Source organism: Macaca fascicularis, chromosome 15 (assembly GCF_037993035.2).
Source record: "Macaca fascicularis isolate 582-1 chromosome 15, T2T-MFA8v1.1".
NCBI classification, from domain to species: Eukaryota; Metazoa; Chordata; class Mammalia; order Primates; family Cercopithecidae; genus Macaca; species Macaca fascicularis.
Window position 1 is genome coordinate 18,679,760 of NC_088389.1, and position 138,760 is coordinate 18,818,519.

The window sequence follows — 138,760 nt, forward strand, 5'->3', positions numbered from 1 at the left end:
GGGCTCTGAGTAACTGCCCTGTGCATAGGTGGTCCTTGTGCTCCTGGTGAGTCCAGTGCAGGCCCTCCCTGGCAAGTGCCCTGCTGGCCAGTGTTGGAGGAGGCGCCTTTCCAGGATTTCCTGGCCTGTCTCCTCACCCACAAATATACCAGGTTAAAAAGAAGCTTGGGCCAGGCACAGTGGTTCACGCCTGTAATCCCAGCACTTTGGGAGACCGAGGTGGGTGGATCACCCGAGGTTGGGAGTTCAAGACAGCCTGGCCAACATGGTGAAACCCCGTCTCTACTAAAAATACAAAAATTAGCCAGGCATGGTGGCACGTGCCTGTAACCCCAGCTACTTGGGAGTCTGAGGCAGGAGAATCACTTGAACCTGGGAGGTGGAGGTTGCAGTGAGACAAAATCGCGCCATGGCACCCCAGCGTGGGCAACAGAGCGAAACTCCGTCTCAAAAAACAAAAAGAAGTTTAGGGCTTGAACTTGTGTTCAGTGACAAGACTATCAGGTCCCCTCTTGAGTCAGTTCAGTGGGCAGCCTTCCTGATCAAGGGTTCCGGACACCCCTCTGCTCCTGGCAGCCTCCACTGTGTCCCTGCACTTTCCCCACACCCCTCCATTAAATGCCAGTACAGGAAAAATAGTTCAAGATTTTACATAGATGGTAAAACTGCAGGGGATCCGTGAGGTAATAAAGCCCGAATCAGAAAACGCTCTTCAAAGGAGTTGCCACTTGCCTTAGGTCTGGTTAGAGGCAGAGCTCAGATTAGATCCTTTTTCCAGTTCCTGAGCCTAGCAACATAACCAAACACCGCTGGGAACCTGTGGCTTTTCAGTAATGGCGGGAGTGGCCCAGGGAGGGAAAGGACCAGTTTAGGCTCATTGGTATGACCCACTTGGCTGTGAAGGGGCTTGTGGCGGGGGCATCCCTGAGGACGCTGTGACAGTCAACAGTCGGATGGCTCTGAGCACTTTCTGTCATCTGTCCCCTTCCATTGCACTCTCCTCACAGCGTGCTGCCCCAAAGCAGCAGCAGTAGATGCAGCCTCTGCTGTCACCACCACAGCCACAAGAAAAGGAAAATAGGGTTCTCAGTGATCAAAATGTAAAGGGACCCAGGGGAGGGAATCCAGGCATGGAAGTCCACACATCAACTATGGGAGGAGAAGTAGAAGAGGAGAAATTCTTTTACTTTCAGCAGAGGCAGCACTGGGGAAGCAAAAGTCAAGTCAGAGGTCAAGGGCTGTGGGAACCAATGCAGTTATTTTACATGGGACACCAGTTATGAATGGACACAAAACAATCAAAATGAAACAACTAGCCAGGTGCGGTGGCTCACGCCTGTAATCCCAGCACTTTGGGAGGCCAAGGCAGGCGATCACTTGAGGTCAGGAGTTTGAGACCAGCCTGGCCAACATAGTGAAACCCCAGTCTCTACTAAAAATACAAAAATCAGTCAGACATGGTAGCACGTGCCTGTAATCCCAGCTACTCAGGAGGCTGAAGCGGGAGAAGCACTTGAACCTGGGAGGCAGAGGTTGCAGTGAGCTGAAATCGCACCACTGTACTCCAGCCTGTGTGACAGAGTAAGACTCCATATCAAAAAACAAACAAACAAACAACCATTTTAAAAGCTTAAACACAGGAAGATTAGACTCTAAGTATTTTTCGTACGTATATTTGGGTATGTCATTGAACACCATGATTCTCTGGAAATGTTTAGCAATTTGAGGCTAAGGAAAGAGTGTTACGTAACAGGCAGTTATGAGTAAAGAAAATGCTTCATTCTAAGCATATAAAAAGAACTACCCTTAAAGGAGTCTTTTAGGCTAACAGTTGTGGCTGTAGGCTAACAGTTCTCATCCTTTTAAAGGGCCTTCCCCATTCATGCCTATTACCCTGGTGAGCTATGGAGCCAATGTTTAAGAGTTAACCACTTTCATAGTGGATCACCCATTTTCATGAGCTTGAGTCAGACGGGGAGCTTGCTAGAAATGCAGATTCCCGGCATCTTCCCCAGGCATTAATTCAATGGGTACGGGGTGGGATCATGAGTCTGCAGTTTGATGAACCTCCCCAGGTGGGCAATGCAGGTAGGCGGGCCACTGGTTCATTCTTCAAGTGCAAGCTCTCCTGGTGCTTCTCAAACTCTCTTGGAGAGGCTGGGCATGGCAGTTCACACCTGTAATCCCAGTACTTTGGGAAGCTGAGGCAGGAGGATCGCTTGAGCCCAGGAGTTCAAGATCAGAGCAGGCAACGTAGCAAGACCCCATCTCTGAAAATTTTTTTTTGAAATTAACCAGGTGTTGTGGCATGCACCTGTGGTCCCAGCTACTCAGGAGGCTGAGGCAGGAGGATCACCTGAGCCCAGGAGTTTGAGACCGCAGTGAGCTAGGATCATGCCACTGCACTCCAGCCTGGGCGATAGGGTGACACCCTGTCTCGAAAACAAAAACAAAAACTCTGGAAAATAAGTCACTGGGAGGACTTGTTTAAAGATTCCTTGTTCCCTCCCTTATGGACTCTGATAGAGTCCAACAAGAATACCAGGTGATTCTCAACAGGGAAGTTTGGGAAACGATTTATAGTACAACTCCCTAGAGCACCAAATCCTGGGCCCTATCCCCAAAGATGATCTAATTGGTCAGGGTGGGTCACAGCATATATTTGGACCAGCAATATGCTGAATTCCTAAACAGTTAACAGAAATACGATTACCATAGTTTTCACATTCATTGTTTACAACAGGTCCAAGGACTTGGAACTGAGAGCTGTTTCCGCTTTAGCATAAAATGCGGAAGGTGTGCTGGATCCCCACAATAGCCTATATGGCTCTTTCTTCATATATTTTTTTCTGTTTTTTGAGACAAGATCTCACCCTGTTGCCCAGGCTGGAATGCAGTAGCCCGATCTGCAGCCTGGAACTCCTTGCCTCAAGCCATCCTCCCACCTCAGCCTCCCAAGTAGCTGGGACGATAGGCACACGCCACCATGCCTGGCTTATTTTAAAATAATTTTTTGTACAGACCAGGTCTCCTTGTTTCCCAGACTGGCCTCAAACTCCTGAGCTCAAGTGATCCTCCCGCCTTGGTTTCCCAAAGTGCTGGGATTACAGGCATGAGCTAAAACACTTTCTCTGGCCATGGGTCATTTGTTTGTTTGTTTGTTTAATCTATGGGCTATATTTTACTACCCTAAGTGGATGGAAAGGATTCTTCTGGAATGAAATAAGTGAAGCAAAAGCTCTTCACTGAATACTTCGATCCTTAGGAGGAGGACACATTTACGGCCAAGAGGAGCTTCAGCCTTGGTTTCTCTCTACAGGATCAGCACCCATTTTGCAGCAGCACAGCAGGCAGGCTAGTGAAGCTAGTGTCAGTAGCTCAGCATCCTGTGGGGAAAAGCCACAGAGCCCTGTACTTGTGGAAAGGGTTGAGTGGGTACAAGCATAACAGCAGGCCAAGCGACACAGGTAAATTCCAAGTTGGCAAGAAAAGCTGAATGCTATATTTGGTTCTAGGCGTCATACCACTCGTTTTAATATTGAAGAGTGGGCCGGGCACGGTGGCTCACACCTGTAATCCCAGCACTTTGGGAGGCAGAGGCGGGCAGATCACCTGAGGTCAGGGGTTCGAGACCAGCCTGACCAACATGGTGAAACCCTGTCTCTACTAAAAATATAAAATTAGCCGGGTGTAATGGCGCATGCCTATATTCCAGCTACTCAGGAGGCTGAGGCAGGAGAATCGCTTGAACCTGGGAAGCGAAGGTTGCAGTGAGCCAAAATCATGTCATTGCACTCCAGCCTGGGTAACAAGAGCAAAACTCTCTCGAAAGAAAGAAAAAATACTGAACAGAGCAAATGGAAATGGGTCCTCAGCAAGTTTTTAACTATTTCCTTCTAAATGAAGTGCAATCAATATAAGAAAAGCACCTTCCCACCAGCAAGGGAAGCCTGAAGAGTGAGTTAGTACTCCTTGTCAAAAATAACCTCCCTTGCCTGAAAAGATTAATAAAGGCCTAAGTGAATATTGTGATTAGATGGCAACACTTTTGCTTTCAGAATGAAAAATGATGAATAGCTACCAAATATAGGCGTCAGAAACTGTTAAATCCATAGATGAAGGACCAGGTGCAGTGGCTCACGCCTGTAATCCTAACACTTTGGGAGGTTGAGGCGAGCAGATCGCTTGAGCTCAGGAGTTTGAGACCAGCCTGAGCAACATGGCAAAATCCCATCTCTACAAAAAATACAAAAATTAGTCAGGTGTGGTAGCGTGTGCCTGTAGTCCCAGCTACTTGGGAGGCTGAGGCCGGAGGATCACTTGAGCCCAGGAGGCAGAGGTTGCAGTGACCCGAAATCCCGCCTCTGCACTCCAGCCTGGGTGACAGAGCCAGACCCTGTCTCAAAAAAAAAAAAAACAAAAAACCCGTAGATGTTCACCATTGTGTTAGTTACTGCCAAGTCATTCTAGTTCCTTCTTGTGCCACACTTAGCAAACGCCCATATTGTTCAGATGAAAAAGATGTGTGTGAATTCATGGAAAACATCAGAACATTCGGAAGTCAAATACGTTTTCAGAAATGCTTCTGAATATAAAATAGATGACAGAAACATAAAACCCAGTGAATCAAACTGCTCTCCCTTTTTAATCAGTTTTATAGAATATTTTACAGTACTAATCACATTAGGAGACAGGATGGGTTTCCTGTACATATACAAGATTGTGCAAGCTCATTAATTGAGACTTACAGAAAGGCTTCATCAGTTTCAAAAGAGGCAGTACAGCTTTTTAATCCAGGTGAAGCACAAGAAGAATCCAGTAGACAGGAGAGTATTAATTTGACAGAGATAATTCCCCTGGTGCATGGCCCCTACCCACACTGTCTGCCATTATCCAAGTGGAGACGTCCTCTCTCTTGAATTGAACCCTTGATGAGCTCAGGCCTGTGGAATGCGGCAGCTCCAGGGTCACTCCATAGCTCAACCACAACTTAACACGGAAGCAAACTCTATTTTCATTTCTCCAAGTGTTCTCAAGAGTAATAAAGCTATTCCTTGTCCTACTACTTTCTAACTTACATTCTAAAATATATTAAGTAATTTTTTTTTTTTTTTTTTTTTTTTTTTTTTTTTTTTTGAGACGGAGTCTGGCTCTGTCGCCCGGGCTGGAGTGCAGTGGCCGGATCTCAGCTCACTGCAAGCTCCGCCCCCCGGGTTTACGCCATTCTCCTGCCTCAGCCTCCTGAGTAGCTGGGACTACAGGCGCCCGCCACCTCGCCCGGCTAGTTTTTTGTATTTTTTAGTAGAGACGGGGTTTCACCGTGTTCGCCAGGATGGTCTCGATCTCCTGACCTAGTGATCCGCCCGTCTCGGCCTCCCAAAGTGCTGGGATTACAGGCTTGAGCCACCGCGCCCGGCCATATTAAGTAATTTTTAACCTGGCAAAGTTCTCAAAGCATTTTGGCATTTAGAGTATTGCAAATACCTCATCACTGTTAATCTATTTACTAAAAATCCTTTGGGCTTCAAGATCATTTTGGATTTACTTCCCTCAAAATTAAAGCAATTGTGTACAAAAAAAACTCACTAAATATTTAAAAAGAGACAACAGATTTTTCTTTAAAGAAACAAAGCAGGAAGAGACAGGAGAGAAAAATCTAGAAGCACCCATTGAGGAAGTGAACCCCACTACACTTCTATCACTTCTGTGCAATCCAGTAATAATTCTGAGTGTATTCCTACTTTCCCTCTTCACACCCAATCACACAGGAGAAAAACAATTTTAAAACACCTAGGTGATCTTACTTGCTCTAAAGCGGAAATTCCCATAGCAAATAACAGGAAAAAGAGTGCCGGGGCTCAGCACACCAGTCGGCTGCAGATTCTTATGGCAAGAACACAGCCCCTGTATTGGGGCTGGGATTGTTCTCTCGATCATGGACCTCAGGGACACATTTGTAAAGCCCACTTTCAACAAAGGCTTCCAGGACATAGGAAAAGAAAAACCATGCAGCACACCTATTTGCAATCCCTCAGAAAACCTGAGCCTCCTACTACAGCGATGTAACTATCTGTGTAAGAAGGCTTTCATAAGCAGGTTTTTATAAACAAAAAGCAGAAGCAAGCAATTACTGTGGCTGAGATTTTACCTAAAATGAAGCAAGCAAGCAAAATGTTTGACGTTTAAATATATATATATATAATTTTGTGGTTGGGCGCAGTGGCTCACACCTGTAATCCCAGCACTTTGGGAAGCTGAGGCAGGCGGATCACTTGAGGCCGGGAGTTCAAGACCAGCCTGGCCAACGTGGCAAAACCCTGTCTCTACAAAAAAAATACAAAAAATTAGCTGGGTGTGGTGGCACACACCTGTAATCTGAGCAACCAGGGCGGCTGAGCCATGAGAATCACTTGAGACTGGGAGACAGTGGTTGCAGTGAGCCGAGATCACGCCACTGCACTACTGACTGGGTGACAGAGAAAGATTGTGTCTCAAAAAAAATTAAACTGTAATTTTGTAAGTAAAGACAATCTTGAACTTGTATTTCTATTACTTCTAAAAGCAGAATATTAATACAAAATGCAAACTTGGTTTTTCTTTTCCTCAGAGAAGTTAATCCTACAAGATTTCAGGGGCACTGAGCCAACTCTCTCTCCTTTTAACATCCACTTTGTAAATTCTATGTAGTAATCGGTGGCTACCGAATGTTTCCAGGGCTGATTTTGCACTTTTACACTAATCTTTCATGTAAAACAAGTACGGGAGGGCAATGGAGGAAGAAACATTTGGGGAACAACTATTCCTCTTTTCTAAAAAAAAAAAAATCAAATCACTCCCCATCTCATGTACCTGTCAAGAAATCAAACCAGTGATGGTTAATGCCAAAGTAGTCCTTGCTCCTGACAGGATATTCAGAGGAAACCTTAGCTGCCCCTGCAACAGCTGTGCTGTGCTCCTCCGCCAGCTACAGAGTCATGAGCACCCGAACCTGTTTTAGAGGTGTCACAGATGCCAAATCTCTGAGGTTTGGAGCCAAACCTCAGCCCTGGCTCCAACAAGGCAGAGCCCTATCTCCTGCCTTCAGTGTAGCCCTTCACCCCAATCCCACCACCTTCTCTTCCACAGAAAAGAGCCCCAATGCAATGTCCACATCTTCGTATTTATTTCCACAGTGTTAACATGGAATAGACTTAGCAACCATTGTGGAGAAAACAAAATCTCTCATTGGTTTATGAGTAAAATCCTGTAACAATGAATTTCAACCATTCGAAGTCCTCTGCTTAACATTTACTGAATCAAAGGCTGAAGTAAATGAACTCCCATCTAGGTCTCAGATCACACAGCTGGCCTCGTGATGTATTGACGATGGGATTTAACTTCTAACACAGGGCAAGTTTGGCAGTTACAGCCCATGAAGCTCACGACTCTGTACATGGATTTCTTGACCTAACATTCAAAAGGACATTTCATAGTACTAGTTTAATTCTGATCTCTCTCTAGAAGGCAGAAACCACATCCCACACTCCTATGCAATTTATTTTGGTATTGTAAAGTAAATGAATAAGAAGGGGTGGAGACATAAAGAAAATCTAGTTTCTGGCTGGGTGCGGTGGCTCATGCCTGTAATCCCAGCACTTTGGGAGGCAAAGGCGGGTGGATCATGAGGTCAGGAGATCGAGACCATACTGGCCAACATAGTGAAACCTCGTTTCTACTAAAAATACAAAAATTAGCTGGGCGTGGTGGCGCGCGCCTATAGTTCCAGCTACTTGGGAGGCTGAGGCAGGGGAACCACTTGAACCGGGAGGTGGAGGTTGCAGTGGGCCAAGATCGTACCACTGCACTCCAGCCTGGGTGACAGGATGAGACTTTGTCTCGAAAAATAAAATAAAAACAAAGAAAAAAAAATAAAATCTTTAGGCATTCCCAGACACAAAGATCTCAGAGACGGACAGCAGACAGCCTCCGTATTCATCTGCCCAAGGCTGTTTATCACAGTTTCCTTAAAAGATACCTGGAAATGCTCCCAACAACAAGGGACTCAAGTATGGGGCTGAGTTTGTTATAAAAGCAGCTAAATGTGTTTAGGAAACACACAAAGTGAAACCAGACAGTGAAGGCCCACGTACAAGACTTGTGCTTGAAGCTTTGGTGTGCCTCCTTGGCCAATTTTTCAGGCACCAAAAACCATTCCTGATTGATTATTGATATACAATGCAAACCAAACTATGAAAACACAGACTTTTTTTCAGAAGAGGGAAATAAAGGCACAGAAACCTGCCAAAATAGATTATTTTTTTCCGTAAGAATAGTATGGTTGATTAAAATAGTTTATCACTAGTAAAACTTGTATCACCAGAGCAGACAATACAAATTAGTTTTTTAAAAAATGACATTCACTGAATTCTTGGTCTGTGCATTCAATGTGAATAATCATCAAAAATATATTACAATTAAAGGTTTGTAAGGAGCTCTGTCTGGGATTTCTGCAGTATATTATTTCGGAGGAGAAGAACCACCATAAAGTATGAGCTATCCACTGTTCCTTTTTACGTTGTGTATGGTAATCAGTCTATCTCCTAATGCAGGCTCACAAACTTCCACGGTGATATGTCTAAGTGACTTAGTAACTTTCACACTCATTAAAGACAGCCCTGTCCATCAAACGCCATACTTAGAAAGTCCAATAAACTGTATTACATTTTAATAAATATTTCTGTGTACTTTTTGTTTTTTGCTTTTAAGCTCAGCTTAAATCTTGTCAAGGAAACCATTTCACAAGACAGTATGTCACAGCCTACTATCAGCAATAGTCCTTGTTTATTAGAATCTGCAGATGTCCATATTACATCAAATATAAATATATATTATATTTACATTTCCTTCTTAGCTTTTCAATTTAGGTGAGTGTATTTATAGATAATGCCACTAATGTACCACTATTATAATCCTCAGTGCAACTCGTATCTTCTTTCCATTAGATGCACATTAATATAAGACAGCATCTTAAAAGAGGGGTACTGTTCTTTTTTAAAATAAAAGGAAAGAAAGGGTATCCAAGAATGGAGGTCTAGAAATTTTCTAAGAGATTTTTGTTCTGTTTTTTAATATTTAGAAATACCTGAAAAATGTGGTCCCTTTTTGTAGTACTAGACTCTACTTGGGGACAAGAAAATAGAATATGCAACTCAGAAAGGAAAGAGCCCAAAGAGAACCTGCTTGTTAGCTCATTAACCTGTTTAGTAAAGATCTGCTTTAAAATGCCTGAAGCTGTACAATATTATACAAAAACAATCTTCAGCCTTCAAAGCAGCTGATGCGCCTTCTTAGAGATCTGTTTGTTTGATTAACAGTCTGCTGCCTTGGTGGGCCTTGGTCTTGGTCACTTTCGGTCATCGATGGTTTTAATGAATTCTACTGCTGCTGTGAACTGCATCCACCAATAGGACTCCTCTCCAGACAGACAGCTAGCATAAAAGCTACTGATATACTGCACAGTAGACAGCAAACAGGGTGGATTTGCCTAGAGAAGTAAAAAATGAAAGTCAATTACTCAGATGTCAAAGCTCTGCCAAAATCATTTAAGTGTTCTTCAAATGTTCTTCTATGAAAGACATACCAATCCTTTTGAAAACAACCCCGAAGTTATTTTTTGGAAGTAATCTTTAAACCCTAGTTTCCATGAGTAGCAATAATATGTTGGAAAGGCAACCCAGGTTCTAGTATCAGCTAATCTATCTAGAGGTTTCTATCCTTGCAAGTCCCTAACCTCACTGGTTTCTAAGAAGGCTGAACTAATCTCTGTGGTCTTACTCAACATCCCAGGATTTCAGAATGTTAGACACCAAAATAAATACTATAAGCAAATTGAATTATATCTGGTAAGTCCAGGGAGAATAAGCTGAGAAAGAAAAAACTAAAAAAGATGGCATGCCCTCTGTTGCCAGAGGTAACAGAGGACATCTTCTGAATTTTTTTTACCTTCCTCATGTGGTGAGAAAGGGCACAGGCTGTTAAACGGTTAAGAGGAAGAGCTAGGGCCTTTTCCTTAAAACTAGCTTCAACTGGCTCTCCACAGGAACTAGATTTACTACGTGTGGAAGCCAGAAGAGCGATGACCAACAGGAGGAGCTGTGACGCCAACCCCACGGGTTTCTCCCTCCAAGCTGAGTTCAGGTTGTAGAAATATCACAATGCTAAGAAATAGTAGGACATACATCACACACACTTTAGAGAGCAACGGCTGGGCTGAGCTGTCTGGAACACACAGGTGATACGATCACTGAGTGGCTGTATGCACCCAAACTACATGGTCACCCTCAAAATGTTCAAAATAAACCATTTAAATAATGAAACTGGGCCGGGCGTGGTGGCTCAAGCCTGTAATCCCAGCACTTTGGGAGGCCGAGACGGGCGGATCACGAGGTCAGGAGACCGAGACCATCCTGGCTAACATGGTGAAACCCCGTCTCTACTAAAAAAATACAAAAAAAACTAGCCAGGCAAGGTGGCGGGCACCTGTAGTCCCAGCTACTCGGGAGGCTGAGGAGGAGAATGGCGTAAACCCGGGAGGCGGAGCTTGCAGTGAGCCGAGATCTGGCCACTGCACTCCAGCCTGGGCGACAGAGCGAGACTCTGCCTCAAAAAAATAAATAAATAATGATGAAACTGTAATTTTAAAGTCAACAAGAACGACAGATGTCAGTACTTTCATACTACAATTACAAAATAAGAAGCTGAAAGAGGAGAGATCATTGGTAAATTTGGTAGCCTATATGACAAGTACTGCAAGGAATTCTGTATGAAAGAAGATGGTAAAAGCATAACAAAAAGAACCTGCCCTCATCCATTCATTCAATAATTATATACTGAGCCTCAACCAAGAACTTCAGGCACTGCTTTTTTTTTTTTTTTTTTTTTTTTTTTTTGAGACAGAGTCTCACTCTGTTGCCCAGGCTAGAGTGCAGCAGTGTGATCTCCGCTCACTGCACTCAACCTCCTGAGCTGGGATTACAGGAGCCTATAATTTTTGTATTTTTAGTAGAGATGGGGTTTCACCACCTTGGCCAGGCTGGTCTTGAATTCCTGACCTCGTGATCCACTCACCTCGGCCTCCCAAACTGCTGGGATTACAAGTGTGAGCCACCGCACCCAACCCAGGCACTGCTTTAAAAGCTGAAAATGTTCATCTAGGAATCCAGTCTTCCCATCCTTTCTTTTGAAAACCCTAAGGTAAGAACAAATCTTGGCCGGGCGCAGTGGCTCATGTCTGTAATCCCAACACTTCAGGAGGCTGAGGCAGGCGAATCACTTGAGGCCAGCTCGAGACCACGAGACCAGCTTGGCCAACATGGCGAAACCCCGTCTCTAGTAAAAATGCAAAAAAATTCGCTGGGCGTGGTGACACACGCCTGTAATCCCAGCTATCTGGGTGGCTGAGGCACTAGAATCGCTTGAACCCAAGAGATGGAGGTTGCAGCGGGCTGAGATCACACTACTGCACTCCAGCCTGGGCGACAGAGTGAGATTCTGTCTCAAAAGAACAAATCTTGACAGTAGGCACTTTCTTTCTGAGTAACCCAGAGCTTGTGACTTGGAAAAGAGCCAAGATCTCCACCGTTGTGTGAAGCCCTGCGCCACCTGCTCAGAATGCCACATAACTCCTTAACTGATAGTAGTAAGGGGCCCACCTTTATCAACACAAACACCAACACAGGAACAAAGTCATCCGCTCCAGGGACAGAGTCCTCATTGGCCAGGCTCAGGAGGTTCATAATCGTAGAGCACATTCTCAGGATGCACTGCACTTTGTCCCGGGGGGTTTTATAAGCACTTATTGTCCTGATTTCTGATTGTGCAGATGGCCATGGTGCTTCTCGAAGATAAACCTAAGTGAGACCATAGACAATATACAGATTCTGAATCCAATGGCAACCCCAGGCAGTGACCACCGCAACTTCCGTGTCAGGAGGCAGAGGATAATGTGGTTGCTTTCTCCTCTCTTTGGTAAAACCATATTGCAGGCCCCCTTCCCCTTCACCAAAGATTGAAGCATAACTTTAAAACTTTTAAATAAGTTGCTTTGCATTTTAAAATAGAGCAAACCAGATATCCATTAATAGAAAAATGGCATTCAACAGCACAGAAGCTAGAATTCACAAAATTTCAAACCATTCTCTTTCTTAAATAGCTAGAATGGAACTTCTCTACATTTAGTAGCTGATTCCAGAAGTGCAAACTACTAAAAGAGGACTTTCCGTTAAAACTAGCTTAAACTGGCTCTACACAGGAAATAGATTTATCACATGTGATAAAAGAAGTTATCACGTGTGAGAAAAGAGGTTAATTTAAGGCCGGGTGTGGTGGCTTATGCCTGTAATCCCAGCAGTTCGGGAGGCTGAGGCAGGTGGATCACGAGGTCAGGAGTTCAAGACCAGCCTGGCTAAGATAGTGAAACACCTCTCTACTAAAAATACAAAAAAATTAGCTGGGCGTGGTGGCACACGCCTGTAGTCCTAGCTACTCGGGAGGCTGAGGCAGAGAACTGCTTGAACCCGGGAGGTGAAGGTTGCAGTGAGCCAAGATTGCGCCATTGCACTCCAGCCTAGGCGACAGAGCGAGCCTCCCTCTCAAAAAAAAAAAAAAAAAAAAGAGGTTAATTTAAAAATATGTACCATTGTTGTAGTAATCCTGGAAATAACAGATTCAAAAAACCAAAAACAATTTAAAATTGTATGCTAATTAACGTCTCATTAGTGGAGGTTGTAACAAAAACAACCAGAAACCTCAAATACCTGAAATTTTCATGTTTTCTTATTTTCTAAGAGATGTAGGACAGGTAAAAATGCTAAAGGTAATCTGAGATCACATGCAGACTCAATGACCTCTCCTGAGACAGCATATCTCACTCTTTGGAGTGCTACCAGCCTCCCACTTCTTCAAAACATTTCTGCAGAAACCTGACTATAAAAGCACTGATGGAGAGATACTGCCCCTGACAGCAGGGCTGGCTTGAGAAGTGGCATCAAGGAAGGGCTCCTCCCAACTGGTTTTCTACTATTTCATACCAGGGAATTTTAATCCCTGAAAGCATCTTCAGGAACTTTGAAGTTAGACTGAATTACATAGAGTGAAAATGATGTTTTATATTTTATCATATTTCAGTTCCTTGAAAATGTGGTAACACTACCACGCAGGATTTAGTTAACATTACCCATGCTATATAAACCTGTATTACCTCTGGTATCTGAAGAGCTCTGTGATTTGCAGTCACTACTTTAGATAATCTCTGGATATGTTCATGAAGAACCCTGAAAACCCCCAAAATACACATGTAAATATTCATTTCAGAAAATACGGTACACAAATAGTCATCACTGATTTTTACAAAACATTTGAAACATGTTGACTTATTGCTAGCTATGGATTACAGTTAGAGTTGAGCCTCTTAGATAAGTATTCTTTCCAATCTGCTCAGAAACGCTGAGTGAGCCAAGGGGATGCAGGGAAGGGAGGGAGTCTTTCCTCTCTGGACCAGACAGCACTGCAAGGGAGAAAGGAGAAGAGCCCTTAGTAGGAGCTGCTTGGACACATAATTTTGTAAAGCAGAGGAAAAGAAGGTGAGGGGGGATAAAAAGGTGAGAGGAAGTAGAAGGATCAAAAGCCAGAAACCAAAGTTATTAATTACATGGAGAAGGGCCTCTACCATTCACCAAAACTTTCACTTTGTAGATGAAGAGAAGTAGGCTTAAAAAGGGAAAAGGCTTGCCTGAGCTATACAGGTGTCAGTAGCAGGGGCTGAACCCAGCTTCCTGGCTGCTAGTGTTCTTTCCAGTTCCTCTGTTGGCTTTTCATATGCTATAAACCCCGCAGAAATGTCATGGAGGGTGGGGAAAAACAATCTCCTTCAAAGTTGCTGTCTGTAGTCAATATGGTTTGAATGTCCCCATTCCTTATCCTATGCCTAAAGGCAAAAACTGGTGCTCTGGAGAGAAAACAGGTCCCATCTGGCATATTAAGCATAGAAGTCTGGGGTGGGCCAAACACTCTGAGACCATGAACAAATGAGGACGGCAGATTGGAAGGATCCTAACCCATTTCACAGGAAAGTCAATTTTCTCAAATATCTATGCAACATCTGAAAATCTCCATGAAAAATATTTCATACAAACATAACCCACACCCTGAGGATCCCATTACACGGACCCCTGGGAGTCAGGCCCAGCAAGCCACTGTCACTGTTAAGAAGCATGGTAACAACTTTAACATGCTTGAGGTCAGAAACAGAGTTGTGAAGCAGTGCTCAAGAAAACACAGAAGGCTGGGCACGGTGGCTCATGCCTGTAACCCCTGCACTTTAGGAGGCCAAGGTGGGCAGATCACTTGAGGTCAGGAGTTTGAGACCAGCCTGGACAACATGGTGAAAACCCATCTCTACTAAAAATACAAAAATAGCTGGGCATGGTGCCATGTGCCCGCAATGCCAGCTACTCAGGAGGCTGAGGCAGGAGAACTGCTTGAACACGGGAGGCAGAGGTTTCAGTGAGCTGAGATCGTGCCATTGCACTCCAGCCTGGGTGACACAGGGAGACTGTCAAAAAAAGAGAGAATATACAGACGAGGAAAAATAAAAACTGCAAAATATTTCCTAGTCTCACTACCCAAAAATAATTAGTATTACTATTCCAGGTTAATTTTTTCCAAGATTAATTTTTTTTTTTTTTTTTAAAGACAGAGCCTCGCTCTGTTGTCCAGGATGGAGTGCATGGTGTGATCTCGGCTCACCACAACCTCTGCCTCCCGGGTTCCAGCGGTCCTCCTGCCTCAGCCTCCCGAGTAGCTGGCATGACAGGTGTGAGCCACTATGCCTGGCTAATTTTTGTATTTTTAGTAGAGACACGGTTTCAGCTTGCTGGCCAGGTTGGTCTCCAACTCCTGACTCTCAGGTGATCCACCTGCCTCAGCCTCCCAGTCAGGCATGAGCCATTGTGCCCAGCCAGGATTAGGATTTTTAAACAGCTTTATTGAGATATAACTTATAAGCCATATAATTCCAGGCATTTTTTGGTATTCAAATACTTAACTGTTCATTCTCTCTCTCTTTTTTTAGACAGAGTCTCACTCTGTCGCCTAGGCTGGAGTGCAGTGGTGCGATCTCAGCTCACTGCAACCTCCGCCCCTTGGGTCAAGCAATCCTCCCTCCTCAGCCTCCTGAGCAGCTGGGACTATAGATGCATGCCACCATGCCCAGCTAATTTTTGTATTTTTAGTAGAGACGGGCTTTCACCATGTTGGCCAGGCTGGTTTCGAACTCTTGACCTCAGGTGATCCACCCGCCCCAGCCTCCCAAAGTGCTGGGATTACAGGTGTGAGCCACGATGCCCGACCAACTGTTCATTCTTAATAAATATATAACAAGCATATATTAGAGGCCAAGTACTGCGCCTGGTGCTATTAGAGTGGTTAATAAAAGCATTATTTCCTGGTCTCGCAGAGGGAACAAGCCAGTGTGGAGAGAACATTCATTAAACGATCACACAAACCAGTGATTAAGAACAGGGGAGAGGGCCAGGCATGGTGGCTCATGCCCTGTAATCCCAGCTCTTATTCCTGCACTTTGGGAGGTTGAAGCAGGAGGATCGCTTGAGTCTAGCAGTTTGAGACCAACCTGGGCAACACAGCGAGACCTTGTCGCTACAAAAAATAAACAAGGTTGGGCGCAGTGGCTCATGCCTGTAATCTCAGCACTTTGGGAGGCCAAGATGGGCAGATCATCTGAGGTCAGAAGTTCAAGACCAGCCTGGCCAACATGGTGAAACTCCATCTCTACTAAAAACACACAAAAAATTAGCGGGGCATGGTGGTGCGTGCCTGTAGTCCCAGCTACTCAGGAGGCTGAGGTAGAAGAATTGCTTGAACCCAGGAGGCAGAGGTTGCAGTGAGCTGAGATCACGCCACTGCACTCCAGCCTAGGCGAAAGAGTGACACTCCATCTAAATAAATAAATAAATATAAACAAAATCAGCCAGGTGTCATGGTGTGCACCTATCAGGTGTCATGGTGTGCACCTATAGTACCAGCGATTTGGGAGGCCAAGGTAGGAGGATCACTTGTCACAGGAGTCCGGGAGGTTGAGGCTTCAGTGAGCTGTGATCATGCCACTGCACTCCAGCCTGGGTGTCAGTGAGCTGTGATCATGCCACTGCACTCCAGCCTGGGTGACAGGGCAAGACCCTGTCTCAAAAGAAAAAAAAGAACAGGGGAGAATTTTGCCCCGTAAGGGACATTTGGGAATGTCTGGAGACATTTGGTTGTCACAATTGGTGGGGTATTACTGGCACCTAGTGTGTAGAGGCCAGGGATGCTGCTAAAGATCCTATAATGCACAGGACAGCCTCCCACATCATCAACAATCTGGCCCTAAATGTCAATAGTGCTGGGTTCAGAAACTGTGACTCAAACAGATGTCAAATGGCAACTGTGGCAAGTGCTAAAGAAAGGCACTGAGGCCTGAGACAGCCCTAATAGGATGTAACCTAGTCAGGAGAGGCTTCATCACGGAAACGATACTTAAGTCAAGACCTGAAGGCTAAGTAAGACTTAATCACAAGAAGGAAGGGAAGATTAGTTAAGGCAGAGTAAACAGCAGTGCTTTCCAAAGACGCTACACCAATTTCTACCCCTTCCCGCTTGACTGCCCACTTCCCTGAAAACTGGGTATTATCATTCTTTGTGATCATGTAACTCTGACAGGTGAAAAATGGTAACCAATGCATTTCCTTTACAATCAGATACTAAGTTACACATATAGCTTGCCTAAAATATGGGCTACCTGGTAGATCCCTATGTAGTCCCACATAGGCACTCAACATAGAAGTACTCACTGGTCGCGAAGTATGTCCCCATCCTGATTAGGGTAGAAGGCGAGCTTGAAAATCCGGTTCATCACGCTTCGCTCAATGGCCAGCTGTGCATCTTGAAGCTGTTCTTCACTTGCGTTTTGCCATATGACATCCTGGGCCATTGCACCATAAAGAAACTGCAGAAAATCTTCTACCTGAGCAGTTTTATCATCAGCTGCGGTGAGTTTCTGAAAGTCTCCAAAGCAAAATAATAATTTTTAAATAGTTTAATAAAAACTATCTAAATAATTTTAAAAAGGAAATCATAGAAATAATTTTTATCACTAGCTATGCAGACACCATGATCTTAAAGCCAAAAGTGTTTCAGTGTGGTTTATTTTAGGACAATATGTGGCCATATAATTAAATCAGGAGAAAAAGTAAGGAATATGTGAAAGTTTAAGTGCAAGGAATTTGTTATAAAAATATGTTTCTAGGCTGGGCACAGCGACTCACACCTGTAATTCCAGCACTTTGGGAAGCCGAGGTGGGCAGATCATGAGGTCAGGAGATTGAGACCATTCTGGCCAACACAGTGAAACCCCATCTCTACTAAAAATACAAAAATTAGCTGGGCGTGGTGGCGCATGCCTGTAATCCCAGCTACTCAGGAGGCTGAGGCAGGAGAATCCCTTGAACCAGGGAGTCGGAGGTTGCAGAGAGGCAAGATCACGCCACTGCACTCCAACCTGGTGACAGAGCAAGACTCTGTCTCAAAAAAAAAAAAAAAAAAAGTTCCTAAAAAAAAAAATGCATTTGTTTTTTTTTTTTAAATGAGAGAATTCGTACAGACCCAAAATTTACAAATGTCCCCAATTTAAAAAGTAAACTACAGATATTCAATACAGGAGAAAAATGCAATTTATTGGTTTGACATCAAAGTTTAATTTATTAAGACTCCATAAAATAACTGAGTAAGGCATGCAGATACTTGAACAAACTAGCAAAACAAAACAGTATTTCCCAGTCTTCCCAACCATATGACAGGTGAAGAGATGCTTAAACTAAAGGTATTGAGTTACCTTGAATGAATTCCCTGATCTTCTTTTCTTTGCTCTCAAGCAGTAATCTCACACAGACGGTGGTAAAGTATCGATTGGCCACTTCTTTGTCTCGCAAAACCCTTTGCAATAGCCTTTCCAGGTGAGCCTGTGTGGTCTGTAGTCCTTGTCGACAACGAGTGAGATAAGCAATATATGGGGCTCTTTTTCTAAAAGGAAAAATACTTTGCATGACATCAGATATATTCAGTGCATACTTTCTTTGAAGAATAAGGGTCCTAACTTTTCTTTATAAAATTACTGCACAGTCTGGTTTTACAAAGTAGCATGTCTGTGCTTTCTTCAGTAGCACATATACAAAGTAGCCTGTCAGGCTGCAGACATGGTACAGACTGATCATGGTGCCAGCTGAAGAACAGATCCATTTTGCATTTTGTCTGGGAGCATCTATGGGACTGAAGACTTAGTTAGCTAACTCACTAAATGTTACTAAGCCCCTGTGCATACTTGGTGTATTTTATACTGGAGTTATAGGACCTCATACTTAATAGGAAATTGACAGCTACAGATGACTAAAAATAACAACAAATACAGGTTATATGTCACTAGGTTACAAACATCCCTCACCAATTACTTGCTTATAGTCTAAATGTAACAATCACCAGAGTGCCCATTCCCTAAGCCTTGAAGCCTCCTCACTACCTAAGCATCTCAGTTACATTTTTCTCCATAATCATGAGCAGGGGACTGGCAGCAGAAAAAGCACAGCAATTCCTAAGGCTACTTACTTCTGCTTCTCTGGTCCAGAAAAGTAGTCTTTCCTATCACCACTAAAAAAAGAAATATGATATTCTAGTTGTCCTGGCCTCATAATATAGGCATACCTCTATACCTGCTTTTGTGCAAAGCTGAAATAAACTGCACTCTTCTATTTGGAACTGCTCATTTATAACTACATTTCCACACTAAATATCCAAATATGTTGCTTAGAAATTGATATGGTTTGGCTGTGTCCCCACCCAAATCTCATCTTGAATTCCCACGTGTTGTGGGAGGGACCCAGTGGGAGGTAACTGAAACACAGAGGCAGGTCTTTCCTGGGCTGTTCTTGTGATAGTAAGTCTCAAGAGATCTGACTGTTTTAAAAAGGGGAATTTCCCTGCACAAGCTCTCTTCTCTTGTCTGCTGCCATGTGAAATGTGCCTTTCACCTTCCGCCATAATTGTGAGGCCTCCCCAGCCACATGGAACTGTTAAGTCCAATTAAACCTCTTTTTTTGTTAAATTGCCCAGTCTCAGATATGTTTTATCAGCAGCATGAGAACAAACAAATACAGTAAATTGGGACCGTGAGTGGGGTACTGCTAAAAAGACAACCGAAAATGTGAAAGCAGCTTTGGAACTGGTTAACAGGCAGAGGTTGGAACACTTTGGAGGGCTCAGAAGAAGACAGGAAAATGTGGGAAAGTTTGGAATTTCCTAGAGATGTGTTGAATGGCTTTGACAAAAATGTTCACACTGGTATGAACAATAAGGTCCAGGCTGAGGTGGAGATGAGGAACTTGTTGGGAACTGGAGCAAAGGTGACTTGTTATGTCTTAGCAAAGAGACTTGTGGCATTTTGCCCTTGCCCTAGAGATTTGTGGAACTTTGAGCTTGAGAGGGATGATTTAGAGTATCTGGCAGAAGAAATTTCTAGGCAGCAAAGCATTCAAGAGGTGACTTGGGTGCTGTTAAAGGCATTCGGCTTTGTTTTGTTTTTTTTGTTTTTTCTTGAGACAGAGCTTCACTCTTGCTGCCCAGCCTGGAGTGCAGTGGCATGATCTCAGCTCACCATAACCTCTGCTTCCAGGTTCAAGCGATTCTCCTGTCTCAGCCTCCCAAGTAGCTAGGATTATAGGCACCCACCACCACTCCCAGCTAATTTTTTGTATGTTTAATAGAGACAGGGTTTCACCATGTTGGCCAGGCTGGTCTCGAACTCCTGACCTTGGGTGATCCACCTGCCTTGGCCTCCCAAAGTGCTGGGATTACAAGCATGAGCCACTGTGCTTTGCCAGCATACATTTTTATAAGGGAAGCAGAGCATAAGAGTTCAGAAACTTTGCAGCCTGACAATGTGATAGAAAACAAAATCCTATTTTCTGAGAAGAAATTCAAGCTGGCTATGGAAATTTGCATAGTAATAAGGAGCTGAATATTAATCCCCAAGGCAATGGGGAAAATGTTTCCATGGCATGTCAGAGGTCTTCATGGCAGCCCCTCTCATCACAGGCCCAGAGGCCTAGGAGGAAAAATGGTTTCATGGGCCAGGCCCAGGGTCCCCATGCTGTATGCAGCCTAGGGACTTGGTGCCCTGCCTTCCAGCTGCTCCAGCCATGGCTGTAAGGGGCCGACATAGAGCTTGGGCTGTGGCTTCAGAGAGTGCAAGCCCTAAGCCTTGGCAGCTTCCATGTGGTGTTGAGCCTGTGGGTGCACAGAAGTCAAGAATTGGGATTTGGGAACCTCCGCCTAGATTTCAAAAGATGTATGGAAACACCTGGATGCCCAGGCAGAAGTTTGCTGCAGGGGAAGGATCCTCATGGAGAACCTCTGCGAGGGCAGTATGGAAAGGAAATGTGGGGTTGGAACGCCCACACAGAGTCCCTACTGAGGCACTGCCTATTAGAGTTGTGAGAAGAGGGCCACTGTCTTCCAGACCTCAGAATGGCAGATCCACTGACAGCTTGCACCGTGCACCTAGAAAAGCCAGTGACTCAACACCACCCCATGAAAGCAGCTGGGAAAGTGACTATACCCTGCAAAGCCACAGGAGCGGAGCTGCCTAAAATCATGGGAACCCTGGCTGGGTGCAGTGGCTCATGCCTTTAATCCCAGCATTTTGGGAGGCTGAGGCAGGTGGATCACTTGAGGTCAGGAGTTCAAGACCAGCCTGGCTAACATGGGGAAACCCCGTCTTCACTAAAAAAATACAAAATTAGCCAGGCATGGTGGTGCATGCCTGTAATCCCAGCTACTCGGGAGGCTGAGGCAGGGGAATTGCTTGAACCCAGGAGGCAGAGGTTGCAGTGAGCCGAGATTGCACCATTGCACTCCAGCCTGGGCAACAAGAACAAAATTCTGTTTCGGGAAAAAAAAGAAAAAGACCATGGGAACCCACCTGTTGCATCAGCGTGATCTGGATGTGAGACATGGAGTCAAAGGAGTTCCTTTTGAAGCTTAAAGATTTGACTGCCCTGCTGGATTTTGGACTTGGATGGGGCTTATACCTTTGTTTCTGCCAATTTTTCTCATTTGGAACGGCTGTATTTACCCAACGCCTGTACCTCCATTGTATCTAGGAAGTAACTAACTTGATTTTGATTTTACAGGTTCATAGGCGGAAAGGACTTGCCTTGTTTCAGATGAGACTTCTGATTGTGGAGTTAATGCTGAAATGAGTTAAGACTTTGGGAAACTGCTGGGAAGGCATGATTGGTTTTGAAATGTGAGGACATGAGATCTGGGAGAAGCAAGGGGCAGCTCATGGTTGGGCTGTGTCCCCACCCAAATCTCATCTTGAATTCCCAAGTGTTGTGGGAGGGACCCAGTGGGAGGTAATTGAATCAGTGGGGACAAGTCTTTCCTGTGCTGTTCTCGTGATAGTGAATAATTCTCACAAGATCTGATGGTTTTAAAAAGGGGGGGGATTCCCTGCACAAGCTCTCTTCTCTTGTCTGCTGCAATGTGAGATGTGCCTTTCACCTTCTGCCATGATTGTGAGGCCTCCCAGCCACATGGAACTGTAAGTCCAATAAACCTCTTTCTTTTGTAAACTGCCCAGTCTCTGGCATGTCTTTATCAGCAGCATGAGAACAGACTAACACAGAAATCTACATCCAGGAAAATAGAGCCAAGCACTTTGTAGGAAGCCTAGATTCATTTCTGAAATAAGGATCAAAAAGAAAACACTTGCAGCTAACAGCTAGGTTTAAAAGCTGAATAGGTGGGGTGTATTACCTGTAGTCCTCAGCAATAGAAGCCAGCAGTTTCCTACAAGTCCTATTATCAAAACGGCACACACAGCGCATTGTTTCTTGAAGTTGAGCCATTAAGTTCTTATCTTGTAAATTAATTGCTTCAGCTATTTGAACTTTTAAGAAGCATACAATTTCATTGTCTAAATAAAAGAAACAAGGATTCTGTTTTTATTGAGAATTTCCATGGGCTTAATTAAGCTAACTCTCAGCATTTGGGATGTCAATTCTGCTTTGTCATGTATCATTAGAACTAAGCTGTATTGCCACTCCCAATTAGAAAATACTTTAATAAACTATCAGTAATCACAGTGCCCTTAAGTGACACTAATATAAACATATTAAGTTGAACCATATGGAATTGCCATACAGCTTAAACAGCTGAATACTGGCAATTTCATATGGTGCAACCCATAAACATAGGAAAACTTAAATGATCCTGCAGCAATTTACCTTCTGGGTCTGTGTGGTCTGGTAAACCATTCCTTGTTGAGTGGGTCAGCACTGGGAAGGCAACAGAGTCCGCAGAGCAAAGAGCAAGCCTCAGTTTCTTTTTCGCATCTCTGAAAAATGAGTAGAAAATACATTAATTTCTTTAGCCAGATATGCTCACATTTTACAAATATTTACTATATAAATTAATGTTAACTTAGGACTCAAATGTTTCAAACATTTTTTAAAAGATGATTCTTAACTGACACTCCACTTAAAAGAACAGGCTTTCTAATTACCCAAGGAGCCAGGTGATAAAAGTGCTCAGGGCAAGGACCATTCTTTAAGGCACCAGAATCAAACAACAAATCCTTTCTGACCTTTTTCCATACACCGAGTTCTATGACCGGTGCTATAAGAATTGGAAAAGCATATTATGGCAGAGTGGGAGGAACCACGGAAGTCAGAAGCCCCCAGCACTCAGATTTGGAACATCTCTTGGCACATCTCTTCAGAAACACTGATGATGCCACAAGATAAGCTCACTACCTGACAAGAAACCCTTTCTTCTTCTTTTTTTTTTTTTTCTTTTTCTTTTTTATAGAGACAGGATTTCGCTATGTTGCCCAAGCTGGTCTCCAACTCCTGGGCTCCAGTGATCCACCGGTCTCAGCCTCCCAAAGTGCTGGGATTACAGGCGTGAGCCACCACGCCCAGTGAGTTTTTTAAATCCTTGAATTAACACCTTTGATACATAACATCTACAACTGAAACAAAGTCTTCTTAGTAAATAGCATTTCATTTTTCTCTCCCTGCTTTATACATTTATTGATTCAACACATCACTTGACTTGACGTGACTGCAATGGTGCTGAAAAGTCCAAACCCTAAAGTTCCAAATCCTATAAAAGAAATACCTGTAAGAGAAAGCTGAATCTTGCGGGTGGGCTGCTTGGCTCGCAGAGTCTGGGAGATCATCAGCTGAGATGTTCTGCAGTGCCTCGTCACGGGGAGAATCATGTGCACTTTCACCATCACCCAAAACCTCTAAACAAAACCCACCCCCAAGAAATGGATAACCAGGTTCATTTGGAATATTATGGCACTAGTAGGTATTCAGAGCAACTCAAGAATAAATTACCATTGACTAACAATAAGAGTTCTCTGGAAAAAAAGAAAGAAAAACTTCAAATACTTAACTGAATTATCAATAGCAACAATTATGTATCAAGAGACTAGTTGCTGAGAAGAGAGTGGTTTTACTTCTTATCCCGATACTAATGCACAACAATGAAAGTCCACATTAACTTAATAAAGTTAACATCTTAGAATCACTGAAGCAGAGAACTAAAAGAGGCTTCAAAAATCATTTTATAGACATGGACTCCTGCCCAGTCAGAAAATGGCTTGCTCTAAATTCCTTGGATGGCCAATGGCCAAGACTGACTATGGGTTCAGGTCTCCTGACTCTCTCTACTGGAGGTCTTCCTGCTACACCCAAGAGCGAGTCAGGGGACCAACTCACAAATGCAACAAGGTCAGATCTGTGGTTTGCAAAGTTGGTTTTATGTCTTAATCAAGAATATATAATACACGGCTGGGTGCAGTGCCTCACACCTGTAATCCCAGCATTTTGGGAGGCCTTGGTGGGTGGATCACATGAGGTCAGGAGTTCAAGACCAGCCTGACAAACATGGTGATATCCCATCTCTATGAAAAATACAAAAATCAGCCAGGTGTGGTGGCACACACCTGTGGTCCCAGCTGCACAGGAGGTTGAGGCAGGAGAGTTGCTTAAACCCGGGAGGTGGAGGTTGTAGTGAGCCGAGATTGCGCCACTGCACTCCAACCTGGGCAACGAATTAAGACTCCGTCTCAAATAAAAAAACACACACACAAAAGAAATATGTAATACAATACATACATGTATACAATCAAAAAGAATAAAAAGTTTGGCCAGGCATAGGACAGGAAGATCGCTTGAGCTCATGATTTCAAGACCAGCCTGGGCAACATAGCGAGACCTCACCTCTACCAAAAAAAAAAATTTAAAAGACTAAAAAGTTCCAAAACATAATAAATATATTGAGTTCATATATGAAAATATCCTTATTCTTTGGAAATAATTTCAAATGCTTCAGAAAAAAATACAGGGAGAGACCAGCCTGGGCAACACGGCGAAGTCCCATCTCTACAAAAATATACAAAAGTTAGCTGGGCACAGTGGAACGTGCCTGTGGTCCCAGCTACTCAGGAAGCTGAGATGGGAGGATCACCTTAGCCTGGGAAGGTTGAGGCTGCAGCAGTAAACCATGATTGTGCCACTGCACTTTAGCCTGGGTAACATAGTGAGACTGTCTCACCAAAAAAAAAAAAAAAAAAAGTATATATATACATATACACACACACACACACACACTATATATATATATGGGGAATGTGGCAAAATGTTAAAAATTGTTAAGTCTAGATAGAGGGTAGATGAACCTTCATTGTATTATTCTTTCAATTTTTCTGTTATTTGGAAACTATTCAAAATAAAAAAATACAGGAAGTTCTCCTTTCCACTCCCTCTCCCTCTGAGGCTTCCTAGAAGTCTTCCTCAGAGCCAACTCACATTACCAGTTTGCTGGAAGATTATTCCAGGAGATACTCTATGTGCATATAGGCATAAACACATATTTATGCAGTATACTATTTATGTTTATGTTTTCTTTTTTGTTGTTGTTTTTTTTTTGTTTTTTTGAGACAGGGTCTCGCTCTGTTGCCCAGACTGGAGTGCAGTGGCGTCATCTCAGCTCACTGCAACCTCCGCCTCCTGGGATCAAGCGATTCTCATGCCTCAGCCATCTGAGGATTACAGGCATCTGCCACCACATGCAGCTAATTGTTTGTATTTTTGGTGGAGACGGGGTTTTGCCACATTGGCCAGGCTGGTCTCAAACTCCTGACCTCAAGTGACCTGCCCACCTCGGCCCCCAAAGTGCTGGGATTACAGGTGTGAGCCACCGTGCTCAGCCCCTATTTATGCTTTTATACACTTTCTCTCTTCATTTATCTTGGGGACTGTATCTCATTTTTCTGAAAGCTATTCAGTATTCTATTATGAGGAAAACAGAATCCTTTAAAATAAGTACCAGGTGACAATGGATAACTTGTCCCAATAGTCTGCTCCCATAGCTATATTGAGAGTGTGTAACTGGATAAAATTACAAAGCTGTAGACATTGAAAAAGAACTTCCTCCCATTAAAATATGCCCCAACTCCCTGTGGGCCAGTCACCCCAGATGCAAAGGAGGACAACTCTAAGGCATCTGAACATTCAGGGGTACCCAGGGCTAGTGGGAGAATCCAGAGAAGGACATCAATTTAAACATTTAAACAATTTAAACAAAATTAGAGGTAGTCTGTAATTTTGAGGTAGTAAACTGATTCCCTTAGCTATTCTTTCTTTTAAAGGCCACTTAAATTCAGATTACCTTTGTCACTATGATATAAAAGTTTATTACTCAAATCTCTGTCATGATTATCACCTGTACTTTCATAGTTTGCCATTGCTCCATCACTGGGGCTGGTCCGTTTAATGGCATTCCTGTATTTGTCCAGAATATCCTCAGCGACCTGAGCTTGTGCACTGAGTCTAGGGCTGGGATCATCTGCAAGGGAAAGGAGAATGAGAGAATTAGCCCCTTCGGTTTGTACCAACTCTGATGTTAGTATGACACCAGTAGCATAATCCCAAAGGCGGATTAGGAGGTAAGACTTTAAAAGAGCACATATCTCAATGTTAAGAGGCACCATGCAGCTGCCTACTCATCCCATTTCTAGGTCTGAGAGCCTTGCCAAAGCAGGAAATTGGGAAGAGTAGCTCCACCTTCTCATCATCACCAGAATGACAGTGTCAAAGTTCAGGGCAGACTGAATGGATGACAGATTTCTAAAGTGTTTGCACTCAAATCACTGTTATCAGCAATTCATGCTAACAGAACTTCCAACAGTGCATTTTTACATGCAGACTTCATTTATTCGGACATCTCTATGCTGAAGGAGGAAAAAAAAACTATTCAAACTTAGACTTAAACCCCTTTAAATAATAACAAATGTCTTTTTCCATTCTTCCTTTATGAATCTCTCTCCACGCATTTGAAAACTAACAGTATTCATATTCTATTCTCACTAGATCTCACCATGACAGTGCAGCTGCTGGAACAGAGCACTTTTGTGCATGCACTGATGTCAGAGGCACTCCTACAGAATCTAGACATTCTTGGGGAGTGCTGGAATTGTACCTGGGATGCACAGAGAAAAAGCTTATCACAATCACAAATGCAGCACTATTTACTGACAGGACCATTACTCTTTCAAAATCAGCACATCAAAAATACTATCCTGGAATCTAAAATAGTAGTCAACTGGGTTGTTAAAGCAAGGGATTGCTATAGATCTACAGGACAAAGTTCCACAGTGAAACACAAACTCCCGGATAGACCTAGCCCAGGCAGGTGACCATAAATGTTCACATTCTGGTAGAATCCCATTTTCTAAAAATTACAAAAACACATCAAAATCACTAGATTTTATATATATATATATACACACACACACACACACATACGTGTATATATACATATACGTATTGTGTGTGTGTCTGTTCGTGTTTGTGTTCACAGCAGCTAACAGCAGCTAATATTTATTGAGCACTTACCATGCCAGGAATTGTGCTAAGCACCTTATAGAGATTATCTTAATTACTGATCAAACAACCTTACAGAGAAATACTGTTAACATCCTCATTTTACAGAAGACGAAATCAAGACATAGACAAGTTAAGTATCATGCTCATAGGCTCTTCTTTTGTTTTCATGAAACAAATACATGGTTTTCATGTCTCCGTAAAATTGTAGTAAACTGCAGTTGACCTTTGAACAACATGGGTTTGAACTGCACACGTCCATTTACACAGTTTTTTGCAGTCAAATGCAGATTGAAGATACTGTATTAGGCTGGGCACGGTGGCTCACGCCTGTAATCCTAGCACTTTGGAGGCCAATGCAGGCGGATCACCTGAGGTCAGGAGTTCGAGACCAGCCTGGCCAACTTGGTGAAACCCCAACTCTACTAAAAATACAAAAATTAGCTGGGCGTGGTGGCACATGCCTATAATCCCAGTTACTTGGGAGGCTGAGGCAGGAGAATCGCTTGAACCCAGGAGGCAGAGATTACAGTGAGCCGAGATCACGCCATGCCACTATACTCCATCCTGGGCAACAGGGCAAGACACTGTCTCAAAAAAAAAAAAAAAAGAGAGAGAGAAAAGAAAAAGAAACTACTACATTTCACAGAGAGCTGCAAAACAAGCATACAGAGAAGGCCAACTGTTCACATACACAGGTTCCACAGGGCCAGCTGCAGGACTCAAGTATGCACAGATTAGGGTATGAGGTGGGGAGCAAGGGTCCTGGAACCAATTCCCTGAGTATGCTGAAGGACAACTGTATATAGAGAGGATTTCCAAAGTAATTTAGTATTTCTGCTATAACAGTATTTGAATTCATAAGAGATTCTTAATAAAATCTGATCTGTCTCCAAATGTAAACTGATAAAGCATTTATCATTACAGAATCTTGTTTTGAAGGGGAAGTCCTTTTTGGCTATTGCTTTTTTTTTTTTTTTTTTTTTAAATAGAAACAAGGTCTTGCTCTGTCACCCAGGCTGGAGTGCAGTGGCACATAGTTCAATGTAACCTCGAATTCCTGGCCTTCAGCAATCTCTCACTTTGGCTTCCCAAAAAGAGCTGGGATAATAGGCATGCACCACCTTACTCAGTTGGTTATTACTTTTGAGTGCTGTTGAGAGGTCTGAAAAAGGGACAATACACTACACTATGGCTAAACACAGTGAGAGCCACAATGTTGCTTATAATCTTTATATCTATTAACACTGTTCTTAAAAATTTTACCCCCAGAGAATAATTAAAACAAACAAAAAATGCAATACATATAAATGCATTGTGAGTACTAATTTCATAATAAAAAATTGGGAACAATTTAAATAGCCAATGTAAGAAAACGTTTACACTGCAGTAAAACCATGAGCGATTATTTTATAGCTAATAAAAATGATTTAAAACCCAACTATGTCTAGTAGAAATTGGGAGAGGTTTTATGAAATAACTTGGTTAAAAAAAGAATACAAAGTCACATGCATAATCTAATTCAGTCAAGAAAAAGCCATGTATAAATATGGGAAAAGATTAGGAGATAACAGGAAAAGAATAGTAGTTAGGGTCACAGAATTATGAACAGACTACTAGGAAATTTCCTCCTATAACATCTTTATATTGGTTTAATGATAACTTTCAATGAGTCATTAATAAGGACTGGATAGAAATTTCTGGACCAGTAAGGAAACTAACCTGCTTGAATCACAGCCAAAGAAAATGAATTACTTTATGAAAAAGACTTATTCTACTCTACTTGACTTCTATATCCAATCTATTGATCTATTTCCAATATCAAGAACCAAGAAAAATATATTGCCTAAAGAGGGTAAATAAAATATAACTCCTTCAAACAAACAAACAATAATTCATAACTTCTTCAAAACTATTGAGTCAACATTTTAAAAACATGAGATGTCATTAAGAGTAATTCACTTTGTAAATGCTGGTGTTCTTCTAATATTAGGAACATGTGGTAAGGATACAGAAATATTTTGCCAAAAGGACAATGTCTTTCCAACTCTTCCCAATCAGACTGGAAGGTCCTGAAGAGTCATGTGTGATTTGACTTAATACCCACAACACTTAGCACAGTGCCTGGCATGAGTCACATGGTCAACAAGTATTTCCTGACTGAACAGGACAGGCTTGGCTGCTCTCAGCAGGGATCTGTGGCCTGTAAGCACATCTCCTGCTGTTCAAAACCCTTTCTTCCGGGGAAATCACCATTTCCAATAAAGCAAGGACTTACATGCTAGGATATGGAAATATATATAAATATATGGAACTAAACATTAGAGTAACAGGCATTAAAATGGGATTCTACCTGTAATGCTGAACTCTTTGATGAGGATGTTATCCTATTATCTATCTCATTTTTAAATAAAATTGTTTAATGAAAAAAATTTTTCATTTTAACTTAGTAGAAAAACAATTCAAAATGAAAAAAAAAAAGAGGTGAGAAATGAACTTCCCTCTAGACCAGGGGTGTTCAATCTTTTGGCTTCCCTGGGCCACACTGGAAGAAGAGAATTGTCTTGGGCCACACATAAAATACACTAACACTAATGATAGCTGATGAGCTAAAACAAACAAACAAAAAAAGGGTTCCTGCACAAATCTCATACTGTTTTAAGAAAGTTTACGAATTTGTGTTGGGCCGCAATCAAAGCTGTCCTGCTGTCCTGGGCTGCCTGTGGTCTGCGGTCCGTGGGTTGAACAAACTTGCTCAAGATGCTCTATAGCCACTGGAAACAATACACAGCTATCAAACCCAAGGCTGGTCATTAACACTACTCTCAAACTCTCCTTTTAAGGTGCTCATTCATAATGTGCCAAAAAGCAGCTGCAGAAATACAAACGCTTAATCAGGTAAAAACCCAACCCCCAGCTGTATTTTCCTTGGGTCAGATGGCAATGTTAAAATGGTTCAAGCTGTAAAAAATTAGTAAAGTTTTTAAAACTTTCATTATAATGGTTGGCATTTATGATATTGTTTGAACAAACACTTTATCACAAAAAAGGAAATGATTAGGTAAAACAGAATTTCACTGTGATCCTGAATAATCAAGAACAAACTGTAGATGAAAATAAATGTAGAATTCTACGATCAATGTTAAAGAAAACTATTCAATCAATGATCCAAAGATACAGCATGCACAGCACTAAAACTGTCACCACACTTTCCTAAAAGGCACTGTGTGTCATCATCCCACTAGATGTCGAGTTGTAGGGTGTGCCTAGAGGCTCAGGATCAGGGGCCTCATCATAAACGGAGTTATGATAATGAGGATGATGATGGTGGTGGCAGTCTGCAGGAAGAGCACACTGAGGTTTACTGTGGCTGCCAACTGGAAACCACAGAGCTATGAAGAACATACTCCCCACTGTACACACAGACACACTCTTCTAAAAAGGCAACGCTTATGGCACCCAAGAAAAAGTGTTATGAAATATGTGCTCTGGGAATGAAGGAGCCAGGAAGTCCATGGGTCTACAAACCTGTGAGTGTTGAGAATCTGTCAGGCCCCAGATCATCTTTGTCTTTTTCTTGTTTTTCTTTCTTTCTAAATGGTATAGGAGCTGGAAATTAAATAAAGTCAGTAGTGTGACATATAACATACTGCACTACTCGGAAGTTAACTGGTGGGCCAACATTTCTAAGTGAAAGGAGGCTGAAAAGTTTAAAAGCTAAGAAATTCCAAGTGTTGACTGATAATTGTCCTTAAAATAGTAATGAAGGTTTTTAAAGGAGCTTTCAGAATCTGCTTTGGAGTCATCTGTCATAGGAAGAATAATTTAACAGGAATCCATTGGGACTAAAATCAAAACCACTGACTCTTAACCTCTGCTCAAAAACAACACATTCAAAACTCCTAGCTTCATTCTCTCCTCCTCATCAAGCGCTTGAGTATGGCGTGAAAGCAGCTCTCCCCAGAGTTCCTGAGTGCCACCGTGCTGAGAAGAGGCCTTTGGAAGAAGTTTCTAGCTTTACTCCTGGATGATCTCTTCTTTCAGGAAGAGATGCTTTTGCCAACTCAAATGATGCCGGGCTGTTCACCAAAAAAGTAAACAATTTTATACAGCTACCTTCCAAAACAAACACTCACTGATATTTACAGTATAAACATTCTCAATGAACATAGACATAAAAAGCTTCAACTTATTCCAGGAATGTAAAGGATGAATTTTCAATGTTTAATTATCAATAGTGTCCCATTTTCCTGCAATAATTAATAGCAATATATATGTTAAAAGTCCTCTATATGTTTAACTTCAACGGTATATGATATTTAAATAATACTGACAGGCATGACTTCCATTTACGCCCACTACCACTTCCTGCAAAGAACAAGAACGTTTCTAAAGCTCTGCCTTAGCATTCATCTGAGTGGAACCATTTTCTATACCCTCAAAGTGGCTAGAAACTTAGGCCCAGCAAGTCTTACAGAGGAATTGAGATATTGGCTCTCTGAAAGAGATTCTGGGGCTTTGCTTCTTATTGCTAAGACAGTGTTCTAATATTTTATAAAATTACCTTTAGGCATGGCTGAAACAAAACGTTTTCTCCACCAAGGTCTGTTTCTGTCTGATTTCTCATCATCGCTATCTTTGCGTTCTTCAGTCTGTAGAAAAAGTTGGAGGCTTTATTTGGAGTTGAATAGCAGGATAAATTACTAAGAAAAGGATTTCTTTTTGTTTGTTTTTGTTTTGAGACAGGATCTCATTCTGTTGCCCAGGCTGGAGTGCAGTAGCACAATAACAGCTCACTGCAGCCTCGACTTCCCTGGCTCAAGCAATCCTCCACATATCAGACTCCCAAGTAGCGAGGACCACAGGTGTCCACACCACCATGCCCAGCTAATGTTTTGTTTTTATTTTGTAGATACGGGGTCTTACTATGTTGCTCAGGCTAAAAAGGATTTAAGTAAGTTTGTGAAATAAGAAAGCCAGTCTTGTTTGCCTTAAGGCACAACTCCTATTGCCATGTAGGTTGACTACTGGAGCAAGGTAGTTTACCTTTTAAGCACCACTGTCATCCGCTTGAGGGTAGGCACTACTCATTACTGTTAATAAACTGAAGCCTTAATAAGAGCCCGGTGTAGACTGGGCACTCAATAAATACTTACGAAATAAGTAAATGCAGTATAAATAAACTCCAGAAGGGCAGTAGAGATGGTAGCAGTAGTATTAATAATAATAAAACCAAGTGTGTACTACGTGCCAAATACTGAGCATAGTAAGGACATGTATCATCTCATTTAATCTTCACAGTAACCTCAGAGATAGGTCCTGTATTAGGCCCTTTATATCGATAAAAAAATATGAGACTAAAACAATCTCTTCCTTAAAGCTACACAGCCTATATGTGGCACAGCTGAGACTCAAACCTAGACCTAAGCAACTTCAAAGTTCACGTTTTGATCAAAATTATACTAAGTTATCATTAAAACATGCCAAAGGGGCTGAGCACAGTGGCTCACACCTGTAATCCCAGCACTTTGGAAGGCCGAGGTGGGTGGATCACCTGAGGTCAGGAGCTCAAGACCAGTCTGGCCAACATGGTGAAACCTCATCTCTACTAAAAATACAAAAATTAGCCAGGTGTGGTGGTGCTCGCCTGTAATCCCAGCTACTTGGGAGGCTGAGGCAGGAGAATTGCTTGAACCCAGGAGGCAGAGGTCATGGTGAGCCGAGATCGCACCACTGCACTCCAGCCTGGGCGACAGAGTGAGATTCTATCTCACAAAACAAAACAAAAACAAACAAAAAAAAACATGCCAAAGGACAGGGACTGTAATCCCTTTAAAAGCCTATCGTGTGACCATGGACAAATCACTTAATTTCCATTTTTCATCTATATACCTGGGATAAAGAATTATCAGAACCCCAGCAGAGAGATGAGGGCATCTGTGCCAGGGAAAAGTTAATTTAACAGTGGGGATGAGAAATTGAATACATACAGGGGAGGTGATGGAATAAATATGCACATGAAGAATAGTGAAAGCAGATATCTCACTGTTGGAGAAAGGAGTTACAAATTTGGAAAGGAAGAAAGATGAAACAAACTCTGTTGTGTTTGGACTAAAATTGAGTGTGTCAGTGTAAGTTCATGGTCTTATTTATGGAGAAAGGTAGATAATTAAAATACACAGGTAAACATGTGTAACACACACTTCCTAGCTCTATTCACTGAGTAGTCCTGGGAGCAGCAACACCCCTACAGCAAATGAACACTGTATCCAGATCTCAATTTCCAAAAAAGCATTTTTCCTTTTTTTTTTTTTTTTTTTTTTGAGACGGAGTCTCGCTCTGTTGCCCAGGCTGGAGTGCAGTGGCCGGATCTCAGCTCACTGCAAGCTCTGCCTCCCGGGTTCATGCCATTCTCCTGCCTCAGCCTCCTGAGCAGCTGGGACTACAGGCGCCCGCCCACCACCTCACCTGGCTAGCTTTTTGTATTTTTTAGTAGAGACGGGGTTTCACCGTGTTAGCCAGGATGGTCTCGATCTCCTGACCTCGTGATCCACCCGTCTCGGCCTCCCAAAGTGCTGGGATTACAGGCTTGAGCCACCACGCCCAGCCTGCATTTTTCATTAAAAGAAACAAGGGTACTTAAAGAAAGAGCTGACTAGGACAAAGTACAGTATCCGCTTGTAACATCTTTTGCCAGAAAGTAAAGATATGCTCAAAGAATAATAGCAGTGCATTGAAAGAACTCAGGAGCCAGCCTGAAGGGGCTCCCACTGGCCTAATTAGGGACAACTGGGCTTCAAAATAAGTAATAGTGACAAACCCTAACCAAGACAGAAAACTGGGCCAGGCACTGTGGGTGGCTCATGCCTGTAATCCCAACACTTGGGAGGCTGGGGTGGGAGGACTGCTTGAGTCCAAGAGTTCAAGACAAGCACCTGGGCAACACAGTCCCCATCTCTACAAAAACAAACAAACAAACAAAAATTTAGCCAGGCATGTGGTGCATGCCTATACTCCCAGCTACTTGGGAGGCCAAAGTGGGAGGATTGCCTGAGCCTGGGAGGTTAAGGCTGCAATGAGCAGTGTTGGCACCACTGCACTCCAGCATGGGTGATAGAACAAGACCCTATCTAAAACAAACAAACAAACAACAAAACACACACACGCACACACACAAATTTTTTTAAAAGACAGAAAACCATAAGACCATAGATATAATAAGTAGGTAAGTTAAAAATTTGATGGAGAACAGGATAGTTACATGTTTTTTATGTACCCTCTCCCCGAAAACACTTATTAATTATAAAGGGAAAAGAGTAACTTTACAGTGGCAAAGCCTGGTAGACAACATTTCCTCAAATTCTCCAAATGAACACTGTAGAAATGGGACAAATTAAAACTGTGCTACCTGACAAGGTGCAATGAAAAAAACTGTCATTTCAGTGATATTCCTGCCAAAGATTAATAACCTCAGTCTAATCACAAGAAAACATCAAACAAACCTAACCTGACGAACATTCTAGAAAACAAATGGCCTGTAAATTTCAAGAGTGTACAGGTCATATGAGTCAGGAAAAAAATGAGGAACTGTTCTAGACTGAAGGAGACTAAAAAGGCATGACAATTAAAAGCAGTCTGTGATTCTGAATAGAATCTTCTTACTATAAAAAATGTTACTGGGGGCCGGGCGCGGTGGCTCAAGCCTGTAATCCCAGCACTTTGGGAGGCCGAGAAGGGTGGATCACAAGGTCTGGAGATCGAGACCATCCTGGCTAACACGGTGAAACCCCGTCTCTACTAAAAAATACAAAAAACTAGCCGGGCGAGGTGGCGGGCGCCTGTAGTCCCAGCTACTCGGGAGGCTGAGGCAGGAGAATGGTGTGAACCCGGGAGGCGGAGCTTGCAGTGAGCTGAGATCCGGCCACTGCACTCCAGCCTGGGTGACAGAGCGAGACCCCGTCTCAAAAAAAAAAAAAAAAAAAAAAAATTTTTTACTGGGACAACTGGGGACACATGAATGGGGTGTCATAAGTAGCTGGTAGTAATGTATCAATGTTCATCTGCTGAAGTTGATGGTTGTACCATGAGGTGTAGGAGAATCTGCTTGTTTGCAGGAAACCTACACTGAAGTGTTTAGGGGTACTGGAGCATCATGCTGCCAACTTGCTCTCAAATGGGAAGGAAGGGTTCTTTTATTGTACTTCCAACCTGTTTGTAACTTTATAGTTGTTTAAAATAAAAAATAGTCATGGGGCTGGGCATGGTGGCTCTTGCCTGTAATCCCAGCATTTTGGGAGGCCGAGGTGGGCAGATCATGAGGTCAGGACATCGAGACCATCCTGGCCAACATGGTAAAACCCTGTCTCTACTAAAATACAAAAATTTAGCCAGGCATGGTGGCGCATGCCTGTAGTCCCACCTACTCAGGAGGCTGAGGTAGAGGAATCGTTTGAACCTGGGAGATGGAGGTGGCAGTGAGCCAAGATTGCGCCACTGTACTCCAGCCTAGGTGACAGAGTGTGACTCCATCTCACCAAAAAAAAAACAAACAAACAAACCAACAACAACAACAATAAAAAAACAAACAAACCAAAAAAAAAAAAAAAACCTCATCTTACATCTCAGAGGAATATTGTAAGGCTTAAATAAAATCAGATACAAAATTGCTTGGAGAGAAGCTAAAAGTGACACAAAAATGCAAGATAGTATCACTATAAAACGAAAGTTGTATAGGTTTCCAATGGTTATGGTTGTGGGCACACTAGATTGACAAATCATCTTTAATCGCCACTACTCTCTATCTGTAATCCTACATTTATATATTCCATGTTAATTTCAGACATCAAGAGAACCAGGCAGGCAGAACACAATTCTTCACGGCCTATGTCCCATACCTCTCCTCTTGAGGAGTCCTTACTCGGGGATGAAGATGATGAATGAGGTGCAGCCACCAAAGAAGTAGCACCAATGACTGCAGCTGGAGGGAGTTCTCGCTCTTCATTTCCTGGACGCCGGTTCCAGCTGGGGTCACTCATGGGTCTCCGCACAGAAGATACTATATCAGAGCTCCTGCTTCGAACTAGTCTCTCAGGGTAAGAATGCCTTTGCTTGAATGCCTCCAATTCAGCTGGAGTTAACACATGGGAACCAAAGTTTGGCAACCTGGCCTCATTTCCTCCCACAGCTCCTTCCAGGATTGGGGGATCTGGTGGTGGATGCGATGGCCTAGCATAGTGAACCTTTGGCCTTACCACAGCAGAAGCCCCTGCAACACAGGGAAAAAAAAAAAGTTTTGTAACTGAGACACAACTTCTCTAACAAAGGCATTAACAAGGGGGTTTGGTTTCCTCCTCCTGTCTATGACATGAGTGAAAAAGTTCATTTCACTGGTTTACCTTCATGTGAAGACAGTGGATCAAACATGGCCAGCAGAGACTCTGACTGAGAAGGAGGAGAGGTCAGCTGGTGGGCACCTAAAACAGGAAGGAAACAGTGAGACCAAGCCACAACTTAGGACAAATGGTCTCAACACAGTTTAAAGGGTTCTAAGTATTCTCTGATGGTTCCTTTTTTGATCCATTAGAACTTGAGAGGCATATGAGGAAAAAAAAAATCAAATAATGATTACTTTCAATTTATTTTCTGTTTTTATTAGTATCTTCATACACAGATTTTCTTTACATTTAACTGGTCTGGCATCTTTACTTCTAATGGCCAAATGCTAGTATGGTTCATGCAAAGAGAACAAAGCCAGAAGACCTGAATGTCACAGCTTCCCCGAGCCTCGCCTTCCCCTCACCTGAAAACACAGGGGGAAGGCCAGGTGTAGGGGCTCATGCCTATAATCCCAGTGCTTTGGGAGGCCAAGGAGGGAGGACCACTTGAGCCCAGGAGTTCAAGACCAGTCTGGGCAAGATGGTGAGACCTTGACTCTACAAAAATTTACAAGAACTAAAAATTAAAAAATAAATAAAATATAAACATAGCGGTAATACTATGTACAGACAGGGTATAAATAAAAGGTTGTAAATCTTGAAGTTCTAACACTGCTCTCAGCAAATAACTTTAAAACAGAGAAGTATGTGGAGGATGGAAATTTCAAACATAAAAAAGAAACTATTAATCTAAATGTTTTTAGTCTGAAGCTATTTTTTTTTTTGTCTGAAGCTATCTTTCCATAATGAATGAGAGTACTATTATGCCTTTTGATTTTTACTTTTGTTCTATAGGTAGATCATTATAAAAGATAGCCTAAAACAGCAGTTCTCAAATTTTGGTCTCAGGACTTTTTTTTTTTTTTTTTTTTTTAGAGACAGGGTCTCACTCTGTCACCCTGGTTGGAGTGCAGTAGTGCAAACAGCTCACTGCAGCCTCAACCTCTTGGGTTTCAGTGATCCTCTTGCCTTAGCCTCCCAAATAGCTGTGAGCACAGGCCTACAGCACCATACCCAGCTAATTTTTACGTTATTTTTTGTAGAGACAGGGTCTCACCATGTTGCCCAGGCTGGTCTTGAACTCGTAGGCTCAAGCACTCCTCCTGCCTCCGCCTCTCAAAGTGCTGGGATTACAGGCACGAGCTACCATGCCTGGCCAAGACATCTTTACAACTTAAAAAATTACTGACCCTAAGAGCTTTTGTTTATAGTGGTTATATCTATTGAAATTCTATATTAGAAATTAAAACCGAGGTTTTAATATTTATTAATTCATTTAAACATACCCATTAAATGGTAATACATGGGAGTCTCTCTGAACCGACTCTGGTTTGGGAGGCTGTCCATTTTTTTTGTTTTTTTGAGACAAAGTCTCGCTCTGTCGCCAGGCTGGAGTGCAGTGGTGTGATCTCGGTTCACTGCAACCTCCACCTCTTGGGTTCAAGCGATTCTCCTGCCTCAGCCTGCCGAGCAGATGGCATTACAGGCACACGCCACGACACCCGGCTAATTTTTTGTATTTGTAGTAGAGACGGGGTTTCACCATGTTGGCCAGGATGGTCTTGATCTCCTGACCTCGTGATCCGCCTGCCTCGGCCTCCCAAAGTGCTGAGATTACAGGCATGAGCCACTGTGCCCAGCCCCATTTTTTTAAAAAAAGAAAAAAATTTAATGGTAACACAAAAAAGCCTTTTTTAAAAAAAATTAAAAATAACTATTATTTTCCAAAATAAAAAATGAAAAGAATGACACTTCAACATTTTTTGCAAGTATCTTTAATGTACAGCTTAGAACACAGCTGGATTCTCATGTCTGCTTCTGCTTCAATGTGCTGAAAATGTTGTTTTGGCTGAAGTATATAAAGAAAATCTGGCCTCACACGGACATGTAGTTGGAAGAGGAACAATATGTTAGTAGCCTTTTCAGAAAATTGTGGATATTATTCTTTGCTACTCTACCACATCTTGAGAAGTAAAGTTTTTTAAAGGATAGCTACAAGGTAGAATTTGAAACCAAATCAATGAAGTTTTTGTCCTCTGTTAAATTCACATATTTTCATATCACCACAAATCTCACCAGAAAAGTCTTTAAAAACAACAGGAAGTTGTCAAACTCATGCAGGTAGACACACGTTTCCAAAATTCTAATTTTTGTCTGAAAGTTTGAATTTCATCACTGGCAACAAACTCTATTAGTTGCTTGTCTTTAAGTAACAGGATCATTTTGTTAATTTTTTAAAATTTTTTATTTCTTTAAAGATGGGACCACAGGCATGCGCCACCACATCTGGCTAATTTTTTATTTTTTTATTTTTGTACAGACGGGGTCTCACTATGTTGCCCAGGATGGTATTGAACTTCTGGGATCAAGGAATCCTCCAGCCTCAGCCTCCAAAAGTGCTGTGATTACAGGTGTGAGCCAACGTGCCTGGTCATACTCTGTTAATTTTTGAGATGTCTGCCAAATACCCAACTACGTATTCCTAAGAAATCCAGTTATTCTGTCATTCTTTCAAGTAAAAATGTATTTCATGAAAAATCAAATAAAAATAAGTGGAAACATTGGCTAGTTCAGCTAACAACTCAAATAATCACATAAGTGCTTCTTGAGACATCTCATCATATCTCAGAATGTGATAAAAATGCAATATGGGTGTTTCCCATTTCTTCACACAGAATATTAAAAAGGTGTATACTCAAGGGTTGAGATGTGATTAAGTAATTTTTATTCCTTCATCAAAGACATTCCTAAGTAAAACTTTTTTTTTTTTTTTTTTTTTAACTGTGAGTGAAGAATACAATGTGGTGCCCTTGCATCCTGCTAGGGCCCCAGCAAATTTTATCCACTTTGCCTATGCATCATAAGTACAAATGTTGACACAATGAAAATGGACAATAACTTTGATTTTTCTGAAAACAGTTATGACTTCATCTACCCTCCTCCCTCAAAGGGTTTTAGGACCTCAGTGGTCCATGGAGACCATACTTTGAGACTGCTGGTTTAGAACAGTGGTTCTTGATTTGTGGCTATCTTACCCCCCAAGAGATCATTTGGCAAAGTCTGGAGACATTTTTGGTTGCTGCAACCCCAGGGGGTATAGGGTATATGCTATGGGTAGGGGCCAGAGATGCTTAAACATCCTAAAATGCACAGGACAGGCCCCCACAACAAAGAATTTCCCAGTCCAAAATGTCAATAGTGTTAAGGTTAAAAAACCCTGGTTTAGAACAAAAAAAATTGTAAAAATAGAAAAAGTACCTCGCTGGGCCTAGTGGCTCACGCCTGTAATCCCAGCACTTTGGGAGGCTAAGGCAGGCAGATCACTTGAGGTTGGGAGTCCGAGACCAGACTGACTAACATGGCAAAACCCCGTCTCTACTAAAAATACAAAATTAGCCGGGCGTGGTGGTGCATGCCTGTAATCCCAACAACTCAGGAGACTGATGCAGGAGAATCATTTGAACTCGGGAGACAGAGGTTGCGGTGAGCTGAGATTGCGCCATTGCACTCCAGCCTGGGCAACAACAGCAAAACTCTGTTTCAAAAAAAAAAAAGAAAAGAAAAGGTACCTCAAAACCTACCATCCAATATATAAAACCACTGCTAGCATTTTGGTATTTCCAGTACTTACTTCATGCATAGGTTTTTAAAAAATGTTTTACTGGCCAGGCGTGGTGGCTCACGCCTGTACTCCCAGCAGTTTGGGAGGCTCAGGCGAGTGGATCATGAGGTCAGGAGTTCAAGACCAACCTGGCCAATGTGGTGAAACCCGTCTCTACTAAAAATACAAAAATTAGCTGGGTGTACTGGTGGGTGCCTGTGATCCAAGCTACTGGGGAGGCTGAGGCAGGAGGATAGCTTGAACCTAGGAGACCCAGAAGGCAGAGGTGCAGTGAGCCGAGATCGTGCCACTGCACTTCAGCCTGGGTGACAGCAAAAGACTCTGTCTCAAAAAAAAAAAAAAAGTTTTATTATTTTGTATGTAAAATTCTACAAAATAAATTCCATGTAGTATGTTCTAGGTTTTTCTCTAAGTCATTTCATATTCCTTAATGCATTTTAAAATAGCTACATAAATTCTAATACGCGGTTATATCAAAATTATTTAGCCATTCCATTTTCTTCAATTTTTAAGTTATTTCTAATTTTCTGCCAACACAAAACGTTATAAAGAACATCTTTGTGCCAAGGACTTTCTCTATATATGGAATTTTTTCATTATGACTGATACCTAGAAGTGGAACTAACCTGACTAAATTTAGAATGTGAACATTTAAGGCCTTAAATAGATATTGACAAAGTATGTCCCAAAGTGCTATACCAATAGATGCAGTCACCAGCAATTTGTCACAATGCCAGTTTCAACCATGAATGTGGTCATTTTTTAAGTCATTCTTATTTCCCCCTCTTACCATGAGTTATTTCATCCATGTCTGGACTAGTGACAGAATCTTTACCCCCAAAATCAGAGCTGCACTCAGATCTCAAGTCTTCAATCTTATTGGGAATATCCTCAGAGGTTGCACTTATGCCTTTAAAAAACAATAGTAAAAAATAAACAGGAAGAAGAACAAAATAACCACACAAAAAGTATATGAAATTTGGAGAAACTGAAACATTCTCGAATTTTGTGTCACAGTTCTATACATGTGAGTTTAGTATTATACCCTTTATGGTACTACTGCTTAAATATACTTACCTTGCTTTACACAACATAATCAGAATCATACAATTCTAAAGTAGGACAGGCTACTAAGAACAGAAACAGTTGTAGAGAGACTGTCTGCCAATTACTTCAACAGGCTCCATAAAGCCACACATTAAGTTCTCAAAGATTTCAGGTGCAACGGAAATAAGTTTGTTTCCTGGAAATTACTCAGCTCTTAAATAAAACATATCTCTTTGTATCAACTTTATAAATGGGAGGGGATAGGGGTGAACACCTTCAAATCCCTACTCCTTAAAACAAGACAGACATACCGGACACAACACTGAGGCCTGGTGTGCTGGGGCGGGAACTGACCTCCCTGACATCCGTATCATCAGATGTGCTACCCAGTCCAGAACAGCTCTCCAGTTCTTGTAGACGCTCCTCCTGCTTTAGGTCTGGGGCCTCTAAATAGAAGATAAGAGGTGTGTTACATTTGTGATTCTGTTAGCACACCACAATTTGAGCTTTTGTGACTCAGATAAACAAAGCTACCAGGGCATGAATGAAATCAGTGCAAATATATGTCTAAGTCTGGGATAGTTAACAATGCTAGTTAGATTAAGTGTTAAAGAAGTCAAAGTTGTGATTTTCATCCCAATATAAGCCAGTTCATTGTGCCCAGATGAAAACGTGGTTTCTAGATCACTAATGTCACAGAGTATGCTATTGGTTAACACGTGAACTGGACAAGAGAGTATGGAATAGCTTGGTATTAAATCAACCACTTCCTAAAAAGTAACTCCTATGAATACTCAACAGCTGGTGAGCTAATCCTATTGTCCCCAACTGGTCTTCAAACAAGGCTAGCATATCTGAATGCTTTAACATTATAAAACAGGCTAGTCGTAGTGGCTCACGCCTGTAATCTCAGCACTTTGGGAGGTCGAGGAAGGCAGATCACCTGAGGTCAGGAGTTCGAGACCAGCATGGCCAACATGGTGAAATACCATCTCTACTAAAAATGCAAAAATCAGCTGGGAGTGGTGGCAGGTGCCTGTAATCCCAGCTACTTGGGAGGCTGAGGCAAGAGAATTACTTGAACCCAGGAGGCGGAGGTTGCAGTGAGCTGTGATTGCACCATTGCACTCCAGCCTGGGCGACAGAGTGAGACTCTGTCTCAAAAGAAAAAAAAAGAAAGAAAAAGACATTATAAAACACATATCATGATCACTTAACAATTATCGAACCAAGTAAATCAACAGAATGCAATGCAGATACATGGTTAACTTATATTTACATTCTGGTAGTTGACATTTAGTTGAAGGCAAAAATGTGTCTTCATAATCAGAAAAAAATGCAATGCATATGAAAAGACAAAGTACAGAACACTTTATATACATTTATTTTTTATTTTTTTTTATTTTTTTTTTTTTTTGAGACGGAGTCTCGCTCTGTCGTCCAGGCTGGAGTGCAGTGGCGCGATCTCGGCTCACTGCAAGCTCCGCCTCCCGGGTTCACGCCATTCTCCTGCCTCAGCCTCCCGAGTAGCTGGGACTACAGGCGCCCACAACCGCGACCGGCTAATTTTTTTTTTTTTGTACTTTTAGTTGAGACGGGGTTTCACCGTGGTCTCGATCTCCTGACCTTGTGATCCGCCCGCCTCGGCCTCCCAAAGTGCTGGGATTACAGGCGTGAGCCACCGCGCCCGGCCTTTATATACATTTATAATAGCCTGCACAAAAAATCCTCAGGATTACAGAGTCTCAATTTCAACGTATTTCAAAAACACATTAAACATGTTTTAGAGAGTCAAGTTCTTCCCTGTGATAAATCTAAACGTGTTTACCAGGCAAGCACTCAGTTTGAACTGTGTTGCTACTCTTATCCTGTCATGAGTTTGTGGGAGATACTAAATTCAATAACTCACACGGAACTCTGATAAGCTACAGAAAATTGCTTTCAAAATAACTGAACGCAGAGTCAGAAAGCACCTGCCATCACAGTCTATGCTATCCAGCAGAGCATTTTCCCTTAATGGACAGAAAATGCCCTAAACTAATTTTCCATATGACATTCTTAGCAATGTGATCACCTCACCTTTGTCAAATGTATAATTGGCCAGGCGCAGTGGCTCATGCCTGTAATTCCAGCACTTCGGGAGGCCGAGGTGGGCAGATCACCTGAGGTCAGGAGTTCGAGACCAGCCTGGCCAACATGGTGAAACCCCGTCTCTCTAAAAATACAAAAATACATGCATGGTGGGGCACGTCTGTAATCCCAGCTACTCAGGAAGCTGAGGTGAGAAGATCACTTGAACCCAGAAGGCAGAGGTTGCAGTAAGTTGGGATCACGCCACTGCACTCCAGCCTGGGTGACAGACCAAGACTCCGTCTCCATTTAAAAAAAATAAAGTATATTTGACAAAATATATGTAATACAGAAGTTGGGATACCTTGTATTTAATTAAAACTTCTGTGTAAATGAAAAAGCAAACAATGACAGCATACTAACCTGAGTCACTTGGCAATACCTCTACACTCCAAGCTTCACTTGTTGTCTCTGATATGGTAGAACCAGTGCAGGGGTCAAGAAGCACTGACCCTGAACCTGGGAGGCACAGCAAACTGCCTAACATGTTCTCTGCTGCAGCACCTGTATAACCAGTGGGAAGCAAAGGGTTAACAAAGATCCTGTTGGAAAGTGCAGTGATAGTGGAGAAAAGCCAAACATAAGCTAACAAAATCTCTTGGCTGGGCATGGTGGCTCACACCTGTAATCTCAGCACTTTGGGAGGCTGAGGCAGGCAGATCACTTGAGGCCAGGAGTTCAAGACCAGCCTGGCCAACGTGGCGAAACCCCATCTCTACCAAAAATACAAAAATTAGCCGGGTGTGGTGGCATGCACCTGTAGTCTCAGCTACTTGGGAAGCTGAGGCACAAGAACCTGGGAGGCAGAGGTTGCAGGGGGTGCAGAGATTGCAGTGAGCCGAGATCATGCCATTGCCCTCCAACCTGGGCAATGGGAGTGAGACCCTGTCTCAAAAATAAAAATGGCCGTGTCATTTTGGGACTCTGTCTCAAAAAAAAAAAAAAAACAAAACACACCAAACTCCTCTCTACCTACAAGAAAGAAGTCAAGGTAAGAATAACTTCAATCAAGCACACCACTAAAAATACAAAGTTCCTATTTTGGTCACAATGGCACAAGACCCTTTTCACCAGTTTCCTCCAGTTCACCTTTGACTCTCCACAGAGAAAACACACATCATTCAGTCAAGTAATTTCAACAGCTTTAGCTTTGATTTTTCAGCAAATTTTACAGGGGTCCTTAATACTATTCTAAAATTTATAGCCCTACAGGGATTAAAAACATTGAGCGTTTAACCACAGAATGTTAGGCTGGCCATATGTTTTTTCTTCCAGCATATTAGTCACTATTCAGGGCAATAAAATATATTCACAGGAAAATACACATCTTCAAAGCACTCACTTAACTGCAAATACAACTTACTGCGCAAACACAGCTAACTGCCAAGAACAATACTACTTTGGCATCTGGAACAAAGTAATGCAAAACCAACTAAGACATCTATTTACACCACTTAAAAATACAAATTGAAAGTATTAAACATTATTATACGTCTGTGTTAAAAATACTCAAGTTCAAAAGTCTTCACTACTTTTGATTAAACCTAATAAAAGAACAATTCTACTTCAGGGCATGAAAAAAATTGCAAAAAAGTTACCAATAAAAGTTACCTTTTAAAGATATATCATAAAATAATTACAAATAAAATAATGTCTGGAACCTGCCTAAACATAATGAGGGGAGAGAAGAGGGTAGTGGGTAAGAGAACAGATGAAACAAAGCTAGCCATGTGTGTCTAACTCCTGAAGCTGAGTGATGGATACACTGGGTTCATGATACCATCGTCTCTTGTATTTGTTTAAAATGTTCCACGATTTAGGTCGGGAGCAATGGCTCATGACCGTAATCCCAGCACTCTGGGAGGCCAAGGCAGGTGGATCACTTGAGGTCAGGAGTTCGAGACCAGGCTGGCCAATATGGTGAAACCCCGTCTCCACTAAAAATACAAAAATTAGCTGGGTGTAGTGGTGGGCACCTGTAGTCCCAGCTACTCGGGAGGCTGAGGCAGGAGAATCACTTGCACCAGGGAGGCAGAGGTTGAAGTGAGCTGAGATCGCACCACTGCACTCCAGCCTGGGCGACACAGTGAGACTCCATCTCAAATTAAAAAAAAAAAAACACACACAAAAACTTATTGGTTACTATGCTCACTACCTGGGTGGCAAAATCATTTGTGCACCAAACTCCAGCAACATACAATTTGCTGTAACAATTTCCCACGTAACAAATCTGCACATGTACCCCCTGAACCTAAAATAAAAGTTGAAGAAAAATAAATAAATATATAAATAAGTTTTCCATGATTTAAAAACAAAATGAAGATAAGGGTTACAAGACTATATATCTTTCAGAACTCATAAAACAGTATCCAAAAAAGAGTGAATTTTAGTGTATGTACATACCACCTGAATAAATTCCACATAAAAAAAAAAAAAGGGCAGGAGGATCGCTTGAGCTCACTAGTTCAAACCAGCTGGGTAACAAAGCGAAATCCTGTCTCTATTAAAAATAAATAAAAATTTAAAAAGAAGAAAAATAAAAACCTGGTTACCCTTTGGAACTGAATTAACCCTTCCAGAAGTGAATTCATTTTTTTAGAGAACAGCAGTATCATATTATTGTAAAGGATTTTATGGCTATAATCTATAAGAATTTTCATCTTAAGGTTAGGTGTTTGGTTTCAAATGGATAATATACTAATCAGAGACAAACTAAGAACGTATACTATGCCCTGGAAACAACACTTGACCAGAAGCTAATTCAAAACACTGGTTTTTCTTGGTTTTTTTGGGGGGGAGGGGGCAGCGGGGAGGAGGATGGGTAAGGGGTGGGATTAAATGTAGAAAGGAAAAACACTGCTTATATTTAAGTAAAGAAAAAAGTACCCAAATGTCTTGTTCCATACAGTTATAACAATTTCCCGGATGGTGCTAACACACACAAGGTTTGTCAGGGCACTGGTGGTCCCTCTCATGAAAGGTCAGTGGATCTGAATAACTAAACCGTGATATTTCAGAGACATTAAATGGCAGTTACCTGCAATTTCTTGCAAGCGATCTTCATCAATATTAGGGTCAAAGTCACTCCCCAAGACGTCTGTACTCCAGGTCTCACTCACTGTTTCTGATATGTCCCTATCATCTGTTAATCCCATCATGTCACGAATTTCAAACTTCCTTAGCTTATCATCAAGGTTATCCTGTGTTGTAGCTATCAAAAACAAAATTAAGCACTTTAAAAACAGTAGCACAGCTATGACTTTTTAATCAACTTTAAAGAATTTTATCTCCATGTTGATCAGACTGGTCTCGAACTCCCAATCTCAGGTGATGCACCCACCTTGGCCTCCCAAAGTGCTGGGATTACAGGCGTGAGCCACCGTATCCAGCCTATCAATTCACTTCTTAATCTAGCATTTCGCATATGCCAACCACCTATCTCAGAATCTCCCAGAAAGCTTGCTAAAGAGGTGATATTTGTTCAACTTCTTTCATAAGCTCATATGAAAGTTCCTCCTCCACTTATGCAATGGCCTCCAGTCGATGCCTGAAGCTGAGGATCGTACCAAATCCTATATATTCCATGCTTTTTTGATCTGATAAGCAGTGACTAATAGGTAGTGTATATATGGATACACTGAACTAAGAAATGATTCATATCCTGGATGCGATAAGTGAAACTGTGTGAGATTTCATCACATTACTCAGAATGGCACACAATTTAAAACTTATGAATTATTTCTGGAATTTTCTATTTAATATTTTTGTACCAAGTTTGCCCGTGGGTAACTGAAGCCATGGAAGGTGAAACCATGGATAAGGAGGTACTACTTTATTATTTGAGTTTTCTCTGCTGTGTGCAACAAACTTAATCCTAATTGATACACTGATAAACCAATCCAGTAAAATACAGCATTACTTTTTTCAAGTCACACACACTCCAATGATAATACTCTTTTTCTTTCTAAAACTTGACTTCTTCTCTAGAAGTAAGACTTGGGAAATGGAATTTTTAAAAAGCTAACCAGGTAATTCTCATGCATACTAAAGCCTAAGAATCACTGTCTGAAACCTAGTTGAGGGCATCACTTTTTTTTTTTTTTTTTTTTTTTTTTTTTTTGAGATGGAGTCTCACTCTGTCACCCAGGCTGGAGTGTTGTGGCGTGATCTCGGCTCACTACAAGCTCTGCCTCCCAGGTTCATGCCATTCTCCTGCCTCAGCCTCCCGAGTAGCTGGGACTACAGGCGCCCATCAACACGCCCAGCTAATTTTTTGTATTTTTAGTAGAGACGGGGTTTCACTGTGTTAGCCAGGATGGTCTCGATCTCCTGACCTCATGATCCGCCCGTCCTGGCCTCCCAAAGTGCTGGGATTACAGGCGTGAGCCACCGCGCCCGGCCCCATCTTTTTTTTTTTTTCAGTCAGACTCTCGCTCTGTCGCCCAGGCTGGAGAGCAGTGGTGCGAACTCAGCTCACTGCAACCCCTGCCTCCCGGGTACACGCCATTCTCGTGCCTCAGCCTTCTGAGTAGGTGGGATTACAGGTGCTCGCCACCTCGCCCGGCTAATTTTTGTATTTTTAGTAGAGATGAGGTTTCACTATGTTGGCCAGGCCAGTCTCAAATTCCTGACCTCAAGTGATCTGCCTGCCCAGCCTCCCAAAGCACTGGGATTACAGGTATGAGCCACTGTACCTGGCCAAGGGTATCATCTTAAATGAACAAATCCAAAAAACTCTTTCAACTTCATCTTCCTAAGGCACCTCACTTCCTCATCCTCACTGAACCAAAAGCCTTCAGTGGCTTCCAGCTTACTACTAAAATACTGACATCCTTCTTTCGACAACAGGGATCCACCTACTCTTTAATCCTTACCTCACTCTATTTCCCTAACTGATACCTGAATAAGTACTATGGCTTCCCACCTCTTTGACTTGCTTATACTTGTCCTTCACCTAGAATGACCTATCTCCAACTCCTGCCAAGGCAATGCCAGCCAGCCCTTAAGGCTAATATTTTTCTTCCAATAAGCTTTCCCTATACTTTCTTTCTTTTTTTTTTTTTGAGACAGTTTCGCTCTTTTTGCCTAGGCTGGAGTGCAATGGCATCATCTTGGCTCACCGCAACCTCTGCCTCCCAGGTTCAAGTGATTCTCCTGCCTCAGTCTCCTGAGTAGCTGGGATTACAGGCATGCACCACCACTCCGGCTAATTTTGTATTTTTAGTAGAGATGGGGTTTCTCCATGTTGGTCAGGCTGGTCTTGAACTCCCAATCTCAGGTGATCCACCCACCTCGGCCTCCCAAAGTGCTGGGATTACAGGCATGAGCCACTGTGCCTGGCAGCTTTCCCTATACTTTCAACCATATGTATCTCTCACTCAGAACTGCCAAAATACATTCATGATACTTTAAATCAATTGTGTACTACTTTTTCCCTGTTCTAAGTTTCTTGAGCCTTGAGTCTTTACATTGTATTCCTAAAATATTACAGAATTAAAATATCAAATATTACTGAATTTCAAGTAATTTATATTAATTTATTAAGCCTAAACAATCCACTTACCAACTAAATATATTTTGAAGAACTGAAGGAATGAAGAAGAAATGAAAGTTTAATAGTGATTATATAATCTCTTACTGAACCAAGCCAACTTAATGAAAACACACTGCTCATCTTGCAATCAGGTAAATTCTTTGCTACTTAGGCAACTGTGTTCCAGTTCACTTTACCTTGCTCATGTTCTAACAGCTGTAGAGCTTCAACTCCATTACTGCCAGAAGGTCCTGCTCCAAGTTCTGACACAGACTCTCCTTCCAGGTCTAGGGAGGACACTGAATTGGAGCGATTTGAAGGACCTAGAGAAATATTTATAGCATGAGCAATCTTTTTAAAACAGTCATGAGCCACCACATCATTTTTCATGCCTTGATAAAAGACGAACAACTGATTAAAGCGTTTTTAATACTGCCTTTATACCTTAAAAAAACACATGCCCTTTGAGATAGATATTCTGCTTCTAGGAATTTATCCTAAGGTGCTAATAACAAATTAATCTGCTGGGCGTGATGCCTCATGCCTGTAATCTCAGCACTTTGGGAGGCGGAGGCAGGCGGATCACGAGGTCAGGAGATTGAGACCATCCTGACTAACATGGTGAAACCCAGTTTCTACTAAAAATATAAAAAATTAGCTGGGCATGGTGGCGGGCGCCTGTAGTCCCAGCTACTCAGGAGGCTGAGGCAGGAGAATGGTGTCAACCCGGGAGGTGGAGCTTGCCGTGGGCCGAAATCATGCCACCGCACTCCAGCCTGGGCGACAGAGCAAGACTGCGTCTCAAAAAACAAAACAAAACAAAAAATATAAAAATTAGCCGGCCTGGCAGCACATGCCTGTAATCTCAGCTACTCAGGAGGCTGAGGCAGGGGAATTGCTTGAACCCGGGAGGCAAAGTTTGCAGTGAGCTGAGATCGCACCATTGCACTCCAGCCTGGGCAACAAAAGTGAGACTCTATCTCAAAAAATAGTAATAACAGTTAATCTAAAGTTGCTTGTTACAGAGCTTTTTTCTTTTTTTTTTAATTGAGATGGAGTCTCGCTCTGCCGCCCAGGCTGGAGTGCAGTGGCGCGATTTCAGCTCACTGCAAGCTCCGCCATTCTCCTGCCTCAGCCTCCCGAGTAGCTGGGACTACAGGCACCTGCCACCACACCCGGCTAATTTTTTGTATTTTTAGTAGAGACAGGGTTTCACCGTGTTAGCCAGGATGGTCTCAATCTCCTGACCTTGTGATCTGCCCGCCTCGGCCTCCCAAAGTGCTGAGATTACAGGCGTGAGCCACTGAGCCCGGCCTTGTTACAGAGCTTTTTTTTTCTTTTTTCTTTTTTAGGTAGAGTCTCGCTCTATTGTCCAAGCTGGAATGCAGTGGCACCATCTTGGCTCACTGCAACCTCCGCCTCCCAGGTTCAAGCAGTTCTCCTGCCTCAGCCTCCCGACTAGCTGAGACTACAGGTACACACTGCCACGCCCCGCTAATTTTTTGTATTTTAATAGAGACGGGGTTTCACCGTGTTGCCCAGGCTGGTCTCGAACTTGTGAGCTCAGTGAATCCACCTGCCTTGGCCTCCCAAAGTGCTGGGATTACAGCCCAGCCCAGAAGTTATGATGTCCGAAAAGTGGAAGCAATCTATAGATTTAATCACAGAAGAAAGTTGAAAAAATTATGATATGCCCATGTGAGTTAAGGAAAACAGCCATAAAAACCATGTAATTTAAGAATGTTAAATTACTAGGGAAATTGTTAATGCCATATTATTAAATTATAAAAGATTACAAAACAGGATAAACCTAATTTTGTTGTGAATAATCTAAAACATCAACTGCTATTAACAAAATTATGAGATTATAGGTGATTCTATTTCTCTGTTTTCTAGAATGAATATACATATGTGACTTTTTGGAAAAGTTAGATTAAAACGTGAAGTTATTATATTTTAGGTTTCTCTTTCAAAAAAAAAAAATTGGTCCTAGTAGGTGAAATGACATGTTCTTTTTTTTCTTTTTTGAGATGGAGTCTCACTCTTTCGTCCAGGCTGAAGTGCAATGGCGCAATCTCGGCTCACTGCAAGCTCCACCTCCTGGGTTCACGCCATTCTCCTGCCTCAGCCTCCCAAGTAGCTAGGACTACAGGCGCCCGCCACCACGCCCAGCTAATTTTTTGTATTGTTAGTAGAGACGGGGTTTCACTGTGTTGGCCAGGATGGTCTCGAACTCCTGACCTTGTGATCCGCCCGTCTCAGCCTCCCAAAGTGCTGGGACTACAGGTGTGAGCCACCACGCCTGGCCTGACATAATCTCATTTCACAATCTTGGCTTTGAATTTTCTTTTTAATACCTATTTCCATTGTATCCTGCTTCAGAAAGGTACGTGTGAGTGTGAGTAAAGGAATACAGAACATTTAAGAGTATACACAACACCTTGAAATACTGGTAAGTCCATTTTTTCCCATTTAGACATGCATGATATCCTTCTAAAGGAGCTCTATAAGCTTTGGTATATATTAATACTGCAGAAACAAAACTTGCTGTTATTTCTATTTAAGTCTGAATAAAGACTTATATCTTCTCCATTTTATATGACCAAAGGCATCTTGCAATCTTAATTTTATTCAGGAAACAATCTTTACAGCCAACTGTTCAAATTCATTAGAGGAAATCTTCATTAGTCTCCTCAGTGAGAGGCACAGATGGTGTAATTATAATTTATAAGCTCCTTTAAAAAATACAAAACAAACTATTACTTGAATCACACAACTCCTTGAATGAAATAACCCTTCACCTTCAGATATTCCTTCCAGATTATCACTGCAGAGGGAAAAGCGCAAGGTTTTATCAGGTTTACCATGGAGTTTGTTTTCATCAACAGGGACATCGCCTTGTCCTCCATCCGAAAGATGCATGTTTAGAACCTAAAAAATAAAATGTTAATTTTGGTTTATCAGCGGAAAGATTACTGACAAACAAACCACAGCAAATGCATATTTAACTCCTTAATCTTAAATTATCAATTTTTAACTACAAGCCCATTCAGAAGGTCTGTCAAGCTTTTATACCTGTGGAATAAAAGTATATTAATTAAAGCAGCTGAAGCTATGCCTTTCCATTACCCTACGAGTATCACAGATTGAACAGGCAACCAGACTACCAGATGAGTAGTGGTGAGAATTATACAAATCAGAGGTCTTTGGTACTTCTAATTCTGTCATGTGTCAACTATGTAACCTTGAATAGAAAAGTTATTTAATTCTCTAAGCCTCAGTTTCTTCATCTATAAAATGGTGATAGTATGTATGCCATGTAATTGCTGAGGATTAAGTAAAAAGATGCACATAAAATAGTTGTCATGTCACACATTAAATCTGCAAAATTTAAATAAAGTAAATAAACAAGGCCAGGCACAGTGGTTCACGCCTATAATCTCAGCACTTTGGGAGGCCAAGGTGGGCAGATCACGAGGTCAGGAGATCAAGACCATGCTGGCTGACATGGTGAAACCCCATCTCTACTAAAAATACAAAAAAAATTATACGGGCGTGGTGGTGACCGCCTGTAGTCCCAGCTACTCGGGAGGCTGAGGCAGAAGAATGGCATGAACCCGGGAGGTGGGGTTTGCAGTGAGCCGAGATTGCGCCACTGCCCTTCTTGAGATAGAGCAAGACTCCATCTCAAAAAATAAAAATAAAAATAAAATAAACAAAAATTTAAAACATACTAAATCTGCAAAATTTAAATAAAATTTAAAGTAAATAAACAAAAGTAAATAAATTCAACTAGAAGAAAACATGTAATCATGTTATTTTGTAGGCATCAAGATTTAATCCATCTAGTTTGAACGTCCACTTGATCACAACATACATACAGGGCCACAAAAGTCCATACCAGAAACCGAAGTATGACTTCACAGACATCTCCAGCTTAGACTGATGGCCTTTTTATAACGCTTTCTATTTGCCAGATGACTTCCAAATAACACAATTACATCTCACTACTCCCTACAAGCCTCACAACTCAGCTTTGTATGTGTATCTCCACCTTAATGAAGAATTGAGTGCTTTGTTGAAAGTCACATAGCATGTTTTAGGCACACCTGGGACTTAAACTCAGAGGTCTTGGCTCCCTCGGCTGTTGCTGAAATATGAAGAAAGAATAGTACCCTCACTTACAAAGAAAAATACTTACCACAAAAATGAAAAATATGTGAGGCAATACATGTTATTTAGCTTGATTTAGCCATTCCACAATGTATATCAAAACATGTATACCATAAATAGATTCAATTTTTGTCAGCTAAAAGATAAAATGATTTTTAAACAGAAAAAAAAAACACACTCTTGGTTGCTGTTTTGGCTCTGAGTAAATTAAAGGTTTTGAAATGGTTTTATACATTTACACATGATGCCTTTAAATATAGGTTTTTTTGGCTGGGAGTGGTGGCGGCTCATGCCTGTAACCCCAGCACTCTGGGAGGTCAAGGCCAGCAGATCACCTGAGGTCAGGAGTTCAAAACCAGCCTGGGCAACATGGCGAAATCCCATCTCTACTAAAAATACAAAAATTAGCCAGGCGTGGTGGTGTACGCCTATAATCCCAGCTACTCAGGAGGCTGAGGGAGGAGAATCACTTGAACCCGGGAGGTGGAGGTTGCAATGAGCCGAGATCGTGCCACTGCGTTCCAGCCTGGGCGACAAAGGGAGACTCCATCTCAAAAAAAAAGTAAATACACATAAAATTTTATTTATTAAAACTTTTTTTAAAGATGGAGCTCATTCTGTCGCCCAGGCTGGAGTGCAGTGGTGCAATCATGGCTCACCACAGTCTTGAACTCCTAGGCACAGGCAATCCTCCTGCTTTGGCCTCCTGAGTAGCTGGGACTGCAGGTACACACCACCAAACCCAGCTAATTTTTTTTATTTTTACTTCTTCTTCTTCTCATTATTATTATTATTATTATATTTTTAAGACACAGTCTCACTCTGTCACCCAGGCTAGAGTGCAATGGCACGATCTTGACTCACTGCCACTTCCGCCTCCCAGGTTCAAGCGATTCTCCTGTCTCAGCCTCCCAAGTAGCTAGGATTACAGGCGTGTGCCACCACACCCGGGTAATTTTTGTATTTTTAGTAAAGATGGGGTTTCACCATATTGGCCAGGCTGGTCTCAAACTCCTGACCTCAAATGATCCACCCGCTTCGACCTCCCAGTAAATACCAGCCACTGCGCCTGGCCTATTTACTATTAAGACAGGGTCTCGCCATGTTGCCCAAGCTGGTCTCGAAGTCCTGGAGTCAAGGATCCTTCTGCCTCAGCTTCCCAAAGCACTAGGATTACAGGTGTGAGCCACCATCCCTGGCAATTTTTTTATTTTTGTAGAGACAAGGTCTTACTATGTTGCCCAGGCTGGTCTCAAACTCCTGGTTTCAAGCAATCCTTTCACCTCAGCCTCCCAAAGCACTGGGATTACAGGCATGAGCCACCATAACTGGCCAACATAAATATTTTAAATTTTTTATTTTTAAGATTAAGAACTTAGACTATTCACCATAGTGAGTAATGTGAAACTAAAACATCAGGAGAAAAATCATCTCAAGGCCTGAAGATTCATGTGAACTAACAGAAAAGGGATAATGAAGATATTTTTCCAAATCATATCCAAAGGCAAGCAATTTTGAGATGCCATACAGAAAGCCACCGTACAAAGTCAGTCACACTGGAGTATAAAATACAAAAATCAAATTTCATGCTTCTAAATCAGAGCATCTGCAAACTCTAGACTAAACTAAAACCACAGAATCTGAGTGCTAAAAAAACTTTAGCTGGGCACAGTGGCTCACACCTCTAATCCCAGCACTTTGGGAGGCTGAGGTGGGCAGATCACCTGAGGTCAGGAGTTTGAGACCAACCCGGCCAACATATAGTGAAACTCTGTCTCTACTAAAAATACAAAAATTAGCTGGGCATAGTGGTGCATGCCTGTGGTCCCTGCTACTAGGGAACCTGAGGCAGGAGAATCACTTGAACAGATGAGGTGGAGGTTGCAGTGAGAGCGGCCTCCCAAAGTGCTGGGTGTATCTTCTTAATGACCATTTATCAACATATAACGTCTTTGTCTTTTGTAATCTTGATGCTCCTCAGACTAGATAATCTCAACTGATCCATCTTCAAGTTCACTGATATATCTGCCTGTACAAATTTGCTGTTGAACCCCTCTAGTGTATTTTTCAATCCAGTTATTATACTTTTCAACTCCAGAATTTCTATATGGTTCCTTCTATAATTTCTACCTCTTTATTGATATCTTCTATTTGGTGAGACCTTGTTCTCTTGGTTTTCTTTAGTTCTTTGTCCATGGTTTCCACAGCTCTTTGAGTATATTTTTTAAAATTGATTTAAAGTCTTGAGTAAGCCCAATGTCTGTGCTTCATCAAGGCCATTTTCTTTTTTTTTTTTTTTTTTTTTTTTTTTTTGAGACGGAGTCTGGCTCTGTCGTCCAGGCTGGAGTGCAGTGGCCGGATCTCAGCTCACTGCAAGCTCCGCCTCCCGGGTTTACGCCATTCTCCTGCCTCAGCCTCCCGAGTAGCTGGGACTGCAGGCGCCCGCCACCTCGCCCGGCTAGTTTTTGTATTTTTTAGTAGAGACAGGGTTTCACCGTGTTAGCCAGGATGGTCTCGATCTCCTGACCTCGTGATTCGCCCGTCTTGGCCTCCCAAAGTGCTGGGATTACAGGCTTGAGCCACCGCGCCCGGCCAAGGCCATTTTCTTTCTTTCTTTCTTTTTTTGTTTTTTGAGACAGAGTTTCACTCTTGTTGCCCAGGCTGGAGTACAATGGCGCGATCTCAGCTCACCACAACCTCCGCAACCCAGGTACAAGTGATTCTCCTGCCTCAGCCTCCCGAGTACTGGGATTACAGGCATGAGCCACCAGGCCCAGCTAATTTTGTATTTTTAGTAGAGATAGGGTTTCTCCATGATGGTCAGACTGGTCTCAAACTCCCAACTTCAGGTGATCCGCTCATCTCAGCCTCCCAAAGTGCTGGGATTACAGGAGTGAGCCACCATCTGGCCATCAAAGACATTTTCTTTTTCCTTTTTTTTTTTCCAGATGGAGTTTCACTCTATTGCCCAAGCTAGAGAGCCGTGGTGCAATCTTGGCTCACTGAAACCTCCGCCTCCCAGGTTCAAGTGATTCTCCTGCCCTAGCCTCCTGAGTAGCTGATATTACAGGTGCACGCCACCACGCCTGTCTAATTTTTGTATTTTTAGTCGAGACAGGGTTTCACCATGTTGGTCAGGCTGGTCTCGAACTCCTGACCACGTGATCTGCCCAGTTTCGCCTCCTGAAGTGCTGGGATTACGGCCATGAGCCACTGTGCCCAGCCTATCAAGGACATTTTCTTTTTTTTTTTTTTTTTTTTTGAGATGGAGTCTGGCTCTGTCGCCCAGGCTGGAGTGCAGTGGCCGGATCTCAGCTCACTGCAAGCTCCGCCCCCCGGGTTTACGCCATTCTCCTGCCTCAGCCTCCCGAGTAGCTGGGACTACCGCCGCCTCGCCCAGCTAGTTTTTTGTATCTTTTAGTAGAGACGGGGTTTCACCGTGTTCGCCAGGATGGTCTCGATCTCCTGACCTAGTGATCCGCCCGTCTCGGCCTCCCAAAGTGCTGGGATTACAGGCTTGAGCCACCGCGCCCGGCCTTCAAGGACATTTTCTATTAACTTTTTTCCTGTGAAAGGGCCATATGTTTTGTTTCTTTATATGCTTCATAAGTTTTGCAGAAAAGCAGACATTGTAAATATTATAAAGTGAGCATTAAAAAGTCAGGAAACAACAGATGCTGGAGAGAATGTGGAGAACACTTTTACACTGTTGGTGGGAGTGTAAATTAGTTCAACTATTGTGGAAGACAGTGCGGCAATTCCTCAAGGAACTAGAACCAGAAATACCATTTGACCCAGCAATCCCATTACTGGATATATACCCAAAGGATTATAAATCATTCTCCTATAAAGACACATGCAGGCCGGGCGCGGTAGCTCAAGCCTGTAATCCCAGCACTTTGGGAGGCCGAGACGGGCGGATCACGAGGTCAGGAGATCGAGACCATCCTGGCTAACACGGTGAAACCCCCTCTCTACTAAAAAATACAAAAAACTAGCCGGGCGAGGTGGCGGGCGCCTGTAGTCCCAGCTACTCGGGAGGCTGAGGCAGGAGAATGGCGTGAACCCGGGAGGTGGAGCTTGCAGTGAGCCGAGATTGCGCCACTGCACTCCAGCCTGGGTGACAGAGCGAGACTCCGTCTCAAAACAAAAACAAAAACAAAAAAAGACACATGCACACACACGTTTACTGCAGCACTATTCACAATAGCAAAGACTTGGAACCAACCCAAATGCCCATCAATGATAGACTGGATAATGAAAATGTGGCACATATACACCATGGAATACTATGCAGCCATAAAAAAGGATTGGTTCATGTCCTTTGCAGGGACATTGATGAAGCTGGAAACCATCATTCTCAGCAAACTAATGCAGGAACAGAAAACCAAACACTGTACGTTCTCCCTCATAAGTGGGAGTTGAACAATGAGAACACATGGACACAGGGAGGGGAACATCATATACTGGAGCCTGTAGCGGGGGTGGAGGGTTAGGGAAGGCATATCATTAGGAGAATACCTAATGTAGACGACGGGTTGATGGGTGTAGCAAACCACCATGGCACGTGTATACCTATGTAACAAACCTGCATGTTCTGCACATGTATCCCAGAACTTAAAGTATAATTAAAAAATAAAAATAAAAAAAAAATAAATGTTATAAAGTGACAGTTCTGGAAATCAGATTACACCCCTTGGTTGTTGCTGCTTGTTGTAGTGACTGTTTATTTAATGACCTCTCTAAATTTTCTGTCATGTGTGGCCTCTGAAGTGTCTGTTCTGTTAACTTAGTGGTGAGCACGTGATCTGGCAGATTTAACACCTGGAATAAAACAAATAAAACAAAACAAAACATTTCCAAGTCTTTGAAATTTGGCTCTGTGTTGGGGCACTTCAACACTTAGCCAGGCAGTTTGCAACTGTACCTTAGCCTTCACTTCCTGCTTGGGTTCAGCCTGAAGGTTAGCCAGCAGTGAGAGCCTGGGTCTTCTAAGGTCTTTCCTGAGCACATGACCAGCCCTGGGCATGTGTACAACCTTCTAGATTCCCCAGAACGTGTGGGAGCTTTTCAAAGCCTTCGTGCCCCCTAGTGTCTCCTTCCCAAGCTTCTTCCTTCATAAGCATTTGGATCTGTATGTGGCTTGCCCTGATTGCTATCTGTTAATGCAAGCAGAAGCAACTAATATATCTGCTTTTCAATACTTTTGACAAATGCCACCTGTGTAGCTGCCTCAGCACTGGGAAAGATCAGAGGCAGGCAAAACAAAGCCAAGCCCTAGAGATGATCTTTCAGGATCTACCAGACAGATCAAAATATACAACCCTGAGTTCAGAATAAGGTCCACATTCCTCCCTCAAGTACCAGCACAATGCACAGTAATATAAGCTGTCTTCAAAGCAGCCACTGGGCTGGGGGCTGAAGATGGTAACAGGGTAGGATCACAGAGCTCTCTTAACAAAATTCAGCAGTTTTTTTCTTCACTAAGCATTCCTTTGTTGTTAAAAGTTTTTTTATTAGATTCCAGGGTTCCAAATAAGTTGATTCTGACAGTTTTTGACAGCTTATGTGTGTGTATGGAGGGACGGAGTTTTGGAGATTGTTGGTCTTCCCTACGGGGAATGTCATAGTCCCAAACATACTTTACCAACCACCATCACTTTATCAATCACTAAAACTGGCCCCTTCTTCCTAGACCATTTTCTTGAATAACAAGCAATCATTGTTGAATATAAGAAGCTGCTACTGGCAGGGCGTGGTGGCTCACGCCTGTAATTCCAGCACTTTGGGAGGCCAAGACGGGCGGATCACAAGGTCAGGAGATCGAGACTATCCTGGCTAACAAAGTGAAACCCCGTCTCTACTAACAATACAAAAAATTAGCCAGGCGGCCGGGCGCGGCGGCTCAAGCCTGTAATCCCAGCACTTTGGGAGGCCGAGACGGGCGGATCACGAGGCCAGGAGATCGAGACCATCCTGGCTAACACAGTGAAACCCCGTCTCTACTAAAAAAAATACAAAAAAAGGCCGGGCGCGGTGGCTCACGCCTGTAATCCCAGCACTTTGGGAGGCCGAGACGGGCGGATCACGAGGTCAGGAGATCGAGACCATCCTGGCTAACACGGTGAAACCCCGTCTCTACTAAAAAGAAGTACAAAAAACTAGCCGGGCGAGGTGGCGGGCGCCTGTAGTCCCAGCTACTCGGGAGGCTGAGGCGGGAGAATGGCGTAAACCCGGGAGGCGGAGCTTGCAGTGAGCGGAGATCCGGCCACTGCACTCCAGCCTGGGCGACAGAGCGAGACTCCGTCTCAAAAAAAAAAAAATAAATACAAAAAACTAGCCGGGCGAGGTGGCGGGCGCCTGTAGTCCCAGCTACTCAGGAGGCTGAAGCAGGAGAATGACGTAAACCCGGGAGGCGGAGCTTGCAGTGAGCTGAGATCCGGCCACTGTACTCCAGCCCGGGCGACAGAGTGAGACTCCGTCTCAAAAAAAAAAAAAATTAGCCAGGCATGGTGGCGGGTGCCTGTAGTCCCAGCTACTCGGGAGGCTGAGGCAGGAGAATGGCGTGAACCCGGGAGGCAGAGCTTGCAGTGAGCCAAGATCGTGCCACTGCACTCCAGCCTGGATGACAGAGTGAGACTCCGTCTCAAAAAAAAAAAAAAGAAGCTGCTACTTTAGGGAGTCAAGATTTCTTCTTTTCTTTTTGCTTCTTTTTTCTGTTTTTTTTTTGTTTTTTGTTTTTTTTATTTTTGAGACAGAGTTTCACTCTTGTTGCCCAGGCTGGAGTGCAATGGGGCAATCTCGGCTCACTGAAACCTCCACCTCCCGGGTTCAAGCGATTCTCCTGTCTCAGCCTCCCAAGTAACTGTGATTACAGGCATGCACCACCACGCCCAGCTAATTTTTATTTTTAGTAAAGATGGGGTTTTCCGCTACTGCCTGGAAGAGTGAACCCGGGAGGCGGAGCTTGCAATGAATCGAGATCAGGCCACTGCACTCCAGCCTGGGCGACACAGAGAGACTCCGTCTCAAAAAAAAAAAAAAAAAGAAAAAAAAATTCACTTCTCAGATCTGAATGTCTGTGCTCCCCCAAAATCTGTATGTTGAAATTCTAACCCCCAAGGTGATGGTATTTGGAGATGGGGCCTTTAGGCAGGTGATTAGGTCATGAAGGCAGGGCCCTCACAAATGGAATAAGTGCCCTTATAAAATAGGCCCAACCAGCCAGGTGCGGTGGCTCACACCTGTAATCTCAGCACTTTGGAAGGCAAAGGCAGGTGGATCACCTCAGTTCGGGAGTTTGAGACCTGCCTGACCAACATGTAGAAACCCCACTTCTACTAAAAATATAAAATTAGCTGGGCATGGTGGCACATGCCTGTAATCCCAGCTACTCAGGAGGCTGAGGCAGGAGAATCGCTTGAACCTGGGATGCGGAGGTTGCAGTGAGCCGAGATCGTGCTATTGCACTCTAGCCTGGGCAACAAGAGCAACACTCCATCTCAAAAAATAAAATAAAATAAGCCCAAAGACACAGCAAGAATACATTATCTATGAACCAGTAAACAGATCCTCATGAGACACTGAATCTGCCTTGACTATAAGACTTCCTGGCCTCTACAAATATGAGAAATAAATTTCTGTTGTTTATAAGCCACCCAACCTCTGGTGTTTTGCTACAGCAGCCTGTATGGACTAAGACATGAATACTGATTTACAGAAGCAACTGACCAAGTACCTTCATACCTCATTTTCTGACATCATCCCTGGAGTAAGCTGGGGACCTGTCCCTAAGGAAATGACCAACACCTCTTCTGGTTGCACCTCCTGGATGGTTTCTTGAGATGATCCTTCATGGTCCATATGTAGGTCCATTAGCATATTGGTGCGGCTTCTGCTCCGAGTTGCTAATAAAAAATTTCAAATACAATAATTTAGAGAAATAGACAAATGAAGAAAATGGTATGCTAAAAACGAAAATATATTTTCTATTAGTGCAGAACATTTGCACATGCACAAGAGTGGTAAAAATATAAATAAGAAAAAACAAAACAAAACAAAAAACTAAATCCTCCCAGTTACTCTACTAATAAAGATTCTCCTTCAAAACTGATAATCAAGAACAGTGATCCAAGTCCATGTTACAGTAAGTGCCATACATATGATCACATCTGCAGAACAGCAAACATGCCCCAATCAATTTAAGACTTGGAGTGACAAAAAAAGCATTACCTCATTTCTTATCTTTTTAAGATGCCTTAACTAATTTTCCTATAAAACGATATAACTGCTACAGGTCTCCCATACTGGTAACTGAACTTACAAGCATCAGAAAATTTCATATGAGGGATTACACCTGTAATCCTAGCACTTTGGGAGGCTGAGGCGGGTGGATTGCCTGAGTTCAGGAGTTTGAGACCGGCCAGGGCAACACAGTAAAACTCCGTCTCTACTAAAATACAAAAAATTAGCCAGGCACGGTGACGTGCACCTGTAATCCCAGCTACTCGGGGGGCTGAGACAGGAGAATCGGTTGAACCAGGCAGGCGGACATTGCAGTGAGCCAAGTCTGCACCACTGCACTCCGGCCTGGGCGTCAGAGCGAGACTCCATCTCAAAAAAAAAAAAAAAAAAGAAAAAGAAAAGAAAAGAAAAAAGAAAATTTCATATGAAAATCTAATAGCCACATAAATAAGATACTTTAGTTAGGCAACTGTTAACAAAACCAGAATCAGTGTTTGTTTTTTTGAGACAGAGTTTCACTCTTGTTGCCCAAGCTAGAGTGCAGTGGTGCAATCTCGGCTCACTGCAATCACCACCTGCTGGGTTCAAGCAATTCTCCTGCCTCAGCCTCCTGAGTAGCTGGGATTACAGGCAGCCACCACTACACTCAGTGAATTTTGTACTTTTGGTAGAGATGGGGTTTTGCCATGTTGGTCAGGCTGGTCTCAAACTCCTGATCTCAGGTGATCCACCACCTCGGCTTCCCCAAGTGCTGGGATTATAGGCATGAGCCACCGTGTCCAGCCCAGAATCAGTTTTTAAATGTACTTTTCCCCCCTGAAATGTATTAATGTCTTTTCAAAGATACAAGAGAGAAAATTTCTTTATGTTTGGATAAAAGGTCCTTTCTGCTTTGGAAACAGTATAAATTAATAAAGGCTTCAATTATTTTTGTTTCTTTCCCCTGCATATAAGCAAACAAAAAATACATTTTTCTAAAATAACTGCTGGGTATGAGCACGCCTGTAATCCTAGCACTCTGGGAGGCTGAGGCAGGTGGGTCACCTGAGGTCAGGAGTTCGAGACCAGCCTGGCCAACATGGTGAAACCCCATCTCTACTAAAAATACAAAAAGTTAGCTGAGCATGGTGGCGGGCACCTGTAAGTAGTCCCAACTACTTGGGAGGCTGAGGCAGGAGAATCACTTGAACTCGGGAGGTGGAGGTTGCAGTGAGCCTAGATCACATCGTTGCACTCTGGCCTGCACAGTAAGAGTGAAACTCCATCTCAAAAAAAAAAAAAAAAAAAAAGAAGGCTGGGCGCAGTGGCTCATGTCTATAATCTCAATACTTTGGGAGGCTGAGGCAGGTAGATCACCTGAGGCCGGGAGTTCAAGTCCAGCCTGACCAACATGGAGAAACCCCATCTCTACTAAAAATACAAAATTAGCTTGGGCGTGGTGGCACACGCCTGTGATCCCATCTACTCAGGAGGCTGAGGCAGGAGAATGGCTTGAACCTGGGAGGCAGAGGTTGTGGTAAGCCGAGATTGTGCTACTATACTCCAGCCTGGGCAACAAGAGCTAGACTCTGTCTCAAAAAAAAAAAAAAAAAAAAAAAAATCAAGAAAAAAATAAAAGTTTCTATTTTCTTTCAGAGGGCAATAAAATTCAGTACAACCAGAATACTAAATAGAATTATGTTTTGGTACAAAATAATGAAAAATAGAGACATAAAGCAAAAACAACTATAGCAGCAGCAAAAGTCACTTCACATTGTATGAAAGCTGACCTACTTGAAGACAGAAGCAGAAATATAAATAATCATCTTTCTTTACAATGCTGATTAATGTTCATTAATCACAGAGCACACATCAATTTCCAAGTCTAAAACAGGCCTACTCACACCTTTATTTGCTTACCCTATCTTCTATTGAATTGCAAATTGAAATTCAAGTTCATAAACAGATCTATGAATCGTAACAAACTCTGCAACTATAATTTATAAAAATGCAAGCAATCAAATTTTATGTAGCAATTTACATAAAGTAAAAGCAACATGCACATGGAGCATACTTTTATAAACTATTTCTTAAATAAAATTATAAAAGAAGATAAGAACAGCCTATTACCCACCAAACGGGGTTACTAGTGTAATATGAGCGGTAATATTGGTAGCTGAGGAATCCCAGGCAGTGATGGCTGCTAACTGTTGTCCTGGGTTGCGAAAGCATTAAATAGAAAGAAAATCAACCCTCTGAACAATGGACAAATTTTTTAAGATACGAAATAAATGCAATAGCCAGATAACAAGACTATACAAAATAATACTGGGCATACATTTGAAATTCACTTTCCATCAGACTCATATTTAATGACACTTTTAGAAAATGGGAAATGAAAAACCTAATGTATAGCAGTGAACAATGGGGAAAAAAAATCTCTGATTTACTAAAAATCATTTACTTCATCATGTGAACAGAGTGCAAACAGCCCATAAAAAAACCATTAAATGCCCGGGCATGGTGGCTCACACCTGTAATCCCAGCACTTTGGGAGGCCGAGGCGGGTGGATCACCTGAGGTTAGGAGTTCAAGACGAGCCTGGCCAACATGGCAAAACCCCATCTCTACTAAAAATATAAAAATTAGCCAGGTATGGTGGCGGGCATCTATAATCCCAGCCACTAGGGAGGCTGAGGCAGAAGAATTGCTTGAACCCAGGAGGTAGAGGTTGCAGTGAGCCGAGATTGTGCCACTGCACTCCAGCCTGGGCAACAAGAATGAGACTCCATTTAAAAAAAAAAAAAAAAGGCCGGGCGCGGTGGCTCAAGCCTGTAATCCCAGCACTTTGGGAGGCCGAGACGGGCGGATCACGAGGTCAGGAGATCGAGACCATCCTGGCTGACACGGTGAAACCCCGTCTCTACTAAAAAATACAAAAAAACTAGCCGGGCGAGGTGGCGGGCACCTGTAGTCCCAGCTACTCGGGAGGCTGAGGCAGGAGAATGGCGTGAACCCGGGAGGCGGAGCTTGCAGTGAGCCAAGATCACGCCACTGCACTCCAGCCTGGGCGGCAGAGCGAGACTCTGTCTCAAAAAAAAAAAAAAAAAAAAAAAAAAACCCATTAAGTGCAAAATCCCTTTTTCTATTTTTTATTTTGAAAACTGACATATTGGGGTGATACAATAAGACAAAGACTTGAAGAGTATGATGCCACACTCCTGTTGATACAATTCCACGTTATGTTAAATATAAGGTAGATTAATTTTAAGAAACTGGCAGTTCTTAATGAATTAGCTCACAGAAATTTAAAAGCAAAGTCCCTCTCTTCAAAATGCATAAATTAAAAAGAACTATGTTCACTAAGTGTTGCTGAGTTCCTCATTATAATTAGGCAGGCACTAAAATAATCCTGTTCCCCTGGCTTAAACACTTTTTCCCCATCTTGTTTACTTTGCCTAACTTCCATTCATCACAAAGCGCAAACAGGCTTTACCTGCTCCAAGATCTTCTCCTGATACCATCACCATTTTGGCTAAGTTAGGTGTCCCCATAACCCTCATACTTATCTCCCCAGAATGCACAGTACGCTGAAGGGTACTAGTCTCTTCTTGTTTTCCCTAACTAAACTATCAATAGCCAACTTGACAGTAAGGGCAGGTCCTAATGGTCTTTGTATCCAGTGTCTATCACAATGTCTCATGTGCAAGACACATCCACTCTCACAGGACTTTTGTGGGGATTAAATGAAACAACATTTATAAAGTACCTACCCAGAGTATGGAACACAGTACATGCTCAATTAATTTTTTTGTAGACAGATAGATAACAAATATTAACCAAGCAAATAAGTCTTAATCAAACAGAATTCTTAAATAAGCAAACTTGAAAAAATAAAATGAAACTTTTGCTTTATTTTATAACATTAAGATATCTTAGCTCAGTTGATAAAACAGTGATTATTAATGAAAACAATAGAAAAATACTATTATTTTCCACTTTATTGATGGAAACTTCTAAAATAATATTGTTTATTACATTATTTAGAACTTTGTAGAAATGAGGGGGCTACCTAATTTTTTTTTTTTTGAGATAGGGTCTCACTCTGTCACCGAGGCTGAAGTGCAATGGCATGATCATGGTTCACTGCAGCCTCAACCCCCCAGGCTCAAGCAATCTCCCCATCTCAGCCTCCCAAGTAGCTGGGACCACAAGGCACGTGCCACCCTCTTTAAAACTACTGAGGGCTACATAGTTTTAAAAATGACTACTTATAACATTTCCAAAATGTTTTCAAGAAAAGACAATAAAATTTGAACAAAGTATACTGTGGACAGAAAAGTAGGTAGACAAAGCTAAAGCCTACTGATAAACCTTAACTAATCTGATACAATTTCTAAAAATTGAAATACCATCAGTAAACATGAAGAGAAAGACTTTCCCAAGTACTTAAACATATATTCCAAAACACTGAGCAATAACAAAGGCTAACGAAATATTAAACTTAAGAGAAAGCTCCGATATGAGAAATTCTCTTTACCTATAGGTAATCGATTCTTTTTATTTGCTGGAGTGGTTGCCGGAGACAGCTGAGGCGTATTGTAGGGAGTCATTTCTAAACTGCTGCTTTTTCCTGGCTTGGCTGGGGGTAGGTTTGCCAATAAATTGTCAAGAGCCATTCTATCTTCTCTCAGTTGATCTCCAGACATCACACTCTTCATAAAATTCACCTGGCAAAAGCAAAGAACATTAGCTAGTGAAATCACTTTTTCAAATATAATATGTATTTCCCACACAATGTACTCATGTATGTCTCTGCTCACGCTTAGCTAAAAGACTTTTGAGAAAATTCTATTAAACAATGAAGCCATTACCAGAGTAATAAGCTGACTATAGGTTATATAAACCACAGTTCTGCTCAATCCTTCCAGAAGATTAACGGAAGACAATGGAGGGGTCTCCACTGCACGGCCCCCAATCACAACATCAAGGAACGCGGCAACACAGCTCTGTTAAAACAGGGAAACAACAGTGAAACATTTCCCTTTAAAATACTGGAAAGAAATTTCTGATTAAAGTGGACAAGCATGAAAACATTTTAACATCTTAAAAATCACATTTTTTTAAGATGTTAAATAATTTTTTTTTTTTTTGGAGATGAAGTTTCACTCTTTTGCCCAGGCTGGAGTGAAATAGCGCCATCTTGGCTCACTGCAACCTCTGCGCACCTCCTCCCCCACTGTAATTTTCCTGCCTCAGCTTCCAGAGTAGCTGGGATTATAGGCGCCATGACCATGCCCGGCTAACTTTTGTATTTTTAGTAGAGATGGGGTTTTGCCATGTTGCACGGGCTGGTCTGGAACTCCTGACCTCAGGTGATCCACCCGCCTCAGCCTCCCAAAATGCTAGAAATACAAGTGTGAGCCACCCCGCCTGGCCTAATTTTTGTATTTTTTTGTAGAGATGGGGTTTCACCATGTTGCCCAGACTGGTCTCAAACTTGTGAGCTCAAGCGATCCACCCACCTCAGCTTCCCAAAGTGTGCCCAGCACTAGGACTACAAGCATGAGCCACTGCACCCAACCTAAAACATTAAATTCTTTTTATAATGATATAGTCTAAAATCTTGGGGCTGGGTGTGGTGGTGTATGCCTGCAATCCCAGCACTTTGGGCAGCCAAGGTGGGTGGGCTGCTTGAGCTCAGAAGTTCGAAACCACTTGGGCAACAGGGCAAAACCTTGTCTCTACAAAAAATACCAAAATTAGCCAGGTGTGGTGGCGCGCACCTGTAGTCCCAGCTACTCGGGAAGCTGAGGTGGGAGGATTGCTTGCGCCAGGGAGGTCAAGACTGCAGTGAGCTGAGATGGCGTCACTGGGTGACAAAGTGAGACCCTGTCTCAAAAAAAAAGAAAATAACAATAAGATGTTGGAGACAAACATAACACAACACAGAACAGTATATACATTGTGCTACTATTTCTGAAAGGGGAAGGAGTGGTTGGAAGTATATAGTGTACGTAGGAATTTGCTTGTAAACATATTGACCTCTAGAAGGATACACAACCTGATAACATCAAGAATCTTTCGGGGGCCAGGCATGGTGGCTCACACCTATAATTCCAGCTACTAGGAGGCTGAGGCAGGAGAATTGCTTGAACCTGGGAGGCAGAGTTAACAGTGAGCCGAGATCACGCCATTGCACTCTGGTCTGGGTGACAACAGCAAACCTCTGTGACAAGAGGGAAACTCAGTCTCAAAAAAAATCTTTTGTTGGGGGCGGGGAATGAAGACTAGAGATGAGAGGGGGAAGGGAAATTTTACTCAAATATCCTTGAATTTTCATAGGTTGAATGTATAGCTTAATCAAAGTAAGACTGATTAAAACTTTATTTAACTAAATTAATTGAACAATGTCATGGATGTTAACTTATAAACTACACTTAAAATTAAACAATTATCGACCAGGCATGGTGGCTGACATCTATAATCCTAGCACGCCGGAATGCTGAGGCAGGAAGATCGCTTGAGGCCAGGAGTCAAGACCAGTCTGGGCAACATAGCAACACCTCATCTCTATAACAATAAAAACAGACAGGCATGGTAGCATGCCCCTATAGCCCAGGTACTTGGGAGGCTGAGGTGGAAGGACTGCTTGAGCCCAGGAGTTTGAGCCATGATCACACCACTGCACTCCAGCCTGGGCAACAGAGTGAGACACCGACTCAATTTAAAAGTTGGCCAGGTGCTGTAGCTCACGCCTGTAATCCCAGCACTTTGGGAGGCCGAGTTGGGTAGATCACAAGGCCAGGAGTTCAAGACCAGCCTAGCCAAGATGGTGAAACCCAGTCTCTACTAAAAATACAAAAATTAGCCAGGCGTGGTGGCATGCGCCTGTAGTCCCAGCTACCAGGGAGGGTGAGGCAGAGAGTCGCTTGAACCTGGAGGCAGAGGGTGCAGTGAGCCAAGATCACGCCACCACACTCCAGCCTAGGTAACAGAGCAAGACTCCATCTCAAAAAAAAAAAAAAAACTTTTTAAAATAAAATAATCTTAATAGCTCTTTGATTCTCTTTATGATGGCATCTCCTCAATACGTCTGTGGGAGTTAATCATCTTTAAATGCTGCTGATCCAATACTGTAGCTAATTAAAAGAACATTTAATTCAGACATCACCTAAGGACAAGATTTAATAAAGAGAACAGTTAGGCTCACTAATACTTCAGAATTTTCTAGAAATCGTATTTATTCTTACTTTGTCAAATTTTCCAAGGCTGCTCTTTGTTCGGGGATCTCCTTCTTCAGAGCCAGTCATTGCTAACTGCTGCAAAAGGCGGCCTACCTGCAACCCAAAGCAGCGGTAGGGAAACATAAGCTACAGACAGATACTCATAAATGCCTCTCTGTGAAAGCAAGCACATCTATTCAATTCTCAAAATCTGTTTCATAATACTATTCATACCACCTGACCAGGCATATGAAATAGTATCCCCCAAAGATGTGTACCTTATGTTGGCTTTTGCTATTTTTAGATTAAGAGTTAGAGAAAGTATAAATTTTTGCTTTAATTTCTCTTTAACACATAAGGGGGAACATTATGTGTTAACATTAGGGGGGAAAAGCACAACTACATTTGTTTCTGACATTGTACTTTTCATGTGTTTAGAGCTTTTTAAATTAATTTGTAAAAGCTGACTCATTCATTAAATTACCTTAAGTTAATATTAAGAACATTACCCTATAGAGTTCATAAAGCACTCAAGGTAGAATTATTTTCCTAGATTTAAAAGCGAATGATTCCTACCTAACATAAGCTGGTTTGATAAAGTAAATACTAATTCATAGAACAAGGACCCTACTGGCAAAAGTTGTTACTGTACTCTTTTTAAAGGCTAATGAAAGTTATTACAGCATCCTCTTCTTAATATCTGGGACAAGACCCCCTTTTTACTGATTCTGAAAATATGTGATTCAATCTCTACTGGAATGACAAAAAAAAAAAAAAAAACTACAAATACATTATATACCATAAGAATAAATTTAAGTGTTTCATGGACCAGACACAGTGGCTTACGCCTATAATCCCAGCACTTTGAGAGGCCAAGTTAGGAGGATTACCTGAGGCCAGGAGTCCAAGACCAGCCTGGACAAGAAAGCAAGACCCTGTCTCTACAAAAATATTTTTAAAATGAGCCAGGTGTGCTGGTACACACGTCCAGTCCCAGTTACTCAGGAGGGTGAGGCAGGAGGGTCACTTGAGCCCAGGTGTTCAAAGGCTACAGGGAGCTAAGATGGCACCACCGCACTCCAGCCTGGGTGACAGAGTGAGACTCTGTCTAAAAAAAAAAAAAACAAAAAAAACCCCTACTGTTTCATGGATAAGGAGTCAAAAATTTTGTGCTCACTTCAGAAGCACATACTAAAATTGGAACTCCACAGAGATTAGCATGGCACCTGTGCAAGGATGACACAAATTTGTGAAGAGCTCCACATAATTTTTTTTAATTTATAAAAGTTAAAAAAAAAGTTAACTTTATTTCAGGCATTTCTATATAGTGAATTGTTAAACACCCCAAGGTGATATAACTGATCATAAAAAAGAGCTAATCCTTTTTTTCTGATTTTTTATTTTTTTAATTAATTAATTTTTTTTGAGATGGAGTTTCACTCTTATTGCCCAGGCTGGAGTGCATTGGCGCAATCTCACCTCACTGCAACCTTCATTTCCCAGGTTCAAGCAATTCTCCTGCCTCAGCCTCCCAAGTAACTGGGATTACAGGCATGTGACACCACACTGGCTAATTTTGTATTTTTAGTAGAGACGGGGTTTCTCCATGTTGGTCAGGTTGGTCTCAAACTCCGGACATCAGGTGATCCGCCCGCCCGGGCCTCCCAAAGTGCTGGGATTATAGGCATGAGCCACCGCAGCCGGCTAACTTTTTTTTTTTTTAAATAGATATGGGGTGGTGGGGGGTCTCACTGTATTGCCCAGGCTGGTCTCAAAATCCCGACCTCAAACGATCTGCCCACCTTGGCCTCCCAAAGTGCTGAGATTACAGGTGAGAGCCACCGCACCAAGTCTGAGCTAATCATTTTTTAAAAATCACCCAAGGCTGGGTGTGGTGGCTCACACCTGTAATCCCAGTACTTTGGGAGGCCAAGGCGGGCAGATCATCTGAGGTCAGGAGTTCGAGACCAGCCTGACCAACATGGTGAAACCCCGTCTCTACTGAAAATACAAAATTAGCCAGGTGTGGTGGTGCATGCCTGTAATCCCAGGCACTTGGGAGGCTGAGGCAGGAGAATCACTTGAATCCCGGAGGCGGAGGTTGCAGTGAGACGAGATTGTGCCATTGCACTACAACATGAGCAACAGAGCAAAACTCCGTCTAAAAAAAATAATAAAACGGCTGGGCGTAGTGGCTCACACCTGTAATCCCAGCACTTTGGGAGGCTGAGGTAGGCGGATCACGAGGTCAGGAGATCAAGACCATCCCGGTGCTAACACGGTGAAACCCCGTCTCTACTAAAAATACAAAAAATTTGCCAGGCATGGTAGCACGCACCTATAATCCCAGCTTTTCAGGAGGCTGAGGCAGGAGAGTCACCTGAAGCCAGGAGGCAGAGGTTGCAGTGAGCCGAGATCACGCCACTGCACTCCAGCCTCGGCAACAGAGCCAGACTCCGTCTCCAAATAATAATAATAATAATAAAATAAAAAATAAAAATCACCCAAAAATAGTCTATTCTAAATAAACACCAGTTCTTCACACTATATCTGAGGGATAAGGTGTGATGAAAAGAGTCCATGAAGAAATAATAACATGACTTCAGTCGTTCAGATGATTGCAAAAAAAATATACATCCAAAAACCCTCTTTCCGAAACTCTTAGAAGAGTTTCAGATTTCAGAATTCAGAGATTTTAGAAAGGTAATGCAGTGTATATACACAACATGTTCAATATACAGATGGCATTTTGTAATCAAATGAATCAACATTTCTGCAACAAAATATGAGTATTCACTAGCACTAAATGGAATAACAATTATAAATATAGCTGGGCATGGTGGCGTTCCCCTGTAATCTCAGCTACTCAGGAAGCTGAGGCAGGAGAATCGCTTGAACCCAGGAGGCGGAGGTAGCAGTGAGCCAAGATCGCATCATTGCACTCCAGCCTGGGCAACAAGAGTGAAACTTCATCTCAAAAAAGAAAAGTGAAAAAAAAAAAAAAATTGTGAATAGCCTCATGTTACTTCAGCACAGGTTTTGCTACCAAATAAGGTATAGAAGACATTCAGTTTTTGTTCATTTTGGGTTCTGAAATTATAGAAAAGGGATGGTGGACTTATTCTAGAAAATCTAATCAACTCTACATTCAAGTGCGTGAGGATTCCATTTAAAAACAAACACAGCCGGGTGCAGTGGCTCATGCCTGTAATCCCAGGACTTTGGGAGGCCGAGGCAGGCAGATCACAAGGTCAGGAGTTTGAGACCAGCCTGACTAACATGGTGAAACCCCCTCTCTACCAAAAATACAAAAATTAGCCAGAAGTGGTGGTACATGCCTGTAATCCCAGCTACTCAGGAGGCTGAGGCAGGAGAATTGCTTGAACCTGGGAGGCGGAGGTTGCAGTGAGCTGAGAATGCACCACTGCACTACAGCCTGGGTGACAGAATAAGACTCCGCCTCAAAAAATAGACAAAGACAAAACGTTTTGTGACCACCATAGTTTTAAATCCCAGTATTACTGCTTTTATTTAATAAGATGCAAATACTTAGAGCTGGTTGAGAAAATGTCGTAAGATTATACAAATATTGTCGTCATATTATTTGTTCCCACCCCCACAGCCCAATCAACTGATTTTAAACTAAATGTCACATTAATAATAATAGCAAAAGCATACCTGCATCAGATTAAATCGTGCTACCTCATTAATAGGAGCATCAGAAATTATTCCATACTGTTCTGGATTGACAACTGCCGGACAAATGAAGCAGGCCAACAGGAGATCAGTACACATTGCCCTGACCTCCCCCACTTCCAGCCTATCTACACAGGAGAGGGTTTTGTACATCTGAGACACGATCCACCTTAAACTATGTGGAAAACAATATGTGTTCTGTTTGAGATAACCAATAAATTTGTTCACCAAAGCCACTAGTTTGGCTTCATTGGACTCCACCATTTCTTGAACTTTTTGCCTGAATCTGTCTGAGCCCTTCTCTCCAAAGAGTTTTTCCTGCTGAGATGGGGAGAACCTCTCAATTAGCTTGTTTGGATCTGTTTCCAGGTGATCTTCATCTTCAACAAGGAGTTGCATAATTGGCTCATGTAAAGTGGCTGTGAGGAAAAGTTTGGCAGAAAACAGTCCTTCAGAAAAAAGTTTAAATAAGATGCTGAAGGCACAAGTTCCTCTCCTCAAAAGTCGCCTAGGGTTGTCACTTTCTTTAAGTTCAAATTCAATCAAGTATCGCAAAACCTGAAGGAGGTAGCTTTCATCTTCTTGCATGATGCAATTGCCATACAGGGACGTAAAAACTGTGTAAATAACACTTTGTGTGTTCTCCTGATTAAGTTTCTCTCCAGCAACCAAAGAGGAGGCAATAAGACGAGGATTTTCCCTCAATCGACTCAAGAATTCTCCATAAGCAGTCTCCTGAAATCCCAATTGCTTATACCCATCAACAAATTGTGTATCTTCCAAAATTTTGGCATGTTGGCAACATTCAGCAGGGGAAGCTTCAGCACTAAAAAAAAATGAGCAAACAAGCAAAATAATAGTATTAATAATAACACATATGCTATATCCAAACATGGATATATGAGTTGATTATAGTCCCAACAATAAGATCACTCTGAATTGCTAAAATTTTTTAGACCAACAGCAACTCAATGAGTAAAGGAAGACAAAACTAAAAAGTACAAAGGACAATTTCCTCATATCAAAACAGAATCAATGAAAAGTATTGGGGCTGGGTGCAGTGGCTCACACCCGTAATGCCAGCACTTTGGGAGGCTGAGGCAGGCAAATCATTTGAGGCCAGGAGGTCGAGACCAGCCTGGTCAACATGGCAAAACTCCCATCTCTTCTAAAAATACAAAAATTAGCCAGGCATGGTGGCAGGCACCTATAATCCCAGCTACTTGGAAGGCTGAGGCAGGAGAATCGCTTGAACTCAGAAGGTAGAGGATGCAGTGAGCCAAGATCGTGCCACTACACTCCAGCCTGGCCAACAGAGCAAGACTCTGTCTGGAAAAAAAAAAGAAAGAAAGAAAATTATCAGTTTGTAGATCCTAAAAACTGTCCAGCCCTCTTATGAACTAAATTAAAATTAGCTGCAGGACGGGCACAGTGGCTCACACCTGTAATCCCAGCACTTTGGGAAGCCAAGGTGGGAGAATCACTTGAGCCCAGGAGTTCGAGACCAGCCTGGAAAATATGGCGAAACTCCATCTCTACAAAAAAAAAAAATGAAAATTAGCTAGATGTGGTGGCGTGTGCCTGTAGTCCCAGCACTCAGGAAGCTGAGGTGGGAGAATCGCTTGAGCTCAGGGGCTTGTGACAGCAGTGACCCAAGATCACACCACTGCATTCCAGCCTGGGCGACAGAGCCAGATCCTGTCTGAAAAAAAAATATCAGCTACAGTTAAACTGCTTATGTTTATTTATGGACACAAGAAAGTTTACAAATATTCAAGTACGAAAAAATAATAAAAATGAAGTCCATATCAGCATATTGCTCAACCGTCCTCAACAGCAACATGCCAGTATGTAATGACCTGCAGAATCACATCCTTTAACCAGGCTTTTTGCTTCTGGGAACAAATCCAAATAAAATAGGCCTAAAAGATGTGGGGAAAAAAACACAATGCCCACAATAGCACTGTTCTTTTTTTTTTTAACTCATTTTTATTGAGGTAAAATACAGTAAAGTGCACAAGTGTCAAGCGTTCAGCTCAAACAATTTTTACACATCTATGCACCCAGTAATCACCACTCAGATTAAGACATGGAACATTTTAAACACCCAAGAACGCTTTCACATGCCCTTTCCCAGTCAATACCACCCTCTCAAGTCCAACAAGTAACCATTATTCTGATTTCTGCCATCAAAGATCAGTCCTGCCTTTTTGAACTTCATACAAATGGAATCATACAGTACATATTCTTTTGCATCTGGCTTATATTCTCAACAGCACTGATATTCTTAGAGTTAAAAACTGTTCTTGGCCAAGCGGGGTGGCTCATACCTATAATCCCAGCACTTTGGGAGGTCAAGGGGGCAGATCATGAGGTCAGGAATTTGAGACCAGCCTGACCAACATGATGAAACCTCGTCTCTACTAAAAATACAAAAATTAGCCAGGCATGGTGGCATGCATCTGTAATCCCAGTTACACAGGAGGCTGAGGCAGGAGAATCTCTTGAACCCAGGAGGCAGAGGTTGCAGTGAGCTGAGATCGTGCCACTGCACTCCAGCCTGGGCAACAGAGCAAGACTCCGACTCAAAAAATAAAATAAAATAAAAAAAATAAAAACTGTTCTTTGTAGATATTAAGACAATAAAATATGTGGTTTCTAAACCCAAAAAATAGCTATACAATATCGAAACACGGAAACATAGATAGATAGATAGATAGATAGATAGATAGATAGATAGATAGACAGACAGACAGATAAATAATTTTTTTTTTTTTTTTGGGGAGACAGAGTCTCAGTCGCCCAGGCTAGAGTATAGGGGTGCAATTTTGGTTCACTGAAACCTCCACCTCCCGGGTTCAAGCCATTCTTCTGCCTCAGCCTCCCAAGTAGCTGGGATTACAGACGTATGCCACCATGCCCAGCTAATTTTTGTATTTTTAGTACAGATGGGGTTTCATCATCTTGGTCAGTCTGGTTTCGAAATCCTGATCTCATGATCCACCTGTCTTGGCCTCCCAAAGTGCTAGGATTACAGGCATGAGCCACCGCGCCCAGCTGGAAACCTATATATTAAATATTAGGAGAAAAGCAGAACAGATAATTTCCTCTCTACAACAACATTTTTTTTCTTTTGAGACAGAGTCTTGTTCTGTCGCCCAGGTTTCAGTGCAGTGGCAAGATCTCGGCTCACTGCAACCTCCACCTCCCAGGTTCAACCAGTTCTCTGCCTCAGCATCCCAAGAAGCTGGGATTATAGGTACCTACCACAATGCCCGGATAATTTTTGTATTTTTAGTAGAGATGGGGTTTCACCATTTTGGCCAGGCTGGTCTTGAACTCCTGACCTCATGATCCACCCGCCTCAGCCTCCCAAAGTGCTGGGATTACAGGTGTGAGCCACCACGCCCAGCCAACAATAACATTTTATACAGACAAAGACACAAAACCAATTGGTGTGATATAAAATGTCAATGCTAGGCCGGGCGCGGTGGCTCAAGCCTGTAATCCCAGCACTTTGGGAGGCCGAGACGGGCGGATCACGAGGTCAGGAGATCGAGACCATCCTGGCTAACACGGTGAAACCCCCTCTCTACTAAAAAATACAAAAAAACTAGCCGGGCGAGGTGGTGGGCGCCTGTAGTCCCAGCTACTCGGGAGGCTGAGGCAGGAGAATGGCGTAAACCCGGGAGGCGGAGCTTGCAGTGAGCTGAAATCCGGCCACTGCACTCCAGCCTGGGTAACAGAGGGAGACTCCGTCTCAAAAAAAAAAAAAAAAAAAAAGTCAATGCTTAAGTTATAATTTTCTATAACAGTGCCTAAGTTATTTAATAATCAAAATAAACTGTATTATAAGCAAAGACTCACCTTAACGTTGATGTAAAATTATCTTAAATAATGTACTTTGTTGGAAATGGATTCATTTATTTACAGTTACTAATTTATTTACAGAATCATAGTGGTTCACAAAATTTAAAACCTGAAAATCATTTCTTTACCTGGTTATGATAAGCCGATCCAAATTGATTCTCTGTTGCTTCGCAATCCATGCTGTACGATACAGCTTTTCAGCTGTCTTAAGTACATCTGCATTGAGCCTCTGAATGAGCTGTTTCTCAGAGTTTACATATAAGCGTTCCTGCTTGAGGTGATGAGCCAGAGTATGAATATCTAGCTTCACCATCTTCAGTGTAGGAAAAGCTCAAAGACTGATCACTAAGAGTAAAAAGATAAATATTTAAAGTTTATGTATGTCACTGAAGCTTTTTTCTAAAATCAAAAGGGATAGGAGAACACTTTAAGAATTAAGTTACACTTGGGCAGACACGGTGGCTCACTCCTATAATCCCAGCACTCTGCGAGGCCCAGGCGGGCAAATCACAAGGTCAAGAAATCGAGACCATCCTGGCCAACATGGTGAAACCCCCGTCTCTACTAAAATACAAAAAATTAGCCGGGCATGGTGGCGCGCGCCTGTAGTCCAAGCTACTCAGAAGGCTGAGGCAGGGGGATTGCTTGAACCCGGGAGGCAGAGGGTGCAGTGAGCTGAGATTGCGCCACTGTACTCCAGCCTGGTGACAGAGCGAGAATCAGTCTCAAAAAAAAAAGAAAAAAAAGAAAAAAAAAAATAGGTTACATTTGATACCACTTTTAACTCTAATTTTCAAATAATCTCTATCTTTTTACTACAGAAGTATTATAGGTTCAGTAGAAAAATTGGTAAATACAGATAAGCAAAAAGAAAAAAAAGCTCACTCCTAAGGCCACAGCTCAGAGATAGCTGCTGTAAACCCTGTGTATATCCTCAAATACAATGTCTATTTGTTAACCCCAGATTTATCCTTGACTGTACTCTTTCTAATCACAATCAAAATATCCTGTTGATTCTATCTTCAAAATATATCTAAAATCTGACTACTAATTCCTGCCATCCCCCCATTGCTAATTACATCAGTTCTCACTACGAGGTGTGTAATCACCACGTCCTAAGTGATCTCACTGCTTCTTTTATTGTACTTCTAAAGTCTGTTCTCTACATAGCATAGTGAATTAAAAAGTCAGATCACGGCCAGGCAGAGACTCACGCATGTAATCCCAGCACTTTGGGAGGCCAAGGCAGGTGGATCACCTGAGGTCAGGAGTTTGAGACCAGCCTGGTTAACATGATGAAACTCCGTTTCTACTAAAAATACAAAAATTAGTTGGGTGTGGTGATGTACACCTGTAGTCACAGCTACTCGGGAGGCTGAGGCAGAATTATTAGAACCTGTTAGGCAGAGGTTGCAGTGAGCCGAGAGCATGCCACTGCACTCCAGCCTGGTCAACAGGTCTCAAAAAGAAGAAAGAAAGAAAGAAGAAAGAAAGAAAGAAAGAAAGAAAGAGAGAGAGAGAGAGAGAGAGAGAGAAAGAAAGAAAGAAAAAGAAAGAAAGAAAGAAAGAAAGAAAGAAAGAAAGAAAGAAAGAAAGAAAGAAAGAAAGAGAGAGAGAGAGAGAAAGAAAGAAAGAAAGAAAGAAAGAAAGAAAGAAAGAAAGAAAGAAAGAAAGAAAGAAAGAAAGAAAGAAAGAAACCAACAAAACAAAACTTAAGTCAGACCACTTTATTACTTTATTCCCCTACTGGAAACCATCCAAAGGCTTTATTTCATGATAGAATGAAATCTGAAGATCCTACAAGATCTACCCCTGGCTACTTCTCCAATTTCCTCTCCTACAATCCCACCCTAGTTCACACAGCTCCAGAACACCTACCTTCTAGCTGTCCCTTGAACAGGCCAAGCATGTCCCTCTCTGAAAGTGTGCACATTTGCTGGCCTCTCTCTGAAAGGTTATCCACTATCTTCATTCCATTCAGATCTCTCCACTCAAACATGTATTTAGAAAGGCCTTCTCAGACAATTCCTTCTAAAACAGAAAATATAACTTCCTAATCCCTCTTCTGGCCTTTAAAAGAAAAAGCACTGCCCCTATCTAGCATTATTTTACAGATATCTACCTGCATGTTAACCGTGCTTATTGCAAGGCTTCCCCACTAGAAGGTAAGTGACAACAGAGCCAAGCCTTGTTTGCTTTGTTCACTCACAGCTGTAATTTCAGGGACTAGGAGAAGGCCTAGTTCATAGCAGGAGTTGAATAAATATTTGCCAAAGTAATAAATGAAATCTTACTACTCTTATTTATCTAGTAGCTAAACAAACTGATACAAATAGCACACATATTTTACAGCATTATTATTTAAGCTATGCCCTTGAACCTAGAATTTGTGCCAGATCACAAATGTTAAATCAACAACAGAAATACCTGTGGCACAGATAACAAAACATAATATTGTGTGTCCAGGCAGCAGACAGCCATCAAGTTAGCAAAAAATTTCTTAGGTTGGGTACAGTGGCTCACGCCTGTAGTCCCAGCACCCTGGGAGGCCAAGGCAGGTGGCTCACTTGAGGTCAGGAGTTCGAGACCAGCCTGGCCAACATGGTGAGACCCTGTCTCTACTAAAAATACAAAAATTCACCAGGTGTGGTGGCAGGTGGCTGCAATCCCAGCTACTCAGGAGACTGAGACAGGAGAAACTTGAACCCAAGAGGCAGACGTTGCAGTGAGCTGAAATCGCACCACTGCACTCTAGCCTAGGCAAAAGAGTGAGACTTTGTCTCAAAAAGAAAAAAAAGGCTGGGCACGGTGGCTTACACCTGTAATCCCAGCACTTTGGGAGGCTGAGGTGGGTAGATCACCTGAGATCAGGAGTTCAAGACCAGCCTGACCACCAACATGGAGAAATCCGGTCTCTACCAAAAATACAAAATTAGCTGGGCATTGTGGCATATGCCTATAATCCTAGTTACTCGGGAGGCTGAGGCAAGAGAATCGCCTGAACCTGGGAGGCAGAGGTTGCAGTGAGCCAAGATCGTGCCATTGCACTCCAGCTTGGACAAGAGAGAAACTCCATCTCAAAAAAAAAAATTTCTCATTAAGAATTAAATATTATGGTAGCAGCTAGAAATATACTTGAAGCAACCTTCATTGAGAGAAACAGATTTAATCATTTAAAATTTCGATTTCTGCAATTTTAAACTTTCTCCTCTTATTTGAATGAACTACTGATGACTAGGAAAATTTCAAGTATTACTGTGAAACCTGAATTTAACTGCTTTTAAAAAACACCTTCTTGTACCTTATTGATTCCCCAGCAAACCATGCAAAGCTGTTATTCTAATCTCCTCCACTGTTGGAGATAGCTTTCCATATTGCTTTCCTCTGAAAAGATATCAGTATGTCTAGTTCACCAAGATGATTTCCTATTGAATTAGTCACAAAGGCATGTGTGTACATTTTTTTAAATGGTGACATATATACATATACTCTTATTAATTCAGCCTACAGAAAATGCATGTGTGACTTTGTAGACTTCCATGTGGGAACTCTTAACACCCTCTAGGGGGCTCTAAGTCCACAGGCTAAGAAAAGAATCATTGCTCTAATGGTTTTAATTATGAGAAGTATCATAGTTAATGAAAGCAGTCCTGAGGTGGACGCTGCAGTGAGCCGAGATCATTGTGCCACTGCAACTCCAGCCTGGTGACAGAGTGACACCGTGTCTCAAAAAAAAAACCAACTACTATATGCGGCCGGGCTAACTACTAAATGCAGCTGGGCATGGTGGCTCACACCTGTAATCCTAGCACTCTGGGAGGCTGAGGCGGGTGGATCACCTGAGGTCAGGAGTTTAAGACCAGCCTGGCTGTTCTGGGTGAAACCCCATCTCTACTAAAAATACAAAAATTAGCTGGGGGTGGTGGTGGGTGCCTGTAATCCCAGCTACTCAGGAGGCTGAGGCAGAATTGCTTAAACCCAGGTTGCAGAGGTTGCAGTGAGCTGAGATTGTGCCACTGCACTCCAGCCTGGGCGACAAGAGTGAAACTCCATCTAAAAAAAAAAAAAGAAACAACCTATATGACCTATATGCTTCATTAATTAGTTCAGTTGCCCTGAATATATAATACATAACCTCTTAACCTTTTTTCATGTATAAAATGTGGACAAGGCCAGGCACGGTGGCTCACGCCTGTAATCCCAGCACTTTGGGAGGCCGAGGTGGGCAGATCACCTGAGGTCGGGAGTTCAAGACCAGCATGACCAACCCGGAGAAACCCCATCTCTACTAAAAATATAAAATTAGCTGGGTGTGGGCCGGGCGCGGTGGCTCAAGCCTGTAATCCCAGCACTTTGGGAGGCCGAGACGGGCGGATCACGAGGTCAGGAGATCGAGACCATCCTGGCTAACACGGTGAAACCCCGTCTCTACTAAAAAATACAAAAAAGTAGCCGGGTGAGGTGGCGGGCGCCTGTAGTCCCAGCTACTCGGGAGGCTGAGGCAGGAGAATGGCGTAAACCTGGGAGGCGGAGCTTGCAGTGAGCTGAGATCCGGCCACTGCACCCCAGCCTGGGCGGCAGAGCAAGACTCCATCTCAAAAAAAAAAAAAAAAATTAGCTGGGTGTGGTGGTGCATGCCTGTAATCCCAGTTACTGAGGAGGCTTAAGGTAAGAGAATCGCTTGAACCCGGGAGGCAGAGGTTGCAGTGAAGTGAGATTGCACCATTGCACTCCAGCGTGGGCAACCAGAGCGAAACTCCATCTCAAAAAAAAAAAATTGACAAAAATCTGAATTTATTCTGTGCCTGACACAAGCAACATATTAGGTACCGGAAATACAAAAAAAGGAGAAAACCTAGTACTGTGCCCTCAACAACTTTCTAAACTAGTAGAATGAGGCAGGCATGGAAGCAAATGGCTGCCCCAAAGCATAATGAGTATTACGCTACAAGTCTACACAACATAGAGTAAGGACAAAAATAAAAGGAATGACTGAAGAAACAGATTCCTCAACTTAGTCTTAAAAGACAAGTATATGCAAAAACGAAAAAACAAAAAAGTGGCCAGGCGCAGAGGCTCACACCTGTAATCCCAGCATTTTGGGAGGAACGAGGCGGCCTCATGACTCCTCGTGAGGTCAGGAGTTCAAGACCAGCCTGGCCAAGATGGTGAAACCCCATCTCTACTAAAAATACAAAAAAATCAGCCAGGCATGGTGGTGGGCGCTTGTAATCCCAGCTACTCAGGAGGCTGAGGCAGAGAATTGCTTGAACCCAGGAGGTGGGGGTTGCAGTGAGCCGAGATTGCGCCACTGCACTCCAGCCTAAGCAACAGAGCAAGACTCTAAAAAAGGAAAAAAAAACTATTTGTCAGAGAGGTGGGGGTAGAATATTCTGGATAGAAACAGCCAACCAAACAAAGGCATATATATATACACACACACACATACACACGCCTATACATATATATATGACATGAAGTCTATTTAGGGACCTACACATGGCTTATTACAGTTTGGGGCCGTGTATGTTTGTGCAGTTAAGAGTGGGGATGGAGGGAGAAGGTAGAAAGTGTATACTAAGAGATAAGGCTACAGAGACAAAAGGCATAGAAAACTCAGAGTTAAGAAACTTGGGCCAGACGCAGAGGCTCATACCTATAATTCTAGCACTTTGGGACACCAACGCAGGCAGGTCACCTGAGCCCAGGAGTTCGAGACCAGCCTGGGCATCATGACAAAACTCTATCTCTACAATAAATACAAAACTTAGCCGGGTGTGGTGGCGGGTGCCTGTAGTCCCAGCTACACAAGAGGCTGAGGTGGGAGCATCACCTGACATCTGGAGATTGAGGCTACCGTGAGCCACGATTATGCCATTGCATTATAGCAGCCTGGGTGACAGAGTGAAACCCTGTCTCAAAAAAAAAAAAAAAAAAAAAAAAAAAAAAAAACGAACTTTGCACTGCATGCAATGGAGAAGAGGCTTAAATGTGATTAACACAATTAAATTTATATTTCACTACATAAAGTCTCTGGTACCAAGGAAAAGTATGAGGAGGTGGGGATGGAATAGACAAAGAGAGACAAAGAAATTGCTGATAGGCAAGAAATGACAGTGGGAAATGGAAAGAACATGGCAAATTCCAGAGAAGTTAAAAGGCAGGAAATGCAAGGTGCTGACACCTCCATATGGAGGGGTTATTCAACACAACTATCATATGAGAAAACAGTTTATAAACTGAAAACTGTGCCTGGAATGGGTCTAAGAACTTTGCACATTTACTTTTCATAATATCCCTCCAAGATAGGTATCTTGCAGCTAAGAAAATTGAGGCCTAGGGATTTGCTCAAGGTCATACAGGTGAGAGGTGATAGAGTCAGTACACTATTGCTATTACCCTGATGTCTACATGAAAAACTCATAAATCCATATTGATCTACCTAGAGGCACTCCTTTCTTTACAGTTGTCACTCAGAAATATGCCTTAGATAATCTTCCACAACTTTAAATTCAACTATGTTAAAACCACTGTTTTCCTTAGAAACTTTTTTTACCTCTGTTAATAACTCAATACCATTCTTCCAATAGGGAAGGAGCAGCTTGCTGTATTTCCAGTGGTATTCTTTTTTTTAATTTTTTAATTTTTTTATTTTTTGTAGATGGAGTTTTGCTCTGTCGCCCAGGCTGGAGTGCAGTGGCACAATCTCGGCTCACTGTAATCTCCGCCTCCCGGGTTCAAGCGATTCTCCTGCCTCAGCCTCCCGAGTACCTGGGACTACAGGAGTGCGCCACCACGCCCAGCTAATTTTTGTATTTTTAGTAGAGACGGGGTTTCACCGTGTTGGCCAGGATGGTCTCAATTTCTAGACCTCGTGATTCGCCTGCTTCAGCCTCCCAAAGTGCTGCGATTATAGGCATGAGCCACAGCGCTCGGCCCTCTTTTTTTGTTTTTAAATCTTCTGACCAACTGCTGCCTGTTGACAGCCAGCATTCTTCACAGAGTCTCTCTCATCTGAACTTCCATTCCATCCCTGAGGCCAATCTGTCTCAATTATTTCTTAACACACAACCACATTAATACATCTAAATTGCCATCAAAATTATATTATTGTTCTGCCTAAGATATCTTCAGTGGCTTCCCACTACCTTCAGGAAAACAGTTGATTACTTAGGTTTATAACATGTACAGCCTTCTAAAATCTGGTCCCAAACTATCTTCCCAGGCCACCTTCCATTGCTACACTGTATGAACCTTTGACTTCATAAAAATATCTACTTGATATGCCAAACACTAATCTTTCCTCGATTGCTGGTGTCTCACATGCTCCTGCATTTCTGCACTGTTTTGCTTCTGTTCTGGCGTGAGACAGGGTCTCACTCCCATTGCCCAGGCTGGAGTGCAGTGCACAATCACGGCTCACTGCAGCCTTGACTTCCTGGGTTCAGGTGATCCTCCCACCTCAGTCTTCCGGGTAACTGGAACTACAGGCATGCTGCTAGCTAATTTTTTGTATTTTAAGTAGAGGCGATACCAGTCTGGTCTTGTACCCTTGGGCTCAAGAGATCTTCCCACCTCAGTCTCCCAAAGTGCTGGGATTACAGTAGTGAGCCACTGCACCTGACCTGTGCTGTTAATCTGGCAACTATACATGTCCTGCAGCACACTTATGCTATTGCCCTGTTATTTAAATATTTTACTAACTTACATTTCACATGTTTACATCCCATCACCCTCCCACAATAGATTTAAAGACTCTAGGGGCTGTGCTGTACAATATTTTGGCCACATATGGTTGTTTAAATTAAAGTTAAATTTTAAATTAAAATTCAAAATGTATGGTATGCAAATTATATCTTAATAAAAACAATGTAATTTAAAATTCTGTTTCTTAGTCATACTAGATGCCATTCCTAGTACTGGGGACCCACATGTAGCTAGCAGCTACTACACTGGACAATGCAGACATAGGACATTTCCACCATCATAGAACAATGAAAGTTCTACTGAATAGCACTGCTCTAGAGTACAAATCGTGTCTGATTCAACATTGAGTTCCTCATAATGTGCATAGAGTAAGGACTTTAAAAGTACCCATTTCTGTGCCTGTAATCCCAGCACTTCAGGAGGCTGAGGCAGGCGGATCACGAGGTCAGGAGCCCGAGACCAGCCTGGCCAACATGGTGAAACTCCCTCACTACTAAAAATACAAAAATTAGCCAGGTATGGCGGTGTGCACCTGTTATCCCAGCTATTTGGGAGGCTGAGGCAGGAGAATCGCTTGAACCTGGGAGGCAGAGGTTGCAGTGAACTGAGATCGCGCTACTGCACTCCAGCCTGGGCAACAGAGCAAGACTCTATCTCAAAAAAAAAAAAAGAAAATGAAAAAGTAAAAGGTACTGATTTCTGGCCTGGAGCAGTGGCTCACATTTGTAATCCTAGCACTTTGGGAGGCCAAGGTGGGTGGATCACCTGAGGTCAGGAGTTCAAGATCAGCCTGGCCAACATGGTAAAACTCTGTCTCCATTAAAAATACAAAAACATCAGCCAGGAATGGTGGCAGGTGCCTGTAATCCCAGCCACTCAGGAGGCTGAGGCAGGAGAATCACTAAAACCCAGGAGGCGGAGGTTGCACACTAGAATCCAGGAGGCAGAGGTTGCAGTGAGCCATGATGATGCCACTGCATTCCAGCCTGGGCAAACAGAGTAAGACTCCGTCTCAAAAAACAACAACAAAAAAAGCAAGTACCCACTTCTCCTATTTAAATTTAAATATAAGCAGGCTTACCACACCAAAATTAATGTTCAAATAAGTTTCTCTGTAATTGTAGCAGTGATTCTCGGGACTTTTTTTTTTTTTAAAGACGGGATCTCACTCTGTTGCCCAGGCTGGAGTACACTGGCACAATTGTGGCTCACTCCAGCCTTGACCTCCTGGGCTCAAGTGATCCTCCAACATCAGTCTTCTGAGTACCTGGGACTACAGGCGTGTGAAACCACACCTGGCTAATTTTTAAATATTTGCAGAGATAGGGTCTCACTAAGTTACCCAAGCTGGTCTTGAACTCCTAAGCTCAAGCAATCCTCCTGCCTCAGCCTCCCAATGTGCTGGGATTACGTGCCTGGGTAAACTTTTTTTTTTTTTTTAACTCTCAGGGTACTACAAAATTCTATACAAAGTAAAACACTCCAAACAAATTTAAATTCACTTGTGTTGTTACAACATATTGAGGAAATTTGTCACATCTCAAAAACAGGCTATAATCCCAGTGTTTTGGGAGGCTGAGGCGGGTGGATGACCTGAGGTCAGGAGATTGAGACCAGCCTGGCAAACATGGTGAAACTCTGTCTCTACTAAAAATACAAAAATTAGCCAGGTGTGGTGGCACACGCCTGTAGTCGCAGCTACTTGGGAGGCTGAGGTGGGAGGATGGCTTAAGCCTGGGAGCCAAGATCACGCCACTGCACTCCAGCCTGGGCAACAAAAAACAAAAATAAAGTTATTGAGAGTCCCTGCTTTAGAGTTTTTGCATAGATGTTTACATATATTTTCATAACAACCCTCACGGCTACAAAGATAACATAAATGTAGAAAATCAACAAATAATTGTTAAAATTTACACATTCTTAGGGCCGGGTGAGGTGGCTCATGCCTGTAATTCCAGCACTTTGAGAGGCTGAGGCAGGTGGCTCACGAGATCAGGAGTTTGAGACCCGTCTGACCAACATGGCGAAACCCTGTCTCTACTAAAAATACAAAAATTAGCTGTGCATGGTGGCACATGACTGTAATCCCAGCTACTCGGGAGGCTGAGGCAGAGAATTGCTTGAACCTGGGAGGCAGAGGTTTCAGTGAGCTGAGATTGCGTCACGGCACTCTAGCCTGAGCAACAGAATGGGAGTCTGTCTCAAAAAATAAATAAATAAAATAAAATAAAATGTACACATTCTTCTACAAAATCATTGATAATTTTTTTTAAATAATCAAATGAATTCTAATATGTATTTGCCTACAAGATTTCCTGCTTGTCTTATAGTTATATTGCTATAATGGGAGAAAAAGGTTAAGAGAAACTGTTCTAGATTAAAAGCAACTAAAACAACATAACCAAATGCAATGCAAGAGTCTTGACTGGCTCTTGATTAGGGGGAAAAAGAAAGAAAAGCCACTTTAGGGACAACTGGAGACATTTAAATATGGACTGGATACCAGATGATATTAGAAAAGTATTGTTAATTATTATCAGGTGTGATATTGGTATTGTGATTACATAGGAGAATACATTGCTTTTAAGAGATGCACACTCCATGTATATATTTAGAAATAAAATGTTAGGGCCGGGCCTGGTGGCTCAGGCCTGCAATCCTCACACTTTGGGAGGCCGAGGAGAGCAGGATCACTTCAGGAGTTCAAGACCTGCCTGGCCAGCATGGTGAGACCCTGTCTCTACTAAAAATACAAACATTAGCCAGGCATAGTGACGTGCACTTGTAATCCCAGCTACCTGGGAGGCTGAGGCAGGAGAATCGCTTGAACTTGGGAGGCAGAGGTTGTAGTAAGCCAAGATCGTGTCACTGCACTCCAGCCTGGGTGACAAAGCAAGACCCTCTCTAAAAAAAAAAAAAAAAAAAAGACAAAGCAAGACCCTCTCAGAAAGAAAGAAAGAAAGAGAGAAAGAGAGAGAGAGAGAGAGAAAGAAAGAAAGAGAGAAAGAGAGAGAGAGAGAGAAAGAAAGAAAGAAAGAAAGAAAGAAAGAAAGAAAGAAAGAAAGAAAGAAAGAAAGAAAGAAAGAAAGAGAAAGATAAGAAAGAAAGAAAGAAAGAAAGAAAGAAAGAAAGAAAGAAAGAAAGAAAGAAAGAAAGAAAGAAAAGAAAGAAAGAAAGAAAGAGAAAGCAAGCAAGCAAGCAAGCAAGCGAGCGAGCGTTAGGATGTCTGCAACTTGTACATGGTTCAGCAAAAACATTAAGACAATTTTTTCAAATATAGCAAAATGTAAACTGTTAAACTGAGGTGGTAGGTATATAAGGATCACTGTGCTATCTTTCAATGGTTTTTGTACGTTAGAAATATTTCATAATTAAAAAATGGGGTAAAATACTTTAGAAATTCTCAAATTGTGCCTTTCTTGCTGCTTAATTAAATGTAACTGAACAAATATATGACAGAGTTTCGCTGGAGCCTAGCCAAATCGCCTAATCTCAAGGAGCTCACGACCCAATTACAACTGAAATATTGTTCAAGATAGAAAGGGAACATAACATGTTTTCAATGACACAGCAACATATGAGCCAACTCATGCAATTTAGAAATTAAAATCTTCAAATATAACTTTACTTTAAAAAATTAACACATGAGGCTGGGCATGGTGGCTCATACCTGCAATCCCAGCACTTTGAGAGGCTGATGTGGGCAGATCACTTGAGCTCAGGAGTTCAAGATCAGTCTGGCCAACATGGTGAAACCCCATCTCTACTAAAAATACAAAAACTAGCCGGGTATGGTGGCGCATACCTGAATCCCAGCTCCTTGGGAGGCTCAGATGGGAGGATCGCTTGAACCCGGGAGGTGGAGGTTACAGTGAGCTGAGATCACGTCACTGCACTTGAGCCCGGGTGACAGAGCCAGATCCTGTCTCAAAACACACACACACACACACAAAAACCAATGATTGAGGAAAAGGGTTTGATAATTTTAAAAGTATACCAATTTTTTCTGCTTTTCTAAGCCACCACTATAATATCAGCGGAGTTAAGGGTCACCAGGAATAGCTTAAATAAAATTTATACGTGAATAACTAAAAGGAAAATTTTTACAATACTAAAGACAACAAAAAAGTACAGACATCAGGAAATAAATCAGTTTGGGCCGGGCACGGTGGCTCAAGCCTGTAATCCCAGCACTTTGGGAGGCCGAGACGGGCGGATCGCAAGGTCAGGAGATCGAGACCATCCTGGCTAACATGGTGAAACCCCGTCTCTACTAAAAAATACAAAAAAATAGCCAGGCGAGGTGGCGGGCGCCTGTAGTCCCAGCTACTCGGGAGGCTGAGGCAGGAGAATGGCGCGAACCCGGGAGGCGGAGCTTGCAGTGAGCTGAGATCCGGCCACTGCACTCCAGCCTGGGCGACAGAGCGAGACTCCGTCTCAAAAAAAAAAAAAAAAAAAAAAAATCAGTTTGTTTCCTGAAAAGTAACAATATGACCATCAAACAATAATAATATTAATATCAAACTAGCATTTATTTATGAGTTATGCCAAATACTCTGCTATTCTTTTTCCTAATTGAACTCTTAGAATCCTATGATAGGTCTACTCTCATTATCCTCATTTGACAGTTGAGAAAAGTGTTGACACATCTAGTAAGCAGCTAAGTCAAGATTCAAACAAATTGTTCTGTCTGACTCAAAAGAAGCATTTGCTCTCAATCAACTAATCTAAACATTTTGTCAGTAACATCTACTTTAATTTCTAGTTCTGCTAAAAATTTACTCCTTAAAGTTCCTGTTACCTATTGGTTTTTACAGAACTTTATTTGGCTTCTGGTAACATCTACTTCATTTGAGTTTACATGCAAATACCACACAAAACATAGTGTCTCTAGCCCTTATCTCTTCACTGAGCTTAAATTCTTTATTTCCTCTACCTGCAAAACATCTGAATATCAAGACAGAATTTCAGAATTGAAAAGTCTATTAAAAGCCATTTCTCTCAGCACCATAGGAAAGGTTAAAAAAAAAAAAATTTTAGCTGGGTGCGGTGCCTGTAATTCCAGCATTTTGGGAGGCCGAGACAGGCAGATCACCTGAGGTCAGGAGTTCGAGACCAGCCTCGCCAACACGGTGAAAGCCCATCTCTACTAAAAATACAAAAATTAGCTGGACATGGTGGCACATGCCTGTAATCCCAGCTACTCAAGAGGCTGAGGCAGGAGAATTGTTTGAACCTGGGAGGCAGAGGTAGCAGTGAGCCGTGATCACACCAATGCACTCCAGTCTGGGTGACAGAGCAAGACTCCATCTCAAAAATTAATAATAAAATAAAATAAAATAAATTTAAAAAATAAAATAAGATAACAAATAAATAAATAGCTTAAAGTAGAAATAAAGGTCCAAAGGTGCTCACGATTTTCAGCTATGCTTCACCCCTCAGAGATAATTTCCAAACTCCTTGGTTTAATACTCAAAGTACAATCTTGCTTCAATCCACCCCTCCAATCCTAATTTATACTATTTCCCTACAAAAACTCTCCTACTCCTACCAAACTGGCCTTCCCATTTTTCTTTTATTTTTCGTTTTTGAGACAAGGTCTTGCTCTGTCGCCAGGCTGGCTGGAGTGCAATGGCACCATCGTGGCTCTGTGCCTCCCCAGCTCAAGCACCCTCCCTCTACAGGCATGCACCACCATGCCCAGCTAAGTTTCACATGTTTTGTAGAGACAAGGTTTAGCCATGTTGCAGAAGCTGGTCTCAAAGTCCTGAGCTCAAGTGATCCACCTGCCTTTGCCTCCCAAAATGCTAGGATTACAGGCATGAGACACTGCGCCCAAACCATTTTTACTTTCAGTTCATCGTCATGTTTCTAAATTTGTATCTGACCCCCTCTTATGTAGATGTTCCAATTTCCAAGACCAGACTCAATAAAACCTTCCTTTCCAACCATACAGTATGCACATGGCAATAAATCTCAACTCTGAACTCCTGACACACTGATTTATTTATTTATTTATTTTTTTGAAATGGAGTTTCAGTCTTGTTGCCCAGACTGAAGTGCAATGGCACGATCTCAGCTCACTGCAACCTCTGCCTCCCAGGTTCAAGCGATTGTCCTGCCTCAGCCTCCCGAGTAGCTGGGATTACAGGCACCCCCCACCATGCCCAGCTAATTTTTATATTTTTAGTAGAGATGCAGTTTTGCCATGTTGGCCAGGCTGGTCTCAAACTCGTGACCTCAGGTGATCCGCCCGCCTCAGCCTCCCAAAGTGCTGGGATTACAGGCGTGAGCCACCTAGCCTGGCGAAACTTTTGATACCACCAATTTGAAATCTTTTTTTGTACTTTCATCTTTAATGTCTATATCCTGTCTTTCCGTGTCCTCAAAGGCATAGGGCATCTCTTAGGCCTATGTATCACCGGCCCCCAAACCATGGCCAAACATAAGCAGCTCTCAGTATTTTTTTATCTTTGCTAATATTTGCATTGTCACAAGTTGCTCTATGAATAAGAACATAAGTAAAATCAAAGAATTTTTAAATTAACATTAGGCACACCTAAAATAACAAATAAAACTTTTTCCTGAAACTCACGAGCAGTTTCTAAGTTAGAGAGTTTCATTTTGTAGTAAAAAAAGCAACTAGACTTTGAACATCTATCAGTTCAAGAGCTGGCCAGGAGTGGTGGCTCATGCCTATAATTCCAGCACTTTGGGAGGCCAAGGCAGGCAGATCGCTTAAGCCCAAGAGTTCAAGATCAGCCTAGGCAACATGGCAAAACTCCACCTCTATCAAAAAAAAAAAAAAAAAAAAAAAAACAAAGAAAAGAACAACAGTAAAAAAAATTAGTTGGGCATGGTGGTACACACCTGTAATCTCAGCTACTCGGGAGGCTGAGATGGAAGGACTGCTTGAGCCCAGGAGGCAGAGGTTGCAGTGAGCTATAATTGCACCACTGCACTCCAGCCTGGGCGACAGAGCAAGGTCCTGTCTCAAAACACGTATATTAATATATATATGGCCAGGTGAAGTGGCTCACATCTACGGACCCAGCACTTCGGGAGGCCAAAGCAGGTCGATCGCTTGAGCCCAGGATTTTGAGACCAGCCTGGGAAACATGGCGAAACCCTGTCTCTACAGAGAGCACGAAACTGATCTGAATGTGAGTGCGCATGCCTGTAGTCCCAGCTACTAAGGAGGCTGAGGTAGGAGGATCACTTGAGCAGGGAGGTCAAGGCTGCAGTAAGCCAAGACTGAGCCACTGCACTCCAGCCCGACCAACAGAATGAGACCCTGTCTCAAAAAATAAATAAAATAAAATAAGTTCAACAGCATTACCACATTTTCTATAAAAACGAAATAGATGGGCCAGGTGCAGTGGCTCACATCTGTAATCCCAGCACTTTGGGAGGCCGAGGCAGGTGGATCACCTGAGATCAGGAGTTTGAGACCAGCCTGGCTGACATGGCAAAACCCCATCTCTAACTAAAAATAGAAAAATCAGCCAGGTGTGGTGGCAGGTGCCTGTAATCCCAGCTATTCGGGAGGCTGAGGCAAGAGAATCACTTGAACCCGGAGGGCAGGAGAATCACCTGAACCCGAGATCAGACCACTGCACTCCAGCTTGGGTGACAGAGAGAGACTCCACCTCAAAAGAAAAGAAATAGATTATGCCTATGCATATTAGTCAGATTTTGAGAAGTTCAAGTTTTTCAACTCATGTTATTAACACTTATCACTGAGAGCACAGTAAGGAGATTTTAGTGGCAAGAGTGAAGCACACTAGATTTCTATATCCTTCTATAATGGTATAGAAGAGTGGCCAGCAGAATATGATTTTCAGGCCAAATTTAGCCTGCTGCCTGTTTGTATAAATAAAAGTTGTATTGGAACAAAGCCATACTCATTTGTTTATATATTATCTATGGCTGCTTTCATGGCACAATGGCAGAGCTGAATAGTTGCCAGAGTCCTCCACAGTCCACGTGGCCCACAAGCCCAAAATATTTACTATCTAGCCCTTCACAGAAAAAGTCTGTCAACCCCTGATAAGCAAGCATACCCACTTTAACACAAAGCACAGAGAGCAAGCACTGCCTGACAAGGTAAAATTTATGAATTACAAAATACAGTCATGCGCCACATAAAGACATTTCAGTCAACCATGGTGAAACTCCAGTGGGCCCATGAGATTATAATGGTGAATGGTGCTTTTATACCATATTCTTACTGTACCATTTTTCTATGTTTAGATACACAAACACTTACCATTATGTTACACCTGCCTAGAGTATTCAGTACAGTAACACGCTATACAGGTTTTTAGCCCAGAAGCAAACAGGCTATGCCATATAGCTTAGGAGAGCAGAGAGCTATGCCACCTAAGTTTGTGTAAACACACTCTATAACGTTGGCACAATGGCACTGCGTAATGACACATTTCTCAGAATGTATCCCTCTCATTAACGACCCATGACTACACATTAAAACTTCCAAGGAGGCCAGAGGTGTGGTGTCTCAAGCCTGTCAGTCAGTGCTTTGGGAGGCCGAGGAGGGAGGATCACTTGAGGCCAGGAGTTCAACAACAGCCTGGGCAACATAATGAGACCCTGTCTCTTTAAAAAAAAAAAAAAAAAAAAAGTTGCCAGGCATGGTGGCTCACACCTGTAATCCCAGCAATTTGGGAAGCTGAGAGGGACGGATCATGAGGTCAGGAGTTCGAGACCACCCTGGCCAACATGGTAAAACTCCATCTCTACTAAAAATACAAAAAATTAGCTGGGCATGGTGGTGTGCACCACCAGCTACTCAGGAGGCCAAGGCAGGAGAATTGTTTGAACCTGGGAGGTGGAAGTTCCAGTGACGTGAGATCGTACCACTGCACTTCGGCCTGGGTGTCAAGAGTGACCCTCTATCTCAAAAAAAAAAAAAAGTTCTGGCCGGGCCCAGTGGCTCACGCCTGTAATTCCAGCACTTTGGGAGGCCAAGGCAGGTGGATCACTTGAGGTCAGGAGTTCAAGACCAGCCTGGCCAACATAGCAAAACCCCATCTCTACTAAAAATACAAAAAAAATTAGCCAGGCGTGGTGGAGCGCACCTGTAGCTCTGGCTACTTGGGAAGCCTGAGGCAGGAGAATCACTTGAACTCAGGAGGCAGAGGCTGCAGTGAGCCGAGATCATGCCACTGCCCTCCAGCCTGGGTGACAGAGCGAGATTCCATATCAAAAAAAGAAAAAAAAAGTTTCAGGGAGAATATATATATTACAAATGTTAACAACTATATCTAAATGAACTCCTCTGACTAAAGAGAAGGTCTCTAAGGTAGGAAAAAAATATTTCCAACTTTTTATGGAATAAGAATCACATTTCAAGTTTTTGCTATTGAGAATTTCTAATTAATGGTATCCCAAACTAATGATATGTATCTAGCAGTTCAAAACTCAAAGTAAGGCCAGGTGTGGTGTCTCACACTTATAATCCCAACACTTTGGGAGGCCAAGGTGAGAGGACCACTTTAGCCCAGGAGTTTGGAACCAGCCCGGGCAATACAGGGAGACCTCGTCTCTATAAGTAATAATAATAAATAGCCAGGTGTGGGGATGCACGCCTGTGGTGTCAGCTATTCCAGAGGCTGAAGGTGGAGGATCACTTGAGCCAGGGAGGTCAAGGCTGCAGTGAGCCAAGACTGTGCCACTGCACTTCAGCCTGGGCAACACAGCACAACCCTGTCTAAAAAATAAAAATAATAAGCTGGGCGCAGTGGCTTACGCCTGTAATCCCAGCACTTTGGGAGGTCGAGGTTGGTGGATCATCTGAGGTCAGGAGTTCGAGACCATCCTGACCAACATGATGAAACCCAGTCTCTACTAAAAATACACAATTAGCTAGGTGTGGTGATGCATGTTGTAATCCTAGCTACTCGGAAGGCTGAGGCAGGAGAATTGCTTAAATAGGAAGCGGAGGCTGCGTTGAGCCGAGATCATGCCATTGCACTCCAGCCTGGGCAACAGAGCAAAACTCCATCTCAAAAACAAATAAATAATTAAAAATAATTAAAAAATAAAAATAATAAACTCTAACAGCTAGAATTCAAGTAAACAAATGAATCACCTCTTTATTAACCACATAATTTCAGAGATAATGTTAGAAAGTCAGTTAAAAAAAGACCTTTTCCCACTTTCTTATTTTCTATAGAGATTAGCAAAAAAATACTAAAACTGGAGTCAGAAGATCTGATGAATTTAAGACTGAACTCTGACACCTATTGGCAACGTGACTTGTGGCTAGGCACTTCACCAAAGTTTATTTCCCCATCTTCAAACCTGGGATGATGCCCTTATCTATCTCAGATGGTATACTGTACGATAACTGTAAAGTGTAAATTGCTGCACAGTGTAAAATATCATTATTCTTATCAACTAAAAGGTAGGGTAACTTTTTATCATTTCCTAGGGGCAATGAGACAGACGCCATATCCAGTACATAACAAAATTGACCAAAATGACCTTTTCATCAAAGTGGGAAATATCAAAGTCATAACTAAAGAGGGAAAACAGACTACCTGCTAACATTATGAAACCTACATGTGTAAAAGACTTACTAAAGTAAAATTAAAAGCCAACTATCAGGCCGGCAGTGGTGGCTCATGCATGTACTCCCAGCACTTTGGGACATCAAGGTGGGCAGATTGCTTGAGATCAGGAGTTCAAGACCAGCCTGACCAACATGGTGAAACCCCATTTTTACTAAAACTTAAAAATAAAATTAAAACTTTTTATTTATGTATTTTTTTATTTTATTTTTGAGATGGAGTCTCGCTCTGTCCCACAGGCTGTAGTGCAGTGGCGCAATCTCGGCTCACTGCAAGCTCCGCCTCCCAGGTTCAAGTGATTCTCCTGCCTCAGCCTCCTGAGTAGGATTACAGGCATGCGCCACCATGCCCAGCTAATTTTTGTATTTTTAGTAGAGACGGGGTTTCACCATGTTGGCCAGGATGGTCTCAATCTCTTGACCTTGTGATCCGCCCACCTCGGCCTTCCAAACTGTTGGGATTACAGGCGTGAGCCACTAAAATTAAAATTTAAAAAAAGTTAGCCAGGTGTGGTGGCAGGTGCCTGTAATCCCAGCTACTTGGGAGGCTGGGGCAGGAGAATCGCTTGAATGAGGGAGGAGGCAGAGGTTGCAGTAAGCCGAGATCTCACCACTGTACTCTAGACTGGGTGACAGAGTGAGACTCCATCCAAAAAAAAAAAAAAGCCAATTATCTTTAATCTAAGAGCATTATGAGTAAGAGTGTGCTTCATCCACACACATACATGAATGTATCTAATTCAAGACAATCTAATTAAAAATTACACAATAACATCTAAATGTAACAAAAGTATGCTGAACGGGATCCTGAACAGGAAAAGGACACTAAGTAAAAACTGAGGAAATTGGAATAAAGTATGAACCTTATTTAATAATAATGTATCAATATTAGTTCACGATATTGCAACAAATTGTCATAATTGAAACAAATGTACCATGCTAATATAAGATGCTAATAACGGGAAGACATGATCTTGATGCTATCTCTGTACCATCATCTCAGTTTTTCTATGAAGCTAAAACTGTTCTAAAAAATAAACTCTAGGTTGGGCACAGTGGCTCCCACCTGTGATCCGAGCACTTTGGGAGGCTGAGGCAAGACGACTGCTTGAGGCCAGGAGTTCATAACCAGCCTGAACAATATAGCAAGACTGTCTCCACAAAAATAATAAAAATTTAAGTCTACCTTTTAAATTAAACAAATAATATACTTCTAAATTCAAGTATCTGATTTAGCAACTTTTTTCAGTAAGAAAAATTATACAAACTTGAGAGCAGCATTTGAACACTGTAATTATCACAATCTCTAACCACCATCGCTTAGAAAAGGGAACAGCTCCCATATGATGTTCCAGAACCCATTAACATCTGTTAACACATTATGGTGTTTATCACACTAAAAGTATTTTTTCTTTCAGTTCACTGTGATCACAAATGAAATACAGAAACTTCGTGAAACAAAATTTCCATAGCTATATTACATTTTGCACTAACTTCTGATCAACTAAAGCAAAGGAAACACATTTTCTAGCCAGAATGGTTTAAGAAAAGCTACTTTCTATATTGACTTCCACCTAATAGCAAATCTTTTTTTAGGCTATTAGAAGTAGTAACAGTTGAGCTTGAAGAGTTTTAATTGATCAGCAGTAAAGAATAAGGGTGCTTAGGAAACAAAAACAATAACTACCACACATTTCAGGCTTGCCAGGTGCTAGGCACCAACTACGGGCTTTTCATGGCTGGTCTCGTTTATTCTTCTCATTTGTTCTTTTTTTTTTTTTTTTTTTTTTTTTTTGAGATGGAGTCTCGCTGTGTCTCCCAGGCTGCTGGAGTGCAGTGGCGCGATCTCGGCTCACTGCAAGCTCCGCCTCCTGGGTTCACGCCATTCTCCTGCCTCAGCCTCCCAAGTAGCTGAGACTACAGGCGCCCGCCACCACGCCCGGCTAGTTTTTTTTTTTGTATTTTTAGTAGAGACGGGGTTTCACCATGTTAGCCAGGATAGTCTCGATCTCCTGACCTCGTGGTCCACCCGCCTCGGCCTCCCAAAGTGCTGGGATTACAGGCTTGAGCCACCGCGCTCGGCCTCTTTTTTTTTTTTTTTTTTTTGAGATGGACTTTTGCTCTTGTTGCCCAAGCTGGAGTGCAATGGCGCCATCTCGGCTCACCACAATCTCCGCCTCCTGGGTTCAAGTGATTCTCCTGCCTTAGCCTCCCAAGTAGCTGGGATTACAGGCATGCACCACCACGCCCAACTGATTTTGTATTTTTAGTAGAGATGGGGTTTCTCCATGTTGGTCAGGCTGATCTTGAACTCCTGACCTCAGGTGATCCGCCCGCCTCGGCCTCCCAAACTGCTGGGATTACAGATGTGAGCCACCGTGCCCGGCTCTTCTCATTTATTCTATATAACATTCCTGAAATAGTTGTAGTAACTATGTTTTGGCCAGTGCAATGGCTCATGCCTGTAATCCCAGCACTTTATGAGGCCAAGGTGAATGGATCACCTGAGGTTGGGAGTTCAAGACCAGCCTGACACCATGGCAAAACCCCGTCTCTACTAAAAATACAAAAACGAGCCAGGCGTGGTGGCACATGCCTGTAAACCCAACTACTCAGGAGGCTGAGGCAGAAGAATCGCTTGAACCCGGGAAGCACAGGTTGCAGTGAGCCATGATCTCGCCATTGTACTCCAGCCTGAATGTCGCAGCAAGAATGTGTCTCAAAAAAAAAGGCATTGAATAAATAATAGTTCAAATAGTAAGCACATTTGGGAAAAATCATGTTACCTGAGGATTACGTTATGTGAAAGATTTTTACATACTGATGCCTACACTTTGGCAGAACTGTTTTTTTATTGTGCACATACTTTTCCTCATAATTTTTTTTTAATTAAATTTAATTTTTTTTTTCGAGATGAAGTCTCACTCTGTCACCTAGGCTGGAGTGCAATGGCATGATCTCAGCTTACTGCAACCTCCACCTCCTGGGTTCAAGTGATTCTCCTGTCTCAGCCTCCATAGTAGCTGGGATTACAGGCTAGTGCCACCACACCCAGCTAAGTCGTTTGTATTTTCAATGGAGACGAGGTTTCACCATTTGGCCAGGCTGGTCTCGAACTCCTGACCTCAAGTGATCTACCCACCTCAGCCTCCCAAGGTGCTGGGATTGCAGGCATGAGCCATTGCGCCTGACCTTCCTCATAGTATTTATGTAATAGTCACATTAATGTAATAGGGCAAAAGAGGACACGACTGTCTTTTTTTTTTTTTTTTTTTTTTTTTTTTTTTTTTTTTGATGAGTCTTGCTCTGTTGCCCAGACTGGAGTACAGTGGTGTGCTCTCAGCTCACTGCAGCCTCTGCCTCCCAGGTTCCAGTGATTCCCCTGCTGCGGCTTCTCAGCTAGCTGGGATTACAGGTGCACACCACCACACTTGGCTAATTTTTGTATTTTTAGCAGAGATGGGCTTCCACCATATTGGCCAGGCTGGTCTCGAACTCCTGACCTCAGGTAATCCACCTGCCTTGGCCTCCCAAAGTGCTAGGATTACAGGCATGAGCCACTGCGCCCAGCCATGACTGCCACTTTTTAAATAACCTGATATAATGTTATCTCTTGCATTTTATCAATGTGAGCTTTTTTTTTTTTTTGGTTTTTTTTCCCAGACAGCATCTTGCTCTGTCACCCAGGCTGGAGTACAATGGCATGATAATGGCTCACTGTAGCCTTGATGTCCCAAGTTCAAGCAATCTTCCCACTTCAGCCTCCCAAGCAGCTGGGACTACAAACACGCACCACCACACCCAGCTAATTTTTGTATTTTGTGTAGAGATGAGGTTTCACCATGCTGCCCAGACTCGTCTCGAACTTCTGAGCTCAAGCAATCTGCCTGCCTCAGCCTCCCAAAGTGCTGGGATTACAGGCATGAGCCACCTTGCCTGGCCTAATGTGAACACTTTATTTATTGACTGATTGATTTTGAGATGGAGTCTCGCTCTTTTGCCCAGGTTGGAGTGCAGTAGCATGATCTTGGCTCACTGCAACCTCTGCCTCCCAGGTTCAAGTGACTCTCCTGCCTCAGCCTCCCAACTACCTGGGATCACTGGCACCTGCCACCACATCCGGCTAATTTTTGTATTTTTCGTAAAGACAGGGTTTCACCATGTTGGCCAGGCTGGTCTCAAACTCCTGGCCTCAGGTGATCTGCCCAACTAGGCCTCCCAAAGTGCTGGGATTACAGCCATAAGCCACCACACCTGGCCTAATGTGAGCATTTTAATTATCCACCACTTTTCAGTGACTTAACCAATCCATACAATAGATGAGTGTCTCTTGCAAATATTTTTTACAAATATCATGTTGAATCACGACAATTTGTTTACATTTACTTCTCCTTACAGGACTTACCCCCTTCAGTGCAAGAGCAGTTTCTTGCTCATTTTACGTTTTGTGAAATTACATGATCTAAAAATTGTCAGGCATTAATAATATACTAAAATAATGAGTTCATTCTCGTTCCAAAAAATTGACAAGTTCAGGTACTACGGCTCACATTTATAATCCCAACACTTTGGGAGGCTGAGGCAGGAGGATCACTTGAGCACTGCAGTTCGAGACCAGCCTGGGCAACATAGCGAGACTCTGTCTCTATAAAGAAATTTAAAAATTAGCCAGGTGTGGCATGCACCTGGAGTCCCAGATACTTGGGAGGCTGAGGTAGGAGGATTGCTTGAGCCTGGGAGGTCAAAGCTGCAGTGAGCTGCACTCCAGCCTGGGAGACAAAGCAAGACCCTATCTCAAAACAAAAGAACAGACAAGCACAGTATGCTTCATTTAACACACTTCCTTCACTCATTCATTCAACAAATGTTAATTATTAAATACAACCTATGTGCTAAGCACTGATGAACAAGATAGGCAAGGTCTGATCTTGACGGGGGGCACATTACCTTAGGGATAATGAAGGATACACAATATATTAGGGACACATGACTTTCCAGTGACAATTTATACTAGTTTTCACAAACTACACTGCTATACATTCTCTGTTTAGAGCCCTCTGTCTACTCCTTTCATTGGCCAGTTAAATCACACTTAGGTATCAGGGTACAGCTCAAACCAAGTACAGTCCCTTGACTCAGATATTTCCTCATTTGGGTTCATCTCTCCCGCAGCATTTTATATTGTTTGCAACAAAATGCTGTTTTTACAACAAAACTCCAAATTCCCTGAAGTAGGGACATTGTCATCCCAGTATCCCCACTACTTAGCACAGTGACTGGCATTTAGCAGGTGCTGAATGAATGTTCGAATTTATAATTACTTTTAAAAATGACCGGCTGATAAAGAGCAATGCTCCAATTAGGAATCAGTCAAGCTGCTACTTAGTTCCAAAATTACTAGAAAACATTATTAGAAAACTGTAATTAAGGCTGGGCATGGTAGCTCACAGCTGTAATCACAGCACTTTGGGAGGCCGAAGCGGGAGGATCACCTGAGGCCAGGAATTCAAAAGACCAGCCTGGGCAACATAGGGAGACTCCGTATTTATGAAGGAAAATTTCAAAAATTAGCAAGATGTGGTGGCATGCACCTGTAGTCCTAGGTACTCAGGAGGCTGACATGAGAACACTGCTTGAGCCCAGGAGTTTGAGGCTGCTGTGAGCTGTAATGGCCCCACCACTCTTCATCCCAGGCAAGAGCGAGGCCCTGTCTCAAAACAAAACAAAAAAGCCTGCAACTAAATTTAGTTGAAAATATCTTCTCACATTTCAATGAACATATCTGAAGTTTGTGTGTTTTGAGACAGGGTCTCACTCTGTTCTCCAGGCTGGAGTGCAACGGTGCGCTCTCGGCTCACTGCAACCTCCGCCTCCTGGGCTCAAGCAATTCTCCTGCCTCAGCATCCTGAGTAGCTGGGACTACAGGCATACATCATCATGCCCAGCTAATTTTTGTATTTTTTGTAGAGATGGGGTTTCGCTATGTTGCTCAGGCTGGTCTCAAACTCGTGAGCTCAAATGATCGCCTGCCTTGGCCTCCCAAAGAGCTGGGATTACAAGTGTGACATTTTTACTAACGACTGGAAAGATATTTCTTTGAAACTGGGCAGTAAATATTAATGAGAAAAAATGTGAAACAAGTGCTACTTTACTATCTTTAGTCAGTATATTTGGTTTTTTGTTTGTTTTGTTTTGTTTTGAACTATGGCCTACAAAATAGTTGGTATATTTGAAGCAAGAGTGAAACACTGTAGAAAAAAGAATGGACTTACTACCAACTAACCCTGCCTGACACAAGTACAAGGAATTGAAAGGCAAATTACTTTGAAAATACAGGCAGGCCGGGCGCGGTGGCTCAAGCCTGTAATCCCAGCACTTTGGGAGGCCGAAACGGGTGGATCACGAGGTCAGGAGATCGAGACCATCCTGGCTAACACGGTGAAACCCCGTCTCTACTAAAAAAAATACAAAAAACTAGCCAGGCGAGGTGGCGGGAGCCTGTAGTCCCAGCTACTCGGGAGGCTGAGGCAGGAGAATGGCGTGAACCCGGGAGGCGGAGCTTGCAGTGAGCTGAGATCCGGCCACTGCACTCCAGCCTGGGCGACACAGCGAGACTCTGTCTCAAAAAAAAAAAGGAAAGAAAGAAAATACAAGTAATATAATGCCAGATAGTACTCACAGTTCAACAAAATAGACTTCTTGTGATGACACCAGAATTCCGGAAGATGTCAAAAGTAAACAAATGAAATTCAAACAGATTATTGATTTTTCCCTCAATATACTAATTTTCCAGAGCTAAAGAAGACAGAATAACTACAAAAATAATTAAATTCATTCATAATAAATGGTTTGTGGGTTAAGCTCAGATTTTATTATACAACTCAACTGAGACAATATCAATACATGTGAATAGCTAATATGCACTATTTAGGGAATACTAATGTTTCATCACTATTCCAATTCAAAAACCTTGACTTTTTATATAACTTGAAAACATTACTAATGAAATTGGCAATGTTAAACAAGATTAAGTTTGTCTTTTTATTTTTTCTTTTGAGACAGGGTCTCACTCTGTCCCCCAGGCTAGAGTGCAGTGGCTAGATCACAGCTTACTACAACCTCAATCTCCTCGGGCTCAGGTGATCCTCCTACCTACTCAGCCTCCCTCCGAGTAGCTGGGACTACAGGCATGCGCCACCGTGCCCAACTAACTTTGGTATTTTTTGTAGAAACAGGGTTTTGCCATGTTGGCCAAGCTGGCCTCAAACTCCTGGGCTCAAGCAATCCACCCACCTCGGTCTCTCAAAGTGCTGGGACTACAAGCATGACTCACCATACCTGGCAACAAGATTAAGTTTGAAAGGCATTAAGTTAAATAAGTAATGGCACACTCAAACCATGTAGAAAGATGTCCATCAAAAAAATAAACAATTTAGGCTGGGCTTGATGGCTCACGCCTGTAATCCCAGCACTTTGGGAGGCCGAGGCGGGCAGATCACCTGAGGTCAGGAGTTCAAGACCAGCCTGGCCAACATAGTGAAACCCTGTCTCTACTAAAAATACAAAAATTAGGCTGCAAGTGGTGACTCACGCCTGTAATCCCAGCACTTTGGGAGGCTAAGACGGGCAGATCACGAGGTCGGGGGTTCAAGACCAGCCTGGCCAATATGGTGAAACCCTGTCTCTACTAAAAATACAAAAATTAGCTGGACATGGTGGTGTGCACCTGTAGTCCCAGCTACTCAGGAGGCTGAAGTAAAAGAATCACCTGAATCCAGGAGGCAGAGGTTGCGGTGAGCCGAGATTCTGCCACTGGACTCCAGCCTGGGCAACAGACCCAGACTCCATCTCCAAAACAAAAAAATTAGCCGGGCATGGTGGCAGGCACCTGTAATCCAAGGTACTTGGGAGGCTGAGGCAGAAGAATCACTTGAAGCCAGGAGGCAAAGGTTGCAGTGAGCTGAGATTACACCATTGCATTCTAGCCTGGGTGACAAGATGTCTCAAAAAGAATTTTTTAATTGAAAAATTGAAAAAAATTAAAACAACAACAACAAAGAAAGATGTCCATCAGACATCATTAAGTGAAAAGAGCAAACTGCAGAACAATATGCATGGTAAGATCCCAGAGGCAGTCTAGGAGTTAAACCCTGGAGCAAGAGTACCTGGGCTCAAGTCTCAGGTTTGCCATTCCCTGGCTGTAGCAATCTTTGTCTAGTTACTTTACTTCTCTATGACTCAGTTTCTTCATCTGCAAATACATATACCAGAACCTACTTTATAGGGTATGTTCACAGGGTTTTGAAAGTTAAATGAATTAAAATGAATAAAGCAGCCAGGTGCAGTGGCTCACACCTATAATCCCAGCACTTTGGGAGGCCAAGGTGGGTGGATTACCTTAGGATGGGAGTTCGAGACCAGCCTGACCAACATAGAGAAACCTGTCTCTACTAAAAACACAAAATTAGCCAGGCATGGTGGTGCCTGCCTGTAATCCCAGCTACTCAGGAGGCTGAGGCAGAAGAATCACTTGAACCCAGGAGGCACAGGTTGCGGTGAGCCAAGATTGCACCATTGTACTCCAGTCTGGGCAACGAGAGCGAAACTCCATCTCAAAAAAAAAAAAAAAAAAAAAATGTATAAAGCACTTAACAATTATATATAATGTTAACTATAATTTGGGGGAAAATAATTCAAATCAAATAGTAAGTGCATGCATATGTGAGAAAGAAAACCCTTCATTTTTTTCCCATTGTTTTTAGGTTTTTTTAAAAAACAAAGAACAGGTCAGGGATGGTGGCTCATATCTGTAATTCCAACACTTTGGGAGGCTGAGACAGGCATATCACTTTAGGTCAGGAGTTCAAGACCAGGCTCGCCAACATGGTGAAACCCCGTCTCTACTAAAAATACAAAAATTAGCCGAACATGGTGGCATGCGCCTGTAACCACAGCTACTTGGAAGGCTGAGGCAGGAGAATCGCTTGAACCCAGGAGGCAGAGGTTGTAGTGAGCCGAGACTGTGCCACTGCACTCCAGCCTGGGCAAGTGCAGGCTCCTGAGCTCAAGTGACGGAGCGCTACTCTGTCTCAAAATAATAATAATAATAATAATAAATAAATAAAAATAAATATTTATTACTTTAGTAATTTAAAAAAAAAAAAGGAGCTCTCAGCCTTAGTGCCATTTCCTTGGAAACCTCTGCACCATGAGAGTCAAGTGGAGGAAGAAGCGAATGCACAAAAGAAAGATGAGGCAGAGGTCCAAGTAAACCGCTAGCTTGTTGCACCGTGGAGGCCACAGGAGCAGAAACATGGAATGCCAGACGCTGGGGATGCTGGTACAAGTTGTGGGACTGCATGCTACTGTCTAGAGCTTACCTCAATGGATCTAGAACTTCATCACCCTCTGATCACCGATCACCTGAAACCCACCTTGCTCATAACCAAAACTGCCCATGTTGGTCCTCTGCCCTGGACCTGTGACATTCTGGACTATTTCTGTGTTTACTTGTAGCCAAGTATAACACCCATACAATAAATCACGTCTTCTGCAGTCTTAGCTGAAGAATTTAAAAAAAAAAAAAAAAAAGAAAAGAAAAACAATAAAAATTTGACACCAAGCTCTTCCCTGCTGAAGATCTACTAGTGCAATTACTGAAACACACAAGACAAATTCTGTAAAAATGAGAAAATTTTCAAATGCCACAAAAAGGGCATAGTACTTAACTTCAAAAGAAGACATAGTTCAACAATAACAAGCTACACACTAACAAGCAGAACTGCAATGGCATTAAAAGTATACCCCATTACTTCCCAGAGGAAATAAATAACATAGAAGTATCCAACCAATCTAGAAATAAGTACCTATCTGGAACTTTCACAATTAGATACACCTCCATTAATTGTATGAGTGTGAAATTAAATACCACCAAATCTAATTTAACAATCTCTAATGACAACTCAGTAAGATATATATAAATCTGGAGATCAAGATAAACCAAGTAACTAAAACAATCTAAAATCCTTAGAACACTGTAAACTTATGAGAGGAAGTTTTCACAACCCCCAGGCTTTGAGGAAGCTTTGGTCCCCTGGATGAACTTAGCTGTTTCCATAAATACAGTGGGTATACAAAACAACTGAATGAAGGAGCAGAAAGAGAACTTTGAGCCTCAGCTGCATTTTTGCTGAGCTGTAATACTGGTAAAGCCTGTTTCAAGATTCAAGAGTCCACCCTCAAAATTAAAGAAAGCATGTAAACAGAGGGCTGTCATGTACATTTCATCACATTTACCAGAATGATGTTTCATAAAAATTACACATATTCATTATCAAACTTCAAACAGCATTACTATCATTACTGTGGTTCTACCCAAAAGAAACCTCCTAGTCACCATTATCCAGTTTGTTAAAATAGCTTTTCAAAAAGAAATCAATCATTAAGATGTCTCTATACAATTACGGAATTCATAATTTCAAATAATGTGCATAATGCCTAAGAAAAAGAGAACGAATCCAATAAAAGTCAGCTATTACCATTACCATTATCATGGTAATATTTTCAAATTAAGGAACAGAAACTTATTCATAGAGAGGCCTTAATAATAAGTTACTTTGTCAGAATCCAAGTTGGCCTATCACAACCTGGAATAGTTAGATATTAAAAGGACTTTGTTTTAGAGGAGTCAAAGTTAGATTCCTTGGGTTCCAAAGGAGTTAGTAAAGATGAAATAATTTCTGCATAAAGAATTAATACTCAAGCCTGTAATCCCTGCACTTTGGGAGGCCAAGACGGGCGGATCACGAGGTCAGGAGATCGAGACCATCCTGGCTAACATGGTGAAACCCTGTCTCTGCTAAAAAATACAAAAAACTAGCCAGGCGCGGTGGTGGGCACCTGTAGTCCCGGCTACTCAGGAGGCTGAGGCAGGAGAATGGCGTAAACCCGGGAGGTGGAGCTTGCAGTGAGCTGAGATCTGGCCACTGCACTCCAGCCTGGGCGACAGAGAGAGACTCTCAAAAAAAAGAAAAAAAAAAAAAAAAAGAATTAATATATTTTTGACCGGGCGCGGTGGCTCACGCTTGTAATCCCAGCACTTTGGGAGGCCGAGGCAGGTGGGCCACGAGGTCAGGTGTTCAAGAGCAGCCTGGCCAAGATGGTGAAACCCCTTCTCTACTAAAAATACAGAAATTAGCCAGGCATGGTGGCAGGCACCTGTAATCCCAGCTACTCGGGTGGTTGAGGCAGGAGAATCGCTTGAACCCAGGCAGCAGAGATTGAAGTGAGCCAAGATCACGCCACTGCACTTCAGCCTAGGAGACAGAGTGAAACACCATCTCAAAAAAGAATTAATGTAGTTTTTGCAAAGTTTTTCTGGTACAGAAATCTGTATTTTTAAACATTTGGCAATTCAGCCTTAAGTGTTAATAACTTTTGGACCTAATGCATTTTTGTAAAGTAGTCAAGATAATGGAAGTAAGTAAATATAAATAACACAAGTAAAACAAAGGGATAGATTAGAATTCCGCATTAGAAAGTGAAAGGAGGGCCAGGTGTGGTGGCTCACGCCCGTAATTCCAGCACTGAGGCAGGTGGATCGCTTGAGGTCGGGAGTTCAAGACTAGCCTGGCTAACACGGTGAAATAACGTCTCTACTAAAAATACAAAAATTAGCCAGGTGTGGTGGTGGGTGCCTGTAGTCTCAGCTACTCAGGAGGCTGAGGCAGGAGAATTGCTTGAACCTGGGAGGCAGAGGTTGCAGTGAGTCGAGATCGCGTTACTGCACTGCAGCCTGGGCAACAGAGCAAGAGTCCGTCTCAAAAAATAAAAAATAAAAAAATAAGTTAATCTACGTCCGAAAAATGTAAGTATTTCGTCAAAATTAAGATTGTCTGGCAGGATAATACTACACTCTGATCCTAGGAGAAAGGAAAAAGGCTAATATGCCTTGACTAATTTTTTTGTCTTTTTTCCGACAGAAGAACCATGTGGGTTTAATCTTTCCAAAGATTCACAGAAAATAAATGACACATAAATTGGTAAGGAAAAAAAAAAAGAACTAAACACGTTTGACAACATGCCTTCTACTAGTCTCCAGCGTGGGTGTACCGGCATTATAAGGGAGCAAGACCAAGCAAGCACCTTTTCGGACAGACATCTTAGATTAACAAGCAGACGCAGTATCTGTTTATACACTTACAAGAGTATGTTTAAAGCCTGTATTTTTTAAATGGCTTACAAAAAAAGGTATATAAAAACATAATTTTGGCCATACACACGGAGTATTAGAACTAAATTTATACTTTTATACTTTTCTTTCAGACACAAGCACTTACCAGGTATCTGCTTCATCTTCAAACTCAAAAAAAAAAAAAAAAAAATTATAGAAACCCCTATGAAGTCTATTAAGTCCTTCACTCAACCATTTTTTTTTTTTTTTTGAGATGGAGTTTCACACTTGTTGCCCAGGCTGGAGTGCAATGGCGTGATCTCAGCTCATGGCAACCTCAGCCTCCCAGGTTCAAGTGATTCTCCTGCCTCAGCCTCCCGAGTAACTGGGATTACAGGCATGCACCACTACGCCTGGCTAATTTTGTACTTTTACTAGAGACGGGGTTTCTCCACATTGGTCAGGCTGGTCTCAAACTCCCAACTTCAGGTGATCCACGTGCCTCGGCCTCCCAAAGTGCTGGGATTACAGGTGCGAGCCACTGCGCCCAGCCTCAACCATTCATTTATATGTATATTAAATATTAGAAACTGAAGTATCAAGATATTCACCACTTCCTCTGACCACTATATTACCAAGTTTTAAACTGGGTTTCAGCTTTGAAACAAAAAATAACCACCTTTCTGAAATGCTTTTACAAAATCATAATACATATTGAAACATATCCAGAAAAATTAGAAAATATAGGTAAGCATAAAGAAGGAAAGATTTTTTTGTTTTTGCTTTTTTGAGACGGACTCTCGTTCTGTCACCCAGGCTGGAGTGCAGGGGCAAAATCTTGGCTCACTGCAAACTCTGCCTCCCAGGTTCAAGCAATTCTCCTGCCTCAGCCTCCCAAGTAGCTAGGACTACAGGTGTGTGCCACCATGCCCAGCTAATTTTTGTAATTTTAGTAAAGACAGGGTTTCTCCATGTTGGCCAGGCTGGACTCAAACTCCTGACCTCAAGGGATCCACCCGCCTCGGCCTCCCAAAGTGCTAGGATTATAGGTATGAGCCACTGTGCCTCGCCAGCAGTAAAGTTTAACTGACTATAATCTTAGTTACCAGAAATCAAACAGCTAGGTGCCTAAAACTTATTCTAAAATGTGTATACAGTACAAAATTTTTGGTTCTAGTTCCTTTACAAATTAAAACATCTGGCTAGGCATGGTGGCTTGAGCCTAGTCCAGCACTTCCGGAGGCTGAGGCAGGCAGATCACTTGAGATCAGGAGTTTGAGACAGCCTGGCCAACATGGTGAAACCCTGTCTCTACTAAAAATACAAAACACGGCCGGGCGCGGTGGCTCAAGCCTGTAATCCCAGCACTTTGGGAGGCCGAGGCGGGCGGATCACAAGGTCAGGAGATCGAGACCATCCTGGCTAACACGGTGAAACCCCGTCTCTACTAAAAATGCAAAAAATCAGCCGGGCGAGGCGGTGGGCGCCTGTAGTCCCAGCTACTCGGGAGGCTGAGGCAGGAGAATGGCGTGAACCCGGGAGGCAGAGCTTGCAGTGAGCCGAGATCGCGCCACTGCACTCCAGCCTGGGCGACTAAGCGAGACTCTGTCTCAAAAAAATAAAATAAAATAAAATAAAATAAAAATAAAAATACAAAACACTAGCCAGATGTGATGGTGGGCGCCTGTAATCCCAGCTACCAGGGAGGCTGAGGGAAGAGAATCACTTGAACCTGGAAGGCAGAGGTTGCAGTAAGCAGAGATGATGCCACTGTACTTCAGCCTGGGCAACACAGCAAGACTCTGTCTCAAAAAAAAAAAAAAAAGCCGGGCACGGTGGCTCATGCCTGTAATCCCAGCACTGCAGGAGGCTGAGGCAGGCGGATCACTAGAGGTCAGAAGTTCAAGACCAGCCTAGCCAACATAGTGAAACCTTGTCTCTATTAAAAATACAAAAACTTAGCAGGGCATGGTGGCACCTATAATCCCAGCTACTTGGGAGGCTGAGGCTCAGTGAGCTGAGATGGCGTCACTGCACTCCAGCCTGGGCGACACAGCGAGACTCCAACTCAAAAAAAAAAAAAACTAAAATATCTTGAAAAGGATTACTTAAGGAGTTAAAGTTGAAAATAATATGCAAACACAAGTTTAGGCAGTTCAAGTGTAAAACATACATAACTGAAAATTAACTCCAGAGAAGGAGATGTGTATGACAAAAAAACAGCCTCCAAAAACTTGAAGGAAAAAAAAATACTCAACTAAACATTTGAAAATTATTTTTTCAAGTACTAGTCTGTCCAAAGCAAATAAGGAGGACTCAGCTGGGCAAAGCAGCACACTCCTATATTCCCAGCTACTCAGGAGGCTGAAGCAGAAGGATCACCCTGTTCAGGCCAGGCGTTTGAGGCTGCAGTAAACTATGATGGCACCACTGCACTCTGACAACAGAGTGAGAATATGTCTAAAAAAAAAAAAATGATTCCACTTACATAAAAATTAAAAATCTGTAGCTGTATGCAAACTTAAAAAAATTATTTAAAAAATTATTTTTAAATTGTACTTTACCTTTGAGATTCCTAGAATGTATAACCAACTCTCTCCAGTACACTTACCCCTAAAGAAAAAAAAAAAGAAAAAGGAAAAAATAATAAACTGAATGTGTTACCACTGGAATGTACATACTTTCGCTATTAAACTATCTACAAACATCATGAGTGGCTGGGCACAGTGGCTCATGCCTGTAATCCCAGTAGTTTGGGAGGCCGAGGCAGATGAATTACCTGAACTCAGGAGTTCGAGACCAGTGTGGGCAACATGGCAAAACCCTACCTCTACAAAAAATACAAAACTTGTATTTAAAATTCGTCTGGTCAAACAAAAATAAAATACAAAACACAAAAATTAGCCAAGCACGGTGTCATGTGCCTGTGGTCCCAGCTACTGGGAAGGCTGAGGCAGGGGAATCTCTTGAGTCAGGGAGATGGAAGCTGCAGTGAGCTGTGATCACGCCACTGCACTCCAGCCTGCATGACAGACCAAGACCTTGTCTCTAAAACAAAAACAAAAATCAGTATTAGGGGTAATTATTCTAAATAAACTAATTAAACTGAAGCATACATTTACAGAGCAGCAAGTTTTATATTGTTAGTTGCACCAACAAAAGATCAGTACATATTGTCACAATTTCCAGAATGCCATGATCAGGTAGTATCACCTTGTTAGGTAATAAGAACTATGTGCCATCACTGGAGAGCAGCTCACAAACCCTCAGTGGAGCCAGCTTGGTAAAGTGAGACGTGACAACGCTGTGACGGTGGCTAAGAAAGCACCAGGAGAATAAAGTTCTTGGGGTTTTTTGTTTTTTTTTTTTTCTTTTTTGGAGACTGAGTTTTGCTCTTGTTGCCCAGGCTGGAGTGCAGTGGCGTTGATCTCGGCTCACTGCAACCCTAGGTTCAAGCGATTCTCCTGCCTCAGCCTCCTGAGCAGCTGGGATTACACGCGTGAGCCACCAAGCCCAGCTAATTTTTTGTTTTGTGTTTTTTTTTTTTTTTTTTTTTGAGACGGAGTCTTGCTCTGTCGCCCAGGCTGGAGTGCAGTGGCTTGAGGTCAGCTCACTGCAAGCTCCGCCTCCTGGGTTAATTTTTATTTTTTGAGATGGAGTTTCGCTCTGGTTGCCCAGGCTGGAGTACAATGGCACAATCTCAACTCATCGCAGTTTCCACCTGCTGTGTTCAAGCGATTCTCCTGCCTCAACCTCCCGAGTTGCTGGGATTACAGGCGCCTGCCACCACGCCCAGCTAATTTTTTGTATTTTTAGTAGAGACGGGGTTTCACAGTGTTAGCCAGGATGGTCTCGAACTCCTGACCTCGTGATCTGCCCGCCTCGGCCTCCCAAAGTGCAGGGATCACAGGTGTGAGCCACTGCGCCTGGCCGAATAAAGTTTATTTTAAAGTCTAGCAGCTAGGCATAGTGGCTCACACCTGTAATCCCGAAGCTTTGGGAGGCCAAGCTGGGAGGACTGCTTGAGCCCAGGAGTTTGAGACCAGCCTGGGGAACATAGGGAGATCCTGTCTCCCCAGTAATAAAAAAAAAAAAAAATTTTTTTTTAATTGGCTGGGTGTGGTAGCTCACCCCTCTAATCCCAGCACTTTGGGAGGCCAAGGTGGGCAGTTCACCTGAGGTCAGGAGTTCAAGACCAGCCTGATCAACATGGTGAAACCCCATCTCTACTAAAAATACAAAATTAGCTGGGCATGGTGGCACATGCCTGTAATCCCAGCAACTCGGGAGGCTGAGGCAGGAGAATCGCTTGAACACAGCAGGTGGAAACTGCGATGAGTTGAGATTGTGCCATTGTACTCCAGCCTGGGCAACCAGAGCGAAACTCCATCTCAAAAAATAAAAATTACAACAATTAATTAACCGGGTGTGGTGGCACATCCCAACCTACTCAGGAGGCTGAAGTGGGAGGATCGCTTGAGCCCAGGATGTCAAGGCTGCAATGATCCCTGATAGTGCAACTGAACTCCAGCCTAGACAACAGAGCAAGACTTGTCTCAAAATTCAAATTCCTGGGCTCAAGTAATCTGTCCATCTCGGATTCTCAAAGTAAAATGTGCATCTTCTATGTGTAAAGTAAACATGGCAAAATGTTAACCGCAAATCTAGGTGAAGAATAGATGAATGTTTGCTGAACAACTCTTCTGTAGGCTTACAATTTTTCAAAGAGTTGCAAAAATAATATTTAAAAGTTATGGATTACAAAAAAACAAAACCTGCTGGGTTCAGTGGCTCATGCCTGTAACCCCAACCCTTTGGGAGGCCAAGGCAGGCGGATCACTTTAGGTCAGGAGTTCAAGACCAGGCTTGCCAACATGGTGAAACCCCATCTCTACTAAAAATACAAAAAACTAGGCAGGTGTGGTGGCACGTGCCCGTAGTACCAGCTACTCAGGAGGCTGAGGCAGGAGTATCTCTTGAACCCAGGAGGGGGAAGTTGCAGTGACTTGAGATGGCGCCACTGCACTCCAGCCTGGACCACAGAGCAAGACTCTATCTCAAAAAAAAAAACAAAAAGAAAAAAAACAAAACAGCAGAAAATAGAGAAAGATACAAATAATAATTTAGCACGTATATTCTGCCTCCCAGAATTAACTGTTAATTGTCACAGTTGTGTCTAGCCTCAAAAAAAGAAAATTATAGCTATCCGGCTGGGCGCGGTGGCTCACGCCTGTAATCCCAGCACTTTGAGAGGCCGAGGCGGGTGGCTCACGAGGTCAGGAGATCAAGACCATCCTGGCCAACATGGTGAAACCCCGTCTCTACTAAAAAATACAAGAAATTAGCCGGGCGCGGTGGCTCACGCCTGTAATCCCAGCACTTTGGGAGGCCGAGACGGGCGGATCACGAGGTCAGGAGATCGAGACCATCCTGGCTAACACGGTGAAACCCCGTCTCTACTAAAAAATACAAAAAACTAGCCGGGCGAGGTGGCGGGCGCCTATAGTCCCAGCTACTCGGGAGGCTGAGGCAGGAGAATGGCGTGAACCCGGGAGGCGGAGCTTGCAGTGAGCTGAGATCCGGCCACCGCACTCCAGCCTGGGTGACAGAGCGAGACTCCGTCTCAAAAAAAAAAAAAAAAAAAAGATCGCGCCACTGCACTCCAGCCTGGGCGACAGAGTGAGACTCCGTCTAAAAAAAAAATTGTAGATATCATCCCCTTTGCCACTACCTCCCATTCGTATTCCCTTATAGACATGAAATTATAGAGTATGCTTATTTTCAACTTTGACAGTATTTGCTGCAAATACTGTCTCCAAAAGCAGCTGTAAGAGTTTACGCTCAACCAACAGTTTTTCCTCCTCCCAACAGTAACTGGTAGCAGTTTCTTTTTTTTTAATTTTTTATAAATATTTTCTTTTTTAATAAAGATGGGGGGTCTCACTTTGTTGCCCAGGCTGTTCTTGAACTCCCCAGTTCCTGGTCTCAAGTGGCCCTCAACCTCCAAAAGTGCTAAAATTACAGGCAGGAGCTACCACGCCTGGCCAGTAGTTTCCAAAATTACCATTTTTGCCACATCTTCACCAATATTTGATATTGTCAGACATGAAATTTTTTTTTTTTTTGAGGTGGAGTCTCACTCTGTTGCCCAGGCTGGAGTACAGTGGTGCGATCTCAGCTCACCGCAACCTCAGCCTCCCAGGTTCAAGGGATTCTCCTGCCTTAGCCTCCCAAGTAGCTGGGATTACAGACATATGCCACCACGCTCGGCTAATTTTTATATTTTTAGTAGACACGGGGTTTCACCATGTTGGCCGGGTTGGTCTCAAACTCTTGACCTCAGGTGATCCGCCCACCTCGGCCTCCCAAAGTGCTGGGATTACAGGTGTGAGACACTGCACCCAGCCCAGACATGAAATTTTTTTTTATAAATCTGATGTGAAAAACATATTTTCACTTATTTTGGCTTTCACTTCCTTGATTACTAATCAGTTACACTGATTGTAATTCAGTGCTAATTCTAGCACCAATATCGCTTTCTAGAGCTCCTTTGCTTTCATTTTGACAGAAGCAAATTTGTGGCCCTCAACATACTGAATAAGAGAGCAATTAAGAAACAATGCAGCTGGACACAGTGGCTCATGCCTGTAATCCCAGCACTTTGGGGGGCCCAGGCGGGCAGATCACGAGGTCAGGAGTTCAAGATCAGCCTGGCCAATATGATGAAATCCCGTCTCTACTAAAAAATACAAAAATTAGCCGGCCGTCATGGCACCTGCCTGTAGTCCCAGCCCAGGAGGGAGACTGAGGCAGGAGAATCGCTGGAACCCGGGAGGCAGAGGTTTCAGTGAGCCGAGATCATGCCACTGCACTCCAGCCTGGGAGACAAAGTGAGACTCCCTCTCAAAAAAAAAAAGAAAACAAAAAGAAACAATGCCAGGCGTGATGGTGCCTACCTATAGTCCTAGCTACTTGGTAAGGCTGAGGCAGGACGATCACTTGAGTCCAGGAGTTCAAGTCCAGCCTAAGCAATGCAGCAAGACCTTGTTTCAAAAAAAAAAAAAAAAAAGGAAGGAAGAAAGAAGGAAGAAGAATGAGGAGAAATAAAACAATCTAGGATCACACAGTAAAAGGTAAAAGAACCTAAGCAAAACAAGAACTTCACCTACAGATTCTCCCTTTTATTACATCATACAAAGTGAAGAATAATCAAACCTACGTGGCAGCATGTACCAAGAATGATTAGTCCCCAAATGAAACCAAACGCTCACAAACGCACAACATAGTGCTGGGAAATAATTTTCTGTATTTAAAAAAATGTTAGATGGCCAGGCATGGTGGCTCACTCCTGTAATCCCAGCACTTTGGGGGGCTGAGGCAGGTGGATCACTTGAGGTCAGGAAGTTCAAAGCCAGCCTGACCAACATGGTGAAACCTGCTTCCTACTAAAAATGCAAAAATTAGCCAGGTATGGTGGCAGGCACCTGTAGTCCCAGCTACCGGGGAGGCTGAGGCAGGAGAATCACTTGAACCCAGGAGGCAGAGGTTGCAGTAAGCTGAGATCGTGCCACTGCACTCCAGCCTGGGTGACAGAGCAAGACTCCATCTCAAAAAAAAAAAAAAAGTAAGATGAAAAACATAAGATGAAATTCAACCCAGTATGTATAATACGATTTGCAAGATTTTAAATGGATGTGCTTTATTCTTAGAAATAAAATACTTAGCTTCTATAAACTCATCCATTCATTTATTTAATCAGCAAGTATTTACTTAGCACCTATTGTGTGCCATCCACTATTCTGGAACAGCAGTGAAGACAAAGTCTCTATTGTCATGAAGCTAACATTCAAGGAAGAAAAGAAAAAGATTAAAATACTCTATAAATATACGTACAAGCGACATAATAAGAGATAGCAGCACGCTATAAAGAAAATAAAGGGGAAGAGGACAAAGAATGACAAAGAGAGTGATGTAAGGACGCAGAAAGTGACAGGGAAGATCTCTTCAAGGCAGTGACTTGCAATATGGTGTGTTCAACTCAACATAAACTGTTCCAGTACCAATTATCTGCTTCATAAAAAGTTTTATCCACCTTTTCATACTCCCCCTTCATTTTATCCAGAAAAAGGGTACTGTAGTGGTTTTCTATTATTGCTATTATTTTAGAGGGGAAAAAAAATCTCCTACAAGATGTTGACAGGTTGTTTACAAACAGGTAAAAATTTCAAGCCACACACAGTCTGAAGAAAATGTTAAGAGAGATTTGTCAGTGAGAAGGCAAATGCCAAAATGAAGCAAATAAGAATTTGAAAACGAATTTCAAGAAAATGACTTACCAACTTTTCAACTCTATAGTATGTTTACTTTCTATCACATATGAAAAGAAAGTTAATAGCAAGAGTAAAATGGCTTTGGGGTTTTTTGTTTTTGTTTTTCGTTTTTTTTTTTCTTTTTGAGGCAGAGTCTTACTCTGTCTTCCAGTGGCACGACGTCGGCTCACTGCAACCTCTGCCACCCAGGTTCAAGCGATTCTCCCGCCTCAGCCTCCCAACTAGCTAGGATTACAGGCACCCATCAAGGCACCTGGCTAATTTTTGTAGTTTTAGTAGAGATGGGGTTTCACCATCTTGGCCAGGTTGGTTTTGAACTCCTGACTTCGTGATCCACCCACCTTGGCCTCCCAAAGTGCTGGGATGATTACAGGCATGAGCCACCACGCCCACACTTTTTTTTTTTTTTTTTGATATGGAGTTTTGCTCTTGTAGCCCAGGCCGGGGTGCAATGGCACAATCTCGGCTCACTGCAACATCCGCCACCTGGGTTCAAGCAATTCTCCTGCCTCGGCCTCCTAAGTAGCTGGGATTACAGGTGCCTGCCACTACGTTCAGATAATTTTTGTATTTTTAGTAGAGACAGGGTTTCACCATGTTGGCCAGACTGGTCTCGAACTCCTGACCTCAGGTGATCCACCCACCTCGGCTTCCCAAAGTGCTGGGATTACAGGCATGAGCACCATGCCTGGCCCAAAAAATATATTTCAAGAGAGATTCTCCTGTTTTTCATTTAAAGATAGAAAAATTAGGGCCAGGCACGGTGGCTCACGCCCGTAATCCCAGCACTTTGGGAGGCCGAGGTGAGCAGATCACAAAGTCAGGAGTTTGAGACCAGACTGGTCAACATGGCAAAACCCCATCTCTACTAAAAATACAAAAATTAGCTGGGCGTGGTGGCGCGCTCCTGTAATCCCAGCTACTCAGGAGGCTGAAGCATGAGAATTGCTTGAACCCAGGAGGCAGAGGTTGCAGTGAGCCGAGATCACATCATTGCACTCCAGCCTGGCCAACAAGAGTGAAACTCCGTCCCAAAAAAACAAAATTCCACCTCCATGATTTAAAGAAAACCAGCAAACAGTAAAATTTCTTTTCACAGGGTTACATCAGAACATCAGAGCTTACAGAGCTGCAATCACTTGGAACTGGGGAGGTGCCTTAATACAAAAATTAAAGGCCAACATATTCACTTCCCTTTCTTCTTCCAATTATTTTGTTCACTCCCCATTACCCTGAATGAAACATTTATGGTCTGTTCTTTCAAAATGACTACTCTGGGCAGGATGCGGCGGCTCACATCAGTAATCCCAGCACTCTGGGAGTCCGAGGCAGGCAGATCACCTGAGGTCAGGACTTTGAGACCAGCCTTACCAACATGGTGAAACTTTGCCTCTACTAAAAATATAAAAATTATCTGGGCGTGGTGGTGGGTGCCTGTAGTCCCAGCTACTCAGGAAGCTGAGGCACGAGAATCACTTGAACCCGGGAGGCTGAGGTTGCAGTGAGCGGAGATCACGCCACTGCACTCCAGCCTGGGCAACAGAGCCAGACTCCATCTCAAAACCAAAAAAAAAAAAGGCTACTCTGATCCCATCCAAATCTTTTATCTCCCTGATTATGAAATTCTCTTTCGTCTACACTGTCATCCTGTCTGACTTTAATGACTCAGATGTTCTTCTAAGTAGACTTATAGATTCAAAAAAACTTACTTCTATTTCAGGAGGGTTTTTTTTGTTGTTGTTGTTTTTTGAGACGGAGTCTCACTCTGTCGACAGGCTGGAGTGCAGTGGCGTGATCTCAGCTCACTGCAACCTCCACCTACCAGGCTCAAGCGATTCTCTTGCCTCAGCCTCCCGAGTAGCTGGGACTACAGGCACAGGCCACCACACCCAACTAATTTTTGTATTTTTAGTAGAGATGGGTTTCACCATGTTGGCCAGGGTGGTCTCCATCTCTTGACCTCAGTGATCCGCCCGCCTCAGCCCCCTATAGTATTTCAGGAGTTCTTAATCTTTTTGTGCATGGACCTCATTGGCAGTCTGGTGAAGCCTATGGTCCCGTTCTCAGATTTCTTTTAAATGCATAATTAAATACATGTGATTGCAAGGGAAGCCAATTATACAGAAATATTAGCAACACAACTTAACAAACTAATATGGTAATAATATATGTACAGCCTTATTATCACATTAAATAACAAGGTCTTAACGGCGGGTCTAGTAACACCAGAAATTCAAAGAAGTGATAACCATAAATGATATTCTGAGCTGTCTGCAACTGTAAATATGATACAAAAATATCCGTAATTTTTATTGATGACAAAGTCATAAGCGTTGCTAATTCTACTCTGGCTTGTTGTCCACATTCACAACTGAAGGAAATAATAAGTTTCAGATAGCAGTCAATAAAAATAATGATGTCATTTTATCATCCTAGTGAAAGGACCCTTCTAATTCTATCCGTCAATGAACTCCAGTTTAAAACCCCTCTCTAGTTCAAAGTCCTGCTCAGAACTTATTTTCGTCATAAATTTAAAAATAAAAACACTGATTCCTCCTTTGACCTAGTTCTCATCTGAACCTATCACTATGTCTCCCTGTTTTTATGCACATTTATACACAGAACCCTGTGTGTACTTCTGTGGTTTACCTAGCCAGCACCCATTACAATTTTGCCAGTCAATAAAAGGTGAAGTTGAAAGGGATGGAAATAACCAACAGCTACCTCACTTTCAGACCTCCGACAGCAAGAGGAAAGATGCCAAGTATGGTGAGTGTCTGTGGTAGGTGGGCTGCCCCTAGACCCATGTGTCCAGCTTGTCAAGCTTCCCCGCAGCACGACATCTTTATCAGCGACACTCAAAAGACATTCCATTTCGTTCTCGCCTCCTGTACTCAGTTCCCTACCTGCCGGGCCTCTAGTCTCTGGCCCCCACCCGAGACCGCTCGGCGGTCCCCCAGTCCCTTCCCATCCCATCCCCCACGCGCCTCTCCCTCTCCTTAGCCCCAGGCCGCCCTGGCTCCTGCGCGCCGCCACATTTCTCCCCTGGGCCTAACCCAGTGTCCCCCAACCCCCACCTCGCCCGACACTGACGGGAAGGTCCCGGGACCCCGGGGTCAGTTGGACCGGACGGCCCGGCCGTCAGAGGCAGGCTGCGGCCCTAGGCCGGAGCAAGCCGGCCGCGAGGCAGGGAGCGGCGCACCGCGCGCGGGCTAAATCGGGACGCGCGCTCACCAAGGGGCTCATGCGGATGAAGACACGGAGGACTCTGCCGGACCGCCACTCGGCCTCGGAGCCGTCGCCCTCGCCGGTGACTGCCCCCGCCGCCGCTGCCGCCACCTTCGCCACTCGCCTGTTGGCTTCCCTACGTCCTGCAGCGGCGCTGCCGCCACGCCAGCGCGCGTGCGCGGCGCCGCGGGCGCCCCTGGGAGCGGTAGTTCCGCCCGGGAGGCCGGGGGCTCCCACTTCCTCCTTAGGCAGCCCTAGGTCAGCTGCCCGCTGAGGCGGTAGTGGGTGTCCGGGTCCAGAATCGTCTTCCGGAAGGTTGTTTACCAGGCCTGAGCCCTGGTTTCCGCCTGCAGTAATGCTGGAAGTGAAGAATCCGACTGAGCAAGTATGTGTAAAGCAAAACTGTAGAGCGTTTTATGCTTTCTGTGACAACGCTCAGTTGCCCAGGACACATTATTCGAAAGAATGACTCTCTCTTTCTCTCGTGTCTCTCTCTTTCTCTCTCACACACACGCACACACCACTCACAAACCTCCCTTCTTTTTTTTTTTTTTTTTTTTTTTTTTTTTTTAGAGACGGAGTCTCGCTCTGTCGCCCAGGCTGGAGTGCAGTGGTGCGATCTCGGCTCACTGCAAGCTCCGCCTCCCGGGTTCACGCCATTCTCCTGCCTCAGTCTCCCGAGTCTCTGGGACTACCGGCACCCGCCACCACGCCCAGCTAATTTTTTGATTTTTAGTAGAGACTGGGTTTCACCGTGTTAGCGAGGATGGTCTCGATCTCCTGACCTCGTGATCCACCCACCTCACCCTCCCAAAGTGCTGGGATTACAGGCGTGAGCCACCGCTCCCGGCCCCTCCCTTCCCTTTTGTTCAAAGTGCCATTAATTAATTGGTTTGGATGGTATCTGGATTTTAAGTATTAAACCTGCTTTCCCACTTCTCAGTTTCTAAAATCTTATCGTAAACTTGACCATGCAGTTATTTAAGTCAATAGATGAGCTGTCTAATAATTTTTTTAACAGCATAACTCAGAGGTCAAGTTAGCTGAGTTAAACAGTCTAGAAACCTTAGAATTGGAAGATACCTCGTTAAAGGTCACTAGTGCAACTGCCGCCCAGGCAGGAATTCCCTCTTGTACATTCAGCCAGATGGTCATCTTGTTCAACAGTTCAAATTTCAGGGAGCTCACTCCCTCAAGTAATGCAGCCTGCTCCACTGTTGGACAGCTCTAAATCTTAGAAAGTTCTGCCTCCTGCTGAGCTGAAATCTGTTTCCCTTTATTTCCTTCCATTGCTGGTAGTTATGCTGCCTGGAGCAATACAGAATGTCTTCCACTTGACAGCTCTTCAAAAAATTGAAAACAGTGATTATATCCACCAACACCGGGAGTCTCCCGGCAAAAAAAGGAAAAAAGTAATAATCATTTCCCCAGCTATTTCAAATCAAACTGCTTTCCATCTACTCACCTCCCTTGATGTGTCCCCTTTAGGGGCATGGTGGCACATGCCTGTAATCCCAGCACTTTGCGAGGCCAAGACAGGAGGATTGCTTGAGCCTAGAAGTTCAAGATCAGCCTGGGCAACATAGTGAAACCCCATCTCTACAAAAACAATACAAAAATTAGACAGCCATGGTGGCGTGCACCTGTAGTCCCAGCTACTAGGGAGGCTGAAGTGGGAAGATCACCAAGCCCAAAGAGGTCAAGGCTGCAGTGAGCTGTGATCATGCCACTGAACTCCAACCTGGACAACAGAGTGAAACCTGTCTCAAAACAAAACAACAACATTGACATAATTGCTTCATATTTATTGCCTTGTTTTATGACTACATAGGTAGTAATAGAACCACCCATGGTAGACTGCTCAGGTGTTATTGCTATTGTGTTGCCATTCAACTCATTCAGGAATTCAGTCAGCTCTGTTACAAGACATTACTCAATGCACCACTGGCATGAAATAGGCAAGAGGATACAATTTACGATCTAGGGTGGGATGAAACTTCCACAGATTAAGGATCATTATAATAAGCCAAGGTACAAAGCATTCTTAGATTCCCAGAGAGAATGGCCTCTTCAAGTCGAGGGGTTATGACTTTATGGAAGAGGTGACACTTGGGAGTTACTGGATGGTTGGATTTCAAGACAAGAGATGGCATTCGTGGACTGCCAAGGAAGAACTCAGCAAAATGAATGCATCCACAGTGGGCTCTGGAACACTGCATCTGGGTAGGCTGGAGCACCCAGGCCAGGGAGGAGGGGAAGGAGAGGCCTCAAAAGTTGCAAAAGAATCTTCAGGGAAGCTCCATTGCATGTGAGAAGTAAAAAAGGAACTAGAATGGTCAGTTAATTTTCTGAGCCCTGTTCTGTCACCTACAAATGAAGAACTTGAACTAATACGCAGTTTTCATTTTTTTTTTTCCAGTCAGCATACTCAAGGAATTCAAATCTCCTGCTAGAACTATGGATCACTACAACAGTGATTCTTAGGAAATATGGAATAGGTGTTATTTTCATCCCTTTTACACATGGGAAAGTAAACTCGAGGTGAAAATTTGCTCAAACTCAATAAATAGTACTCACTGAGGGCAGATCACTGTCTCCCTGGAACCTGGCATACTGCCTAGAATGTAATAAATGTTTGTTTTTTGTTTTTTAAATGAATGGATGAATACACAGTAAACTCTGTCCAAAGCCCCTTTCTTTCCACTACACAACTCAGTCTTCCCTGACATAGAAGGATATGAAGTTACTTGTTCATAGTCACAAAATTCATACTGGACCTTGTGTACAGTTTAGTTCTTCAGCCTCCTAACTCCACACTCTATTAAACTACTCTGCCTCAGAATCGCAAAACTTTTTTTAATGTTCTTTTTCCTTCTACATATGCACAGCCAGTCTTAGAAGTAAGCCAAGAAAGCAGATGCTATGGCTAAGTGAGTTGAGGGGCCTCTGGCAAGTATTTCTGGTCAAAAACAAACTTTTATCGGGCCAGCCGCAGTGGCTCAAGCCTGTAATCCCAGCACTTCGGGAGGCCGAGGCGGGTGGATCATGAGGTCAGGAGATTGAGACCATCCTGGCTAACACGGTGAAACCCCGTCTCTACTAAAAATACAAAAAATTAGCTGGGTGTGGTGGCGGGCACCTGTAGTCCCAGCTACTCGGGAGGCTGAGGCAGGAGAATGGCATGAACCGGGGAGGTGGAGCTTGCAGTGAGCCGAGATCATGCCACTGCACTCCAGCCTGGGCAACAGAGCAAGACTCGGTCTCAAAAAAATAAATAAATAAATAAAAACCAGTTTATCCCCAGGTCCCTCAAAGGCCCCCAAACTTCATCACTTGTATTGAATCGCAAATGTTAACTCGAGGTAAAAATTTAATCTAAACCAATACATAGTCCATGAGGGCACAGACCCCATCTTATTCACCACTGGGCATACTGCCTAGAATGTTTAAATTTTTGTTTTAGAAATAGGTCTTGCTATGTTGCCCAGGCTAGAATGCAGTAACTATTCACAGGCGCCATCATGAGGGCTCAAGGGATCCTTATGCCTCAGCTTCCTGAGTAGCTGGGACCACAGGCTTGCATTGCTTCGCTGGGCTTGTTTTTTGTTTTGTTTTGTTTTGTTTGAGATGGAGTCTTGCTCTGTCGCCCAGGCTGGAGTGCAGTGGCATGATCTCGGCTCACTGCAACCTCCATCTCCTGGGATCAAGCAGTTCTCATGCTTAATCCTCAGCTGGGATTACAGGTGCACGCCACCGTGCCTGGCTAATTTTTCTTTTTCTTTTTCTTTCTTTTTTAAGACAGAGTTTCGCTCTTGTTGCCCAGGCTGGAGTGCAATGGCGCGATCTCGGCTTACTGCAACCTCTACCTCCTGGGTTCAAGCGATTATCCTGCCACAGCCTGCTGAGTAGCTGGAATTACAGGCATGTGCCACCATGCACGGCGTTTTTTGCTTTTTTTTTTTTTTTTTTTGAGACAGAATCTCACTCTGTTGCCCAGGCTGGAGTGCAGTGGTGTGAGCTCAGCTCACTGCATCCTCTGCCTCCCGGGTTCAAGCGATTCTCATGCCTCAGCCTCCCAAATAGCAGGGATTACAGGCTCGGGCCACCATGCCCGGCTATTTTGTGTGTTTGTTTGTTTGTTGAGATGGAGTCTCACTCTGTCACCCAGGCTGGAGTGCAGTGGCGTGATCTCGGCTCACTGCAACCTCCACCTCCCAGGTCCAAGCAATTCTCCTGCCTCAGCCTCCCAAGTATCTGGGATTACAGGCGCCCACCACCACACCCAGCTACTTTTGTGTATTTTTAGTAGAGACGGGGTTTCACCATGTTGACCAGGCTGGTCTCGAACTCCCGACCTCAGGTGATCCACCCGCCTCAGCCTCCCAAAGTGCTGGGATTACAGGCGTGAGCCACCGTGCCCGGCCTGTTTGTTTTTTAATGGAGTTTCGTTCTTGTTGCCCAGGCTGGAGTGCTGTTGCATGATCTCAGCTCACCATAACCTCTGCCTCCCGGTTTCAAGTGATTCTCCTGCCTCAGCCTCCGGAGTAGCTGGGACTTCAGGTGCATGCCACCATCCCTGGCTCATTTTTGTATTTTTAGTAGAGGCGAGGTTTCACTATATTGGCCAGGCTGGTCTTGAACTCCTGACCTCATGATCCAACCACCTCAGCCTCCCAGAGTGCTGGGATGAGCCACCGCGCTGGCAAATTTTGTATTTTTAGTAGAGACAGGGTCTCTCCATGTTGGTCAGGCTGGTCTCGAACTCCCGACCTCAGGTGATCTACCCTCCTCGGCCTCCCAAAGTGCTGGGATTACAGGTGTGAGCCACCAAGCCCGGCCCGTTTGTTTGTTTTTGAATGAATGATTGGAGTGCAGAGTCTCAGAGATCAGCTTGTCCAACACCCCCTCTTTTGAATTTCGAGGCTGTTTCTCAATAGATCCTAATTAAAATGTAAGTACCCCTGGGAAAAGTAACTTTTTTTTTTTTTTGAGTCGGAGTTTTGCCCTTGTCCCCCAGGCTGGAGTGCAATGGCGGGATCTCAGCTCACTGCAACCTCTACCTCCTGGGTTCAAACGATTTTCCTGCCTCAGCCTCCCAAGTAGCTGGGATTACAGGCATGTGCCACCACGCCCAGCTAATTTTGTATTTTTAGTAGAGACAGGGTTTCTCCATGTTGGTCAGGCTGGTCTCAAACTCCTGACCTCAGGTGATTCGCCTGGTGGCCTCCCAAAGTGCTGGGATTACAGGCACGAGCCATCCATTGTGGCCGAAAAGTAACATTGTTTAAATTATAATACATCTACCTTAGGAAAGAAATATGAGAGTTAAGTGAGACCAAACCATACCAGAAAGGAAAACAGGCCATAAGAAATAAAGATTCCAAAGATAAAGAGGAAGACGAAAGGGAAGAAACAAGGACTTCACCTATGACATGATTTTACTTCAGTGGTCCCCAACCTTTTTGGCACCAGGGACTGGTTTTGTGGAAGACAGTTTTTCCAGGAAATGGGGGTAGGGAGTGGAGGAGGTCAGGGGGGATCGTTTCGGGATGAAATTGTTTCACCTCAGATAATCAGACATCCATAAGGAGTGGACAACCTAGATCCCTTGCATATGCAGTTCACAATAGGGTTCGCACTCCTATGAGAATCTAATGCCACTGCTGATCTGACAGGAGACAGAGCTCAGGCGGTAATGCTCACTTGCCCACCACTCACTTCCTCCTGTGCTGCTCCATTCCTAACAAGCCACAGACTGGTACCAGTTCATGGCCCTGGGGTTGGAGACCCCGATTTATTTGGCACACAGTTTGGAAAGGAAAATGCTGTGAAACAGTAGTACACACTTGACTGTGGAAAGATTAGGGTCACATCTGGAAGAGTCAAGCAAATTATAAACTAGGCAGTAGGTAAATACGCAATAACATGAATAGAAATCATAATTTTACCATTAAAAAACTCTAAAATAGGTTTCATTGTTTGTTTACTTTTTGAGACAGGATCTTGCTCTTTCACCCAGGCTAAAGCACAGTGACACCATCACTGCTTACTGCAGACTCAACCTCCCTAGGTCAAGCCATCATCCCACCTCAGCCTCCAGAGTACCTGGAACTTCACATATGTGAAGTGCCTTCACCATACCTGGTTAATGTTTTTATTTTTTATACAGACAAGATCTCACTGTGTTGCCCAGGCTGGTCTCAAACTCCTGTACTCAAGTAATCTTCCTGCCTCATCCTCCTAACGTGCTGGGATTACAGGCAGGAACCGCCACACCCAGCTTTTTTTTTTTTTTTTAAATTCTGAGACAAGGTCTCTCTCTGTCACCCAGGCTAGAGTGCAATGATGTAATCACAGCCCACTGCAGCCTCTACTTTCTGGGCAGGGCTCAAGCAATCCTCCTGCCTCAGCCTCCTGAGTACCTGGGACCACATGCGTGCACCACCATGCCTGGCTAATTTTTTTTTATTTTTTGTGGAGATGAGGTTTTGCTGTGGTGCCCAGGTTAGAGCTCTAGGAAACCTGTAAGCGGAAAAGTCCAGTAAGATCCAGGTGGTAGAAAGTATTCCTTAAAAAAATACTTTTCACTTTGGAACAATTCATTTGTTCCTGTCATAGCCATAGTCCATGTTCTGGGTCCCTGGTGGTCCTATACTGGCCCCCACTGGCAGGCTCAGAAATAATAGTACTAAGATTCATGAAGCTGATGGAGCTTATGATTTAGGGGCCCTCACTTGCCTGGAGACTCTTCAGAAATCCTAGCAATGTATTCACAGTCATATGGCTTTGTAACATTTAGCAAGGAGTTAAAATTATCAGCTGGCCGAGTGCACTGGTTCTCACCTGTAATCCCAGCTATTCAAGATGCTGACTCAGGAGAATCGCTTGAGCTCAGGAGTTTGAGGCTACAGTGAGCTATGATTGCACCACTGCACTCCATCCTGGGCAAAAGAGCAAGACTCAGTCTCTAAAAAAATTTCTAAATAAAAAAAAAACGAGAAAACTGAAAATGAAGAAAGCGGCTTCTATAGAACGGGCTTATGAATCCTGCAAATCAAACACTTCAGCCAAATGAAGTCTACTGTAATCTTTATTTTTCTACAAGTACCAGAGATGTCCAAACTGATCGGAGCTGTAATTTTTTGTTGTTTTTTGTTTTTTAGAGAGAGGGTCTCACTGTGTCACCCAGGCTAGAGTGCAGTGGCACAGTCATAGCTCACTGCAACCTCAAACTCCTGGGCTCTAGTGATCCTCTGGCCTCAGCCTCCCAAGTAGCTGGAACTAGAGGCACTCTCCATACACACGGCTAATTTTTTAACTTTTTGTAGAGACAGGGTGTTGCTATGTTGCCCAGGCTGGTTTTGAACTCCTGGCTCCAGCAATCCTCATGACTCAGACTCCAAACTGCTGGGATTACAGGCATGAACCACCATGTCTGGCCCAGGAGCTGTAATGTTAATGCAACATAAAAGTGGTATATTACTTGTATTTGAATTTAGCCCATCGTTCATTATAACATGAAATAGCTCACCTTGGCCGGGTGCAGTGGCTCACACCTGTGATACCAGCACTTTGGGAGGCCAAGGCAGACAGATCAATTGAGGTCAGGAGTTCGAGACCAGCCTGGTCAATATGGTGAAACCCTGTCTCTACTAAAAATGCAAAAATTAGCCAGGCATGGTGGTGGGCACCTGTAATCCCAGCTACTCAGGAGACTGAGGCAGGAGAAGCACTTGAACCTGGGAGACGGAGGTTGCAGTGAGCTGAGATGGTGCCACTGCATTCCAGCCTGGGTGAAAGAGAAAAACGCTGTCTCAAAAGAAAAAAAAAAAAGGAAAAAAAACTTACCTTAATGCAATTATATATCTTTCACTGACAATCTTTTTTGTTCTCCTGCTTTACTTTTACTTTTTTTTTAAAGATCTTCAAGCTTGGTAGGTTCCTAATAGATCAACAGGTGTTTTAAATAAAAAGAAGATGTATATGAAAAAACTAACAATTACTTTTTTTTTTTGAGGCTATTCACTTTTTTTTAAGGCTAGTCAAGTGAAGCAGTGGAGTGGACATAATTCACTTTTTGAAAAACATAAAAATCAGCAATTTTTTCCTCCATCCCATCCTATCCAAAAATCAACAATTGTAGTGGTTCCTGAATATTTTATCATATTGATGTACTGATGTATCCTTTTTATTTGTTTATTTATTTTTATTTTATTTATGTATTTATTCATTATTTTTGGTTTAGACAGAGTATCTCTCTGTTGCCCAGGCTGGAGTGCAATGGTGTGATCTTTTTTTTTCTTTTGTTTTTGAGACAGAGTCTCGCTCTGTCGCCCAGGCTGGAGTGCAGTGGCTGGATCTCAGCTCACTGCAAGCTCCACCTCCCGGGTTTACGCCATTCTCCTGCCTCAGCCTCCCGAGTAGCTGGGACTACAGGCGCCCGCCACCTCGCCCGGCTAGTTTTTTGTATTTTTTTTAGTAGAGACGGGGTTTCACCGTGTTAGCCAGGATGGTCTTGATCTCCTGATCTCGTGATCCGCCCGTCTCGGCCTCCCAAAGTGCTGGGATTACAGGCTTGAGCCACCGCACCCGGCCAATGGTGGGATCTTGACTCACTGCAACCTCGGCCTCCCAGGTTAAAGTGATTCTCCTGCCTCAGACCCCCAAGTAGCTGGGATTACAGGCACGCACCACCATGCCTGGCCAATTTTTGTAGTTTTAGTAGAGACAGGGTTTCGCCATATTGGCCACACTGGTATTGAACTCCTGACCTCAAGTGATCTGCCCACCTCGGCCTCCCAAAGTGCTGGCATTACAGGCGTAAGCCACTGCGCCCAGCCATACTGAAGTATTCTAATTTTTAACTTCAAAATGGACATTTTTTATTTCTAATAACAAAACTCATACCATTTTTTAAAATACTGAAATACAGAAATGAATTAGATTGAAATTAATGACTTGGTAAAGCTTATAATAAAAATAAATTGTAGGCTGGGAGACTGTCAGAAAGCCTCTCATTCTGGCTTCCCCTTCCCTTTGCCGGCCCCAATCCTTCCTCTCTCTTTCCCTTCTTTCTGCATGCCTTTTAAAAAAGAAAAAAAAAAAGGCCAGGCGTGGTGGCTCACACCTGTAATCCCAGCACTTTGGGAGGCGAAGGCGGGCAGATCACGAGGTCAGGAGTTCAAGATTAGGCTAGCCAATATGGTGACACCCTGTCTCTACTAAAAATACAGAAATGATCCAGGCATGGTGGTGGGCGCCTGTAGTCCCAGCTATTCAAGAGGCTGAGGCAGAAGAATCACTTGAACCCAGGAGGCAGAGGTTGCAGTGAGCCAAGATCTTGCCACTGCCCTCTAGCCTGGGCAACAGAGCGAGACTCCATCTCAAAAAAAAAGAAAAATGTATTGTAGGCTGGGCAAGGTGTGTTCCCAATGCTTTATGATGCCAAGGCATGAGGATCACTTGGGGCCAGGAGTTTCAGAGCAGCCTGGGCAAATAGCGAGACTCCATATCTACAAAAATATAAAAATAAAATAATAATAATAATAGAATTGGCCGGGCGCGGTGGCTCAAGCCTGTAATCCCAGCACTTTGGGAGGCTGAGACGGGCAGATCACGAGGTCAGGAGATCAAGACCATCCTGGCTAACCCAGTGAAATCCCGTCTCTACTAAAAAATACAAAAAACTAGTCGGGTGAGGTGGCAGGCGCCTGTAGTCCCAGCTACTCGGGAGGCTGAGGCAGGAGAATGGCTTAAACCCGGGAGGCGGAGCTTGCAGTGAGCTGAGATCCGGCCACTGCACTCCAGTTTGGGTGACAAAGCGAGACTCCGTCTCAAAAAAAAAAAAAAATAGAATTGACCAAGCACACTGGTGCACACCAGTAGTCCCAGCTAGTAGGGAGGCTCAGGCGGGAGTATCAGTTGAGCTCAGGAGTTTGAGGCCGCAATGAGCTATGATCGCACCACTGCACTTCAACCTAGCTGGAAGACCAAAACCCTGTCTCAAAAAAATAAATAAATAATAAATGGTATAGTACTATCATACTTTTGAGTAATCTGCTTTATTATTTTTTCTTTTTTTTTGAAACAATCTCGCTCTGTCACCCAGGCTGGAGTGCAGTGGTGTAATCTTGGCTCACTGCAACCTCTGCCTCCCGAGTTCAAGCGATTCTCCTGACTCAGCCTCCCAAGTAGCTGGGACTACGGCGTGTGCCACCACACCCGGCTAATACTTTGTATTTTTAGTAGAGATGGGGTTTCACCGTGTTAGCCAGGATGGTCTCAATCTCCTGACCTCGTAATCTGCCCGCCTCAGCCTCCCAAAGTGCTGGGATTACAGGCGTGAGCCACCACGCCAGGCCCTTCTTTTTTACTTAACAATATGTAACAGGTTGGGTTTGTGAACTTGATAGACTGATTTCTAAAACTTAATATGGAAATACAAAGCACCAAGAATAGTCAGAAACATTCCTGAAGAAGAAGAGCAATGTGGAAGGACTCGTTCTAAAGGATATGAGGACATCATAAAGCACTCTGAGCATACAGATTGAAAAAGTAAATAAATAAATAAATACAACATCAGAAAGCTATAGTAAGACAAAGTTAGGCTGGGCATGGTCCTGATTACAAAGTCCTGTAATCTCAGCACTTTGGGAAGCCAAGGTGGGCAGATCACATGAGGTCAGGAGTTTGAGACCAGCCTGACCAACATGGTGAAACCTCATCTCTAACAAAAATACAAAAAAATTAGCTGGGTGTAGTGGCACACGCCTGTAGTCCCAGCTACTCGGGAGGCTGAGGCAGGAGAACCGCTTGAACCTGGGAGGCGGGGGTTGCAGTGAGCTGAGATTGCGCCATTGCACTCCAGCCTGGGTGACAGAGCGAGACTCTGTCTCAAAAAAGAGAAAAGAACAAAATAGAATTAATATCTTTTCTGAGAAAAGAAAACTACTTGGTGGCCGGGCGCGGTGGCTCAAGCCTGTAATCCCAGCACTTTGGGAGCCCGAGACGGGCGGATCACGAGGTCAGGAGATCAAGACCATCCTGGCTAACATAGTGAAACCCCGTCTCTACTAAAAAATACAAAAAACTAGCTGGGCAAGGTGGCGGGTGCCTGTAGTCCCAGCTACTCAGGAGGCTGAGGCAGGAGAATGGCGTAAACCCGGGAGGCGGAGCTTGCAGTGAGCTGAGATCAGGCCACTGCACTCCAGCCTGGGCGACAGAGCCAGACTCTGTCTCAAAAAAAAAAGAAAACTACTTGGGAGGCTGAGGCAGGAGGATCACTTGAACCCAGAAGGAGAAGGCTACAGTAAGCTGAGATTACACCTCTGACCCTGTCTCCAAAAAAAAAAAAAAGAAGGCCAGGCCTGGTGGCTCACACCTGTAATCCCAGCACTTTGGGAGCCAAGGTGGGCGACCACGAGGTCAGGATATTGAGACCATCCTGGCCAACGTGGTGAAACCCCTTCTCTACTAAAAATACAAAAATCACCTGGGTGTGGTGGCATGTGCCTGTAATCCCAGCTGGCTAAGGCACAAAAATTGCTCGAACCCAGGAAGCAGAGGTTGCAGTGAGCCGAGATCACTCCACTACACTCCAGTCTAGTGACAAAGCATGACTCCATCTCAAAAAAAAAAAAAAAAAAATTAAAACATCCAGCGTGGCCAGGCACGGTGGCTCATGCCTGTTATCCTAACACTTTGGGAGGCTGAGGTGGCCAGATCACTTGAGGTCAGGAGTTCAAAACCAGCCTGGCCAACATGATGAAACCAACCCCATCTCTACTAAAAACACACACAAAAAAATAGCTGGGCGTGGTGGCGGCCGCCTGTAATCCCAGCTACTCCGGAGGCTGAGGCAGGAGAATCACTTGAACCCGGGAGACAGAGATTGCATTGAGCCGAGATGATGCCACTGCACTCCAACCTGGGCAAGAGTGAGATTCCATCTCAAAAAATATATAATAAAATAAAAAACATCCAACACATCATACATAAAGGGTAGCTACTCTTTACATATCAAAAAATGGCAGCTCCAGCTGGAAGCAGTGGCTCACACCTGTAATCCCAGCCCTTTGAAAGGCCTAGGCAGGTGGATCACTTGAGGTCAGGAGTTCAAGACCAGCCTGGCCGACACAGTGAGACCCCATCTCTACTAAAACTACAAAAATTAGCCAGGCTTGGTGGTGCACACCTGTAATCTCAGCTACATAGGAGGCTGAGGCAGGAGAATTGCTTGAACCCAGGAGGCGGAGGTTGCAGTGAGCCGAGATCACACCACTGCACTCCAGCCTGGGCAACAGAGCAAAATTCCATCTCAAAAAAAAAAAAAAAAAAAAAAGGCAGCTTCACAGATACTGATTTGTGACAATCTCTAAGAAATACAGTTAATTACGCCTGTAATCCCAGCACTTTGGGAGGCCAAGACGGGCGGATCACGAGGTCAGGAGATCAAGACCATTCTGGCTAACATGGTGAAACCCCGTCTCTACTAAAAAAAAAAAAAAAATACAAAAATTAGCCGGGCACAGTGGCGGGCGCCTGTAGTCCCAGCTACACGGGAGGCTGAGGCAGGAGAGTGGCGTGAACCTGGGAGGCGGAGCTTGCAGTGAGTGGAGATCGCGCCACTGGACTCCAGCCTGCTCAACACAGCGAGACTCCGTCTCAAAAAAAAAAAAAAAGAAAGAAAGAAAAAGAAATACAGTTAATTGGATAAAGAAACAGAACTATGTATGCATTATGCTTCAGTGCTCCATCACCGGTTTTAAAACATGGATACGGCTGGGCACGGGGGCTCACACCTATAATCCCAGCACTTTGGGAGGCCAAGGCAGGTGGATCACCTAGTTCGAGACCAGTCTGGCCAACATGGTGAAACCCCATTTCTACTAAAAATACAAAATTAGGCTGGGCGCAGTGGCTCAAGCCTGTAATCCCAGCACTTTGGGAGGCCGAGATGGGCGGATCACGAGGTCAGGAGATCGAGACCATCCTGGCTAACACGTTGAAACCCCGTCTCTACTAAAAAAAAATACAAAAAACTAGCCGGGCGAGGTGGCGGGCGCCTGTAGTCCCAGCTACTCCGGAGGCTGAGGCAGGAGAATGGCTAAGCCTGGGAGGCGGAGCTTGCAGTGAGCTGAGATCCGGCCACTGCACTCCAGCCTGGGCAACAGAGCCAGACTCCGTCTCAAAAAAAAAACAAAAAAAATGCAAAATTAGCCACGTGTGGTGGTGAATGCTTGTTATCCCAGCTACTCGGGAGGCTGAGGCAGGAGAATCACTCAAACTCAGGAAGTGAAGGTTGCAATGAGCCAAGATTGTGCTACTGCACTACAGCCTGGGAGATAAGTGCAAAACTCCATCACAAAAAAAAATTAATTAAAAAAAATTAAAACATGGATATACTCAGACTCACACACACATATATATTTTATGCCTGGGATTACAGGCATGAGCCACTACATCCGGCCTACATTTTTTATATGAATAAAACATTTCTAGGCCAAGTGGGGTGGTTCACGCCTGTAATTCCAGCACATCAGAAGGCTGATGTGTAAGGATTGCTTGAGCCTGGGAGTTGATTGTTAGCCTAGGCAACATAGTAAGGCCTCATTTCTACAAAAAATGAAAAAATTATGGCCAGGCACAGAGCTTCATGCCTGTAATCCCAGCACTTTGGGAGGCCAAGGCAGGCTAACCGCTTCAACCTAGGAGTTCAAGACCAGCCTGCACAACACAGCGAAACCCCATCTCTACAAAAAGTAAAAAAAAATTAGCTGGGGGTGATGGCACATGCCTGTAGTCCCACCTACTTGGGAAGATGAAATGGGAGGATCATTTGGGCCCAGGAGATTGAGGCTGCAGTGAGCCATTATCTGGCCACTGCACTCAAGCCTGAGCAACAGAGTGAGACGCTGTCTCTAAATAAATCAATAAATAAAATTTTAAAATTATCTGGCCATGGTAGTGCACACCTGTGGTCCCAGCTACTCAGGAGGCTGAGGTGGGAGGATCACTTGAGCCTAAGAGGTCAAGGCTGCAGTGAGCTGTGATCATGCCAGTGCCCTCCATCCCAAAAAATAAATAGGCTGGGCGCAGTGGCTCATGTCTGTAATCTCAGCACTTTGGGAGGCTGAGGTGGGCAGATCACAAGGTCAGAAGTTTGAGACCAGCCTGGCCAATATGGTGAAACCCTGTGTCTACTAAAAATACAAAAATTAGCCGGGCATGGTGGTGGGCGCCCGTAGTCCCAGCTACTCAGGAGACTGAGATAGGAGAATCACTTGAACCTGGGAGGCAGAGGTTGCAGTGAGCCGAGATAGAGCCACTGCACTCCAGCCTGGGCAACAAGAGTGAAACTCCGTCTCAAAAAATAAAAATAAAAATAAATAAATAAATAAAACAGGAACACACACGCACACACATATTGTGTGTGACTAAAACATTTCTAAGCTGGCCACAGCAGCTTATGCCTGTAATCCCAGCACTTTGGGAGGGTGAAGCAGGGGGATTACTTAAGGCCAGGAGTTCAAGACCAGCTTGGGCAACATAGCTATACCCTGTCTCTACAAAAAATAAATTGCTGGGTGTGGTGGCTCACACCTGTAATCCCAGCACTTTGGGAGGCTGAGGTGGGTGGATCACAAGGTTAGGAGTTCGAGATCAGCCTGGCCAAGATGGTGAAACCCCGTCTCTCCTAAAAATACAAAAATTAGCTGGACACGATGGCATGCACCTGTAATCCCAGCTACTGGGGAGGCTGAGGCAGGAGAATCACTTGAACCCGGGAGATGGAGGTTGCAGTGAGCCAAGATTGTGCCACTGCACTCTAGCCTAGGTGACAGAGCAATACTCCATCTCAGAAAAAAAAAAAAAAAAAAAATTAGTGCCATGTGTTGGCAAACACCTGTAGGCCTAGCTACCCAGAAGGCTGAGACAGAGGATTGCTTGAGCCTGGGAGATGGGGGTTGCAGTGAACTGTGATTGAGCCACTGCTCTTCAGCCTGGGCAATAGAGTGGGATCTGTCTCGAAAAACAAAAATTAATTAAAAAGTAAAACATTTCAGCCGGGCGCGGTGGCTCAAGCCTGTAATCCCAGCACTTTGGGAGGCCGAGACGGGCGGATCACGAGGTCAGGAGATCGAGACCATCCTGGCTAACATGGTGAAACCCCGTCTCTGACCAAAAAATACAAAAAACTAGCCGGGCGAGGTGGTGGGCGCCTGTAGTCCCAGCTACTCGGGAGGCTGAGGCGGGAGAATGGCGTGAACCCGGGAGGCGGAGCTTGCAGTGAGCTGAGATCCGGCCACTGCACTCCAGCCTGGGCGACAGAGCAAGACTCCGTCTCAAAAAAAAAAAAAAAAAAAAAAAAAGAGTAAAACATTTCTAGAAGGCTACACAAGAAAGTGGTTGCAGTTGTTCCCTCTATCAGTGTAGGGGAACAGGGCTGAGGACTGAGTGACAGGGAAGACTTATTGTACCCTTTGAATTGTATGCCTTGTATATACATTTACTATTTTAAAAATTTTAAATTTAAGGCCAGGTGCAGTGGCTCATGCTTGCAATCCCAGCACTTTGGGAGGCTGAGGTGAGCAGATTGCTTGAGCCCAGGAGTTGGAGACCAGCCTGGACAATATAGTGAAACCCTATCTCTTAAAAAAAAAAAAAAAAAAAAAAGAGGAATGAAAGAAATGAAAAAAGAAAAACAATTTAAATTTAAGATATATCAAATATTATCAAATTCTATATAGGTAGCTCTTCATATTTTGCAGCTTATTTTACTTCAAAGGAAAATATAAGACAGAAGGAAGAAAAATTAAAAGTAGTATTTTGGCCACCTGTGGTAGCTCATGCCTGTAATTCTAGTACTTTGGGAGACTGAGGCAGGAGGATTGCTTGAGGCCAGCAATTCAAGACCAACCTGGGCAATAGAGGGAGACCCTGTCTCAAGAAAAAAGAAAGAAATTTAAAAAATAAAAGTAGCATTTTTTTTTTTTTTACATAAAATTAAGTGCTTTCCAGTTCAACACTTTTCGAGACAGTCTTGTTATTTCTCCCAGGGTAGCCTGAAACTCCTGGGCTCAAGCAATCCTCCTACCTCAGCCTCTGGAGTAGCTAGGACTACAGGGGGTGCCATCACACCCAGCTTCACTTTTACTTGTATTACCTTATTTCTTTTCTATTGTTCTTATTTTTCTTTTTAAGTTTACATGGACATCTCTAATACCGTATATTACCTTACTTGATCATGACAATAGTCTTGGCCAGACACAGTGGCTCACATAATGCCAGCACTTTGGGAGGCTGAGTCAAGTGGATCACTTGAGCCCGGGAGTTGGAGACCAGCCTGGGCAACGTGGCAAAACCCTGTCTCTACAAAATATACGAAAATTAGTAGGCTGTGGTGGTGCGTACCTGTAGTCCCAGCTACTCAGGGGGCTGAGGCGGGAGGATGGCTTGAGCCTGGGAGGTCGTGGCTGCAGTGAGCCATGATGGCACCACTGCACTCCAGCCTGGGTGACAAAATAAGACCTTGTCTCAAACAAACAAAAACCAGCCTTGTTAAGTGGCAAAATTATATCCATTTTACAGACTCATAAACAGAGCCTCAGAGAGATTGACTTGCCCTAAGTCACACAGCCAGTAAGTAACACAAATGGAACTCAAATACAGTTTTAGTCCTTCCAAATCCTGTGGTCTTGCCTCTCTTTTACATTATCAGACACAGTGTGCCCTCCTAAATGCCTTCTTCACGCACACACAAAATGTGATAGAAAATGCACTACTTCTACATATGTGTGGAGAAGGGAAGGTTCTCTGTTATAAATTTACTTTTAGAAACTGAAGACAAGGGGCCGGGCGCGGTGGCTCAAGCCTGTAATCCCAGCACTTTGGGAGGCCGAGACGGGCGGATCACGAGGTCGGGAGATCGAGACCATCCTGGCTAACATGGTGAAACCCCGTCTCTACTAAAAAAATACAAAAAACTAGCCGGGCGAGGTGGCGGGCGCCTGTAGTCCCAGCTACTGGGGAGGCTGAGGCAGGAGAATGGCGGGAACCCGGGAGGTGGAGCTTGCAGTGAGCTGAGATCCGGCCACTGCACTCCAGCCTGGGCGGCAGAGCGAGACTCCGTCTCAAAAAAAAAAAAAAAAAAAAAAAAAAAGAAACTGAAGACAAGGAAGGAAATTAATTGCTAGCACATTGTACTTTCAGAAGTACAAAAAAAAAATACATGACTTATACCTACTATTGCTTGTGGCTCAGGTGTTAAGGTGACACTGACACTTTTGTTTTATTTGAGAGTTGTTTGATGAAGGGCGAATAAATTATTTTTAGCACCTTAATAAAGACATCTATGTGGGCTGGACGTGGATGGCTCATTCCTGTAATCCCAGCACTTTGGGAGGCCAAGGCAGGCAGATCACGAGGTCAGGAGTTTGAGACCAGCCTGGCCAACATGGTGAAACCCCTGTCTCTACTAAAAATCCAAAAATTAGCTGGGCGTGGTGGCGTGTGCCTGTAATCCCAGCTACTCGGGAGGCTGAGACAGGAGAATTGCTTGAACCTGGGAAGCGGAGGTTGCAATGAGCTGAGATCGCACCACTGCACTCCAGCCTGGGCAAGAGGGCAAGACTGTCTTGAAAGGAAAAAAAAGACATCTATGTGACCAATATAGGAATAATAAGATGTACCATTTATTTTTTATTTTTTGAGAAGTGTTTTCCTCTGTTGTCCAGGCTGGAGTGCACTGGTACAATCATAGCTCATTGCAGCTTCAAACTCCTGGGCTCCAGTGATCCTCCCACCTCAGCCTTCTGAGTATCTGGAACTACAGGCATGCACCACAATGACTGGCTAATTTTTAAATATTTTCACAGAAGGATGCAATCTCTCTGTTTTGCCCAGGCTCGTCTCAAACACCTGGCCTCAAACTTCCTTCCACCTCGCCCTCCCAAAGTGGTGGAACTATGGGCATGAGCCACTGTGCTTGGCCTTACTTCTAAAGTTTCTTCTCACATTGTATTTCTATGATTAGTAATCATTACCACTGTTCTACAACCTTCACACTACTTTCACATACAGTATCTCATTTGATTCTTGAAGCAGTCCAGTAAGACAGGCAGAACAGAAATTCCTGACATTCAATAGATTAAGAATTTGAGGCTTGGCCGGGCATGGTGGCTCATGCCTGTAATCCCAGCACTTTGGGAGGCCGAGGCAGGCGGATCACCTGAGGTCAGGAGTTTGAGACCAGCCTGGCCAACATGGCAAAACCCTGTCTCTAGTAAAAATACAAAAATCAGCTGGGCATGGTGGTGCGCACTGGTAATCCCAGCTACTCAGGAGGCTGAGACAGGAGAATCGCTGGAACCCGGGAGGCAGAGGCTGCAGTGAGCCGAGATTGTGCCACTGCACTCCAACCTGGGCAACAGAGCAAGACTCCGTCTCAAAAAAAAAAAAAAGAATCTGAGGCTCCAAGAAACTGGTTTTTGTCAAAGTTATGTGCCCTATCACCTAGTTGAATGTTCCCTCCAACAAACCATATGGAAAATTCTCAAGTATCAGGATCTAAATGTTAATATCAAATTTGTAAATTACATAGGTCCTTTCCTTTTTCTTCCTGCTGTATGCCTTTCATTTATTATTAATCCTCTTTCACAAAGGAATATTTGAGGGCTAAATAACATCCAATCCTAACAAGTCCTACCTCTGCTTAATTAGTTTTCTGACATCAGGTGGGAAATGGAAAGCAATTTTTTTTTTTTGAGTCAGAGTTTCACTCTTGTTGCCCAATCTGGAGTACAATGGCACAATCTGAGCTCACCGCAACCTCTGCGTCCCGAGTTCAAGTGATTCTCCTGCCTCAGCCTCTCGAGTAGCTGGGATTACAGGCATGAGCCGCTATGCTGGGCTAATTTTGTATTTTTAGTAGAGATAGGGGTTTTCCATGTTGACCAGGCTGGTCTCGAACTCCCAACCTCAGGTGATCTGCCTGCCTTGGCCTCCCATAGTGCTGGGATTAGAGGTGTGAGCCACCAGACCCAGCCTGGAAAGCAATTTTCTTACCCATAGGGGCACAAATGAAATGGGCTGGTTTAAATTTCTGGATAAAAATCTATACTTGCATATCACCCATTATCAAAATATTTACAAAATGTGTAACTGGAGCTGGATGTGGTGGCTCATTCCTGTAATTGCCACACTTTGGAAGGCTGAAGTGGGAGGATCACTTGAGGCCAGGAGTTTGAGACTAACCTGGTCAATGTAGCTAGACCTTATATCTATAAAAATTATAAACTTTAAATTAAAAAAGCAAAATATGTGACTATATCCTAAAACAAAATGTAAGTTTTTTTTTTCTTTTTAGACAGTCTCACCCTGTTGCCCAGGCTGGAGGGTGAGTGGTGCGATCTTGGCTCACTGCAACCTCCGCCTCCCAGGTTCAAGTGATTCTCGTGCCTCAGCTTCCCAAGTAGCTGGGATTACAGGCCACCATGCCCAGTGAATTTTGTATTTTTATTAGAGATGGGGTTTTGCCCTGTTGGCCAGGCTAGTCTCGAACTCTTGACCTCAAGTGATCCACCCACCTTGGCCTCCCAAAGTGCTGGGATTACACGTCTGAGCCACCATGCCCAACCCAAAATTATAAATCTGAAGCTCAAGACAACAACCTATAGAGGTTAACAATCAAACTGCCAAGGCTCAAATACTGGCTCCTTATCTTAGGTGTACAATCTCCTGGGCAAGTTTCTTTACCTCCTGGGGCTTCAGATTCCTTCGCTCTAAAATAGGGGTAAGAAAAAAATGCTTTCTTTTTGTTTGTTTTTTTGAGACGGAGTCTTGTTCTGTTGCCAGGCTGGACTGCAGTGGTGCGGTCTCAGCTCACTGCAACCTCCGCCTCCCCCCTTCAGGCGATTCTCCTGCCTCTGCCTCCGAGAAGCAGTAGCTGGGACTACAGGCGCAGGCCACTATGCCCAGCTGATTTTTGTATTTTTAGTGGAGACAGGGTTTCACCATGTTGGCCAGAATGGTCTTGATCTCTTGACCTCGTGATCCGCCCGCCTTGGCCTCCCAAAATGCTGGAATTACAAAAAAATGCTTTCTTAAAGAAATTTTTTTTTTTTTTTTTTGAGACAGAGTCTCGCTCTGTCACCCAGGCTGGAGTGCAGTGGTGCGATCTTGGCTCACTGCAAGCTCCGCCTCCCGGGTTCACGCCATTCTCCTGCCTCAGCCTCCCAAGTAGCTGGGACTACAGGCGCCCGCCACCACGCCCGGCTAATTTTTTTGTATTTTTAGTAGAGACGGGGTTTCACTGTGCTAGCACCGGGATGGCCTCGATCTCCTGACCTCGTGATCCGTCCGCCTCGACCTCCCAAAGTTCTGGGATTACAGGCGTGAGCCACCGCGCCTGGCCGCCTTCTTAAAGATTAAAAGAGATAATGCACGTGGGTCTTTAGCACAGTGTCTAACAGTTAAGTATTGATAACTTGACATGGATACTATTTTTTGGCATTTAATGTTCAGCAAGCTAGTTTCGACTGTGTACTTTCCTATTCATAAGTGACTGTGCTTTGGAATATACTAGAAAATGTATGTAAAATGTTTGGTTTTAAAAAGATAAAACCACAATATACTCAATTACCTTTGGAAGTTAGCCATGTATCATTTTTCTAAATCTTACAAAAGGGAGAGTTACAAAAGGTTACTCTGTTAATCAAGGGTGAGGCTGAAATTGAGA

At 43.3% G+C, this 138,760-nt stretch overlaps 1 protein-coding gene and 1 pseudogene across 37 annotated transcripts; one reads left to right on the forward strand and one right to left on the reverse strand.

Annotated features, from left to right (window-relative positions):
* Positions 1–7,140: 7,140 nt before the first annotated feature.
* GAPVD1 (GTPase activating protein and VPS9 domains 1) lies at positions 7,141–118,161 on the reverse strand. 37 transcript variants are annotated; one of them, XM_074016560.1, is made up of 29 exons: positions 118,030–118,161; positions 109,030–109,078; positions 87,508–87,624; positions 77,874–78,026; positions 76,124–76,340; positions 72,108–72,951; positions 68,457–68,543; positions 66,078–66,212; positions 65,744–65,933; positions 60,727–60,887; positions 51,672–51,738; positions 49,005–49,130; positions 46,312–46,485; positions 43,638–43,778; positions 41,456–41,590; positions 40,888–41,007; positions 36,437–36,514; positions 35,936–36,306; positions 31,606–31,693; positions 30,570–30,650; positions 25,882–26,004; positions 23,266–23,395; positions 22,371–22,480; positions 21,901–22,060; positions 17,924–18,111; positions 16,884–17,097; positions 13,238–13,310; positions 11,691–11,888; positions 7,141–9,523 (listed from the first exon to the last, which is right to left on the reverse strand). In XM_074016560.1, exons 5-29 carry the CDS (start codon positions 76,306–76,308, stop codon positions 9,383–9,385), a joined length of 4,320 nt encoding a protein of 1,439 aa, XP_073872661.1. In that variant the 5' UTR covers positions 76,309–76,340; positions 77,874–78,026; positions 87,508–87,624; positions 109,030–109,078; positions 118,030–118,161; the 3' UTR covers positions 7,141–9,382. The 37 variants fall into 37 exon arrangements, 36 of the variants coding, with proteins under 36 accessions (XP_073872661.1, XP_073872654.1, XP_073872660.1 ...); XM_074016553.1 differs by having other exon boundaries at positions 51,609–51,738; XM_074016559.1 differs by lacking the exon at positions 109,030–109,078.
* LOC123569339 (U6 spliceosomal RNA) lies at positions 69,601–69,701 on the forward strand (annotated as a pseudogene).
* Positions 118,162–138,760: the final 20,599 nt, after the last annotated feature.

Excerpts from the sequence above, each read along its gene's own strand:
- GAPVD1 (XM_015436561.3), bottom strand. The coding sequence starts at position 76,308 with ATGGTGAAGCTAGATATTCATACTCTGGCTCATCACCTCAAGCAGGAA. Across the intron at positions 31,694-35,935 it reads AGGACTCCTCAAGAGGAGAG|ACTGAAGAACGCAAAGATAG; the intron begins GTATGGGACATA and ends CTTTTTCTACAG. Across the intron at positions 17,098-17,923 it reads GATCAGGGAATTCATTCAAG|ACTTTCAGAAACTCACCGCA; the intron begins GTAACTCAATAC and ends TTTGCTTTGGAG.